The sequence below is a fragment of the Jaculus jaculus genome, chromosome 14 (genome assembly GCF_020740685.1).
Source record: "Jaculus jaculus isolate mJacJac1 chromosome 14, mJacJac1.mat.Y.cur, whole genome shotgun sequence".
NCBI classification, from domain to species: Eukaryota; Metazoa; Chordata; class Mammalia; order Rodentia; family Dipodidae; genus Jaculus; species Jaculus jaculus.
The window spans coordinates 21,100,100-21,236,853 of record NC_059115.1 but is presented as its reverse complement, the minus strand read 5'-3'; the positions used below and the strand labels follow the sequence as shown (position 1 = coordinate 21,236,853).

At 49.6% G+C, this 136,754-nt stretch overlaps 10 protein-coding genes and 5 non-coding genes across 19 annotated transcripts in view; 12 read left to right on the top strand and 3 right to left on the bottom strand.

The window, feature by feature from the left end:
- Dkkl1 (dickkopf like acrosomal protein 1) overlaps positions 1–10,045 on the top strand; it is a 16,899-nt gene extending 6,854 nt beyond the window's left edge. The window contains exon 5 of the mRNA XM_004672289.2: positions 9,594–10,045. Coding sequence (XP_004672346.2) covers positions 9,594–9,893 — 300 coding nt within the window. The 3' untranslated portion in view covers positions 9,894–10,045. The remainder of the gene's footprint in view (positions 1–9,593) is intronic.
- Positions 10,046–17,232: 7,187 nt separating this feature from the next.
- Positions 17,233–38,710, top strand: Kash5 (KASH domain containing 5). Its single transcript, XM_012952156.1, has 18 exons — positions 17,233–17,281; positions 21,527–21,628; positions 21,895–22,081; positions 22,483–22,547; positions 23,616–23,682; positions 23,897–24,058; positions 24,438–24,555; positions 24,839–24,889; positions 32,314–32,391; positions 32,637–32,693; positions 32,912–32,971; positions 33,488–33,552; positions 33,639–33,723; positions 34,052–34,147; positions 36,731–36,772; positions 37,993–38,054; positions 38,136–38,252; positions 38,569–38,710. The coding sequence occupies exons 1-18, from the start codon at positions 17,239–17,241 to the stop codon at positions 38,708–38,710; spliced, it is 1,599 nt and encodes a 532-aa protein (XP_012807610.1). The 5' UTR covers positions 17,233–17,238.
- A 1,815-nt stretch (positions 38,711–40,525) lies between these two features.
- On the bottom strand, positions 40,526–41,053 carry Pth2 (parathyroid hormone 2). The gene is made up of 2 exons (XM_004672250.3): positions 40,929–41,053; positions 40,526–40,721 (listed from the first exon to the last, which is right to left on the bottom strand). Exons 1-2 carry the CDS (start codon positions 41,042–41,044, stop codon positions 40,526–40,528), a joined length of 312 nt encoding a protein of 103 aa, XP_004672307.1. The 5' UTR covers positions 41,045–41,053.
- A 4,304-nt stretch (positions 41,054–45,357) lies between these two features.
- Positions 45,358–47,460, top strand: Gfy (golgi associated olfactory signaling regulator). Its single transcript, XM_004672287.2, has 3 exons — positions 45,358–46,522; positions 46,934–47,107; positions 47,261–47,460. The coding sequence occupies exons 1-3, from the start codon at positions 45,358–45,360 to the stop codon at positions 47,458–47,460; spliced, it is 1,539 nt and encodes a 512-aa protein (XP_004672344.2).
- Positions 47,461–47,742: 282 nt separating this feature from the next.
- Positions 47,743–58,653, bottom strand: Slc17a7 (solute carrier family 17 member 7). Its single transcript, XM_004672249.2, has 12 exons — positions 58,530–58,653; positions 54,056–54,308; positions 53,164–53,282; positions 52,351–52,465; positions 52,186–52,273; positions 51,966–52,052; positions 51,732–51,874; positions 50,567–50,716; positions 50,267–50,399; positions 49,567–49,677; positions 49,273–49,400; positions 47,743–49,169 (listed from the first exon to the last, which is right to left on the bottom strand). The coding sequence occupies exons 1-12, from the start codon at positions 58,589–58,591 to the stop codon at positions 48,876–48,878; spliced, it is 1,683 nt and encodes a 560-aa protein (XP_004672306.1). The 5' UTR covers positions 58,592–58,653; the 3' UTR covers positions 47,743–48,875.
- Positions 58,654–73,547: 14,894 nt separating this feature from the next.
- Pih1d1 (PIH1 domain containing 1) lies at positions 73,548–79,763 on the bottom strand. Of its 3 annotated transcripts, none has more exons than XM_045133681.1 (10): positions 79,621–79,763; positions 78,625–78,837; positions 78,266–78,332; positions 77,138–77,317; positions 75,030–75,091; positions 74,852–74,933; positions 74,471–74,594; positions 74,212–74,287; positions 73,754–73,897; positions 73,548–73,670 (listed from the first exon to the last, which is right to left on the bottom strand). In XM_045133681.1, exons 2-10 carry the CDS (start codon positions 78,811–78,813, stop codon positions 73,629–73,631), a joined length of 966 nt encoding a protein of 321 aa, XP_044989616.1. In that variant the 5' UTR covers positions 78,814–78,837; positions 79,621–79,763; the 3' UTR covers positions 73,548–73,628. The 3 variants fall into 3 exon arrangements, with proteins under 3 accessions (XP_044989616.1, XP_044989615.1, XP_004672305.2); XM_045133680.1 differs by lacking the exon at positions 79,621–79,763 and adding an exon at positions 79,410–79,576; XM_004672248.2 differs by lacking the exon at positions 79,621–79,763 and having other exon boundaries at positions 78,625–79,399.
- On the top strand, positions 79,588–98,235 carry Aldh16a1 (aldehyde dehydrogenase 16 family member A1). Its single transcript, XM_004672246.2, has 17 exons — positions 79,588–79,777; positions 88,423–88,525; positions 89,039–89,165; positions 89,603–89,781; positions 90,026–90,103; positions 90,229–90,410; positions 90,500–90,652; positions 90,978–91,163; positions 91,259–91,354; positions 91,553–91,689; positions 91,852–91,957; positions 92,056–92,186; positions 92,609–92,776; positions 92,982–93,183; positions 96,719–96,904; positions 97,124–97,246; positions 97,875–98,235. The coding sequence occupies exons 1-17, from the start codon at positions 79,688–79,690 to the stop codon at positions 98,034–98,036; spliced, it is 2,409 nt and encodes an 802-aa protein (XP_004672303.2). The 5' UTR covers positions 79,588–79,687; the 3' UTR covers positions 98,037–98,235.
- A 7,555-nt stretch (positions 98,236–105,790) lies between these two features.
- Positions 105,791–113,740, top strand: Flt3lg (fms related receptor tyrosine kinase 3 ligand). Of its 3 annotated transcripts, none has more exons than XM_045134238.1 (8): positions 105,791–106,183; positions 106,419–106,532; positions 107,121–107,174; positions 107,540–107,683; positions 108,102–108,186; positions 112,148–112,323; positions 112,430–112,498; positions 113,588–113,740. In XM_045134238.1, exons 1-7 carry the CDS (start codon positions 105,953–105,955, stop codon positions 112,475–112,477), a joined length of 852 nt encoding a protein of 283 aa, XP_044990173.1. In that variant the 5' UTR covers positions 105,791–105,952; the 3' UTR covers positions 112,478–112,498; positions 113,588–113,740. The 3 variants fall into 3 exon arrangements, with proteins under 3 accessions (XP_044990173.1, XP_044990172.1, XP_044990174.1); XM_045134237.1 differs by having other exon boundaries at positions 108,048–108,186; XM_045134239.1 differs by lacking the exon at positions 107,121–107,174 and having other exon boundaries at positions 108,048–108,186.
- A 1,457-nt stretch (positions 113,741–115,197) lies between these two features.
- Positions 115,198–118,613, top strand: Rpl13a (ribosomal protein L13a). The gene is made up of 8 exons (XM_004672243.3): positions 115,198–115,266; positions 116,885–116,957; positions 117,194–117,259; positions 117,367–117,468; positions 117,675–117,760; positions 117,938–117,997; positions 118,281–118,403; positions 118,501–118,613. Exons 1-8 carry the CDS (start codon positions 115,252–115,254, stop codon positions 118,585–118,587), a joined length of 612 nt encoding a protein of 203 aa, XP_004672300.1. The 5' UTR covers positions 115,198–115,251; the 3' UTR covers positions 118,588–118,613.
- LOC123454939 lies at positions 116,998–117,080 on the top strand. The gene has a single exon (XR_006633583.1). It is a non-coding gene; the product is annotated as a small nucleolar RNA Z195/SNORD33/SNORD32 family (small nucleolar RNA).
- On the top strand, positions 117,513–117,597 carry LOC123454938. Its single transcript, XR_006633582.1, has one exon. It is a non-coding gene; the product is annotated as a small nucleolar RNA Z195/SNORD33/SNORD32 family (small nucleolar RNA).
- LOC123454941 lies at positions 117,801–117,867 on the top strand. The gene has a single exon (XR_006633585.1). It is a non-coding gene; the product is annotated as a small nucleolar RNA SNORD34 (small nucleolar RNA).
- Positions 118,071–118,155, top strand: LOC123454949. The gene has a single exon (XR_006633590.1). It is a non-coding gene; the product is annotated as a small nucleolar RNA SNORD35 (small nucleolar RNA).
- Positions 118,614–123,710: 5,097 nt separating the features above from the next.
- Positions 123,711–126,939, top strand: Rps11 (ribosomal protein S11). Its single transcript, XM_004672242.3, has 5 exons — positions 123,711–123,866; positions 124,913–125,044; positions 125,972–126,047; positions 126,305–126,434; positions 126,761–126,939. The coding sequence occupies exons 1-5, from the start codon at positions 123,852–123,854 to the stop codon at positions 126,882–126,884; spliced, it is 477 nt and encodes a 158-aa protein (XP_004672299.1). The 5' UTR covers positions 123,711–123,851; the 3' UTR covers positions 126,885–126,939.
- Positions 126,098–126,185, top strand: LOC123454948. Its single transcript, XR_006633589.1, has one exon. It is a non-coding gene; the product is annotated as a small nucleolar RNA SNORD35 (small nucleolar RNA).
- Positions 126,940–136,754: the final 9,815 nt, after the last annotated feature.

Genomic DNA, 136,754 nt, shown 5'->3' with positions numbered 1-136,754 from the left:
CTGGAACTCACTCTGTAGTCCAGGCTGGCCTCAAACTCACAGCGATCCTTCTACCACAGCCTCTCAAGTGCTCTCAAGGCGTGAGCCACCATACTGAGTTGAGTTTTTTCTGTTGTTTGCTTTGGTTTTTGGTTTTTGGTTTTTCAAGGCAGGGTCTCACTCTAGCTCAGGCTGACCTGGAATTCACTATGTAGTCTCAGGGTAGCCTTGAACTTATGGCGATCCTCCTACCTCTGCCTCCTGAGTGCTGGGCTTAAAGGTGTGCACCACCCTGCCTGGCTTTTACTCTGCTTTTTTTTTTTTTTTTTTTTTTTAAACAGGGTCTCTCACTAAACCTAGTGCTGACCAATTTGGCTAGTCTGGATAGCCAGGAAACCCCAGGGATTCTCTCGTCTCCCACTTTCCAGTTGTGGGATTCTTGTCTGATGGGTGCTGGAGATCCAAGCTCAGGACTTGATGCTTGGGAGGAAAGCACTTTACCACTGAACCCTCTCCCCAGTGCTCTTCCCCTTCCTTCCTTGCTTTTTTTCTTTATTATTTATTTATTTGTTTATTTATTTATTTTCGTTTAAAAGGAAAGAAAAAGAGGAGACCAATTTTCCACTCTGTATAGATTATTCTCTTTCTAGGGCTCAGTTTTTTTTCTTTCCAATTTTTTTTTCAAATTTTTATTAACAACTTCCATGATTATAAAAACTATCTCACTTTCCCCTTTGAAGCTCTTATTCTCCATCATAGGGCTCAGTTTTGACATGTGACAAAAGAGACAGCCACTGAGTGTGATGATGAAATACTAGTCAATAATCCCAGCAGTTGGGAGGCAGCAGCAGGAGGATTCCCACAAGTTTGAGACCAGCCTGGGTTACATACATAATGAGTTCCAAGGACTGCCTGGACTTCAGTGTAAGACCCTGACTAATAAAATTAACAATAGAAAGGGGACAGGCCAACTCAGAAGTGAAATTCACAGTCCCAGAACACATTCCCAATAATTCATTTGCCGGGGGGGGGGGGGGGCAGAAGTGTATGTTCCATTGCACGTGGGGAAGAGGCCAGAGGAGAACATCAGAGGAGAACATCTTTTTGGTCATACTGGCTGACCAGTGAACCCCAGGGATTCTCCTGTCTCTGCTCCCCTCAGAACTTGGGTTACTGGCTCATGTGGCCATGACCAACTTTCTTTACATGAGTGCTTGGGACTGAACTCAAGAACCTCATGGTTGCTTGGTAAGCCCTCTGCCCCCAACCCACGAAAAGCATCAAGGGGGCTGGAGGGATGGCTTAGCACTTAAGGCACATGCCTGCAAAGCCTAAGGACCCAGGTTCAATTTTCCAGGTCCCACATAAGTCAGATGCACATAGTGGCACATACATTTGGAGTTTATTTGCAGTGGCTAGAGGCGCTGGTGTGCCCATTCTCAACTCTCTCTCCCTCTCTGTCTCTAATAAATAAATAAAAATAAATCTTAAAAAAACAAAGGAAGAAAAGGTAGGAGGTAGGAGGAGGTAGGAGGACAAACATGAGTCCCAGGCTGGCCAGGGCTAGAGTGAGACCCTCCCTCAAGAAACACAACAAGATCAATAGTACAGTAGTTATTCCCGTACCCACCTTTCCATAGACAAGAGTGTCTCACCTTTGACCTGTCCCCTCCCTTTGGCATGTAAGCCCATCATTTGTCAGGAGTGGGAGTGAACTGTGCTCTGTGAGATGTGGGCCTCCCTCTACCGCAGGATAGAAACTGGCATCCCTTGTTATCATATTGCAAGATCTGATTTGTTTTTATTTCCAAAACATATGACAATATCTCACTCACATCACAATACTTCAGCAAAATTTTCTGGGACTAGCAGACCCTCTCTCCCTATCTGAGTACTATTTTAAATTGTTTATTAATTAATTTATTTATTTATTTATTTGAGAGCGACAGACACAGAGAGAAAGACAGAGGGAGAGAGAGAGAATGGGCATGCCAGGGCTTCCAGCCTCTGCAAATGAACTCCAGACGCGTGCGCCCCCTTGTGCATCTGGCTAACGTGGGTTCTGGGGAACCGAGCCTCGAACCGGGGTCCTTAGGCTTCACAGGCAAGCACTTAACCGCTAAGCCATCTCTCCAGCCCCTGCGTACTATTTTATATGCAAGGGATTTGAGGGACTACCATCACTGTGGTACCTTGCCAGGGCAACCATGACCATGGAGCAGGGCAGCTCCAAGGACAGAGATGTGGAGGGTAGGTGCTCAAGATGCCGAGCTGTAATGGTTCTTCCTCAAGGCTGAAGGAGGACCCATCCTTTCCTTCCCATCACTTCAGTGACTTGGTCTCCATGCCTGGCCCTATTCAGCTTGTGGACGCCACAGCCCATTGTTTATCGAGGTCCTCTCCATGCATCCCTATGTCCAAATTTCCTCCTTGCTTAAGGACACCAGTCCATTAGACAAGGGCCCAACTAAAGAACTCATCCTGACTGACAAAAAAAATTATGGTGCTGGGAATGGAATTCAGAGCCTCTCAAAGGTAGGCAAGCACTCTGCCTGAGCTATATCCCCAGCCCGTTTAATTATTTAATTATTATTATTTTTTGACAGGGTCTCACTCTAGCTATAGATTCTCAGGCTGACCTGGAATTCATTATATAGTCTCAGGCTGGCCTTGAACTCACATCAATCCCCTTCCTCAGCCTTCTAAGTGCTGGGACTAAAGGCATGCACCACAACACCTGGCTAATTTTTATTTATTATTTTTTTTATGAGGGAAGCCTAACTGACTGCCTTTTTTATTTTTTTTTTTTTAAGGTAGGGTCTCACTCTAGCCCAGGCTGTCCTGGAATTCACTATGTAGTCTCAGGGTGGCCTTGAACTCATGTGATCCTCCTAATTCTGCCTGGGATTAAAGGCATATACCACCACACCTGGCTAAGACTGCTTTTTTTTTTTTTTTTTAATGTGAGAATGAGGGCTGGAGAGATGGCTTAGCCATTAAGTGCTTGCCTGTGAAGCGTAAGGACCCCGGTTCAAGGCTTGATTCCCCAGGACCCACATTAGCCAGATACAGAAGGGGGTGCATGCGTCTGGAGTTCATTTGCAATAGCTGAAGGCCCTGGCATGCCCATTCTCTCCCTCTCTCTCTCTCTCTCTCTCTCTCTCTCTCTCTCTCTCTCTCTCTCTCTCCCTCTTTGTCACTTTCAAATAAGTAAATAAAAATAAATAAAATGTGAGAGGCAGAGAGTGACAGAGACAATGTGAGAGAGAATGGGCACACCAGGGCCTCCAGCTACTGCAATCAAACTTCAGGGGCGTGCACCCCCTTGTGTGTATGGGCAGCTTTATGTGCATCACTGTGCATCTGGCTTACATGGAACCTGGAGAGTCGAACATGAGTCCTTAGGCTTCATAGGGAGGTGCCTTAACTGCTAAGCCATCTCTCCAGTTCTAATTACTATTTTTTTGTTTAATTTTTTATTTATTTATGTATTTAACAGAGAAAGAGGGAGGGAGAGAGAGAGAGACAGAAAGAATGGGTGTGCCAGGGCCACCAGCCACTACAAACAAACTCCAGATGTGTGTGCCCCCTTGTGCATCTGGCTAACATGAGTCCTGGGGAATCAAACCTGGGTCCTTTGGCTTTGCAGGCAAGTGCCTTAACTGCTAAGCCATTCCTCCAGCCCATATTATTATTATTTTTAAAATATTTGTTTGCGTGCAGAGAGAGATAGAATAGAGACAGAGAGAACGGGCACACCAAGGCCTCCAGTCACTGCAAACTCTAGATGCATGTGCCACTTTGTGCATCTGGTGCCTTTTTGCTTTGTTTTGGTTGTTTTGGGGTTTTTCAAAAATATTTTTTGTTATTTATTTATTTATTTACTTGAGAACAACAGAGAAAGAGGGTGCGAGAGAGAGAGAGAGAGAGAGAGAGAGAGAGAGAGAATCGACACACCAAGGCCTCTAGCCACTGCAAATGAACTCCAGACACGTGCGCCCCCTTGTGCATCTGACTAACATGGGTCTTGAGGAATTGAGCCTCGAACTGGGTCCTTAGGCTTCACAGGCATTTCTCCAGCCCTCTTTTTAAGGTAGGGTCTAACTTTAGCCTAGACTGACCTGGAATTCACTATGTAGTCTCAGGGTGACCTTGTACTCACAGCAATCCTCTTACCCCTGCCTCCTGGGTGCTGGGATTAAAGGCATGTCCCACCACACCTGGTTTTTTAAAAAATTTTTATTTATGCCGGGTGTGATGGCGCATGCCTTTAATCCCAGCACTCAGGAGGCAGAGGTAGGAGGGTCGCTGAGAGTTCGAGGCCACCCTTAGACTACATAGTGAATTCCAGGTCAGCCTGAGCCAGAGTGAGACCCTACCTTGAAAAAAAAAACTTATTTATTTAAGAGAGAGAGAGCTGCATGTGAACTCCAGATGCATGCACCATCTTGTGCATCTGGTTTATGCGGGTCCTGTGGAATTGAACCCGGGTCTTTTGGCTTCACAGGCAAACAACTCAACTGCTAAGCCATCCCTCCAGCCCTGCATCTGGTTTTACATGGGTACTGGAGAATCAAACCCAGATTATCAGGCTTTGCAGTCAAGCACCTTAAGCACTGAACCATCTCTCCAGTCCCATAACCCTGAAGGTTTTATGCTCCTATCTCATCCTCTCAAGTATCTTTAGGCCCAACTAAGATTTGGATTTCAAAATAATTTGGAGAGGGCTGGAGGGATAGCTTAGTGGTTAAGCCATATGCTTGCAAAGCCAAATGACCCAGGTTCGATTCCCCAGGACCCACTCTTAGCCAGATGCACAAGGGGGCGCACGCGTCTGGAGTTCATTTGCAGTGGCTGGAGGCCCTGGTGTGTCCATTCTCTCTCTCCCTCTTTTGCTATCAAATTAATAAATGTAAATATAAATATAGAAGCATGCCTTTGAAAAAAATGGTTTGGAAAGCTGGGCATAGTGGCACATGCCTTTAATCCCAGTACTTGGGAGGCTGAGGTAGGAGGATTGCCATGAGTTTGAGGCCACTCTGAGACTACATAGTGAATTTCAGGTCTGCCTGAGCTAGAGTGAGCTCCTACCTCAAAAAAAAAAAAAAAAAAAGAAAAAGAAAAAGAAAAAGAAAAAATAATAATAGTTTGGGGAAGAGAGACAGGTATAGTGACTAGTACCTATCATCCCAACACTTCAAGAAGTGGAGATAGGACTGGAGAGATGGCTTAGCACTTAAGTGCTTGCCTGTGAAGCCTAAGGACCCCCGTTCGAGGCTCAATTCTTCAGGAACCACGTTAGCCAGATGCACAAGGGGGCCCACATGTCTGGAACTTGTTTGCGGTGGCTGGAAGCCCTGGTGTGCCAATTCTCTCTTTCTTTGCCTTTTTCTCTCTCTGTCTGTCACTCTCAAATAAATAAAAATAAACAAAAAATAAAAAAAAAAAAGAAGTGGAAGCAGAAGGATCAGGAGTTCAAGATCATTCTTGTCCTCATGGGGAATTCAAGGCCAGCCTGGGCTACACGAGACTCTATCTCAAAATCAGCAACCACAAAAATAATTTATGAAACAAACACTTCTTTGGAAGAGCTGGGGAGAGGCCACCAACTGCATGTCCCCTGTGCTGTACCATACTTGTAATCCCAGTACTTTGGGAGACTGAGGAGAATTGTCTTAAATTCCGGGCTACAGAGTGAGAGCGTGTCTCAATTTTTTTTTTTAATTTTATTTTTATTTGAGACAGGGTGGGGGGGAGAGAGTGGAGGAGGAGAGAGAGAGAGAGCAAGAGAGAATAGGTGGTAGGGGCTCCAGCCACTGCAATCTCCAGACGCATGCGCCCCCTTGTGCATCTGGCTTACATGGGTCCTGGGGAATCAAACCTGGGTCTTTAGGCTCCCCAGACAAGCCCCTTAACCGCTAAAACATCTCTCCAGCCCCTGTCTCAAATTTTAAAACCAGCGGGGCATGGTGGCACAAGCCTTTAGTCCCAGCATAGGGAGGCGGAGGTAAAATGATCACTGTGAATTCAAGGCCAGCTTGGGACTTCAGAGTGAGTTCCAGGGCAGCCTAGGTTAAGAGTGAGATCCTACCTTGAAAAACCATAAAAGAAAGCCAGGCATGGTGGTGCACACCTTTAATCCCAATACTCAGGAGGCAGAGGTAGGAGGATTGCCATGAGTTCAAGACCACCCTGAGACTACAGAGTGAATTTCAGGTCAGCCTGAGCTAAAGTGCAACCCTACCTCAAAAAAAAAAAGAAAGAAAGAAAGAAAGAAAGAAAAATTGAAAACAGGTAAGAGTACTTGCTACACAAGCATAAAGACATGAGTTCAATCCCCAGAACCCTCATTTAAGGAAATGGCATAGGGCTGGAGAGATGGCTTAGTGGTTAAGGCGCTTGCCTACAAAACCAAAGGACCTAGGTTTGATTCCCCAGGACTCATGTATGCTCGATGCACAAGGTGGCACATGCAACTAGAGTTCATTTGTATTGGCTGGAGGCCCTGGCACCCCCATTCTCTCTATATCCACCTCTCTATCTCTCTCAGCTTCTTTGTTTCAAATAAATAAATAAAAATATTTTTTTTTAATATAAGGCATAGGTTGCCACCCACACCTGTAACCCCAGAGGTGAGGGAGGTAGAGATAGAAGGATCTTTGGGGCACGCTGGTCATCCTCTCTAACAAAAAAAAAGGGACATAAGCCGGGTGTGGTGGCACACGCCTTTAATCCCAGCACTCGGGAGGCAGAGATAGGAAGATCGCCGTGAGTTCGAGGCCACCTGAAACTCCATAGTGAATTCCAGGTCAGCCTGGGCTAGAGTGAAACCCTACCTTGAAAAACAAAAAAAAAAAAAAAAAAAAAAGAGGGACAGAGGAGATGACTCAGAGGTTAAAGACTTTAGGTTGGATTCCCCAGTGCCCACAAAAAGGCAGCTGCACAAAGTGGTGTATGCGTCTGGAGTTTGCTTGCATAGCAAGAGGCTCTAACACCCCTTGCCCTTTCTTTTTCTCTTTCTGCTCAAAAAAAGTTAAGATTTAGCTGGGCGTGGTGGCACACGCCTTTAATCCCAGCACTTGGGAGGGAGGCAGAGATAGGACTGCCATGAGTCTGAGGCCACCCTGAGACTCCATAGTGAATTCCAGGTCAGTCTGGGCAAGAGTGAGACCCTACCTCAAAAAACCAAAAAAAAATTTTTTTTAAGTTAATATTTTATTTACTTATTTGAGAGGGAAGGAGAAGGGGAGAAGCAGACAGAGAGAGACAATGGGTGTGTCAGGGCCTCTGACCACTGAAAAGGAACTTCAGACGCATGTGTCACCTCTGCATCTGGCTTATGTGGGTACTGGAGAATCAAACCTGGGTCCTCAGGCTTCATAGGCAAGTGCCTTAACCACTAAGCTTCTTCAGCTCCCCCAACAAAAAAAAATTTTTGAGGCAAGCCCAACAGACTGGCCTTTTTTTTTTTTTTTTTAAATGCGAGCGCGTGAGAATGAGAGTGAGAGAGAGAGGAAGAGGGAGAGGATTGGTGTGCCAGGGCCTCCAGCCACTGTAATCAAACACCAGACACGTGTACCACTTTGTGCACATGTGCAACCTTGCACACTTGTGTCACCTTGTGTGTCTGGATTATGTGGGATCTGGGGAATCGAACATAGGTCCTTAGGCTTTGTAGGCAAGAACCTTAACTGCTAAGCCATCTCTACAGCCCCTCCAAGAAATTTTAAAGGGGATGGGGACAAACTTCAGGTTCAGTGACAGACCCTACCTCAAGGAAATAAGGCAAAAGAGCAGTAGAGGAAGACACCCAATGTCTTCCTCTGGCTTCCTCACACATGCCCATGGGGTATGTGCATCTGCACACACATTTACATCACATATATACCACACATACTATACACACACACACAACTCAGGAAGGTTTAAATTTAATTTAATTTATTTGAGAGAGAGAGAAAGTGGCAGACCGAGAGAATGGGCACACCAGGGCCTCTGGCCACTGTAAAGAAACTCCAGACACATGTGTCACTTTGTATATCTGGCTTTACATAGGTACTTGGGAATTGAACTCATGTCCTTAGGCTTTGCAAGCAAGTGCCTTAACAGCTGAGCCATCTCTCTATCCCAAGGTGGTGTTTTTTTTTTTGTTGTTGTTTTTTAATTTTCACACTTCTCAACAGCTGTCCCACCTTGAGCAGCAAGGGCGATGAGACATGACCCTCTTGATGCCTAGCCATCCTTGCGAGCTGCTTCGTGTTCAATCTATGATTTATCAGAGACCAGACCACATGATTCTTTGGTAAACTGATGAGTTTTTAATCCCAAAGTGCTTTACAGATATAAAACTGCTTTCAAAACCTGAGAGCATTTAATACTGATGTGTTTTGTAGTCCTGCTAGACAGAATAAACTCTAATACACTGCTATACCTGCCCAGAATATTCCTCCAGTCTGAGCTGGGGAGATGGCTCAGAAGTTAAAGGAACTTGCTTGCAAAGCCTTCTAATTCCCAAACCACCCATTTAAAGTTGGATTTATTTGTAGCAACAAGAGACTCTAGAACCTCTCTTCCTCCCTTTCTCTCTCTCTCTCTCTCTCTCTCACACACACACACACACACATAAAATTAAGGGAAAAAAACAAAAACCCTTTTAACCCTGTCGGGAGCCATTTTTGCAAACCCAAGCACTCTGTAAATCTCAAAGAGGTTTTCTTTTTAGGTTGAACTCTTGATCTGCCTGTCTCCACCTACCAAGTGCTGCTGCTCGGCTGTTTGTTTTGGAGACAGGGTGGTAACAGACCAGCCTGGAGCTCGCTATGTAGTTCTGACTCCACTAAGAGTCCTTCTGTTTCTGCCTCCCAGGGGCTGGGATTACAGGTGTGAGTTACCATGCCTGGCTTCACAGCAGGTTTTTTGTTGTTGTTTTGAGGCGCGGTCTCACTCTACCGCAGGCTAACTTGGCAGGCAAGAATTCTAGTATTGCACCACCCACACACTGCCAAGATTGACTTGGAACTCACTCTGTAGCCCAGGCTGGCCTCAAATTTAGGTGATCCTCCTACCTTAGCCTCAAAGTGCTAGGATTACAGGCATAAACCACCAATCCCAGCCACAAAAGACTTTTTTTTTGTAACACCTCCCCACAAAACACCCTGTGAGCTGAGAAGTGTGTTGAACTACCCCCAGGGGGACAAGTGCAATCACTGTGTGTGCTGTGTGGAGGATGTCAGGGTGTAGCAGACAGCTTCAGGTTCCCTGAGATGAACTTTCAGACCAGGCACAGTTATGGAAGAAGGGATTTATTGAAGCTTACAGATCCACGGAAGTTCCATAATGGCAGAAGAAGCTGGTCTGCCTTCAGAGGCCCAAGCAGAGAGAAGTACAAGCCTAAAGGTCAAAAGGCAGAGCACACTTCAGGAACTCCAGCTAGGCACACTTTGCTATCTTTAGATTGAAATCGGAAACCCACCACCACACCTTAAGATCAGCCAGAGACATTGCCTCCAGCAAGGTAGCCAGCAGATGCAAGCTACAAACAACAAAGAACTGAATATATTGGGGGCCATCTATTCAAACCACCACACAGGGCTTCCTCATTTCTTGTTCCCTAGGTGCCCAAGGTAGAGGAGGAGGCTGTGGTGCCTGTCCAGAAGGCCAGGGACAGCTTCCACCCAGAACTCCATCCTCGGGTGGCCTTCTGGATCATGAAGTTGCCAAGGCGGAGGTCCCACCAAGACATCCAGGAGGGTAGTCGCTGGCTTATGGAGAAACGACACCGTCTGCAGGCCATCCGGGATGGGCTCCGAGAGGGTACTCGCGAGGACATCCTTGAAGACAGAATCCACAGCGCTCCCCACTCCAAGCCAGCCCGCAAGACTCACTTCCTGTACATATTCAGACCCATGCAGTAGCTGTAGGGTGAGGACCCAGATTCTACACTTGGGTGCATTCCACACACACCCAACCCCAGCACTATATGGAAATAAAACTCTTTGTTATATCTAGTACTATCTCCTTTTGAGATCTGTTCCCAAGTCCTGGCTGACTCTGGGAGTGACATCTGGTGGCACCAGCTCTTACCCATGTCCCCAGGCTCAGCTTTCTCATTCAGATTTCTCACTGCCTCCTGACTGAGTAACCTAATCCCCTCTTACCACATCCATCCACCCCGTCCCCAAGCCTGTCACCTCCAGCTTGTCTATCCTCCCAAGCCCTAACTCTTGCACTCCAACCCCATCTGTTACTCAGCTATAACAAGTGACCACCAACCAGTGACACAAGGCCATATGAATGTTATATTTCAGACTCGCAAGTCAGAAATCCAGAATAAAGCCAGGTGTGGTGGCCCATGTCTTTAATCCCAGCACTTGGGAGGCAGAGATAGAAAGATTGCTGTGAGTTCAAGACCAGCCTGGGACTAACAGAGTGAGTTCCAGGTCAGCCTGGGCTAGAGTGAGAATATGCTTAAAAAAAAAAAAACAGACATGGTAGCTCAAGCCTTTAAGCCCAGCATTTAGGAGGCAAAGGTAAGATTGCTGTGAGTTGAAGATCAGCCTGAGACTACATAGTGAATTCCAGGTCAGCCTGGGCTAGAGGGAGACCCTACCTCAAAATAAATAAATAAATAAAATAAAAAATAAAAAAATGAAAGAAATTGAGGTTTAAATTACAAAGTTCAACATTACAAGTAGACACTGAGAGTTATCTGATTTTTTTCCTTCGTTGTTTCATGCACTCACATTCCTGCTGAACAAATTCCTTCTGAGATGCCAGCAAGCCTCCATCTAATACCCCAGATGATAGCTACCAATTACTGAGGACCTTCTAAGGCTCAGCATTTAAAGTCCTCAAGGCAATTAAAGAGAACAGTATGTTTGTTTCTGGAAAGAAAACCAGGATTCTTATAGGGTAAGTCAGTGTGACAAAGGTCATAGGTAGGAAATGACAGAGCCAAAATTCAAACCTAAGAAAGTCTGACTTTAAGACCACTGTGCTATCATAGCTCCACCCTGTCCAATGGTTATGAATGATTCTACTAATTTTTTTTTTCTAGTTCTGAGCTAAGGTCTCACTAAGTTGCCCTGGCTTGTGTGGAACTCATTGTATAGCCCAGGATGTCCTCAAATTCATGACAATCCTAATGCCTCAGCCTCCTAAGAGCTGCAATTACAGGTTGTAGCTCCATAGACCAGGTGTTTTTTCTTTTCTTTTCTTTTTAATATTTTTATTTGAGAGAGAGAGAAGCAGATAGAGAATGAGCATGCCAGGGCTTCAAGCCACTGAAAATGAACTCCAGAAGCATGAACCACCTTGTGTATCTGCCTTATATGGGTACTGAGGAATCGAACCTGGGTCCTTAGGCTTTGTAGGCAAGTGCCTTAACCACTAAGCTCTCCCTCTCAAAAAAGAATTGAGCTTGTAATTTGGGTCTCCAGCAGCTGGGTTGGAGAAGGTGTCATATTTGGGGTGGTGAAGTCTAGCTCTAAGGTGTGTTTGGGGGCAAATTGTGAATTCAAGCCTGTGAGGTGTGTTCCAGAGTAGTTTGGGCTCTGGAGGCTTTGTGGTGCTGGCTGTTTGATGGTGTCTTTCTACTTGGATCTATGAAAGGGAGCCAGCTCCTTCCACCATTGATGATGATCCCCTGGAATTTGTAAACCTGAAATAAACCCCTTAATCCTGTAAACTGTGTCTGATTGGATGTTTGTCCCAGCAAGGAGAAGCTGACTGTAACACAGGTGTTCAACACAATGCCAAGTTTTATTCATTTAACATTATTATTATTGTTGTTGTTGTTGTTGTTGTTTTTGAGGTAGTGTTACTCTGGCTCAGGCTGATCTAAAAATTCACTATGCAGTATCATAGTGGTTTCAAACTCATAGTGCCTCCCAAGTGCTGGGATTAAAGGCATGTGCCACCACACCCGGTATTATTTTTTGTTTTATCTTTTTACTAGCAACTTCCATGAAGAAAGACAATGTTTCCCTCTCAATCCCCCTTCATTGAATCCCTTTTTCTTTACAAGATACACACACACACACACACACACACACAGAGAGAGACAGAGAAAGAGACAGAGAGAAAGGGTGTGCCAGGGCCTGAAACTGCAATGAACTCCAGACACTTGCCCCACTTTGTGCATCTGGATTTAATAGGTACTGAGGAATGGAACCCAGGCCATCAGGCTTTGCAAGAAAGCACAGACATGCCACAATTGCCCCAGTCGGTACATTTGGTCTGGCTGGTCAGCTGGGTCCTCTGCTGATTAAGAACATTGATAACTTTGCTCTCCCAAAAGGCTGTGTCCTGCACAGATCTTTCCAGCATCCTTACAGCTAGTCGACAGGGAGGAGGCTTCCAGCTCAGTTCCAGCTTAACTTCTCAGTGACCTGCAGCCCAAAAATGTTGAGTCTTCAGCAAAAGGGTCTTATCATCTAGTTCTGTTGCCTAACCAAGAGCCTTAGCAATAGTCTGTAAGGTTTGGGGGGCATTAGGAGCCTACCTGGACCACAACTCACTGGAAGGTAGCCCACCCCTGGCACTGAATTTTTTCTCATAAAGTTTCTGGGTATAACTTTTTTTAAATTATTTTTTGAGTGTGCTGGTTTATATTGTCAACTTGGCAGGCTGTAGTGAGCGTTTGTGTAGATTAGGTTAGCCTCTATGCATTTCTGTGAGGAATTATCTTGGTTAGGTTAATTGAGGTGGGAAGACCCACCTGAACTGTGTATGGCATCATTCCATAAGTTGGCATCCTGGACAATATAAAAAGGAGGGGGCTGGAGAGATGACTTAACAGTTAAGGTGCTTGCCTGGAAAGCCCAGGGGCCCAGGATGGACTTCCCAGAACCCATGAAAGACAGATGGTGGCATATGCATCTGGAGTTAGAGAAGGGAGGAAGAAAGGGAGGGAGGGAGGGAGAAACAGAGAAGGAAGAAGGGAAGGAGGGAGAGAGAGAGAGAGACAGAGAAAGGAGAACAGCGGCTGAGCTCCAGCACACATCACTCTGCTTCCTCACTGTGGACAGAACATGACCATCTGCCTCAAGCTTCCTGCTTTCCCCACCATAGTGGACTGTAACTTAGAATTACAAAAAATAAGTCCTTCCTCCCTTAAACTGATTTTTGTCAGGTTTATTTTTTTTGTTTTGTTTTTGGTCCCAACAAGAAGAAGTTGACTAATACATTGCTATAAGGTCTTGATGGAACTTGATGTGTAGGCCAGGCTGGCCTTAATTTGCAGCAATCCTCCTGCCTCTGCCTTCCCAGTGCTAGAATCAGGCATGTGTCACCAGGCCTAACAAATTTTGCACATTCAGGTATGTTCCTAGTGCCAGAATCCTGAAAAATAAACGTGAATCCAGAGATGAGGTTAGTGTCCATGGCATTCCTGAAGTGGCTGTGGAGGATCCATGGTCAAATGGCCATGGTTGGACGGCTTCTTTTGTTCTCTCTCTCGGGAGTCAATTCTGTATGTCGGCCCTCTCTTTCACACCATAAACACTGTCCCCTTCCCATCTGCCCTCATGAAATGGTTTCACTAGGTCAATGTGATAGATCCCACACATGTCATCCCAGATCTCATAGAGCATGGAACTACCTCTAGAATGAATGACCAAGACTGGCACAAAAGAGGGGGGATGGGAAAAATGTTTTGGGGGCGTACTAATGCAGCATGACAGGAGCCACAGATTGGCCCGCGGTGGACATCATTGTGACGGTGGAGGGCGAGATGGACCCAACAGAAGATAGGCACGACTCGGCTGAGGAACCAAGAAATGAGGGCGAACGCGGAGTCCTTCAGTGCAGCTCTCCTTTCCAGGGCCCCCGAGGGACTGGCCCGCTCCAGCATGCGCCTGCTCCCCAGGACACGGTGGTCCTCTGAGGCAGGTCAACGCATGCGCAACCGTGGCGGTCTAGGTAACTGTTAGGAACCCGCGCGCCCGCCACTGGCGTGCGCCTGCGCCTGCGCTGTAGGGAAGGCAGCCGGGAGGGGGCGGGGCCTCGGCGCACGCGCGGAGGAAGCGCACCTGGCGGGAAAGGCGTGCGCGAGCGGTGGCGCCATTCACAACTGCTGGTCGTGCGAGGCGCTCGGTTGCGTCCTCAGACAAGACCTGTCAGAGCCTACCCCACCCCCCCACAAACGGTAGGAACTCCTCAGTAACCAGCACCGGCTCACTCCTGACCAAATCCCCTCCACAATGCCTGAGAAACCCACCAGGTGATCCTTGAAATCCTGTCAGGATCTTCTAGTAACGTCCAGGTTTTTTTCCCCTGTGTACTTTTGTTTTTTTGCTTGATACAGGATCGCTGTGTGTAACTGGGGCTGGCGTCAAACTCCAGACTCTCTTGCCTCAGGCTTGCCACCACACCAGACTAGTCTAGAAATTTCTGGAGTTTTTTGTTGTTGTTATTTGTTTTTTGAGAGAGCGAGCGAGAAAGGGGGGGAATGCACGGGAGGATGGGCACACCAGGGCCTCCAGCAACTGCAAACAAACTCCAGACGTATGTGCCACCTTGTGCATCTGGTTTACATAAGTCCTGGGGAATTGAGCCTGGGTCCTTCGGCTTCGCAGGTAAACACCTTAACTACTAAGCCATCTCTCCAGCCCATGGAGTTTTTGTTTTCAAGGTGGGGTCTCACTCTTGCTCAGGCTGACCTGGAATTCATTATGTATGTAGTCTCAGGCTGACCTAGACCCCACAGTCATCCTCCTACCTCTCGGATGCTGGGATTCAAGATGTGCGTCACCACAGCCAGCTGTTGTTCTGTTTTTGGGTTTTTTTGTTTGTTTGTTATTGTTTTTTTGAGACAGTGTCACTCTATCCCATGCTGACCTGAAACTTAGTCCAGGCTGGCCTTGAACTCATGGCAATCTTCCTACCCCAGGCTCCTGAGTGCTGAGATTACTGGAATGAACCACCACATCCAGATCCCGGTTGTTAGTTTGGAGGCTCAGGGGACTTTTTAAAAAACCTGTGAGTCCTTAGGCAAAGACAGGAGTATGGCTTCAAGCTCAAGGCCAACTTGATCTTCGTGGTGGAAAAATTCCACCAGGAGGCCACCTAGGGCAACATAATGAGACCCTGTCCCAAGAAACCAAAAAGAAAGGAAGGAAGACTGAAAACCTCTAGGAGTGTGCAGTGGAGAGCAGGAAAAAGCAGGGTATTGTCGGCAGTTCATGAGAAAAGGAGGATAAAGCAGGTGTGGACCCTAACCTGTGTCCCTTGGTCTCAGGTGTGCCCCTTTATCCCCAAGGGCACCATGCCTGGCCTGCAGAAATTACAGCTAGCACTCTTTTATCTTTTTCTTTTTTGGGGGGGGTGGGGCTGAGGAGGGGGAAAGGGTTGATTTTGTCTTACAGACTTGAGGGGAAGCTCCATGATGGTAGGGCGAACCGCTGGCATGAGCAGAGGGTTGACATCACCTCCTATTCAACATCAGGTGGACAAAAGCAGCAGAAGAGTGTGCCAAACACTGGCAAAGGGAAACTGACCATAACACCCATAAGCCCGCCCCCAACAATACACAGTCTCCAGGAGGATTCACTTCTCAAATTGCTACCAGGACCTAAGCAATGGGGGATACTGAATCCAACAGGCTCCAAGGATCCAAAAAGCAGCAGTCAAATCAAGAGTCCAGGCTTGGGGCTGGAGAGATGGCTTAGCAGGTGCTTGCTTGTAAAGTCTACCTGGTGTGGGGGGGAAGCTTTATTAAAAAACTTACACATTGCTGGGCATGGTGGCACACGCCTTTAATCCCAGCACTCAGGAGACAGAGGTAGGATTGCCATGAGTTTGAGGCCACTCTGAGACTACATAGTGAATTCCAGCTCAGCTGAGCTAGACTGAGACCCTACCTTGAAAAACAACAACCAAATAAAAGAGGGATCTCTATTCTTTTTTTTTTTTCCTAGAGACTGTTCATTTTATTAGCCCATTCATTGATTAGCAGTTTTTTTATGTTATTTTTTTTCCAAATTTTTATTAACAACTTCCATGATTATAAAAAATATCCCATGGTAATACCCTCCCTCCCTCCCCCTTTATTCTTGAAAGTGGGTAGCCCTTTAGCCAGCATGAAGGCAGGTCTAGGCACTGAGGAGGAAGTCCCTTGCTTCTCAAGGACCTGTGAACCAGGATCAGGGCCACAGGCAAGGATAGGTCTAAGGTGGGTCTGGACATGGGGTTGGGAGAAGACACAGGAGCTGAGCTAGGAACCTGGGGAGCTGCAGGCCTGAGAGACAATGCTGAGTTTCCATGCCATGGAGGGCAAGGGATGTGGGGCTCAGCTGAGGTAGAAAAGTGACAAAAGCAAGGGAGGCATGGGAGAGGATACCAACAGGCTCATATGACCAGGATGTCAGCTACTGGGAGTGAAGTGAGGAAGCCTGCACACCTCAGGTGGGGGTGAGAGACATTTCTAGAGGAGCACAGACAGGAAGTTAGGCAAGGAAGAGAAGGTGCCCCAGAGACCAGAGGTGGAAGAGTTGCTGGACAATCAAATGTGACTTGGGAAGGGGAAGCAGATGGTCTGGGCCATGCAGAGATATTTTTTTTGGTGGTGGGGGTGTTTCTTTGTTTTTCAAGGTAGGGTCTCACTGTATCCCAAGCTGACCTGGAATTAACTATGTAATCTCAGGGTGGCCTTGAACTCATGGCGATTCTCCTACCTCTGCCTCCTAAGTGCTGGAATTAAAGGCATGCGGAAGCTTTTGTTTCCAGACCCAACCAGGCTTTGTTCCAGATACTATGGAGTCATGGACAATGAACGGGGGAAGGAAGAGTCATCTCTGGGGCCTGTAGGGATGGACTGGAACTTGAGAGAGCATGGGTCCAGAAAGAGAATGAGACCAGGCTGTGGGGAAGGAGAGAAGGGCACAAGGTAGAGTAGCTGGGCTGAAGACTTAATAGGTTGTGGGGAGGAGAGGCTGCCTGTCCCCTTAGGGGCAGCAACGACCCCACTCACTAGCCCCTCTTTGATCTTTGCGCCCACTCCTTGGGCTTCCATTTTGCTGTCCCATACCTCCAATCTATAAAAACAGGTTGGAGCGGTAGTTATGAGGCAAAGGCAGGGATGCTAAACAGGTTCTGGGAACCCCAGAGGGCCTGGAGCCCAGGTGGGCAGGTCCCCACCTGAGGGTGGCTGATTGGGAAAGCCATCCCTCTGTTTATCCTTCCAGGAGCTGTCTTGGAGAGTCGTCCATTTCTTGTCCCCCGGTAGCTTCACCAGCATCTGCAGAGCGGCAGGAGTGGCCCATGGACCTTCCAGAAGGCCAGGCTAGTGGCCCTGCTACAGAAAGTAGGTGTCTGGGGCCCTGTCTGTCTGGGAGAGGAAGAGGGATCTGGGGGTGAATTGAATCAGGCTGGGGCTTGAGATAGGTGGCTTGAGTGGCTGGACAGGGTGGGAGTGAGCAAGCCTTGTCCACAATCTCATATTTTCTTTGGGCTGTGTAAGAAGAAAGGCCTTGGTCATACTACCCCATCACTACATGCTCACTCACCTCCAGGTTATCACCAGAAACATCTCTTCCTTAGGGTAAAACAGCTGCCCATCACCTCTTTCCCCTTGCCTGCTTCATTCACTTCACTTCCCAGCACTGACATCTGTTTGCTTCCTCCCTGTCTCTCAGAGCTCTAACTCCACAAGCAGTGTGGGTTGCTCACTCTTGATATTCCCACCCATAGAGGGCACTGTCTATGACACTGTTATGCCATGTGGGTAATTGTGTGTCGGTCTTTCTTTCTTTTTTTGTTTTTTTTTTTTTTTTTGAGGTAGGGTCTCACTCTAGCCCAGGCTGACCTGGAATTCACTGTGTGCTCTCAGATTGGCCTACCTCTGCCTCCCAAGTGCTGGGGTTAAAGGCATGCGCCAACACACCCAGCTCTCTTTTTTGTCATTGGTTTTCAAAATTGTCTATTTGAGAGAGAATAGGTGTACCAGGGCCTCTTGCTGCTGTAAAAGAACTCCAGACATGTGCCACTTTGTGAATATGACTTTATGTGGGTACTGGGAAATAGGATCTGGGCCAATCCAGGCTGGCAGGCTTTGCAAGCAAGTGCCTTTAACCACTGAGCCATATCCCAATCCATGTTGTTGTTTTTCTGTCTGTAGTGTCCCCACCACCACCACCTTACAGAGTTAGGGATGGAAACCAGGGCCTTGTGTTTTCTAGGCAAGTACTCAGCACTACTGACCTGTGTCCCCAACTCTGGTTATTTTGAGACAAGATGTTCCTATGTACCCCAGGCTGGCCTGACTCCTCATTCCTCCCATCCTTAGTCTCTCAAGTGCCAGGATTATAGGTATGAGCCAACATCCCCAGCTCACATATATAGCTTCTAATTATTTAAAAGGGAAAGAAGGGGCTGGGAAGATGACTCAGTTGATAAAAGTTCAACAGATTGCCTGAGTTTAGATCTCCAGACCTCATTTAAAAGCCACTGTGATTGAGATGGGGTGGTAATATGATGGAGAATGGAATTTCAAAGGGGAAAGTGCGGGGATGGGTGGGAAGGGAGGGTATTACCATGGGATATTTTTTATAATCATGGAAAATGTTAATAAAAATTGTGAAAAGAAAAAAATTAAAATTGAAAAAAAAAAGCCACTGTGACAGGCTTTTGCAATCTTAGTGCACTTACTGTGAGAAGAGAGATGGAGACTAAAAATTTCCTGGAAGCTCACTATGGAGCAGTGAGCACCCTGCCTCAAAGTAGGTGGAAGGCAAGGACTGTTCTGAAAGTTGTCCTCTGGCACCCACATGTGTGCCATGGCACAGGCACACTTCCACAGGCGCGCACACACAGCAGATATAAATATAAAGTTAAAGGGAAAAAGAGTTGGGCATGATTGCTCACACCTGCAATCCCAGCATGCAGGCAGCTGAGACAAGAGGATTGCATATCCAGTCTGTCTAGGCTACAGAGTGAGATCCTGTTCAAAAAATTAGAGTGGTCTGGTGTGGTAGCACTTTGATGTTTGCTGGACTAGAGCAAGAGCCTACCTCAAAAAAAAAATAAAAATAGAGTGAAATGAAATAAAACAGGTGAATGTAAGTGGTAATAATGGATTTTATGTAGTTATACACACTATCACACAAACTAGTATTGTTTCTATGTATAAACAGTATGATATTCTCATGATGTTCTCAAAGTTCATGATCTACTGTGTACTTTACAAAGCCCTGGTTTGACTTGGCACTGGTCAAGAATGAGAGAGCCACATACAGCAAGGCACTTTCCTCACTTGGCACTACCTCAGAGCAGTACTTGACACAGAGTAGGGACCCAGTGACTTGTGGGTAGTGGGTAAGTGTATGAATGGATGAATAGGTTAGTGGGTGGATGCGTTGGGGAGGAAGGTGCTGTCTGGTCCTCTCTCTCATCGCCAGCCTCTGTCCCCATGCCATGCAATCCTATTCTCTCTCTATTCTCCATGCTTCTCTTCCCCTATCTTGCTCCCCAGCCTTTCCTTTCTCTGCTGTCTTTCTATCCCTTTTCTCCTGTGTTCTCATTTCTCTATTTCTGAAATTTTTTGTTTGTTTGGTTTTCAGAGGTAGGGTCTTGCTGTAACTCAGGCTGACCTGGAAGTCAATATGTAGTCTCGGCCTGACCTCGAACTCACAGTGATCCTCCTACCTCTGCCTCCTGAGTGCTGGGATTAAAGGTGTGTGCCACCATGCCTGGCTTCTGAAATTCTTACACTAAGTGAGAGAGCTGAGTATGATGAGGGAAGAAGGAGAGGAAGCCTACCTCTCTTAGAAGATGTAGTCTGTTGGGGAAAACAGGACCCCTGACTTCCAGGCTTTCAGAGGCTCCTCACACAGCCTGAACACTGACCCCTGGAAGATTCCAGGTGGGAGGATCTTTAACAGACACCAGAGGGCGGTTGGGCTGGGAACTGACCATCATCTTATTTGGCTTGAACCAGCAGAGGGCGTGTCGCCACCAGGAACTACCTACAAGGGCTGTGCTGGCTTCATATGGGGGAAAGACAAGGGACACACCCAATAGAAAGTGAGTCTGAGAACTCAGCACAGAAGGAAAGAAACAAGGAGAGAACATAGGGACAGAGGCTGATCGTGGGTGAGAGGCTGGGGAAAACGATCCAGAGAGCAAGGTAAAGAAGAGCAACAGGGAGGCAAGAAGTGAAGAAGGGAGATAAGGGCAGCAGAAACACGGATGTTTTGCTCCAGACCCCAGAAAAAGACCACAGACCTGTGCTGATCCTCAAAGCCTTGCACATGGCCGAGCCGATCAGTTGTGGGCAAGTATCCTGGCTGGGCCACAGAGCCTTCATCTGTGCATAGGAGAATGGAGAGGAGGAACAAGGATACAGCTGAAGCCTGCTTCCCTGAGCTCTGACCCCACTGTGCCTTCCCACGGTGAACCCATGAACCTGGGTCCAAGCCAGGGCACAGAGAGCCCTGGAAGAGGTTTAGGGTTGAGAAACAGGATCCAGTGCTTATAGGTTCTCTCTGCATCAGTCTCCTCATCTGTAAGATGGGTTAAGACTAGCAGCAAACTATGGTTCCATGATGTGCTCAGAATGGTCTGGCTCCTGCCAACTGCTGCAAGAGTGTCCTGTCACTGAGTGCATGCAGAAGCTTCCCAGATCTCCTGTCCCTTCTGGGAGAAGAAGCAGGTGGAAATGCAGAGCTTGAGTCCCTGAGGCCACTACTTGCCACAGCCCCAGCCTGGGCTACTGACCCTGTGACCTGTGCATAATGAACACTGCCTGGGCTAGGGCAGGAGAGGGACCTGGAAGGCTACCTGCAGACTCAGGAGAGGCTTCTGGAGTAGAGCGCTCCTCCTGTGTTATGGAGCATTTGTTGAGAACCTGCTGTGTGCAGGCAATGTGAATACAGCAGCAGACTATAGGGCACAGACACACATGCACTCACACCCACACACCATACAGCCATGCTTCCAGACACAGACCCTAGAAGAAGTGGTGAGCCACAGGCTTGGAGCCAGCCTGCAGATGCAGGAGGTCTGACTAGCAGCAACCCAGCTCCTTGCTACTCCCCTACTGCCCCCTACCTGTATTGTCCCATCTCTCCCCACACCCTGGCCCTAGGTTCATTAAGCTCAGATGACACAAGCCCAGAGATATGGGAGGAGGGACCTGGTCCCTGGGGCAGCTGGGAGAAGAAGATACAGCTGGCAGGATCGATGCAAGCTGCCTGTGCCTTATTGGATTGTTCCTGGCTCTTGAGTCCCATCACCCTTGCCTTCTCCCAGGATCCTCTCTTGCTGTCCCCCACCACTACCCCCCGTCTGAGCCTAGCCTGAAAGTCTGAAAATAGGCAGGGCGGATCTCAGAGCCTGTTATCTGGCTCTGAGACCCATTGGGCACAGTAAGGTAGACTTTCTGGCTTGAAAGATGGTACCCACATGGTGGGTCAGTAACTCAAAAGACCTTCATGTGGCCACCCCACCAGCCCCACCCCCAAATAGCCCCCAACTAATTTCCTCCCCTGTACAAAGCTGGGGTAGAGTTCTGGGATCATCTCTCAGGGTAGGGAACCTTGTTTCTCCACAGTGTTCCTCTGGGAGCAGCCTGAGGAGGGGGACCCAGGGCCATTGAGCCTGGAGGAGCAGATCCTCACCTCCATGTTTGAAGCCTGTGATCCTCATAAGACAGGTGGGGCCCACTGGGAGGACAGGGGTAAGGGTATGGAGAAAGAATTAATGGGAGAGCTGGAGGGGGACCGTGGACCTTGGAGGGAGTGGTGCTCCTTGATTTCTCTTTGTGCTGAAATGGGGTGACTGGGTCCTGATTCCAGTTGGAAAACTCAGGATGAGGCTTGCCCCAGTGTCTCAGCCACACTATGGGCAAGGTGCCACAACCCTGCCAGTGATAGACACCTGCTTCCAAGCCTGGGCCTCCCTCTCTGTGTTCTGTTCCAGGCACGGTGGTGGTGACCCACGTGTTGGCCTACTTGGAGGCTGTGACAGGCCAGGACTCACAGGATACACGCCTCCAAACACTGGCCCAGAGCCTGGACCCCTACAGGGAGGGTCCTGGAGCCACTGTGGACTTGGACACTTTCCTGATCATCATGCGGGACTGGATTGCTGCCTGTCAGCTGCATGGGTGAGTTTGCAACTCCAGCCTCCTCCTCAGGAAGTCCTGCCTAAAGTCTAATCTCACACCAGGCAGCTTAGGCCAGCACCTGTAAGACCCAGAGACCTGCAATGGTTGGCATGAGGCTGAAAATAAAAATGTGAAGAGATGTGGAGTGGAGAGGGGTCTGAGGACACATGCCTTGGGTGATGGCTGAGGGAGTGCTGGAGAGAAATGGAAGGGGCTGATAATGGAGAGAGCTTGCCTTTCCACAGTCCAGGCCCTGCCATCTGGACAGGCACTAGCCATCTGGCCTCCCCTTCCTCCCACAGACCCCTCTCTCACCTGGCCTATGCCCCCACCCTGTCCCCTGCAGGGGTAGGTTGGGCTGCAATGCCGTCAGGGGGCCTAAGCTTATTCCTTTGATATAGGGGATTAGAGCCAATGGAAGAGACCACCTTCGGGGGAGCCCTGGCCTCTCAGCACCTGCCATCTGGTGAGCCTGCTATTTATAGGAGGCATGGCTGGAGCCATGGAGCAGGGGTACAGGATGCACACTTACCTTCCTACCAGGCAAAGGGCCTGAGGACCTTTGTTCCAGCCTGGAGCTATAGGTGGATTTCTGGATGCCTGTGGGATAGGCCCTTGTCCTTCCATCTCTTCTTCCCAGAGCCAGCTCTAGTGTAGAAGCTACAGCCCAAGGCCCTCACTGCTTCGCCTGTGCTTGGCACAGGCCTGCCTACCAGAAACCTTAGTGGCCATTCAGCCTGCACTCTAGAGCCGCCTTCATCTTTTATGCCAGGTTCCCAGTCCCCAGATGACATGCATCCCAGACCTGTTTTCCCTTCCTGAGAGTAGTCATCTGCTTGGCTGTCATCCCTATGTTAAAGTGCCAGGTGCCCATGACCTCACACCTAGAAAAGCACCACTAAAAAGTGGTCTTGCCGGGCGTGGTGGTGCACACCTTTAATCCCAGCACTCGGGAGGCAGAGGTAGGAGGATTGCCGTGAGTTCGAGGCCACCCTGAGACTACATAGTGAATTCCAGGTCAGCCTGAGCCAGAGTGAGACCCTACCTCGGAAAAAAAAAAGTGGTCTTACAAAAGCAAAACCCAACTGCAACTTTCTTGAGCCTCCTTCATCAGTCCTAGGCTGTGAGCTGAGGGCAGACCAGCTCTGGGCCAAGTAGGGAAGGATCCACTGAGTGACTTTAAGGCCAGGGAAGTGGGGAGGGAGAGGCAGTATAGAGACACAGGGTGGCTGGTCTCTAACAGATAAGATTGGTGGTGAGGAGAGGCCCAGGAGCCCAGTGACTGGGAAAAGGATGAGACAGGGAGATGAATGACTTGGGGAAACTGAGGCACCACTCAGTCTGCACACAAAGAATGGAAGGAAGCTCAGAGCTCAAGGTAGAGATGAACAGGTAGCCTTTATGGTAAGAGTGACTACAGCCAAGGGTGCCCAGGAGAAGAGGCAGGGAAATCAGGACAAGCCCAGGGTCCTAGGGTACTCCAGAATGCAAAGTCACCAGAGAGAGTCCAGCCTCTCTTGTCTGTCTCCTCCAGAACGTTCAGAAGCTGAGGAGCCGGCCAACCTGGAGAGCTTTGGTGGTGAAGATCCCAGGCCTGAGTGGTACCACACTCCAACCCCATTTCCTTCAAGCTACCCAGGCCTAGGGGCAAGGGTGTGGGTGAGAGGCCTTGCTGAGGGCTCAGGAGAGTGGAGGTGGGTTGCTTGGGTTTGTCCTTCCAGAGGAGCCCTGTTTCTATCACCAGCACCTGCCCTGACCCCAAAACCTAGGAAGGGAGCAGGGCCCAAGGTGTGATCCGACCCTTGCTATGCCCAGGCCTGCCACAGCTGACCTGCTGAGCAGCCTGGAGGACTTAGAACTCAGCAACCGGCGGCTGGCTGGGGAGAATGCCAAGCTGCAACGCAGTGTGGAGACAGCTGAGGAGGGCTCCGCTCGCCTTGGAGAGGAGATCTCATCTCTACGCAAGCAGCTACGCAGGTGCCTGACTGTACCTGCTGTCCCCATCCTGGTGCTATAGACAACCAGGGCCTGTACTGCATTACCCTGCCCTGTTCCTTCCTGTCTTCGATCTCCCACTGTCTTCCAGCCTTTGAGGTCCAGTTGGGGCCTTTCTCCTCCTCCCCTCTTTGTCATTCTCTTTGGTTCTTTATTGTCTCATGGGCCTTGTCCTGTCACCGCTGCTCTAGTCCTCTTCTCTGTCCCCCTTCCTCAGATGAGAGCTGAGACAAGCTGTCCTATCATTTCTATTTCCTGTATCCCCTCCTGATCTAGCATTTCTCTGTAGTACTGCCCCCCTCCCCCATACCCCTTTCTGTATCTCTGCCTGCCTCCTGCTTACACTCATGCAATCCCGCAGCACCCAGCAGGCTCTGCAAATGGCCAAGGCTGTGGATGAAGAGCTGGAGGACCTGAAAACCCTGGCCAAGAGCCTGGAGGAGCAGAATCACAGTCTGCTGGCCCAGGCCCGGCACACGGTGGGTTCTGCCACATTCCCTGCCTGGGGTCAGAGCAGCCTAACAGGCTATACAGTGGAATGGCAAAGGTGAAGGGGCTGAGGTCACGTAGCTTCCTCCAGATCCTGCCCCTCACTTTCTCAGGTTACCTGTCACCTCTCATGACCAAAAGAATAGAAGAAGCTCTTCCCCAACCCTGTCCTTCAGTGACCTAGGTTCTGACTATGCTCCCAAGTTGTCCCAGGTTGGGGAGGGGGCATGAGACAGAGGCTGGAACCCATGTCCTATCCCCTTCGGAATTCAGGAGAAGGAGCAGCAGCACCTGGTGGCCAAGGTGGAGACTCTGCAGGAGGAGGTGAGCTATCCTACTCAGGGCTTCCTGCCCAGTGCTGGACCCCCAAGTCCCAGTCCCCCACAACCAAAGGCTTCAACCTACAGGGGACTTTGGCATCCCATAGGGATATGACTATTCTAGAGAGCGTATTAGGAGCCTCTGGGGCAGGGGTCAGTTGTTTGGGTTCACTCTGATGCTACCTGGGTAAGCAAAGATACATTTTTCTGTTCTGCACCTCCATGCCTTCACCATCCAGGTGAGCAAAGCAGTGGCATCACCTCTGGGCTGTGTGAGGTCTAAATCAGAAGACACTTGGCAGGTCCCGACACAAGTCACATAGAATGTGCTTGCTGTGAGCCAGCTAACAGGCACCTGTCATCCTGACCCATGGAAGGCTGAGGCAATAGGAATGTGAGTTCAAGGCATAACTCTGCCAAAAAAAAAAAAAAAAAAAAGCCAGGCATGTGGCACATGTCTTTAATCCCAGCACTTACAGGTAGAGGTAGGCAGCTCACTGAGAATTTGAGGCCAGCCTGAGACTATAGAAGGAGTGCCAGGCCAGCCTGAGCTAGATAGGACCCTACCTGGAAAAAAAAAAAAAAAAGGTTAGCATCATTTATATATTTGTTCTCAGGCCAGAGCTCAGTGTAGCTCCAGGATAAAGCACTTCATCCCAACACTGCAAAGTTGCAAAGCAGTTTTTTAAGAATTTAAAACTGGCATTGCAGTGAGCCCTGAGTTACTATCCCATCTGTGTGTGCAACAGACCACCTCTGGCGGACGGCTTCTCTCCAGTCACTGGCTGCCTCTTTTCGGTGCTGAAGATAAAGTGTATGACCTGATTGTGCTAGGCCAGTGCCCCACCAAAACCTTCATTTCCTCTCCAGAAACCAGGAGAGGGAAAGTCTCTCCCCTAGGGTTTTTTGATAGGAAGGTCCACTTAGGTCTCTTTATTCCATCTAAGACCAAATATGATCCTTAGAGCATTTTGGGTCCACTTCGATCTTTTCAGTTGAAGCTGAAATTCTTTAATTGAATCATGTCATCAACGCCCTCCCCTAAAAGGTGACATCTCAGTTGCAAGAGATCCATGGGAGCTCAAGGCTCCAGCACCAGACGTCCTCACTCAACCTTGTCCTCCGCTGTTCACAGACATGTGATGTTTGATCATCCTGGCACAGGAGGCCTGGGCTGCCCTCGAACCTCTCCCTTGCTTGGGTGGGGCTCTTGGCCATTTCTGTAGCCTTCCAGGGCCATGGAGGAGGGCTGGCTGCTTCCTGTGTGAGTGAATGGGCCACACCTGCACAGCCTAGCTCAATTCCACACACACACACACACAACTGTCTCCTTCCTGTCCTTCTCTGCCCTGTTTTGGGCTTAGCTGGAGAGATGATCTCTAAGACATCCAGGTGTCGTGGGACTCTGAGGTGCTCCTGCATCTTTCCCCCACCCCCATGGCTAGCCAGGGCTTGGGGCCTCTGTTCTCTGACTTTGTAGTCCAGCTTGAGGTTCTCCACCTGCTGGACAGAGCTGTGACCCCTGAATCTTGCATCCTGTGTCTGCACCACAGCTTTCCACTGCAGCCCTCTTCCACTGGTCTGTGGCCTCTGGACAGGATGGCAGTGCTGTGGGAGGCTTGAATCCAGTCAGGGTGTGACAGCATCTTCCAGAGCATTTTAAGAATGAGGAAAGCTGGGCGTGGTGAGCATGGTGGTGTACACCTTCAATCCCAGCACTAGGGAGGTAGAGGTAGGAGGATCACTGTGAGTTCAAGGCTACCCTGAGACTACATAGTGAATTCCAGGTCAGCCTGGGCTAGAGTAGGACCCTACCTTGAAAAACAAAACAACAAAAAACAAGAATGAGGAGAGTGGCTCCCTCACAGGCCAGTAGCACCAGCCATGATAGCTAAGGCCATAGTGTCCCTCCCCCTGACAGACTTCCTCACAGCTCACCAACACCAGCCTTGGAAGCCACATTGCTCCCCAACATCAGGGGCCTGACACTTGTGGGCCAGAAGAGAAGACCATGAGAGTGGGTCTAAAGGTGGCCTCTGGGTGGGCTTGGTGGCTCAGTGGCCTGCTTTTTCTGTTTGTTGTTTTGTTTTGTGGTGCTGGGGAAGGAACCCAGGGCCTTATATATGCTAGGCAAGTGGCCACATTCCAGCCCTGGGGTTTTTGAGATGTTGCTGAAGCTGGCCTTGAAATTCTGATCCACCTGCTTCGGCCTTCCAAGCACCAGGCTTCCCCATCACTGCCATTTTCCCTGTGTGTGATCTCACTGTCACAGATGGCTGCTGGACATGCTTTGACATGAGTTCTTGCTTAGAGTAGGAGAGGCAGTGCCAGCATGCTCCCTTCTCATACTCTTCCATCAAAAGGAAAAGCTTTCCCAGAAGACCCTTGACACATCTGACTCACCCACTGGCCAGAAGAGGATCCCCTAACATATTCCAGGTGCAAGGGCACCTACAGAGAGCATGACCTTCAACCTGGAAGGCTGAGGACACTGCTGGGTTAGCTAACAGCCAGACCTCCCAAATCTGTCCCATTCCTGGAGCACCTCCCTCAGATGGGAACAGCTGGAGGAGGAAGCCTGGTGAATGGCTGCTGTGGTCCCTTCCTCCCACACAGCCAGTACAGCCAGGGCTTCCCAGCGCTCAATAAACTGCTTCTATTCTGGGCTTCTCCCGCTGGCCCGCAGGGAGGGCTAGAGGCTGAGTTCTCAGGTTACAGTGCCTTGAGGTGGAGTAACTAGACACTGACCTCTGAGTGGACTCCTGGCTGCCAAGCCCTGCCTGGCCTGCAGGTCCCAGCAGGTGGACAGGTGTTGACACAGCATTCCTGCCAGTCCTTCCTCTGCCCTTCACCCAGCAGCCCAGGCTTCCTAGACACTAATGGAAGACCTGGGGGCTTGCTGGCTACAAAAGGGGAGGAGTTTGTCCTCCAGTCTTGGGAGGCAGCTTGATATGCCTGAAATATGCCTGGTGCAGCTGCCAGGCTTTGGGTACGTAGGGGCCTTGCAAGTTGGGCTTTTCTTTCTTTCTTTTCTTTTCTTTTTCTTTTTCTTTTTTTTTTCTTTTTTTCTTTTTTGAGGTAGGATCTCACTCTGGCCCAAGCTTACCTGGAATTAACTATGTAGTCTTAGTGTGGCCTCAGACTCACAGCAATCCTCCTACCTCAGCCTACCAAATGCTAGGATTAAGGGCATGCACCACCACGCCTGGCTGGTTTTTAATTTTTATTTACTTATACATATGGTTGTGACAGGGTTTCTTGTCACTGCAGACGAATGCCCATCAGGCTTTTCATGGGTGGATGCAGGATTGAACCCTAGTCAGCAGACTTAGCTGAGCCATCTCTCTAGCACCTTGTTTTGTTTTTTCTGAGACAGGGTCTTGCTATAGAATGTAAGATGACCTTTATTTTCAGCTATCCTCCTGCCTCAGCCTCTTAGTGCTGACATGAGAGGCATGTGCCACCACACAAGGTTTAGGCCACTTTTATTTATTTGCAAGGAGAGAGAGAAAGGAAGAGAATGGGCATGCCCAGACCACATGCCACTGTAAACAAACTCCAGATACATGTGCCATTTTGTGCATCTGGCTTTATGTGGGTATTGAGGAATTGAACCCAGGTCTTTACGCTTTGCAGCCAAGTGTCTTAACCACTGAACCATCTCTCCAGCCCCTAGGCCACTTTTTAATTTTGTAAATTATTTATTGGTAAGCAGAGAAGGGAAAGAGAAAATGTGTGCGCAGGGCCTTTTTCCATTGCAAATAAACTCCAGATGCATGTGCCACTTTGTGCATCTGGCTTTATGTTGGTACTGGGGAATCAAACTCCAGGCTGTTAGGTTTTGCAAGCAAGTGCCTTTAACCAGTTAGCCATCTCCCCAGCCCCTAGGCCACTTTGTTCTTAGGTTCCATTGGCAGCTGGCACAGCTGCTGCCTTCTGGTTTTATTGTCCTTCTTCTGGCAGCGCAGCCCAGAGACCTCTTCAACAAACCCCTCATTCACCTGCCTCCACCACTAGTTACTGCCTCCAGTGCTGCTCCACTTCTGACCCCTGAACTCCTTGGGCCAGAGTGATACTTATCCCCTTTCGCATCTGGGCTGCATCTGGCCTGCAAGAGAAGCTGAGGGCCATAAAGGTGGGGCTGGACATCATACAGATGGAGGCATGACCTAGCCATGTCTCAGCCTCTCAGTTCAGTTTTGTGTATAAAGCTGGGAAGGGCAGCCAGTCAGGGGCACTGGTGCAGACACTGCCATCTATGGGTTTGATATGCAGAACATAGAAGAAGAAGTGAGGGGGAAGGTCTGGAGGGATTGCTTAGGGGTTAAAGCGTTTGCCTGGAAAGCCAAAGGACCCCGGTTCAATTCCCCAGGACCCATGTTAGCCAGATGCACAAGGGGGCTCATGCATCTGGAGTTTGTTTGCAGTGGCTGGAAGCCCTGGCATGCCCATACTTTCCCTCCACCTGCTCTCTCTCTGTCAAATAATAAATAAATTTTTAAAAAGAAGTGAAAAGGATGAGCAACATATAGGGAGCCAGAGTTCTGTAAGACATATGGACTGGTGTCTATCACAGTAAGAGGGTCTAAACAGTATCACAGGAAGAGTTAAGGCTAGCTTAAAAGATATGACACCATGGATTGGAGAGATGGTTCAGCTGTTTAAGGCACTTACCTCCTAAGCCTAATGACCCGGGTCCAATTCCTCAGGGCCCATATAAAACAAGATACACAAAGGTGCTTGCATCTGGAGTGTGTTTGCTATGGCTAGAGACCCTGGCATACATACCCATACTCACTCTCCCTCTCAGTATCTCTCTGCTTGCAAAAAAAAAAAAAAAAAAAAAAAAAAAAAAAAAAAGATATGACACCATCCAACAAAAGCAGGTTGGCCTTGTTGGTGTCCTCCTTCAGACTGTGTAAGGCCTTTGTGAGGTACCAGATTCTCAGCAGCCCATGTTGAAGGTGGCAATACCATGCAAGGGGTCACTGTTGGTTTTTCTGTGCTTCTGCTAGAAGTGAGTTGGGAGTATAGGGTGGGGGTGAATGCTGGAAGCGCTACAGATGAAATATGTCTGGGATTCACCTTAAAGTCCTTTAGTCAGGTAAGAAAAAGGGTATGTATGGATGAAAGAAGATCAAAACTTGGGCTGGTGAGATGGCTTAGCTATTAAGGTGCTTGCCTACAAAGCCAAAAGGACCCAGGTTTGTTCCCCAGGACACACGTAAGCCAGATGCACAAGGTGGTGCATACATCTGAAGTTCATTTGCAGCGGCCAGAGGCCCTGGCACACCCATTCTCTCTTTTTTTATCTTACTCTGAAGTAAATAATAATAATATAAAAAAATTATCCGGGCGTGGTTGCACACGCCTTTAATCTCAGCACTCAAGAGGCAGAGGTAGGAGGATCACCATGAGTTCAAAGCCACCCTGAGACTACATAGTGAATTCCAGGTCAGCCTGAGCCACAGTGAGACCCTTCTTCAAAAAACAAAACAAAGGGCTGGAGAGATGGCTTAGTGGTTAAGCGCTTGCCTGTGAAGCCTAAGGACCCGGTTCGAGGCTTGGTTCCCCAGGTCCCACGTTCGCCAGACGCACAAGGGGATGCACGCATCTGGAGTTCGTTTGCAGAGGCTGGAAGCCCTGGCATGCCCATTCTCTCTCTTTCCCTCTATCTGCCTTTCTTTCTGTGTCTGTCGCTCTCAAATAAATAAATTAATTAATTTTTTTAAAAAAACAACAACAAAAATTTAGCCAGGTATGATGCCCCAACCTTTAATCCCAGCACTCGAGAGGCAGACATAGGAGGATTGCCATGAGTTCAAGGCCACCCTGAGACTACACAGTTAATTCCAGGTCAGCCTGGACCAGAGTGAGACCCTACTTTGAAAACCAAAACAAACAAAAAAAATTTTTAAGATCAAAACTGAGGACATGACTTAGTAGTCAAGGACCTGGCTTAGTGGTTAAGGCGCTTGTTGGCAAAAAAAAGGACCCAGGTTTCATTCCCCAGTACCCACATAAAGCTGGATTGGATGTACAAGATAATGCATGAGTTTGTTTGTAGTGGCTGGAGGCTGTGGTGTCCATTCTCTCTCTTCCTTTTTGCCTCTTTTTTTCTCTCTGTCAAATAAATAAATAAACTGAGTACCTGCATAGAACAAGTGAGGCTGGGAAATCAGATTGTATATATGTGCTAGGGTTGGAGGATCACAAATTCAAAGCCAACCTGGGCTACTTATTGAGAGTATCCAAAAAGTACATATATATGGCCAGGTGTGGTGGCACACGCCTTTAATTCCAGCACTCAGGAGGCAGAGGTAGATGGATCTCCATGGTTCAAGGCCACCCTGAGACTACATAGTTAATTCAAGGTCAGCCTGGACCAGAGAGAGACCCTACCTTGGAAACCCCCCCCCCAAAAAAAATAAATAAATAAAAATGCATACATATAGGGTTCATTGTACTGTTCTTACTTTTTGTGTATTTTTAAAGTTTTATTATTTATTTATTTATTTGAGGCAGGAGAGAAATAGGCAGGTAGACTGAGACAGAGATAGAGATAGAGACAGAATGGGTGTGCCAGGCCTCCAGCCACTGCAGCCGAACTCCAGATACATGTGCCCTCTTATGCATCTGGCTTACGTGGGTCCTGGGGAATCAAACCTGGGTCCTTTGGCTTTGTAGGCAAGCACCTTAACTGCTAAACCATCTCTCCAGCCCCTTTTTTGAGTATTTTATAAAATGAATAATGTAAGTTTATTTAAATATTTATATAAATTCATATATTTAATTTTGTCAAATATCTAGTATATGCCAGACTTGGAGACACAACTCTAAATGTTTGTGGTCATTAACATTCATTGGCATGAGTACTACCTTTGTGACCTGGGGCAAGTTACTCAACTCTCTCCCTCTGTGCCTGAGTAGCCTTTATCTTTAAAATGGGGAGAAAGGAGCTAGGGAAATGGCTTAGTGGTTAAGGCGTTTTCCTGCAAAGCCAAAGGACTCTGGCTTGATTCCCCAGGGCACACATAAACCAGATGCACAAGGGGGTGCATGCATCTGGAGTTCGTTTGCAGTGACAGGAGGCCCTGGTGCGCCTATTTTCTCTTTATCTGCTTTTCTCTCAAATAAATAAATAATTTAAAATGGGGAGAAAGAATATGCACAAGCAGAGCCCTTAGAAGTGATTCATGGTGACAGGCACTGTAAGGTAGGTCCTGTTTTGTCTCTCTTATTGGTAGGGAAGCCACCCTTAAAGAAGTTCTAGTTGAGGTCCTTCCAGACTGCTTGGAGGAATTAGGAACTGATGACATTCCTAGAAGAGGCCAATGTACATAGAATGTAGAGTGACCTCTCAGCAGTTGCCTTAGCATCATTTGCTGTCGTGAGCATGACCGTGACCCGGGCTGTCTGTCCCTCCAGAATGGGAAGCTGCTGGTGGAGCGGGATGGTGTGAAGAGGCGGAGTGAGGAGCTGGCCACAGAGAAGGATGCTCTGAAGGTGCTGTCCAGCCAGGACCTGGAAGCTGCCTACTTTCCCCAGGATCCACATCAGCCACTGTGGCTGCTGAGAGCAAGCACTTCTATTGGGCCACCCATCTGGCTTTCAGGGTCTCCCAGGGAAGCTGGGCTGCTGATATTCAGAGCTGTCACTGAAGGCTGAGAGAGGCCTGGTGGGGGGTGCGAAGACAGGTTAGTGGGAGAGGGAGGCTGAGCACAGAGATGAATGTCCTCCTTCCTTGGCAGCGGCAGCTCTGTGAATGTGAACTACTCATTTGCCAACGTGAAGCCATCCTCTCAGAGGTGAGGGGCAGGAAGAGAATGGGCCTGCCTCCCAGCATGCCTTCCATCTGCCTGCCTGACCCCTGCCTGGGGTGGTTGGAAAAGTCCACCCAGCCCAGAGAGGTTGAGGGTTTTTGAGGCATCTCTGCCCTGGCCTCTCCTTTCACTGCCCCAACATGTCCCCCATCAGAATCCTTGAGGGGCTGGGCCCAGTCTCAGTAGGTTTTTGGCTTTCCCAGCGCACTCGTCATGCAGAGAGTTTAGCCAAGAGCTTGGAGGAATACAGAACCACCACCCAGGTAATGGTGGCCAGGAATAGCCACTCAGGGGCACCTCTATCTGTCCATCTGTATGGAGTCTACACATCCACTGCTTCCCTCCCTGCTGGACTTGGGCTTTCCCATCTGTATCTGTATCTTCACTCTCTGCTCCTTCCTTCCTCACTCCTTCCCTCCCTCAGGGTGTCTGTCTTCCACTCAGCTTTATTCTCTGTGGGTGTCTTTCCACTTTTGTCTCTGCCAGGCTCAGGGAAGCGCATGTCTCCCTCTAGGCAGAGTCTTCATCTCCATGAGCAGTTCTTTTCTGGTCTTCATGAGTCTTTCACTGGTGTCTTCTGCTTCTGCCTTTTCCTTCCTTGTGTCCCTGGACTGGCTTATGTCCTGGCTTCCTGGTACTCTAGTTCTCTTGGGCTTCTGAAGTCTCAGTCCATGATTCTTCTCTTTGTCCCTTGGTGATAACTGTCTGAGAAGTGGAGAGGCCCTTGGAGAGCTGCCCAAAGTGACACCAGGTGCCCCCATACTCCTCTTTCCTCACAGGAGCTGAGGCAGGAGATCTCACAACTGGAAGAGCAGCTAAGTCGGAGCCAGGAGAGCCCAGATGAGTGAGTAGAGGAGGAGCCAGGCAGGCAGGTGGACACCACAGGGCATGCAGGCCTGGAGGCAGTCTGCCCTCTATCTTTATGACCAGGCTGCTAGGAGCTGATGCAGGAAGAACAGGCTGGACCATGGCGCTGTCCCCATCACTGGGCTTGGAGATCCAGGCTATCCGGCAGGTGGGCCCAGTATCTGTGGAATGTTCTGGAGATCTGGAGATCACCAAGGCAGAAACTTCCAATATCTCCCCACACTGGCACTGTGTCATTGGTCTACTTGAGGACCCCTAACACAAACGTCTGCCCAAAACTCCCCACAGTCAGCTCTTCTCCAGCCTACCCTGCCTCAGATCCAAGCTCCACCTGTCCCATTGCCCCCAAGATCATCTCCTTCCACCTTGCCAATACCTTCTGAGCCTGTCCCACGCCCCAGGCCACCTCCATGACCATCCCACCATACCCCACCTTGCTCTGGCCCTACCTGTGCTCAGGCACTTCTCCTTCTCAGGAGCAGGAAACAGGCACTGGCCTCTCCAGTCCCCTGTGTGGAGTGTGGCAATGGCAGGAGGCTGAATGTCCCTCTGGGGACCCTGTGGGACAACAGGTGAGCAGTGAGGAGCTCTGACCCAGCTGGCCCCCTCCATGTCTTGAATGTCCCCAGTCAGTGGGGATATGTTTCCTGGGGACCTGCTGTGTGCTAGACATGCATCCACAAGAAGATAGGATACCACACAGACCTTTGAGAGATGTGGCTGACAGGACTGAGCACAGCTATGGAAAACTAGCCTGTGGCCTTTGTTGTCTTGTGTTTTAGAAAATCCTGGCAGGGATTCCCTTGTTTTAAATTCTACTGTAGGAATATAAGTTTTCCATCCTGTCATCATATGAGCTTGTGAGGAATTCGTGTTTTCAATGTGAGGCACCTATAAGAAAAGCTTAGGGGTTGGGAAATGACTCATTCAGTTAAGTATTTCCCAAACAAACGAGAGGACATGAGTTCAATCCCCAGCACCCACATACAACCAAGCATGGTGGTGTATACCTGTAATCTCAGCACTGGGGAGGTGAGACAAGGGGGTCCCTGGAGCTTGCTGACCAGCCAGTCTACATGAATCAGTGAGCTCAAGGTTTAATGAAAGGCTCTGTCTCAAAATAACAAGATGGAAAGTCAGGTGTGGTGGTGCATGCCGGTAGTCTCAGCACTCTGGATAGAGTGAATTCTAGGTTAGCTTGGGATAGAGTGAGACCCTATCTCAAGCCCCACCCCCCCAAAACCTGCCTGTCAGATTGGTGCCTGAGGTCACAGGTGCCAACCTGATTTCTCTGGAGAAAACAGGGCCTTGGGTCCTGAGGAGAGCAGGGGGCCAGCCAGAGACAGAACCGGAGTCTGTGCTAAGCTCTCTCAAAGCTCAGGCTGGTAGGAGGGCCATGAGGCATTCTGGGGCCTGGCTCCCTGTTCTTCAGGGGAAGAGGTTTGGTAGGTTCAAGAACATCCATCATGTTTCTTTCTTCTGAGGATGAGAGGGAGTCCCAAGTGGAGCCTGTGAGCCAGAGAGGCCATCTATGCAGGTCTGGTCCTCTGGGGATAGAGCACTGGGCTGGGACTGTGGAAGTACGTTACCAGCTGTCAGTGGGAAGAGGCTGAGAAGACCCAACCTTGGTGTTCCACAGGGAATTTTCCAGGAAGAGGCAGCATGCACTCAAGAAGGAAGCAGAACACCATCGACATGGTAAGGAGTGTCTTTCTTTGAGCCATCCCTGTCTCTCAGGTGACCCTCCCTGGTTCTGAGTATTTAAAGTACAAGGACTGGAAGTGCCCTGAAGGAGTCACATGCCCCTCCACTCCTTCATCTCTACCCAAGGGCACCCTAAACCTGGGGACTTTCATTCTGGCCCTGTCCTCAACACGATCCGCAGAGGACACTGACCTCACGGGGTGGCCCAAAGGACAAGGCATGAGATGTGACAGTTCCTTCACTGGACCCTCTGTGAGCCTGTGAGCATAGGTGAAGGACCCAGGTGGTGCCTCATGAAGGCTCCTACAAGCTCGGAGACCCTACAGGATCCAGAAGCAGCAGACTCTGGGCCCAATCTCAGTCCCAATCCCACCTTGTTCTCTGATGGAGGAGCTGTCAGGAGCCTGGGCTGGCTGGAAATCCAGCCTTGTTGCAGTTGTGGGATGGCTCCAGACCCTGGAGCTGTAGAATATACTAGATGGCTGGATGGCCAGTTCCAGCTTCCTGTGGTGCCGCCCCCAGGCTCTGGCTGCCACAGCTAATGAGGCCCCTTACAGCCTCTAATTGGACTGTCTGGAAGAGCTGGGCTTGGGAGGGCTGGGGGCTCAGAGCTGTGACCTCCCTTGCGTCATTGAATGGAGGAAGGAAGGGGCTGACGCAGCAGGGCAGACTGGAATTGGCTACATTTCTTCAGGGCTGGAGGTGGGTGGAAGCCAGATTGGGGTGGCAAACACTGAAGGCCCCTAGAGGTTCAGTGCTTGGGCCTGACTTTGGTGGGGTGGGGGTGGGGAACTGGTCTGCCTGGTCTCACACCAGGGCTTCTGACAGTTGTGTGATGGGACAGAGATGGGCTTCAAGCCTGGCAGGGGGCTGAAGAACAACTGTGTCCCAAAGACTTCTAGGTGATAGCACCTGCAGGGCCAGATTCCTGGTCCCCAGTGAGGCAGAGGCTGGTCGGGAGGACATCTGGGTCCCTGTGGGGCCATCAGCCTGGGCAGCTGGAGGCCAGCGGTTCCACAGAAGTGCCTAGGAAGACATGGGCCAGCACACATATTCATAGGGATGTGATTTGGGTGCTGCAGAACCAGGTTGGGTTCCAGGGATGGTGAGATTTGATCTGGAGCTGCAGTCCCCAAAAGATCCAGTATAACCCAGACTAAGAAATGACACTGCCCACCAGCAGGACTGTCAGCAAGCTAACATGCCTTGGGATCTCTGGTGTGAGGTGAATCCAGAGCCCTTGGTTCCTTGCAGTGGCCAGTGAAGAAAGCAGAGATGAAGAGGCCCCTTAGCCTTTGGGGTCACAGCCTCGAGGATTTGATGACGGTCCCCTGAAAAGTACATACAGGCTTGGTGTGTACTGTGAGCCTGCCTAAAGGCTTTGGCAGCCCCACTAGGCAGATGGGAGGTCCTGAGGTGACTCTGTTGAACACAGGTTGCCTGGCCGACAGGAGGAGGATGCCAAAGAGAAGGAAGAGGAGAGCCATATCCAGGTAGGCAGCCTCCAGCACTCCTCCTGTCCCTAAGCTGAGAAACCAGTCCCCAACAACCATCCCACACCTTGACTCCTTAGGAGTTGGCAAAAGAAAACTAATCATTTGCATGAGGCCTTCACTGCAGCTAATGAGAGTTGTGGGGCTGGGGGAATAGGCATTCAGAATGCTGGCAGGAGACCCCAGCCACACACAGCACCCCCCACCCACTGCAGCATGCACACTCACATGTTCTACTGGACAGGAAGGGCCACTTTGTTCCAGCCTCTGGGACCTGGACATCCTGCTAGGGCTGGGCTCTTCCTTGTCTCCCTGCTTTACTCTTCCTGCCTTCATTCCTTCTCCATCATTTTCTGCTCCACTCCTCCCTCCTCCACTCTTCTACCCTGCACTTTCCACCCTTTCCTATGGCAGGGTCCAGCTGAAAAATGCCAGGGCAGAGTATGGAGTCAGCCTAGCTGCCAGCCCATCCCTATCCTGACAATTGCCTTCCTTGAGGAAGCCTAACTCCCTCATTCCTCCCCACACAACTTTTCTTTAAGGGGTTCTTGCTCAGGGCCAAGCAGCATGTGATGCAGGTGCGGGCCTGGGTCTGCATAAGCAGTGGTTGGTGGCAATGCAAACAGTAGAGTGCTGGGAAGCCTTGGCTTGTCATTGGCTTATTATTGTATGGTCATCATACGTGGAGCAGATGTGTAGTAGGGAGGCACAGACCTGCATACAAGGTAGCCCTTGCAGAGAGACATGGGCAGTGGGGTGGTGGCGGGGGCGATGCTCAGGCCTGCAGGAATGGGAGGGACTTGTGCAAGATGTCCAAAGTGTGACCAAGCTACACTTGGCCCGGCATGGGGACAATGCCTACCCTTGCACTTAGAAAGTTCTGAGGCCAGTGGGGAGTGGAGATGACAATGCTGAGTAGTTCCCACCATTAATTGAGTATGCTCTAGTGTACCAGGCTCTGCTGGACCCTGCCCAGTTTCTGATTTCACTCAGTCCCCACATTAGTTCTGTGTGGTGGGGATTGTCATTGTGCAGATGGGGAAGGTGAGGCATGGAGGGGGTACAGCCACCTGCCCAGGGACATGGGCTACAAACTGCAGAAGTGGGAGCCCAGCCTGGTTGTGTGCCCAACAGTTCCTGTGTGGCAATGTCCAGGAGCTGGCCCAGAGTCTCTCCCATTGCAAACTGGAACAAGTGTGTCATGTCCTTTCTCCTCCCAGGCTGGTTCCTCCACTCCTCTGAGAGACCACCATGGAGATAGCCCAGAAAGCCCTCCTGACAGGTAAAGGGAGCCATGGGAACAGGAAAAGACTTAGCAACAGAAAAGAAGCCCAGCAGTGATGCCATCCCTTATGTCCTGCAGCCACCCAACCTTGTGGGAGCCTCAGCAAGCCCTCATGCCTGTGGTGACAGAGCTGGTCCCCATCAGGAGATCCTGGGCCCAGCACTGCCTGTGCCCCCAACCTCCCCAGCACCTCAGGTGTGCCCTCCAGGTGTTTCTAGAAGGCAGGAGAACTGGGGGTATAGCTCAATTAGTACAGTGTTTGCCTAGCATGCAGGAAGCCCTGGGTTTGATCCCCAACACTGTATAAACCATCCATGGTGGTACACACCTATAATCCCAGTACTGGGGAAGTGGAGCCAGGAGGATCAGAGTTCAAGGTCATTCTTGGAGACAGGGAGTTTAAGGCTGGGCTGGGCTACTTGGAGCCCTGTCTCAAAATAGGAGGGCTGTCAGGCATCTGGGAGACTGTGGCTCCTTGTGATCTTCCCTCAGCCTCCCCTGACTCCCTTAGGGTCACTCAGCACCCGCTGATCCCTGCACCAGTCCTGGGCCTGTTGCTGCTGCTGCTACTCTCTGTCCTGTTGCTCGGCCAGACCCCACCGCCCACCTGGCCACACCTGCAGCTCTACTACCTGCAGCCCCCACCAGTGTGAAGCACCCTCCCCAGCAAAAATCTGCCCCCTGCTGTAACTGTGCACAGCACCCACATCCCTGTGTTGCTTTTAACAACTCCTGATTTTCTACTGTTGGCAACTCTGTTTGTAAGCAATAGCAAAACACCCAATAATAGCTTCTCTCTTGGAGTTATCTCCTCACTAAATAAGTGTGGAGGAGGATAGTTGTCTCCCTGAGTCCTTCTGTCCTCAGGAGGCCACAAGGGTAGCTTCCCCCATCACACTACAGGTGCAGAGAGAGCTGCGGTCTTCCTAGAGCCACCAGCCGGCTCATGTCTGGTTTGCTGTAAGGGAGGCCAGACACTGGGGCTCTGGGGGAGGCCCCTCCCTCTGCGCTGGGCACCAGCTTGTGCAAGTGAGATCCAATGGCCAGTCAGGGTGTATGCTGGTGAGTGTCTATTGCAGAGGCAACTCAGATCTCTAAAAAACCCTACAGGGCATGCTTCCCCCAAACTGGGGCCACTTGCAGAAAGCTGACTTGCAACCTGAGCCCCCTACATTGCCAGGCTGTTCTAAAGGGGCTCCTAGACTCTTCCTTCATTCTGACTACCCCACCCGGCTCCAGCCATCCAGACACGGGTGGGAGCCTGGATTGGCCAGCACTGACTCAGCCTCCCACAGAGGCCTCACCCTCGCCCACACTGACCATATCAGCTTTATGATGCTCAGAGCCCCTTCCACCCTGGGAAGATAGACACACAAGGGGGGAGTACAGATCAGAAACCCTATCCCCCAAACCTCACCGGGCACCTCCTCTGCCCAGCCCCCAACACTGCCACTGGGCTTGTTCAGAGAACTCTCCCCAAGAATAAAGTAGGTAACACGTGTTTTAGTTTTGAAAGGCGAGTTGAGTGGGTTGTGGTGAGCAGAGGTTGACACGGGCAGAAGAATGGGTCTGTGGGGATCGAGCGGTTGGAAAAGACCCAGTGTGAGGAGACACAGGAAGTGTCTAGAGATCCGGATGCCTCATTAGCTCTGGCATCTTGGCAAGCTTGCTAGGAGCAGTTACTCCCTCTTGGTGCAGTCACTTCTGACTGACACATTGGGGAAGCTCCGCCCGCACAGCCTGGGGGCCAATTAGGACTCAGTCCGTCTCCGGAAATGCAAATGTAGGGACAGCTCTCCCACCACCGCGCTGGCCCCGCCCCTCTCCGCGCGCGAGGCTCCGCCCTCTTTAGGCCAATCAGAGTACTGTCCGCTCGTTCTGTGCCCCACCCGCGGGGAATTGCCTGGTCCGCACTGACAGGCGGACGTCGGCTTCTGAGCAGGCTTAATAGCTTCACCTGTAGCCGCCCTCTCAGCCCTCCCGACTGGGGTCCCTTGGGGTCTGTCTCCTTCCGCCTGCGGTCCTCACTACAGCACGAAGAATTGTCCCTTTAGTGTGGGCCGCGCTGCGCTCTCATAATTCCCTCCGCCCTCTAGGCAGCTGGGGGTCAAGAAGCCCCGAAATGTCAGAGCCAGATTGGAAGGCGGGGACGTTCGGAGCAGGAAACAGCGATGAGAGGATACCCTCAAGGGAGTGGAGAGGAATCCAGAGGGAGGACAGACACCCCCAGAGGAAAGAGCCCTAGAGAAGGGCAGGGACCCCGAGGGCTACTGGGATCCCGGAGCTGAGGAGCGCGGGCGGGAGCCGAGGGCCTCGGACTGGGGCAAAGGAGACAGAGCTGGGAAGAGGAGACCGGGTGGCGGGGCTACCCTGGCCCGTACGCGCTCGCGTACCCAAACACACGCGCACCGGCGGCAGGAAGGAGGCGCAGTCCCGAGTGTAGCGTCTTTATTGGCGCGGCGGGCTGCTCAGGGGGCGTCCAGCAGCAGCAGCTTCTGCATGTATGAGTTGAGCCACTGGCGGCGCTCCAGGGCGGCCAGCAGCCGCGCGCGCTCCCGGAACGCCGCGTCGTCCGCCAGCGCCAGGCTCCGCCGCGGCGAGGGGCTGTCTGCAACCTCCCAGGCCCGGCGGGGGGCGCGCAGGCTGTGGAGAGACACCGACACGCTGTGACTGCGTGTCCGCCGTCTCCCCCGCCCCCCCAAGACACCGCGGTCCTCCCTGCGGGCTAACTCGAAGCCTCGTTACTGCAGTCTGGAGTGCCATGCTCTCGGTCTGCAGCTGTCTCACCTCGACTGTCAGGGTCGGCCCGGAGGTTTCTCTGCCTTCCCTTTGGGTCTCTGAGTCTCCCGGGTGTCCCCCAATCACACTTACCTAGCGGGGGGTAGAGCAACACCTGAGGCTGGGCAGGCGCCCCAGGGCACGAGCAGTAGCAGTAGCAGCAGCAGCAGCCGCACTCGGGGGCTCCGCGACACCTGTCGGGTCTCCATCACCTGCGGACAGAGAATAGGGCCTGCTGATGTCACCATCGCACCCAGAGCCAAGGACTCCACAGTACCCCAGTAGCTTCCGTGGGGGCCCCCACCGCACAGTGGGCTCGGGCAGCGACAGCGGGGCCCCCTTATATCTGTCCTCGGCCCCCGCGGCGCCGTGACGCAGCCGGGCCAGGGTCGCCCCCAGGCTCATTAGGCGCCTTCAGCCTTAATGAGGAGCCGGGGGTGGGACCCGCGCAGCCGTGGCCGCCACCAGCTAATTGGGACCAGGAGCTGGGACCCGAGAAGAAGGAGGGGGAGAGACAGAGAAGTGGACACAGGGGGTGTGTCAGAGGAATAAAAATAGAGACTGCAGAGGGACCATCAGAGCAGAAGTCAGTGACAGAGACAGGGGAGATAGAGGAGGACTGATGACGATGAAAGACAAAGGGGAAAAATGGCCAGAAAGGGAAGGACAAAGACAGGGTGACCCAAGAAGGGGACAAAAATAAGAAAAATAAGAAAAGGAGCTGTGGAGGGAGAAAGGAAAAACATCAAAGGCAACTAGAGATGGAGGAAGGGGGAGAAGGCTAAGGCAGGAGAGGGAAGGACTGCAGAGGGGCGGATATGTCCAGGGACAACCAGGCCCGGAAGAGAGAGGGAGGGAGAGAATGGAGAGAGGAGGGAGGGGAGAGAGGGGACAAACAGAGCCTGGAACAAGAAGAGGAAGAAGGGAAGAGGCTGGGAGAGAGCATGTGAGGCCACAGTGTGCAGACTGGTGATGTCATGATGAAGGCCCTGGGCTCCCCTGAGGATGGGCCCTTCCCTTGCTTAGGGCACTTTGGGGTGTTGTGAAGATGAGGCCCAATCCTCCACACCTGGATCTAGGCGTGGTGGCATACACCTCTCATTATTGGTACTCAGGAGGCAGGGTTAGGAGGTTGCAAGTTTGAAGCCAGTCTAATTTACATAGACCCTGTTTCAAAAGAAAGAGGGGGCCTCAACACACACAAGGCAACTGTGGCAGCAAGTTCTAAAGAGCAGCAGCCATCTGGAGAATGGCACCCAGATTTCTAGCCCCAGAGAGAAAGGGAACAGAACATGAATTCCTAAGCCTAAGAGTGGCTGGAACAGGGATTGGACCCCAGATTCTGAGGGTTTGGATTTCTTGGTCTGAAGCAGGCTGGAGGGTCCTGGACTCCAGGTGGTAGAGTAGGAAGGAACCAGTGACCTAGATCCTTGAGTCTGAGAGCAGGCGAGAGAAAAAGACCAGGGTTCTTGGATTTTTTTTTTCTTTGTCAGAGTTGGGGGTTTTGTGTGTGTCAAACTGGTTGTGTTTTTGTTTCCTTCCCCCCCCCCCAAGGTAGGCTCTCACTCTAGCTCAGGCTGACCTGGAATCTGGAATTCACGATGTAGTCTCAGGGTGGCCTCAAACTTACAACAATCCTTCTACCTCTGCCTCCTGAGGTTAATGGTGTGGGCCACCATGCCCCACTGTTTTGTTTTGTTTTTTTTTTTTAATATTTTTATTTAATAGAGAGAGAGAAAGAAAGAGTTTGAGTAAGGGTGTACTAGGGCTTCCAGATACATGCACCACTTTGTGCATCTGGCTTTACATGGGTACTGGGAAATCGAACCTAGGCCATCAGGCTTAGCAAGTAAGCACCTTTAACCACTGAGTCATCTCCCCAGCCCTGGTTTTTGTTTATGAGTGTGTTCTTTTGGTTGTTGTTTTGTCATTGTATGTTTGGCTGAGTGGTGTTTTTTTTTTTTAATATTTTATTTATCTCTTTAAGAGAGAGAAAGAGAAAGATAGAATGGACATGCCAGAGCCTCCAGCTGCTACAAACGAACTCCAGACACATGTACCTCTTTGTGCATCTAGCTTTATCTGGGTACTGGAGAATGGTACTGATCTCCTGAGAAATTGAACCCAAGCAGTTAGAATTTTTAGGCAAGCCTCTTATCTGCTGAGCCATCTCCCCAGCTCTGTTTTGGGTGTTGGCTTTTGTTGTTTTGCATGATGTATATGTGTGTGGTGTGCATACATGCATGTGGGGGTGCAGCTGTGTGTGAATGCATGTGGAGAACAGAGGGGCTCTTCTCCAGTTGCTCTCCATCTTTTTCTTTGAGACAAGTACCCCACTGAACCTAGACTAGCTAGCCAGCAAACACCAGGGACTCCTTGTTTCTGCCACCCCAGTGCTAGGATTAGTCATGTGCCTCAAGGACACTTGGCTTTTTTTTTTTTTTTTTTTCGAGGTAGGGTCTCACACTAGCCCAGGCTGACCTGGAATTCACTATGTAATCTCAGAGTGGCCTCGAACTCATGGCAATCCACCTACCTCTGCCTCCTGAGTGCTAGGATTAAAGGCGTGCGCCACCATGCTCAGCACACTTGGCTTTTTTCATGAGTTTTGGGGATCCAAACATAGCTCCTCGAGATGGAGAGATGGCTTAGTAGTTGCCTGTGAAGCCTAAGGACCCATGTTCCACTCTCCAGATCCTACATAAGCCAGACTCACAAAGGTGAGGCAAAGTGCAAGGTTGCACATGCCTAGGTGGCACAAGTGTCTGGAGTTCAATTGCAGAGGCCCTGACACACCAATTCTCTCTCCCTCTCTCTTTCAAATAAAATAGACAGGTCTGGGGAGTTGAACCTGGGTCTTTAGGCTTCTCAGGCAAGCACTTTAACTGCTAAGACATCTCTCCAGCCCCTTGTTTGATTTTTTTCAGACAAAGTCTCCTGTATCCAAGGCTTTCCTGGAACTTCCTGGGTAGCCAAAGATGACCTTGAACTGCTGCCTTCACCTCCCCAGTGCTGTGATTATAGATGTGCACCAATGTGCATGATCTATGCAGTGCTAGGAATTGAATCCACAGCATCCTGCATGCTAGGCATGCACTCTACCAACTGAACTACATTCCAAGCCCCTTGTTTTTGCTTTTAAGACAGGGTCTAATACTGTAGCCACCACTGGCCAGGAATTATATAGTCCAGGATGGCTTCAAACTCATGGCAATCTTCCTGCCTTAATTTCCCAATGCTGGGGTCACAGGCATGAGCCACCACTCCTGGCTCTTGTTTTGTTGTGTTGTGAGACAGGGTCTTGCTAGGTAGCCCTGGAGCTCTCTAAGTCACATAAACTACCTTTGAACTCACTATCCTTCTGTCAGCCCCCTGAGAACTGAAGCCACAGGCCTATGCCATCACACCTGGCCAAGCCTTAATTCCAAAGGTAAAATATTTTGGTTGGTTCACACCTGCTCAATTCATAGAGCTCCTAACTCCCTTCTTTACTCCATAGAGGATATCCTTTATCTCTGTTCCTTTAAGAACTTCAGCTGGTTGCTAGGCTTCCAGGATTCCCCAGGGAGGGGGTCGGGCGTCACATGTTACCCATGCACACCTCTGGGACCCTAGTGCCTGCCCCTCCCAGAGCCATTCGGCAGTTCTCATCATTTCTGCATCCACCTTTGTTCACCTGCTGCTATCTTGGACATCACGGAGAAGGTAAGAGACTTCAGGACCCCAAGTCACCCTATCCCACCGAGGTGACTCCCTCCTCTACTTTCACTTGGCCAGTAAAGCCACGAGATCATAGTTCTATCTTATATACACAGGGAGCTTAGAGTCCTGTCCTCCTCCCCGTCTCTATCCCCATAGGCTGAGGAGTCCAGATCTGTTCTATCCCACTGCCGCAGCAGCCCAGGGCCCAATCATCTTTCTCTCCTGTAATGGAGCCACCACCCACCCTGGTCTTGAAGTCCAACCATCTCAATGTCCAGGCTTCTAGCTCCTGGGAAGAGTCAGAGACCTAGACCCTGGGTCCCCTCACCCTGTAGAACCTAGGAGTTGCTCAGCATGCAGCAGCCTCCTTGTCAGAAACCCAGAGTCTCCCTCCTCCCTTTGACCCAGGACTCCAGCCTTCAGCCCTTTCTTCTCTCTCAGGCCTTCTGTATCCTGTATGTGATGCCTCAAATGTGGAGTCTAACATTTATGTGGCCTTATAGAGGGGTCATTAATTCTATTTTTCTGGGACCCTTATGAGAAACACTGAAATTACGACTCCCAAGATGCTCCTTGCCTCTGTCTCCCTTAGTGACCATGGCTACTGCCCCCACAGCCTCCTGGGAGTTGCAATTGTGTTCTGCTCGGTTCCCTGAGGCCAACCTAGGGCCCAAGACAGACTTGGTCCTCAATCCCAGGAGCCAGTGGGAGGGGTCTCTGTGGGAGGGCGTGGCTACTTGAGTGGGCAGTGCCCCAGGGTGCTTTGGTCCTAACCCCTTTTCACCTGCTTCCCACACAGCAATAAGATTCTGTCAACGCCATGAAGTCCTTCAGCCCCGTCCTTTTCCTCCTTTTCTTCCTCCTCACCTTGATGGGTTCCAGGGCCACCCCTTCTGCCTCTCCACCTGCCAGTTCCAACCTTCAAGGGATGGACCAGCCCTCTGGGACTTTCCCTGGTGCCCCTGAAAACTCTACTAGAGATGGGTCTAATCCAGGACCCCTTTCAGTTACTTCTCTTTCCCCTGAGCCTTCCCAGATGCCATCTTCAATTTCCCCCTCCCCTTCCCCGCTCAACTTCAGTGAAAACCCCATCCTTGACCACAAAGAAACTCCACTCCCAAATTCTTTCCAGGCCCTCATGCCTGACCTGCCCACTACCTCAGTATCAGAATCCCTGGCTATCTCCCAAGTGACACTCCCAGAACCTTCGGGGTCCCCCAGACCTAACCTGACTAGAACTCCACAGTCAGGACCCCCTGACATCCCAAGAGTTGATCCCTCCATGGGTTCCCTCCCAGAATCTCCCGAGACTTCAGATGATGACCTCATACAAACATCCTACCAAGAATCTCCAGAGATCCCAAAACAAGAGGCCCCTGAAATCTCACCCAGTGAACCCCCTAAGACCCCAAGTACCCATCCCACTAAGCCCCTTGACCTCAAATCTCTACAAAGCCTTGACTCTTACGCCACTGATACCCCAAACTCTGAGTTACCACTGACCATTCATCCTGACCCAACTGGAACCCCCCATCCAGCATCTTTTGTCACTGTTAACACCAACCCCACTGAAATCACCCCAATACAGGTCCCCAAAACCCACTTCCAAGATTCAACAGAGATTGTTATGGTTTCTGACCCTGAAATCACCACTAGTGTTCTCCCCAAAACACACCCTAAGGAGGAAGCCACTGCCCCAGGTGAGCTGCCTGAAAGTCCTGTTCCAGAAGCCTTTGCTGCCACAAAGCCTGCTACCCCTAAACTGTCCACCTCAGACTCCCCAAGGACATCAGAGCTGAAGGTGCCTCAGAACTCAGGCCCTAAGGGGCCTGACACACCTCCACCCTCAGCACGGATCGCAGGGCCTCCTGCTCCTCCAGAGTCCCCCAACGAGATGGCCCCTGCCACTCCTCGGTCCCCTCCAAAACGCAGTCGGGGTGACACAGTCAACACCATCATTGTGCTGGAAAGAGTGAAGGAGACAGGTGAGGGTGGCCAGCTCTACGGTCTGAGGGAGGAAGGTTGGGGTTTGGACTCCTGGGTCCAAAGGGAAGAGGACTGGAATCTGGACCCCTGGTTTTGGGGGAATTTCTTCGAGGTAGGGTGTCACTTTAGCCCAGGCTGACTGACCTGGAACTCACTATGTAGTCTCAGGGTGGCCTCGAACTCATGGCAGTTCTGCCTCTGCCTTCCAAGTGCTGGGGTTAAAGGCGTGCACCACCATGCCTGGACTCTTGGTTTTGGGGGAGGGACGGTCCCTGAACTCCTGAATCTGAGGGGTGGTGCAGAGCCTAGAACACTGGGTGAGAGAGGCTGGCTGGGCCTTGACTCCTGGGTCTGTGGGACGAAGCGGGGAGGGGAGAGGAAGAGCTTAGAAGGCTTGTCTCCTCCTTCAGGTGTGAGCTTGGTGGGCCGCCCTCGAGGCTCCACAGGCGGGGCCCTGTGCCTGTTTTTTGCGGGGACAGGGATACTGATAGGCATCTTCCTGCTTCTATGGTGTCTCTACCGTCGGTCCTCACAACATCGCTCCTTCGCGCACCACCGGCTCACAAATAGTGGCGATGAACCTGGTCAGTGTTGACTCCCCTTAAATACCTGTGTGCTTCCTAATACCAGTCTTATGGGGGCACTGTAGGGCTCCCTCCCAAATAAGCAAGGTTTTCCCATCCAAGTTCAGTGTAATCCTGCCCCTTCTCCCTAACCCCTCCCATTTGTCCCCACAGTCCTGCACTTGGACGCCCCGAAGGACCCCTTCGACCTCTACTTTTACGCGCCGGATGCCTGGGTCCCTTCACACATCTCCACCAAGCAGCTGCCACCCACACCCCCGCTGCCGCCCAAGTTGCCGCCGCCGCCCCGCGGAGCGCGACCCCAGCGCCTAGAGGCCTTGTCCCCCGCCACATTGCCCAACAACTTCGCGTGAGACCTGCGGTGCCCTGTCCCCACGCTCCGCCGCCTAGAGTAGCCGACCTCGAAAAGGCTCCGGAGTTTTCGCTGAGGCCACGCTGCGGAGCGCAATAAACCGCCGTGCACCCCGCCGAGTGTCCGCCTGAGTGCGTCCTGGGAGGGAGGGCCAGGCCGACGGGGGAGGCCGGAACCCTGGCCTGGACCCCTGGGTCTGAGGGGGGAGGGCTGGGGTCTGGAGCCCTGGGAGAGAAGGACCAGGACTTGGAATCCTGTGCCCCCACAGCCAGTGACAGCCAACTCAGTACACGGAAGCGTTTATTGGGAGTGGGGTGGGGCAGGATTTACGGTCACAGAGACAGACACACCAAGACAAGGCCTGCCCCAGGCCATCCCCTTTTCCCAACCCCAGTCACTTTGCTGGGATTCTGTAACTTACACTACCTATGTGCCCCAAATTCTATGCCGAAAGAGGGGTATTGTTGAGGGAAGCATCCCAGATTTGGAGTCGTTTTAGCCCCTGAGGGACACAACAAATGGCCACTGAGAAACAGGGTAGCTTGGAACCACCCAGGAGAATAAAGTGCAAGTTGGTTTTTTTTTTTGTTTTTTTTTTTTTTTTGGGTAGGGGATAGAGACATCTTGAAACCACCACGGAGAAGTGGCGATGGTTTCAAATCACTGAATTAATAGATTCGAGCAGCCACTATTTAGACCTGAAAACCCAGTCAGAAAAAGTGCACGGGGGGGCAGGCATAATCAAATCTGCCGTTTTGGTTGATTCCCTAGACATTGTACTAAACTAAGGACAAGGCTGGGCAATTTGGTTTTTCAGCAGAATGTGCTGGTGAGAAGGGGAGGAGCCAAGTAAGAAGTGGAGAAACTTGAAACCGCCATTTTCCCTCAGAAACGCTGGTGAGAATCAATCCTGGAATGGCGGGGATGATGACTGGTTAAAGCAACCTAGGAAATGTAGAAGACTTAGTTACGTGAGTTGAAGAGCCGACAGAAGATGATCTTGAGGTTTTCTGGGGAGAAGGGGCTGATAACCTCAGGGGTTAGCCTGAGAATTCCTGGGGTTCCGGGAAAGCGGGAGGGAAGGATGCCTCAAAACCACGAGAGAAAGAAGTTAACTGTCCATCCAAATAAAACTAAAACCCTGAAAAGGAGAGATTCAAAACCACTGAGGCAGAACACGGGGAGAAGGAAAACCTTAGGGGAAATCTGGGTATCCTTGAAACTGCCAGCACGCAGTTTCACCTCTCCTGAGCGGCAGCTGGGAAGGGAGAATGGACTGCACTTGCACTGGCAACGAGGGAGAGTGCTTAGGCCTGAGGCGTACAGAGAGGAGGGGACTTCCTTGACACTGTCGCTCAAGCCTGAGGCATATAGAGTTAGAGGTCCTGAAACTGCCATTCAGTGGGAGGCACACAGTCAGTAGTCCCGGACAGGGGGTGGGGGCCTTGGAGGCTGAACTGTGCTGTGTGTGGCCCCATAGGAAGGAGGGGGAGCAGGGGGTGCTCCCGGAGGCTCTGCCTCATCCTCCATTTCACTTTCGTCACTTCCAGCCAGCTGGTCGTGGCCCACGAAGCCACATTTCTCTTCACTCATCTCCTCGGGCTCTGCCCACGGCTGCTTCTCTCCAGAAGCGAAGACCCCGTAGAAGATGACACCCCCATAGTGCACCAGGGAGGCGATGAGAAATACATACTGCCACTCCTCACGAGTCTGGAGGGGGGACACGACAGCAGAGTGTGAGGTCAAATGAGAGGGAAGAGAAAGGGCTGGGGTGTACAAGAAGGAGGAAGGACAGGTTGAGAACTACGCTGACCTTGTGCTTGGTCATGGCGCCCACGATGATGGGACACACCATACCCGACAACGTGCCTACGCCATTGGAGATGCCCATGAGGATGCTAGCGTAGCGAGGGGCGATGTCCAAGTGGTTCACGTTGAACCCTGGGGGGGGGGGTGAGGTCAAAGGTGCCACACCCGAATCCCACTCTGCCACTGGCAAGTTCCTGACCCCACCCCAGTATCTCGAGTTCATCTTCTGTGAGGCCCATTTCACAGTAAGGGAGTTCCCTACAGAGCAGACCCCAGTCCCCCAAGCTGCTGCTCTCACCAGAGATGGCAAAGCCACTGAAGCCCACAGCCAGGACCAGGAAGGAGATGGCCACGCCCTTGGAGTGCGAGTATCCCACCACCAGCAGCAATGTGGCCTCCATGCCGAAGCCTGCAGAGGGGCCGTGTCCATTGAGGGTCTGCAGGCCGCGCGGGCTGCCACGCCCCTGTCCACCTTTCCACCTGCCCGGCAGGCCTCCTCACCTACATCCCCAAGACCCAGCCCTAGTCTACGCCCCCACAGGCCGCTCCCTCCCAAACGGGTCCTCTGTGGCCCCACGTCCTGAATAAATAGACCATGGCCCAAACATGTAGGACGTCAGATTCCAAATCTGCACTTTCACACCTTGCCCCTGTGCCCACGGCGTAGGCAGCGTGCCCTCTCTCCAGCGCCCACTCACACCCCTCTACAAACCTAGTCAGCCTCCTTTTGGGTCCAGTCTCAGTGGTCTCGGCCTGGTGCGCCCTCTACTCTCCCCCACCTCATACACACACACAGGGCCCTACCAGCCTTGCCACTTTTATGTTTGTTTGTTTGTTTGTTTTCCAAGTAGAGTCTCTCTGACCTGCGCGCCCCTTGACTGAATCCTGAGACCGTTGCGCGCGGCCCGCCCTCCTCCTGGCTGGGTCTCCACTGCCACCACCTCCACCCCGCCGGCCTCACCCGCCGCTCCGCGCTCTGCTCCGCCCACTCCACTCACCCCCGCAGTTCATCAATTTGCGCACGTTGGTAGTGGACATGATACGGCGGCTTCTCAAGAAGTCGGCGATCTGGCCTCCTATGGGCACGATGATGGTCATGACCAGGTGCGGCAGCGCTGACACGAGGCCCACCTGCGGGCGCAGGTGCACACGGAAGGGCGAGCTCACACCTCTCCCTTTGGATGCTGCCTGCTGCTCCTTCCTCCAACTCTTTCTTCCTCCTCCCCTGCCTGGAATCCCGGGGCTCCTTGACTTTCACCTCCTGCCCAGTCCCCTCCGCTTGGATCCCCACCCCCAACCTTGCTAATCTCGAAGCCGAACACTTCTTCAAAGTAGGCGGGCTGGGAGATGAGGAGCAGGTAGAAAGTCCAACTGCGGCAGAAGTTAGCCACGATGATGGCGTAGACCGGCATGGACGTGAAGAAGCGCTTCCAGGGTGTATTAAATTTCTGTGGGGACAGAGGGACAACACAGGATGCTAAGACAGAGACCAGAGTTTGTGCAAGGACCTGACAATAACCAAGAGGAAACCTAGGTATCTTAACCTCACTGAAGCCTCTAGAGACATTAATACACCAGCCATATCACATCACCACAGGTATCAGGGATCTTAGCTTCACTGGAACATTTCAGGGAGAAAGGCTAGTCCCAAATCTCAATATTTGAGCTCCTCGATGACCCACAAATGTGAGCCCAGTAAGTAAGTAAGTAAGTAACGACTAGCAAAATCTCCCACATCCTAGTCCTACCTTTGCGGTTTTCAACAAAGCTTCAAGGGTGGCCCCAACCCCCAAGACCTGCTAATCTTGGGCATTCTAGGCACTGAGCCACGGCCCCTGCCCTGGATGAGGATTTTAGGCTGGTGCTCTAATGCTCAGCCGCGCCCCCAGTCCCTCTCTATTTTTAAAAATATTTTATTATTTATTTATTTATTTCAGAGAGAGAGAGAGAGACAGAGAAGAGAGAATGGGTGCACCAGGGCCTCCGGCCACTGCAAACGAACTCCTGACACATGCACCACTTTGTGCGTCTGGCTTACATGGATACTGGGGAATTGAATATTGGTCCTTAGTCTTCCCAGAAAAGTGCCTTAACCTCTAAGCCATCACTCCAGCCCGTATTTTTAAAATATTATTTATTTGCAAGAGAGCGCTGTAAACGAACTCCAAACGCATGTGCCACTGTGATCTGGCCTCATGTAGATACTAGGGAATTCAACCCAGGCCAGCAGGCTTTGCAAGGAAGCCCCTTTAACCCGGCCCCTTCTGTTTACTTTTTTATCTGGAGACAGGGTCTCACTTAAGTCGCCCTGACCAGCCTGCGAGTAGCTGGGATGCTAGGCCTGGGCCACTGCGCCCGACCTAGCTCCGCACTTTTTCTAGTCCCGCGCTTGCTGCGTGGAATCCTAGTCTTGTCCGAGAGTCGCGCCGCGCCCCGTCCCGCCCCCCGCAGACTCGCGCGGACCGTGAGGGGATTCATGAGCTTGGCGCTCTCCCCGATGGCGTCCTCGATGTATTTGCGCTCCTCCTCCGAGATGCTGGGATGCAGGGCCGGGGACTCGTAGGAGACGAGCAACCAGAACAGGTACCAGAAGATCCCGAAGCTGCCTGAGGGGGGTCGGTGGGAGGATGGGCGCAGGATGAGGACCGGCCCTGCTCCACCCCACGGCGCCACCCAGCGGAACCACGCGTCCCTCACCGTAGACGTAGAAAACTGAGCTCCATCCGGAATACTGCACCAGGACCCCCGCGAGGGGCATCGCGACCACAGCCCCAGCATAGGAACCTAAGGAGAGGATGGGGGTGGAGGCCGGGCCTGTGCTCTTCATCCCTGAACCTCTCTGGGACACAGAAGTTGCGGCCTCAGTCCTGCCCCCCTCAGACGCAGGAGCTGCCCTTCAGCCCTCCCTTCGTCTCACCGCAAAATGCTGTTGTAGCCAGGCGACTCCTCTCTAAGGGCGGGGCCCATTTGCTCCAGATCCCGTGGCAAGCCGGATACGTGACCCCCTGGGGAGGGAAGACCAAGGTCAAGGAGAAAAGACGGGATCAGGGAGGGGAGCAGGGTCTGGTGAGGCCGGCTTTACCTCCACCAACCCCTGCAGGATCCTCACGAAGATGACACAGCCGTAGTGGACGCGGGCAGCTGAAGGGATCAGCATATTCAAAGTGGAGGTAGCCACGATAGCGAAGCCGAAGACCCTGATGGGAAAGGTTAGAGACAAGGATGGAACTGAGTGCTCTTGGGTGTGCCTGTGGTCCCAGCTGCTCTGGAGACATTGCTTGAGCTCACAAGTTCAAGACCAGCTTGGGCAAGACAGCAAAAGCCTGTCTAAAATATTTGAAAAAAATAAAATAGCCGGGCGTGGGGGTGCACGCCTTCAATCCCAGAACTGGGTAGGCTGAGGTAGGAAAACTGCTGAGTTCAAGGCACATAGTGAATTCCAGTTCAGCCTGGGCTAGAGCAAGACCCTACCTCAAAAGCCCAAAATAAAATAAAAAAATTTAAACCCAGGACTTGGAAGCACTTGAGGCAGAAGGATTGCTGAGAGCTTTCAGTTCACCATGAGCTATAGAGTGAGAACTTGTCTCAAGAAATTAAATTTAAAAAAAACAAAACAAAACAAAGATTCAACCATCCTGCCATTCCTAGGAGTCTACCTTTACCACTCATAGCAGGGCTAAGAAGCCCAGTGTTACCCAGAACACCCATCTCTGATTCCCACTTTCCACAATCAGAAACCCTGCCAAAAGACACGCCCCCAAATAAAGCTCCTCCCATTTTCCTAGAATCAGCTAGTCCCATTTGCCCAGGAACCAACCCCCAAATTCAAGAACACACCCTCTAACTCCACCCACACAACTGTAATTATGCCCACCTTGAGACCCCACCACTGTACCTGTTGGCTGCGAATTTTTGGCAGATAAATCCTCCAGGAATCTGAGTGACAATGTAGCCCCAGAAAAAGGAGCCGTGTATGAGGCCGACAGTCTCGGGATCCCAGCTGAACTGGGCTTTCTGCGGGCCAAAAGGCACATCAAACTAGCCGCCCTACACCAGACTCTGCCCTCCATCAATTAGTTCCCACAGGCTTAACCCTGCAGCCAATCAGCAACAAGATCCCCTCCCGCTGCCAAAACATCTACCAATCAGAGCTCAGTCAAGCCAGTCCTTCCTGTTGCTAGGGCGGGTCCCACAGTCTTAACTCTAGCGTGGTGCTGTCTAAATGCCTGGCTCAACTTACTTCCTTGCCTCAGTGTCCCTTCACTGAAAGTCCTAGGGCCCATGTGTGGGAGTGGCTGTCTCCATTTCTAAACAACTTACTAACTGTTCATGGGCAAACTTAGATAGGTCAGGGTCAAGAAGCAGTTAAAATAAGGGACAAGCCCACCAAAGGAGGGGTTTTCAGGTAGGCCACAGGGCAAATTAGGCTATTTTCCCTCTTGAGGCAGGGGTATAGCTTCTACAACACTCAACTGACAAAGGCTTAAATTTGCAGTATGTGGGCCATAAAGTCAGGAAGGAAGGGAACACTGAGCTTGAGAAGGGAGTGGAATCAAATAGAGGTGGTTCAGGGACAGCAATGAGCAAAACTACTAGGTGGTCCAAAATGGAACAGAAATGAAGAATGGGGACTCTCATGCAGGTGAGGTGTCTCTACGTCTGGAAAGAGGGCGGGGTTTCTTTTAAAGTGAGGCGTGGCTTATGAAACCAAGCACCAGAAATGAGGTCGGAGCTAAGGGGCGGCACCGGTGGACGGGTGTGACGTCATGGGGCGTGGGCAAGGCTACCTGCACCACCACGTGGCCCCCGCGGTGGGTCGTACTGTTGTTGACCATGGAAACGATGGCCACGCCCAGATTGCAGCGGATGCCAAAGGAGATGCAGAAGCCCAGCCCACTCATGATGGCGATGATGTAGCGCCGTGGGAGGCCGAAGCAGGTGCAGTCTACAATGGGAGGGTCCCGGGTCTGCGTGGTCACTGGGCGTCCATCGGCGCTCAGCTCCAAAGTCTCAGCGCCCTCCTGTCGCTTCTCCAGAAGACTGTGGGGCAGCAAGCAAAAAGATTCAGCAAGCCAGGCCCCCAGCTCCCTTCTCCCGGTAACACAAGGGTCAGGGTATTACTGGCTTGGCTTTGCAGGGCCGGAATCCTAAATCCAGTCCCAGGAGTCCAGTCCCTGGCTCTCCTTTCTCGCTAGCACACAGGATCTGGACCCGTCTCCATCCATGAATACAGGGTCTCAATTGTAGCCTCTCTGTAAAACAAGTCTAGAACAAAACCTGGAATCCCAAGTCCGCTTGCTTTCCTGTCCCAGGTGTACAGGCCACCGGACTCTCCTGCTCCACAGTACTTGCCCCTGGGGTCAGACTTCTGTCACCTCCTCCAGAACCTTTTCTCTCTCTTTCAGGGATTTAGATGCCACACTATGATTTGCAATACAAAAGTTGGTGCCCCCAACCCCCACCGCAAGATGCCAAGATGCTCCCCAGCCCCTTCGCCAGATCTGAATCTATTTGAGTCAGCAAAGGTGCTAAGGAGAGGCCTCCAAGAAGGTGTCAAAGGAACAGATGCTTAGCAGCAGCCTCGGCTGTATTAGCAAGCCCTCTCCCTGTCCCTATGGCTGCCTCTCCTGGCCTCCAGGCCCCAGCTGTGAGGCTGACACCTAACCAACTCCACCACAAGCTTGTGCGATGGGAATAGGCTCCGAATCCAGGGGCCAGGGCCACAGGCATCCCTAGGAAACCCAGGGTCCAGGCTCTCAGCCTAGAGGGCAGGGAGGGGTAGTGACGGCTGGTGTCCTGGCAGGGGACAGATGGCCTTGGAAGGGAGATTGGCGCATTCCCCAGTGTGGCTCTCGCCCCCGCCCGCTCTACATCCAGGATGGAGTCTGTGATGATGGATAGGGCCCTAGGAGGGCCAGGAAGCCAGGGAGAGGCTGCAGGGACAGCTCAGCCTGAAGACAGGTGGGGAGAGACCACAAAGGAGACAGAGATGGCTGAACTGCACAGACAAGGGGGGAATAAAGACCCAGAGGGAGGTTAGAATAGAACAGACACCCACGGACGGACAGCAGTGGGGAGGGAGCAAGACTCCGCATGTTGGAAGATGGAGATATCAGCAGACAACAAGGACAAGCAGTGACGTGCAAGGCGTGGGGAAGCTGCGTGTGCTGCGTGGCCCCTGTGAGGAGGATAGCAGCCAGGGGATCGGCTGGATCCCAGGAAGGGGCGAGAACAGATGGAGGCGAAGGAGACTGGTACGGGGGAGGAAAGAACAGCCAGACGGGCTGGGGGGAGGGGTGGAAGAGAGAGAACACAACCCCCCCACCCTAGGATGTAAGGAGTGGGGGGTATAGATAAGACAGTGGCTGAGACAGGAGGAATGGGAGCTCCAGGCCAGCCTAGACTACATAGTGAGTTTCAGGCTAGCCTGGACTATAAAATTAGCTCTTGTCTCAAACCCTTGTCCCAAAAGTGGGGGTGGGTGTAGAAAGAGAAGAATGGACAGATTCAAAGGGGAAGAGAGGTGAGAATCTGAAAGAGGGGAACTCAAAGCCTCCAGAATGAATAATACAGGCAGTCAGGAAAGCCTTCAAGGCCCTTCCCGCAGAACATGTCACCAGTGAGATTGGATACTGACCAACCCACGTTGACATCAAGTGACATCAGACCTTGAAACTCCACGATATGACCCTATGAAATTTGATATCCATTGTTTGTATTACAAAATATCAGATCTCTCTAAGCACATCTTTTTAACTGAGGTGTCTCAGCATCCCACTTCTATAAAATAGGGGCAGGAACAGTAATGCAGCTCACTGAGGAGGGTAGGTCAAGCCAGGTGTGGTGGTGTATACCTGTGCATCCTCAGCTACACAATGAGTTCAAGTCCAACCTGAGCTACATGAGACCTTGTTGAAAGAAAGAAATGAAAGAAACAGAGATACTCCCTCCCCTGTCTGGATGCTCCCAATTCAGGCACAGAATTTGGTCCTTAGGGAAAGCTACAATTGCCAGATGTGGTGGCACACACCTTTAATCTCAGCACTAGGGAGGCAGAGGTAGGAGGATGGCCATGAGTTCAAGGCCAGCCTGACTACAGAGTGAGTTCCAGGTCAGCCTGGGCTAGAGTGAGACCCTACCTTGGAAAAGAGAGAGAAGGAGAGAGAGAGAGCTACAGTTATCCAAAAGCAAGAAGTCTCAATTGCTCGCTCGCGCTCCCCCCCTTTCTCTCTTTCTCTCTCTCCCTCCCCCCCCCCTCAAGATGTCTGTCCAGGCCCTGAGAGTAGGTCCCCTTATGCCCTCTTGGTTCACTGGTATCTTCCCATTGTACAACTAAAGAAACTGAGACTCAGAAAGCAGAAGTAACATGTCCAAGGTCATGCAGGAGAAGAACAGCAGGTCCCTGAGCCCTTCCTGGCTTCCATCACTGACTCACCCAGGACCTGGCTCTCTAGAAGGAAGGCCCCCTGGCTTCTGTTGCTCCCCTGCCTGCAACCTTGTCCCAAGGCATCCTAGGTTACCGTCTGTTTCCTGATCTAAGAAAAATCCTTCTGCCAGGCTAGCATCACTCATCTCTGAGAACATCTGTGGCCTCTGTCCTAGGCTTGGAAAGGAAGGTGACCTGCCTTCATGATGGGTTTGCTCCTCAGTCATTAATGCCCCCACACCAAGCTGAGCCTCAGTTTCCCCAAGTTTTGTCTAGAAGATGAAATGAGATGCTGTGTCATGTCCAACTCAGGGCATCCTCACCACCCTCTCAGCCATCTAAGTGAATCCCAGGCTTTGGATGCCAATAAATACAATAAATGCTTTTTGCACCAAGTGATCATCCTAGCTGGAGCTCTGGGCTCTGAGGTCTCTGGGGGCCCAGGACAGGGGCTCAGATAGGGGAAGACAAGGTGGAGACCCAGATGCAAGAGAGGAGGAGGCTGAGAAACACCTCCTTCCTGCTGTCGCCCCCAGCCCCCTCCATCAGCTCATCTCTCTCTAGCTCCCCTGACTTCACACTGATGTATTTTGAGAAACTCGTGAAAGGAGGCGAGAAAAAAGGGTAGGGAGGGGCTGGAGATTGGAAAACCAAAGAGGTGTAGCTGTCTTCCTTTCCCCTTCCATCTCCCCCCACTGCGCCTTCCTGCCTCCCTCTGTCCATCCTCATCCCTCTTGTGTTACCAGAGGGTGGGGTAACTTTGGAGTAGGACTAGAATTAGACTTAGGGAAGGACTCTTCATGGAGGACCGAGTGGCATGGTCATGTAAAGGTGGGCCAAAGCTGTGTGCCAAGGGACAGGGTCTGAGGGCATGACACCCATCGGGCTGTCTCCTCCCCACACTGGCCAGATATTTTTAGTCTTCTCCGCAGCTGAGTAATTCCTCTGACTTGGAGCCAAAGCTGGGGTTGGGGGTGAGTGAGGCTGGGGGAAGATGTCCAGAAGACTTCCAGGGATATCCCAGTCAGGTCACTGAGGTCATGACCCCTGAATGGGAGTAAGGCCCTCACAAGTCTAGTCTGCATCCCTTGAGAACCCCATCCTACACCTGAGACTTTTTTTTTTGTCTGAAACTCCTTTCTCCCCCAGGGACCCAGGATCCCCCCACAATTTTCCCTCCCAGCTTAACTCCCCACAAGGGCAAGGACCAACCGGCCCCAATCCGCTTTAGCTTCAGATTAAACGCCTGGAGAGAAGGAAAGATGGAGAGAGCCACAGTGGGGAAAATAATAGCACAGAGAGAGGGTCGGAGACCCAGAGAAAGGAGACAGAGATCAAAGGAGATCAAGGGTAGAGGAGACACGGAGGGGTGGGGGTGGGGGGGGATTCAGAGTGGGAGAGGTCTAGAAAGAGCAATAGCCCAGAATCAGAGAAAAGGGAAAAGACCCGCAGAAAGCCTGAGAGGAGCAGAGATCCAGAGACAGGGGGGACAGAGACCCAGACATAAATGGGGAGGAGACCCAGAGAGAGAGAGAGACAGACAGACAGACAGAAAAGCGACAAGCAAACAGAGACTTCCAGAGATAGGAAGATACAGTCTCAGACAAAAAGTCAAGCGTAGGGTGGGGTGCAGAGAAAAAATGAACGAGACGATGGAGGGGACCGGATAGAGTGTATATCACCGTCAGATGGGGCGACAAACCTGAACAAATAGATAGACCCCCCTCACACACACACACACCATGCCAGGGTGCCGCCCAATGCCTCTGTCGATCTGTTCCCGGAGAAAAGGGGCGTCCTCACTCTTCCCCTCCCAGGACCCCCTTCAGGCTCACCGATGCAGCTTCCCCAGGGCACGACCTGCTAGCTTCCGAAACTCGTCCTGGCGGAACTCCATGGTGGCACTGTCCCCGCGCTGATCCCCCCCGCCTGCGGGCCCGGGCGGCCGCGTCCGGGATCCCGGGGTCCGCCCCGGCCCGGCCCGGCCCCGCAGCTCCGCTCGGGGGGAACGAGGCAGCGAGCACCTGCTGGCTGGGGGCTGTGGCGCGACTGTGCACCGGAGGTGGGGCGGGGCGGGGAGGGCACGCCCATCCAAACAGACCCCGCCCCTGGCGAGCTAGACACGCCCTCCTGTGTAGCCCCGCTGCTGGAGGCTGGAGCGGACTCTGCGCCAGGGGGCGTGGAGGGACGCTGGGTAGACCACTCCCATGTGTCTAGGACACGCCCCTTATAAAATAGAACCATCCTCTCCCGCAGCCTGCTAATCCTTGCCTGTCTTGGCCCACCCATCCCAAGGCCATACCTCTAGGTTCTGAGCTCTGAATTGCCTCTTGCCCTACTGCAGTCACAACCCCAATTTATTCCACCCTCCCTGATTCCTTCCACCCAGATCTCTCCTCTCCTGAGCTCTCTTCCCCATCCAGTCTTTGTTCATTTATTTATTTTTGTTTTTTCGAGGGGGGCTTCACCCTAGCCCAGGCTGACCTGAAATTTATTATGTAGCCTCAGATTGGCCTCGAACTCACGGAGATCTGCCTACCTCTGCCTCCCGAGTGCTGGGATTAAAGGCGGGAGACACCACACGCGGCCCATTTGATATTTGACCCCCCGAATTTCTTTTTCACACAGATAGAATAACAACTCTACCACTGAGCTACTTCCCCAGCCCCCTTTTTACTTAAAAAAAAACAAACATTTAATATATTTTATCTGCAAGCACAGAGAGAAGAGACAGAGGGAGAATGGGTGTGCCAGGGCCTCTAGCCACTGCAAACGAACTCCAGATACATGCACCCCCTTGTGCATCTGGCTTACGTGGGTCCTGGGGAATAGAACCTAGATCTTTTGGCTTCACAGGCAAGCGCCTTAACCTCTAAGGCATCTCTCCAGCCCCTCTTTTTACTTTTTGAGATAGAGTTTCACTAAGTTGTCTCGCCTGGCCTTGAGCTCACTCTGTAGCTCCCTATATCAGCCTCTTAAGTATTTGGAATGAAAGGCTTGAGTCACTGGGCCGGCTCCTCATTCTCTTTTGAATGTGCATCTTTCCTTTAGAGTGTCATACCCATCCAGTTCTGTTTCTCCTTGGGATGGGTGTCTTCTCTCTAAGAATTTTGCTCCCCCGCCCCCATTTTCTTGCCTTTGAGTTAGTTCGACTCCTTACAGTTAGATCAACTTATCGGGCTCTGATGATTTCCTCCCCACTCCTGCGGAATTCATCCGCACTAAATTCTGTCCTAGCTCCCTGTGTCGCGTCTTTGAGTCGTGTCCCCACCTTCCTCATCCTCTGAGTTCTGTCCTCACCCCCTTAAAGTGGCTCCTACTCCTGGATGTACCCTCCCTAACCATTCGACCCCAGCCCTGTGGGATCTATCCCCTAGCCTCTGAATCTGCTCCATCCCCCGGGTCTGTCCCTGCTCTAACTTCTGCACTGGTCTCAAGATCTTTCCCTGCCCCGCTAAGTTCTGTCCCCGCCCCTTGGGGTAGAACCCTGACTTTCTCTGTGTCCAGGCAGATTCTCCAGACCCGTACATCTCCCGGGCGGAGTGCACCTGGAGCTCCCTCCAGGTCCCAGCAGGGTGCGGGTTTCCCCACCGCCTTCCAGCTCTCGAAGGGCTGCAAATGCATTTGGGATTAAATTTTCATGATGCGGCCCGAGAGGGGGCTAAAGAAGCAGACCAAGCGGCGGGCGGGCGCCGGGAAGCCACTGACCGCGCTGTCCCCCCGCCTGCAGGCTGCACAGGCTGGACTGTGGGTCTCCGCTGTGTGTCTGCAGGAAAGAGCCTCGGGTCCCCGCGGGGTGGGGAGGCTCCGGGGTTTCAGCAAGAGCGGGCTGTCCGCGCACGGGCGCCACCCTGTGGCTGCGATGTCCTGGGCTGTGTGCGGAGGCGGTGTCCGCGGCTCCCGGCCAGGTGTGCGGGAGGAGCAGATGGTGAAGAGGAGGGAATGGGAAGGGTGCTCCACCGCTGCCAAATCCTCGCTTGTCGCTCGCACCATCACCATGACGACAGAGGAAGGAGGAACGCACCCAGCCAAACGCTTTTTCAATCTGCGACTGAGTTTTTCGGTTGCCTAGGTTGACTCCATAAGAACTACAAGTCCCAGAGACCTTTGCGCCCTAATGTTATTTCTTCCTGGTTTCTGCTCGCGAAAGGCCTCTGGGAGATGTAGTTCTCTGAGCCCAGGAGCTGAGGTTCGTTGCGCCTGCTGGTGGACAGGGCACGCCAGTTCCCTCATTCAGTCTAAGGTAAGATAGACATCCTTTTCACTTAAATATATATAGTGGGGTTCCCATCACGCTGCAGAGCGGTTTCCACCATCGCCATGGCCACGGCGAATGGCCCGGGCACGGCAGCTCCAGGAGCATCCTTTGGTGCGTGAGTCAAGGTGCCTGGCTGTGCGTGCGCGCTCGGGGATGGGCGGGGTGGGGGTGGGGTTATGACTCTCGTCCCCCTATCCCACCGTGAGTGCAGGAGACCGTCAGGGGGAGCTGGTTGCAAGAGGCGTTCTAAGGTCCAAGTGGACGCTGGCCAGCGTGTGCATATGTGTGCGCGATGACCTGACTTCTGGAAATTAGGATAGTTTTTTTTTGTTTTGTTTGCCGAGGTAGGGTCTCACTCTAGTTCAGGCTGACCGGAAATTCACTATGTAGTCTCAGGGGACCCTCAAACTCATGGTGATCCTCCTACCTCTGCCGAGATTAAAGGCGTGCACCACCACGCCCAGCAAGAGTAGGATTTTTCTTTTTTTCTTTAACTTGTATTTGAGAGAAGAGAGAATGGGCGTTCCAGGGCCTTCATCCACTGCAAACCAAATCCAGATACATGCATCATCTTATGCATCTGGCTTACATGCATCCTGGGAAATCGAACCTGAGTCCTTTGGATTTGCAGGTTTGGGGCTGGAGAATAGTTACAAGTGTGTGCTCAGTGTTGCTACTGCCCACCTGCACTGTATTTATAGTCTTCAGCAGCATCGATTTACTTCATTCTATACATTCATTCTATTACTTCATTCTATTCATTCTATCAGATTCTGTCAACGATCTGTACAGTCATGTGATCTGCCTCCTGCTGCTGTCAGTGGCAATAATAATAATAATAAGCATTTTCAGTGTGTTGTTTTATGCAGTCATATCCTCCATACCTGGCTCCAGACTTGCCCTGATAGGAAGGATCCTTCACCCTCAGCAACTCATGCACTCCGCCGTGCATGTGGCCATAGGAACGGTGATGGCATGGTGTGTGGCAGTCATCACTAAGGGCCATACAGCTTTCTTGTAGCTCCCTGCAACTGGTACCTAGAGCTTAGGATAGCCCTGCTAAACAGACCTGCTTGAATGAATTTGGGAATTAATACCTCCTGGAGGGACTGTATTGTTGGGGGCGGGCTTATAGGTGTTATAGCCAGTTTTCCCTTGCCAGTGTTTGGCACACTCTCCTGTTCTTGTTGTCCACCTTATGTGGGCCAGGGGGTAATGTACACCTTCTGCTGCTCATGCCATTGTTTTCTCCTGCCATTGTGGAGCATCCCCTCAAACCTGTGAGCCAAAATAAGCCTCTTTTTCCCACAAGCTGCTCTTGGTTGGGTGATTTCTACCAGCAATGCAAACCTGACTGCAACAGTAAAGTGGTACCGAGGAGTGAGGAGGCAGCTAGACACCTGACTGTGTGGCTTTGGCCATTTGGAGCTGATTTTCAAGAGGAATGTGTAAGGCTTTGAAACGTTGGCCTAAGAGATGCCTTGCAGTGCTATACAGCTTGGTGGGCTATTCTGGTCAGAGTTGAAAGACCTGAATACAGTAAGAACTATGAGCTGTGAGGTTTGGTTTTTGAGAATGAGAAAGAGCTTTGCTTGGACTGGGCTAGCAGTTTGTGTGAGAAGCTTGCTGTTATACCTGTGTCTTGAGAATTTGTGCAGGGTTGCTTTGTGTAGAAATGAACTGGTGTGAGCAAAGGGATATGGCACAGAAAGAAAAATCTTTGGGTGAACTGGTGACCGTTCAGCTGCAATTGAGAGATTACAACCTTTGAGATTGGGCCAGCTCACCTGCACTGGGGCAACAGGAAGAATGTAGACTAGAGCCAGGCGTGGTGGCGCACGCCTTTAATCCCAGCACTCAGGAGGCAGAGGTAGGAGGATTGCCATGAGTTCAAGGCCATCCTGAGACTACATAGTGAATTCCAGGTCAGCCTGAGGTAAAGTGAGACCCTACCTTGTAAAAAAAAGAAAAAGAAAAAAAAATAATCGCTGGGGCTAAATTGAGACACTACCTTGAAAAAAACAAAACAAAACAAAATACTTATTTATTATTTATTTAGTTGCAAGCAGAATGAGCATAGTAGGGCCCCTAGCTGCAATTGAACTCCTGATGCATGTGCCACTTTGTGCATCTGGCTTTACGTTAGGTACTGGGGAATTGAACCCTGGTCATTAGGCTTTGCAAGCAAGCCCCTTAACTGCTGAGCCATCTCTCCAGCCCTACAGTCTTTTTAAACAATTTTTATATTTATTTATTTATTTGAGAGAGAGAGATAAAGAAGGAGAGAGAGAATGGGTGCACCAGATGCTGCAAACGAACTCCAGAAACATGTATCACCTTGTACATCTGACTTATGTGGGTCCTGGGGAATTGAACCTGAGTCCTTTGGCTTTGCAAGCAAGTGCCTTAAGTGCTAAACCATCCCTCCAGCCCTATAGAAATTTTTCATAGATCTACTTCTTTTTTATTGACAACTTCCATAATTGTAAACAATATCCCATGGTAATTCCCTCCCTCCCCCCACTTTCCCCTTTGAAACTCCACTCACCATCATATCCCCTCTCAATGTCTTTCTTCTATTTTGATGTCATGATCTTTTCTTCCTATTATAATGGTCTTGTGTAGGTAGTGTCAGGCATTGTGAGGTCATTTATATCCAGGCCATTTTGTGTCTGGACGAGCACATTATAAGGAGTCCTACCCTTCCTTTGGCTCTTACATTCTTTCCACCACCTCTTCTGCAATGGTCCCTGAGCCATGGAAGGTGTGATTGAGATATTTCAGAGCTGAGCACTCCTCTGTCACTTCTTCTCAGCACCATGGTGCCTTCTGAGTCATCTCAAGATCACTGCCATCTGAAAACAGAAGATTCTCTAACCAAAAGTGAGAGTAGCATTAATATATGGGTGTGAACATTAAGACAAGTGCTTACTGGGCATTTTGGTGAGCATAATATATACATTCAGCCAGACAGCAGCAGACATTACACCCCTAGGGTTCATAACTGCCCTTGTTTTAGGTTTTCAGTATCAGGGATGTATTTCCTCCCATGGAGTGAGCCTCTAGTCAAATTAGAGGGTGGTTGGTTTCCCCCATAACAGACATGCCACCATTGCACCTCTTGGCTCATTTGGCCTGGCTGGCCAAATATAAGCCTTGCAGTGTCTGATGTTGAGTATCTTCCCTGGTGATTTCTCTCTCTCCCATTGAACTACATGCAGTATGCCTTTTTCCAGCTTTCTATCAGCTGATCTACATGGAGGAGGTTTTCAGCTCAGCTCCAGCAGAATTTCTCAGTGACCTTGCAGCCCAAGTATGTGGAGTCTTCCCCAGTAGGGTCCTATCTATTCCTGGTGGGAAACCAAGGACCTCAGCAATGTTTTGGGGGCAATAGTGACCTCCCTGGACAACAACTCACTGGAAGGTATCCCATCCCTGGCACTAAAAATTTTCTAGTAACAATCTATGGCTCCTGTGTGTTCCATTGTCCAAAAAAAGTAGGTTTTCATATGACTTATTTATATACTCTTAATTTTGTTGTTGTTGTTGTTTTTCGAGGTAGGGTCTCACCTGGAATTCACTATGTAGTCTCAGGGTGGCCTTGAACTCATGGCAATCCTTCTACCTCTGCCTCCCAAGTGCTGGGATTAAAGGCATGCGCCACCACGCCTGGCTTACTCTTAGATTTTTATTAGCTTTCCTTCCAATTTTCCTTTACTCAATCTCTTCCCCACTTTTGAAGGTGCCTGAGTGCTCAAAGAGTGTTCTGTTCTTCAAAGTCTGCTTTATTCCCCTCTGTATTCAATAACTGGCACCTTACCTGGTATTGTGGAGTATAAGAAATGCAGGAAAGAGAGGTTCATTGAGTTTGCAATTTGGAAATGGCCATGGGTAGTGTGAAGCAGGATACCCTGCATGGAGTGCCCATGCAGATGAACCATGGGTTGCAATGGAGACCCAGTAGAGATGCAAGGACCATGCCACAGCTGCTAAGGAAAACTGCCAGCCCCAGATGAAGCTTTCCAGGACTGTGAGTAGCCTAGCTGGAGGGGCAGAATTGGAACTCCAGAGACTTGCTGGTTAGAATTATTGAATTTGGAGACTTGTCACTGGCTAGAGTTGTTGGACTTGGAGCTACACAGTTTGGTGTTTGCCCTGTTTAAATCATGTATTGCTTGAGTTTTTCTTGGCTATGCCCAATGCCACCCTTAGTGCTTATTCTGTGCCATTATGGGTTTTGGGGAGATTTTTTGGCATTATGGCTCAGTTAGAAGATCTTGGACTATGGGGATGTATGAACATCATTGGAATTGATAAAAACTATGGGAACTTTTAAAGTTGGATGAGTGCACTGCATTTTACATCATGTATTGTTATCAGTTTATGGTGGTCTGAGGCAGAATGTGGTGGTTTGATTCAGGTGTCCCTGTAAACTTAAGGTGTTCTGAATGCTAGGTTCTCAGCTGATGGAGATTGGGGAATTAATGTTTCCTGGAGGGAGTGTATTGTTGGGAGCAGGCTTATGAGTGTTATAGCCAGTTTCCCCAAGCCAGTGTTTGGCACACTCTCCTCTTCCTGTTTTCTACCTTATGTGGGCCAGGGGTTGATGCCCACCCTCTTCTCATGCCATCATTTTCCCCTGCCATTGTGGAGCTTCCCGAGCCTGTAAGCCAAAATAAGCCTCTTTTTCCAACAAGCCGCTCTTGGTTGGGTGATTTCTACCAGCAATGCGAACCTGACTGCAGCAATGGTATTCTCATCTACCAGTCATCAGTAAGAACTTGATCTCGCCGGGCATGGTGGCACACACCTTTAATCCCAGCACTCGGGAGGCAGAGGTCAGAGGATTGCTGTGAGTTTGAGGTCACCCTGAGACTCCATAATGAATTCCTGGGCTAGAGTGAGACCCTACCTTGAAAAACCAAAAAAAAAAAAAAAAAAAAAAAGAACTTGATTTCATGTTTTACGAAAGTTATTTGGACCTCCATCTGTTTTGCAATGAGCATACAGGACACTATTCTTCCTTCTGCTATGATAGTTGTACAGCAACATATATACAATTTATAAAGATATGATAAAGAATAGAGATGGAAGAAGCCAGGCATGGAGGCGCACGCCTTTAATCCCAGCACTCGGGAGGCAGAGGTAGGAAGATCACCATGAGTTCGAGGCCACCCTGAGAATACAGAGTGAATTCCAGGTCAGCCTGGGCTAGAGTGAGACCCTACCTTGAAAAAAAAAATAGAGATAGAATATAAAAAATAGAAAGATAGAATGCTTATACTGAGAAGCAAAGAGCTATAAGTGAACAAAGCCATTGTATCCATCGCTTGGGTTTGGATTGATAGAAATAATGAGGTGTGAAAATGGTTTTCAATTATAGTACAAAAGAAATGGCTGTGTTCTCTTGAACAGAGTTCTGAGCCTTCAGAAAATTTTAAGGATATTGCATTTTGATTGTAAGACACAAGAGCCAAAAGTAGTGACGAGCTAGGACATTTTAGGGATACTTCTTTAACTTGAACTATGTACAGAATGAATGTGTTTCAGCCTTATACATGACAGCTGTTTAACAGCTAGTTGCATTCATCAGGCACTCCCCATTTCAGGTGTGTCTCTGTGAAAGTTGAAACTATGCAATAAGAACTGGGTTTGGGCTGGGAGAGAGCACTCAGTGGTCAAAGGCACTCTGATGAGAATGACAGCGCTCACAAGAAGCAAAGGGAAATAAATGGGCAATGTGGAAGAATGTAAGCAACAAGCTGTCATCAGAATTCTCAGAAATAAAGGGTATTGTACCCTTGAGATAAAAATAGGATGCTAGGGCTGGAGGGATGGCTTAGCGGTTAAGGCGTTTGCCTGAAAAGCCGAAGGAGCCTAGTTCGATTCCACAGGACCCACATTAGCCAGATGCTGAAGAGGGCACATGCATCTGGAGTTCGTTTGCAGTGGCTGGAGGCCCTGGAGTGCCCTTTCTTTCTCTCTCCCTCTTTCTCTGTCAAATAAATAAAATAAATAATAAAAAAAAAATAGGATGCTGGGGTGGAGAGATGGCTTAGTAGTTAAGGCACTTGCCTACAAAGCCTAAGGACCCAGGTTCAATTTCCCCAGTACCCACATAAGCCAGATGCATAAGCTGGTGCATGCATCTGGAGTTCATTTGCAGTGGCTGGAGGTCCTGGTGCACCCATTTATATTACCCCACTCTCTCTTAAATAAATGTTTTTAAAATAGGATGCTAAGACAAGGAAGAGCACTAAAATGACATAAGAGCTCTTGAAATTAAAAACATGAAGCAAAACAATTTGCCTCCTGTAGTGGTTAGTTCTTTAGGCAATTTTGTATATATTAGGAACTTCTTAACTCAATTAGATGCTTCTGCTGTTATATCTTACCACTGTAGACAGCATCCTGGTAGCTTACAGAGAAGCATATTTCATCTCCTGTCTCCTAGTAGCTGTGTTGTTTAAAAATTACAGTAGGGGGGCTGGAGAGATGGCTTAGCGGTTAAGAGGCATGCTAGAGAAGCCTAAGTAAGGATACAGGTTTGATTCTCTAGGTCCCACGTAAGCCAGATGCACATGGTGGTGCCTGCATCTGGATTTTGTTTGCAGTGGCTGGAAGCCCTGGCATGCCCATTCTCACTCCTCTCCCCCACCCCCACCGTCTCCAATAAATAAATAAAAATTTAAAAAAGTTTTTAAAAAGCATTACAGTAGAGGACCGGGTGTGGTGGTACATGCCTTTAATCCCAACACTCAGGAGGCAGAGGTAAGAGGATTGCCATGAGTTCGAGGCCACCCTGAGACTACTAGTGAGTTCCAAATCAGCCCAAGCTAGCATGAGGCCCTACCTCAGAAAACCAATTTAAAAAAATTACAGGCTCTTGCATGGATCCACTGTGCTGGTGAAGTCAAGAGTCCAAGCTTAAGCCTGAAATAAAGCTCTTTGCCTTTGGAAAAATATATATATATATACAGTAAGGGCTAGAGATGGCTTAGTGGTTAAGGCATTTGCCTGCAAAGCCAAAGGATACAGGTCTGACTCTCCAGATCCACTTAAGCCAGATGCACAAGGGGCGCATGTATCTAGAGTTCATTTACAGTGGCTAGAGGCCCTGGTACACCCATTCTCTATCCTTCTCTCTCAAATAAAAACTAAAATATGTTTTGTTTTTTTTTTAAATATTTATTTATTTATTTATTTGAGAGCGACAGACACAGAGAGAAAGACAGATAGAGGGAGAGAGAGAGAATGGGCGCGCCAGGGCTTCCAGCCACTGCAAACGAACTCCAGATGCATGCGCCCCCTTGTGCATCTGGCTAACGTGGGACCTGGGGAACCGAGCCTCGAACCGGGGTCCTTAGGCTTCACAGGCAAGCGCTTAACCGCTAAGCCATCTCTCCAGCCCTAAAATATGTTTTTAATTACAGTATTTAAGCTTTTCTTTCTTACTATATCAACTAAATAAAATTATCTTCACTTGTGAATTCTGTTACTCCACCTTCTCTTGCTTATATGTGCCACATCTTATTGAAAAACCTGTCTAGAATTGAAAAGGAAGATAAACTAGTAAATAGCCTTATTTATATAAATTTTAAGGTTTTGTTCATTTTGTTCTTGCTGAGATCCTTAATAAAAATCCTCTTTTGAGCATTTAATCCCAGCACTCAGGAGGCAGAGGTAGGAGGATTACTGTGAATTCGAGGCCACCCTGAGGCAGCCTGAACTAGAGCAACAAGATCCTACCTGGAGGGGGAGGCGGGGGGGGGGGGGGAGTGCTCCAGGTTACCATCATAAGCAGTGTATCACTTTTTGTCTGCTGAGGTTCATGATAAAAATCCTCCTCCAGGTCACCATCATAAGCAGTGTTTTACTTTCCAGCCTTGCAGTTTCAGGGCTCTTGAGACCCATTCCTCTTTAAAGGGCAGAGTTGGGCTTTTGGTGAACCCTGGTAATTACCCAAGTTATTGAACCTATCTACTGCATTGTTTTTCATGCTGTTCACCTATTCGTGGTAAGAACACATATATCTGTGTATGTATATATTTCTGCCTTTGTATCTACAATAAAATCTATTATTTACTGGACTTAAAAAAATATGGGCTGGAGAGATGGTTTAGTGGTTAAGTGTTTGCCTGTGAAGCCTAAGGACCCCGGTTCAAGGCTCTATTCCCCAGAACCCACATTAGCCAGATACACAAGGGGTGCACACATCTAGAGTTCATTTGCAGTGGCTGGAGGCCCTGGCGCGCCCATTCTCTCTCTCTCTGTCTGTCGTTCTCAAATAACTAAATACAAATAAACAAACAAACATACATACATACATGGGGCAGAGCATGGTGGTGCATGCCTTTAATCCCAGCACTCGAGAGGCAGAGGTTAGGAGAATTGCCCTGAGTTTAAGGCCACCCTGAAACTACATAAGTGAATTATAGGTCAGCCTGGGCTAGAGTGAAACCCTGCCTTGAAAAGAAAAAAAATTCTGGGTTGGAGAGATGGTTTAGTGGTTAAAACCCTTGTCTTGGGACCCAGGTTTGATTCCCCAGAATCCACATAAGCCAGATACACAAAGTAGTCCTTGTGTCTGGAGTTCATTTGCAGTGGCTGGAGGCCCTGATGTGCCCATTCTCTCTCAAATAAATAAATAAACATTAAAAAAAATGTTGGGCTAGAGAGATAGCTTAGTGGCTAAGGCATTTATCTTTGAAGGCAAAGGACCCAGGTTCCATTCCCCAGGATACACATAAACCAGATGTCCAAGGTGGTGCATGCATCTGGAGTTCGTTTGCAGCTGCTGAAGGCCCTGGCGTGCCCATTCTCTCTCTCCCTCTCTCTTTCTCTGCCTTTTTTTCTCTCAAACAAATACAATAAACATTAAAAAATATTTTAAAGCCAGCCTTCTTTAATCAGCACTGGGGAGGCAGAGGTAGGAGGATCACCATGAGTTTGAGGCTACTCTGAGACTACATAGTTAATTCCAGGTCAGCCTGGACCAAGTGAGACCCTACCTCAAAAAACGAACAACAACAACAAAAATATATATATTTATAATTTATATTTTAAGTAGCTGGCAAGATGGTTTAGCGGTTAAGGCATTTGCCTGCAAAGCCAAAGGATTCCTGTTCAATTGTCCAGGACCCAAGTAAGCCAGATCAAGGAGGCGCATGCATCTGGAGTTCCTTGGTAGTGGCTGGAGGCCCTGGCATGCCCTTTCTCTCAAATAAATTAAGTATATTTTTAAAAAAATTTGGCCAGCCATCATGAAAACAAATGATCATAAATGTTGGCGGGGATGTGGAAAAAAAGGAACCCTTCTACACTGCTGGTGGGAATGCAATCTGGTCCAGCCATTGTGGAAAACAGTGTGGAGGTTCCTAAAAAAGATTGATCTACCATATGACCCAGCTATAGCACTCCTAGGCATATATCCAAAGGACTCATCTCATTTCCTTAGAAGTACATGCTCAACCATGTTTATTGCTGCTCAATTTATAATAGCTGGGAAATGGAACCAGCCCAGATGTCCCTCAACAGATGAGTGGATAATGAAGATGTGGCACATTTATACAATGGAGTTCTACTCAGAGGTAAAGAAAAATGAAGTTATGAAATTTGCAGAAAAATGGATGGACCTGGAAAGTATTATACTAAGTGAGGTAACCCAGGCCCAGAAAGCCAAGGGCCACATGTTCTCTCTCATATGTGGATCCTAGCTACAGATGATTGGGCTTCTGTGTGAGAATGAAAATACTCAGTAGCATAGGCCAGTAAGGTAAAAAGGAGACATAAAGGGTAGAGAAAGGAAGGGAGGAGAATACTTAACAGGTTGATATTGTATATATGTAATTACAATGATTGTAATGGGGAGGTAATATGATGGAGAATGGAATTTCAAATGGGAAAGTGTGGGGGTGGGGAGGGAGGGAATTACCATGGGATATATTTTATAATCATGGAAAATGTTAATAAAAATTAAAAAAAAAAAGCAAAATAAAACAAAAAGTGGGGTGGGGATATGTCACAACACTGAACCCACTGGAAAAGCACAACAGAAAGCTGTGGGTTTCAATTCAAGAAGACCAATGTAACAGGTGACAATGATTATACAACACACTGAAATTAAAATGCCTTACCAAAGGAAAAAAAAAAAATTAAGTTTTGGGTGGTGCTTGTGTCTGGAGTTCATTTGCAGTAGCTAGAAGCCCTGGGACATACATTCTCCATCTGCCTCTCTCTTTTTCAAATAAATAAAAATAAAATACCTAAAATTTGTTTTGGGGCTGGAGAGATGGCTCAGCGGTTAAAGCACTTGCTTGGCTACAAAACTTAATGACCTGTGTTGAATTTCCCAGTACCCATTTAAAGCTAAATGCACAGTGGCACATGCATCTGGAATTTGTATACAGCAACTTGAGGCCCTGGTGTATCCATTCTCTCTCTGCTTGCTTGCTAATAAATAAATAAATATATTTGAATAAAATAGTTTGGGTTGTTTTGCTTTTGCTTTTTTTTTTTTTTTTTTTTTTTTGAGGCAAGTCTTATTCTGTTGCAGACAGATTTACTATGTGGTCTAGGCTGGCCTGGAACTCACAGAGATCCTCCTACTACCTCAGCCTCTCACAAGTGCTGGTATTATAGAAATAAGCCATCACCTTTCCTTTCCTTTTTTTTTTTTTTGGTTTTTTGAGATAGGGTCTTGCTCTAACCCAGGCTGACCTGGAATCCACTATGTAGTCTCGGGTAACCTTGAACTCATGGCGATCCTCCTGCCTCTACCTCCCAAATGCTGGGATTAAATGCAAGCACCACCATGCCCAGTGTCTTCTTTCTTTTTAAATTTATTTGTTTGAGAGAGATAGAAAGAGGCAGAGAGAGAATGGTCACACCAGAGCCCTCAGCCACTGCAAACAAACTCCACATGCATAAACCACCTGTGCATCTGACTTTATGAGGGTACTGGGAAATCAAACCTGGGTTCTTAGGCTTTGTAAACAAGTACCTTAACTGCTAAGCCATCTCTCTAGCCCCTATTTCTTTTAATTTTATTTTTCAGAGACAGAGAAAGAGACAGATAGAATGGGCATGCCAGGACCTCTAGACACTGCACACGAACTCCAGATGCATCTGGAGATGCACTTTGTGCATCTGGCTTTATGTGGGTGCTGGGGAATTGAACCTGGGTCCTTTGGCTTTGCTGGCAAGTGCCTTAGCCACTGAGCCATCTCTCCAGCTCTTTTTTTTTTTTGGACAAGATTTTCACATTATTCAGGCTGGCCTCAAACCCATGATCCTCCTGCATCAGTTCCCGAGTGCTGAGATTATAGGCTCACCCCACCAAGCCTGGCTAAGGGACAGATGTAGTTCTAATCTCATCAACACTCCCACTAGCCCCCCTGTGGCGTTCCACCATTTACCACGGCAATTCCTCCACTTTGTTATCCAAGGGTGCATTATGATGGAAGGGGAGGACATTGTCAACTACCAACAAATATTTGTTGAATTCCTATTGTGTGCCAGGCATTGTCCCACCATATGATTCTAACCCAGCCAGGATGGCCAAAGTTAGAGGTTTCCAAGAAACGTTCCCTAAAATGGATGGGGGGACACTGGGGCGTAGCTTACTTAAACAGCACATGCATAGCATTTGAAGGACCCTAGGTCCACCACCAGCACAGTAGTAAGTGGGGTGGGTGGAAGGATGAATATATAGGGGAAGTACAGAGAAAACAGCACATGCTAAGTCAGGATCTAAAGAAAGTCTAGTGTGCGCCCTAGAGTTGGGTGTGACTGTGATAGGAAGGGGAATGCCAGGAGTGAGAGGCTTATGGAGGCCACATCACATGGACTTCATTGCCAAAGGGTCAGGACGGACACACAACCCCCACCCCTTGTAGGCAGTCAGTGCAGAGGGAATGACCACACTGGCAACTTCCCACATGACACCTTGGAGAAGAGGGAACTGGGAGGAGGGGACAGAAGCTAAGAAGCAGTAATCAATGGTGTGGTCAGATACTGATCAGTGAGACAGACCCCCAGTGAAGGGAAGAGTCCCATCAAGAGAGAAGGGGCAAGCTGGTGTGGTGGTACATGATTTTTTTTTGAGGCAGGGTTTCGCTCTAGCTCAGGCTGACCTGGAATTCACTATGTAATCTCAGACAATCCTCCTACTTCTGCTTCCAGAGTGCTGGGATTAAAGGTGTGTGCCACTGTGCCCAGCTGATACACGCCTTTAATCCCAGTACTCGGGAGGCAGAGGTAGGAGGATCACCGTGAGGCCAGCCTGGGATTACAGAGTGAATTCCAGGTCAGCCTGGGCTGGAGTGAGACCCTACACCTGAACAAACTTAAAAGAAAAATAGAGAAGGGGCAGTACTGAGTCCAGGGCCCTGGAGAAGTGGGTATGGAACACAGAAAGGCCAGCTCTGGGGCCCAGAGGACCAATGATGAGAAAGAGAAGTCTGAAGGCCTGGAGGCCAAAGTCCATAAGGAAAGGGTGAAGCCTGAGCAAGGGTAAGAGAATACTGAGGGACAGAGTGCAATGTCCCTCTTCCCATATGTCCTACATGCTCAGATATCTGAAGGCAGGCAGAAAAAAACATGAAAATCTTTTATTTCACTTTTGGAGAAGAAATCAACTTTTTGTCCATATATAGAAGCTCAAGGGGACACTTGATCAAGAAGGCACTGACAGAAGGGGCAGGGCCACCATGAGTTGCTGAGAAAAGAAAGAGAATGTGGATTCAGAACCCAGGAGTCTAGATCCCACATCCCAGCATCCCTGAAGCCCCCCCCAAGTACCCTTCTCTTGCGGTGGAAGGCCGCCCTGCTCTCCTCAGTGTTGATCCGTAGGGGGACGGCAACATCCAGTTGATACAGCCGCTGAGGACCCCCCACCACCAGACGGTTTTCACCAAGTTCCAGCGAAAGCCCATGGGCTCCATCCTGAGCAAGTGGTACAATCAGTCCATCACCTCCCCGCCCCACAACAAAGACTTCACACGCTGGGGAACTGCATTTATAAGGTCACACCATGAGTGAGGCAACTCCCATTGCCTGGGCCCTCAAAAAAAAAAAAAAAAAAAAAAAAAAAAAAATCAAAGGACAGACAGTATAAGAAGTCTCAATAACCCTACACTTACATTCTATAGTCCTTGAGGAACCCTCAGGGCAGCACCAGAGGGTGCAATTTACACAGGTTTGGGGACAGTCCCCACCAGTCCAGCCCTGCACCCTGCTCCCACCACGTCTGTGCTCACCAGCTTGGGGAGGTCAACTTCAGCCAAGAGCAGATCAGGAGCTTCCAGCCAAAGGTTCAGATGCGGCTTCTCTGGGCTGGGGAGGAAAGGTGCAGGACTGAGTGGAGGTGTGTTCTGCCAGCATGAGGCCCTCCCTGCAAACCCTCAAGGGCAGACTTTCTCCCTTCACCCAGGCCTGTGCTTCAGTTCCAGTCTCTCATCTCTATGGGTTTCCAGAGGCCCAGGATAGCATTACAACAAGGGATGTATGAAGGCCCACCCTTTCTCAGCTGTAAGGGGGTCATTCAGGGTTCCCATCTCCTGGATGCGAGGGCGCTGCCGGGAACGGATATTTTGCTGTGAGATGGAGCCCAAGAAAGCCCGGTTCTTCAACATGCGCCATTCTGAGGGGGCAGAGGATAAGATGCTGGGTATCAGGGTTCCTCTGCTATCACATGGTACAGCCTTGTATAGAGCTCTGCCCCTCCCTGGACACTCCCTTTAATCATCCCAAGTTTGGTTCTGAGGCCCCACCTCCTGTTTGGTCCCACCTCACTTTGAGATGCCCACCCCTCCTGAGAACCCTCAGCCTCCAAGCTCCAGTTGAGGCAAGCCTGTCTACATGTTTCCCACACCACTCTATGCCCCTCCTGCTCCTTACCAGGATTCAGCTGCAAGCCATATTTGTCCTCAAGGCCCTCCCTGGCAATGGTGATCACGAGCTCACGCAAGAAATCGCTGTTCTACAGTGTGAGGGAGAAGAGACAGGTGTAGTGGGGCAGTGGACTTGGGGGCTAGCTGAAGTCTCACCCATAGCACATTCTTGCACACACACCCACCTGCATCCTCCGGTAGAAGTCACTGTTGACTGCCACGTCATAGGCGGTACAACCCTGGCCTTCTGCAGAAGCATAAAGGGGGGGGGGGTGAGACTCCCAAGCTCTCTGCAAAACACTTAGAAACAAAATCCACCCTGGGAGCAGAGACCCTAGAAAGTAGAGGCCAGCCTGCACTTAACAGAGGACTCAGACCAGCTCTCCCCTGACTTCCAGGAGGCTCTTGCCTCTGGGCCCATGACCCTGTCCAAAAGCTGATCCTTCCAATGTCTGAGTCCCCCACACTGGCACAGAAGTTCTGAGTGCTCTACCCCTACCACCTCTGGGAAAATGCTTACATTCTTCTCTAGAGACCACATTCCTACACTTATAGTTACTCTAGATTTCTGGCCCATCCAATCCAATCACTATATCCCTAGGCCTAGGCCTCTGTCAGGTTTTTTTTTCTTTTTTTTTTGTTTTTGTTTTTCAAGGTAGAGTTTTGCTGACTTGGAATTCACTATGTAGCCTCAGAACATCACACCTGGCTTCTTTATCTTTTTATAAAATATTTTTTCAGTCCAGGTTAGCTTGTGTATGCCTTTAATCTCAGCACTTGGGACGCAGAGGTAGGAGGATCACTGAGTTCAAGGCCAGCCTGAGACTGCATAGTGAATTCCATGTCAGCCTGGGATAGAGAAGAACCTACCTCAATAAAATTTTTAAAAGGGCTGGAGATATGACTTAGTGGTTAAGGCATTTGCCTGCAAAGCCAAAGGACCCTGGTTCAATTCTCCAGGACCAACATAAGCCAGATGCACAAGGGGGCACATGCATCTGGAGTTTGTAGTGGCTGGCGGCCCTAGCATGCCCATTCTCTCTCTCTCTACCTCTTTCACTCTGATAAATAAATAAATGTTTAAAGAAAAAAAAAACTTAAAAAAAAAAAATTTTAAAAAGAAGCCAGGCAAGGTGGTGCATTCCTTTAATCCCAGCACTTGGGAGGCAGAGGTCGGAGGATCCCTGTGAGTTCAAGGCCACCCAGAGATTTCATAGTGAATTCCAGGTCAGCCTGAGCTAGAGTGAGACCCTACCTTGAAAAAACAAAAAAGAAAAAAAAAGTTTTTCAAGCCAAGTGTCACGGTGTATGCCTTTAGTCTCAACAACTGGAGGCAGAGGTAAGAGGATCATTTTGAGTTTGAGGCCACCCTACCTTGAAATACCAAAACTTACTATTTTTCTTCTCCTTTTTGGTTTTTCGAGGTAGAATTTCACTCTAGCCCAAGTGACCTAGAATTCACTATGTAGTCTCAGGCTGGCCTTGAACTCACAGTGATCCTCCTACCTCTGCCTCCCAAGTGCTGGGATTAAAGATGTGCATGCATCTGGCTTTATATAGGTACTGAGGAATTGAACCTGGGTTGTTAGACTTTATAGGCAAGCACCTAAAGTGTTGAGCCATTTCTCCAGTCTTTTTCTTTTCTTTTTATTTCTTTTTTTTGTCTCTGAGATAGGCAAGGTCTCACTATGTAGATGATCTTGGACTCAGCTGCCAAATGCTGGGATTCCAGGTGTATACTACCATACCCAAAGCCCATCTGTCCTCTCTGCCTAGAACCCTCTTCTGAATTTTTGGCTGATCAACTGTTAAACCTTCAAATTTTCCATCTGACTACTCCTCCTGGTGCCAGCCTTCTGTGAAACTTTCCTCAGTAAAGAGCTACTGGGGCTGGTCCTTTCCAAGCCCAAAGCAGCCATACTGAAATTACATCGGGGCTCTTGCCTTCCAGCCATGACTGGGACCTTCTCAAAAGTAGACTCTGGGTTACCTAAATCCCCATTCCCTGGGCACTGTCCAGAGCTCAGTCAGAAGAGACCTCTGGAAACATGTGGATTGAAAGGAAAAGAAAAAAAAAAGCATATAGGAATGCAGACAAGGCAGCGGGGTAGAGAACTAGGATGAAGGCATGGGAGGTGACACCTAACCCAACCTCCAGAGCCTCTGAGTGGGGCAGGAAGTGGCAGCCTGGCCTGGATACCCAGAAGGCTGGGGACATGCCTGGGCCCCACATCCTAGGTCTGGGAGAATGGATGTCAAGGGGGCAGACACGGGGTCTTCTGAGGGCACTGACTTGCATCCAGTTCGGCATGTGGCTCTCCCAGACTCATGGGGATGCGGAAGCCAGCTTGGTCCTCCTCCAGCATCTGAAGTAGCTCTTCCTCGGTCACATCCGCAGGGGGAGGGATGGAGGACGAGTGGCAGATGTTGATGAAAACCTTCCCTTCTGATGAATTGGTCTTTATGCAGAAACCTGTGTGAGTGGATTTAATTTGACCATCTGTCCCCAAGCAGTCTTCATATCACACACACTCTCCTATCCACCTTTTCTTTGTTCTTGAGATAGTGTCTCACTCTAGGCTGACCAGAAACTCACTCTAGTTTCAGACTGGCCTTAAACTCAGTGATCCTCCTACCTCTGCCTCCCGAGTGCTGGAATTAAAGTTGTGCATCACCACACCTGGCACTTTTCTGTCTTTTTTTCTTCTTCTTTTTTGTTTTTTTGAAGTAGGGTCTCGCTCTAGCCCACGCTGACCTGGAATTCACTATGTAATCTCGGGGCAGCCTCGAACTTGCTGCGATCCTTCTACCTCTGCCTCCTGAGTGCTGGGATTAAAGGCGTGCTTCATCATGCCCAACTCTTTTCTTTTCTTTCTTTCTTTCTTTTTTTTTTTTTTTAGCTGAAATAACTTTTAGTCTGGTTTATTTTCATCACATATAGTACATGTACATTCAATAAAGAACATTTCCAGCAACAATTACAGTCTTTCTAATTTCCTTCCTTTCTATCTTTTTGAGACAAGCTCTCACTCTGTAGCCCAGGATGGTATTGAACTTGCAATCCTGCTGCCTCAGCCTCCTGAGAGCTGGGATTACAAGTGTATAAGGCAGCACCCAGCTTCTTTCCCTCTTCACTCTGTCCTTTCATTCCACCTCTACCTTCTCTTTTTCTGGATCTGTGTCCTGAGGACCCTAACCTTCTTTCAGACTTTGCTTCTCTGCCCTTCCCACTCTGCTTTCTATCCTCCACTTACTCCCTGTGGACCAGATTCCATAGGTGATCTTCCTTGATGTCAGTTCATATAACCACTCCCAGGCCTTTATACCAGTTATCCCTTACTTCCCTCTCCGATCCTTAGCTCGTCTCTCTGGCCTTCTGTGAGACTCTAACCCTGTAGTTCTTTGTGTATGTCTGGCTCACCAGGCTGAGGCTGGATCTGTGTAGATTCTGAGCTGGCTGTCTGGGATTGCTGGAGCTCCTTGGAAGCCTGTGAAGAAAAACAGCTTGGGAGTTCATTCAGATCCCCTCATCTCAAATATCTAGGGGAAAACTTATATATGAGCACTGTGGCTAACATGAGAAAGTATACGTTCTAGGGTCCCCTTCCTTCTTCAAGAACAATCTAGACCCCACTCCTATTTCCTTCAGACCATAGCAACTACAATTCCCATTAGGCCCCACTGCAGCCCCAGGGTATTCTGGGAGCTGTAGTCCCGTCTCTGAGCACCAGTAGGTAAAATAATAAATAAACCCCTGAATGCCCAGGAGTCAGTCCGCACCTGCAGCAGTAGCTCCTCGAACAGCGCTGTCTCATCACCCATTGTCTCTGCCTCGCTCAGCTCTGGTACCAGCAGCCTCGAGTCCGCCATGGTCCTGGAAAGTAGGCCTCGGGGTTCCTCAGCACCCTTCACGTGAAAAACTTCTCGCGGGATCCTATCCCTCAAGCTTTCCAGGTCCCGGGACTTCATACACAGTAGTCTATCCAGTCAAACCTGCTGGGACCAGTATCTGTTTCTAGCCTCGGTGTAGGTCCGATCAGTTAGACAAAAGTGTAAATGAAGACACTTCCGGTCTGTTACCATGGGCCTAGCGTAACCACGCTTCCCATCACAAGGCTCTTGCATCCAGCTGCAACTCCTCAGAAATACGAGGTGGGCCGCGTGATGCCACACTTCTGCTCTCCCTGTTAAATTACACTACAGGCAAGGCTGTCACACCTTCATCACAGCCACGAGTGGTGGTGCACGCCTTTAAGCCCAGCCCTCGGGAGACACAGGTAGGATGACCGTGAGTTCAAGGCCACCCTGAGACTACATAATGAAGTCGAGGTCAGCCTGAGCTACAAGAAGACATTACCTCGAAATAAAAGATACTTTACTCTTGCGTTGGGAGATATAGGTCGGCGGAGGAGCGCTTCCCTAAGATGCTCAAGTTCCATCCCAGCACCCCCCCCAACACACCCCTTAACTGAAATGCGTATCCTGCCACTGCGAAGGTCTATTTCGTATTAAAAGCTGAACTTTCTGTCTCCAAAACTTAAAAAGGGGATCAAAAAAACCAATACCTCCATCCTTCTCAATCCTAAACCTTGCCGCTAGCAGCACGGGGCGTCCATTTCCGCTCCCGGGGCCTCACTGGGCGGGGCTTGCGAGCGTCGAACTACAAGTCCCAGACCCCGTCCACGGGCCGCTCGTCCTGGGGCGCCCAGCGAGTGGACAGGTCCCTTAGCCACGCCCCCGGCCCCGCCCCGCCGGGTAGGAGGTAGCCGGCCGTACTTCGGTCTTGGGCGTTCCCCGCGACGGAGTGCCCCACAATTCGTCTCGGAAGGCATCCAGGCGGACGATGGCAGCGACGCGCGTGGAACCGCGCGCCCGCGAGATCTTCTCCACGCTCGAGTATGGACCGGTGCCGGAGAGCCACGCATGCGCACTGGTGAGGGTCTGCCCGTGGGCGCTGCCGACTAGCACAGGCCTCATGGCCTCAGGAGGCTGGGCTCCCGTGATCCTCCGCGGCAGCTCAGCAGCCCCGCCCCTCGGTGATTCCCGCCTTGGTGCTCCAGAGAGGGCGTGGTTCCAGACAATCCCCGCCCCATCCCTGCGCTTGCCCCTTGTCTTGGGAGTTCCCATGATCCTCAGAGATTCCCTTGTATTTACCTTTTTTTAAATTTGCATTTATTTGAGAGAGGCAGATAGGTTGGGCACTCCAGCGCCTTCAACCTCCGCAAACGGACTCCAGACGCATGCGCCACCTTGTGCTTATGTGGGTCCTGGGGAATCACACCTGAGTCCTTTGGCTTTGTAGGCAAGTGCCTTAACCGCTAAGCCATGTCTCCAGCCCTAGTTCTTTATTATCGGGCATGGTTGTGCAGGCCTTTAATCCCAGCACTTGGAAGGCAGAGGTAGGAGGATCGCCATGAGTTCGAGGCCAGCCTGAGAGTGGGACCCCTACCTCGAGGTAGGGAATTCACTATGTAATCTCAGGCTGGCCTCAAACTCACAGGAATCCTACGACAGCCTCCTGAGTGTTGGGGTTAAAGGTGTGCACCACATGCCTTGCAGAACTATTTTAAGAGAGGTGAATAGAGAGAATGGGTGTGCCAGGATCTTCAGCCACAGCAAAGGAACTCCGGACGCTGAGCCATTTCTCTAGCCCTTTACATTTTTTCTTTCTTTTTTCTTTTCTTTTCTTTTTTTTGGAAAGGGAGGAAAAGACAAATAGAGAGATAGAATGGGTGCAACAGTGCCTTTAGCCGCTGCAAACGAGCTCCAGATGCATGGGCACCCTTATGCATCTGGCTTATGTGGGTCCTGGAGAATTGAACCTGGGTCCTATGGCTTCACAGGCAAGCGCCTTAACTGCTAAGCCATCTCTCTAGCCCTGAATTTTTTTTTTTTTTATTTATTTTTGTTTTTTCCAGTTAGGATTTCACTCTAGCTCAGGCAGACCTGGAATTCACTATGTAGTCTTAGGATGACCTTGAACTCACAACCATCCTCCTGCCTCTGCCTACCAAGTGCTGGGATTAAAGGTGTGTACCACCATGCTTGGCCCTTTACATTTTTTTTATTCATATGTTCAATCTTCCCATGTTGCTGAAAATGTCTTCATGAGGCTCCCATGATCACACAGGGCCCTACAGTGCCCAGGCTTGTTAAGGAGGCTGGAGAGGTGACCCAAGTTGAATTTTCTGGACAATCAATGAGAGGGTAACACAGGTGCTGAAGGAACAGGATTGGAGGATTGAGAAGGCAGGGCCCTAGAGGCTGGCCTTTGCTCTGTGACTGTCCCTGAACAGGGACCTCCTGAGACAAGTGGGATTAAAGAGATTGAGAGCTGGAGAGATTGTTTAGCAGTTAAGGTGCTTGCCTGCAAAGCCAAAGGACCAAGGTTTGATTCCCCAGTACCCATGAAAAGTCAGATGCACGAGGTGGTGCATGCATCTGCAATTCATTTGCACTGGCTAGAGGCTCTGGCGTGCCCATTCTCTCTCCATCTGCGCGCACGCCTCTCTCTCTCTCTCTCTCTCTCTCTCTCTCTCTCTCTCTCTCTCAAATAAAGGTAAATAAAGAAGAGAGATTGAGGGCTGGAGAGATGGCTCAGCAGTTAAGGCACTTACTTGCAAAGCCCAAGGAACCAGGCTTGATTCCCCAAGACCAGCATAAGTCAGATGCACAAGGTGGCACATGTGTTTGGTGTCCATTTGCAGTGTCTGGAGGCCTTGGGGTGGCCATTCTTTCTCTCAAATAAATAAACTAACATGTCAAAAAATTTTAAAAAAAGAAGATTGAGCTTGGGTGACAAGTGACAATGTGAGACCCTTGAGGACAGCAGTAATGGGGTACAGGAGTAATGCTGTTTGGGTTTATGCCTCAGGGCCAACAACTGTAGAGACAGCCACCAGGAAGTAGCCAGTGTAGAAGATACTAGACTGTAGGAGTGACTAAAATAGAGTGTGGACTCAGATAAGAGGATTTGAGATGGAGTTCAGAGAATCCTCACAGATGGAGGCTGACTAGAGGTGGACTTTCCTGAAATAACAGATGACAGCTGGGATGGAAGGTACCAATGTCTGATAAGCATGATCTCAGATAATCCCCAGAATAACTGAGAAAGTTGTTGTCATCATTTTAGTTGATAGAACACAGAGGGTTGAGAAGTCACTAATTTTTCCTACAGTGTACACTGCTTAAAAGAAGTAGAGTCAGAGCATAGTGGCACATGCCAGTAATCCCAGCACTTGAAAGGCTGAGGCAGAATTGTGAGTTTTAGATCCGCCTAAACTACATAGCTAGACACTGCAGTTTGTCACAGAGAGAGAGAGAGAGAGAGAGAGAGAGAGAGAGAGAGAGAGAGAGAGAGAAATGCATTTGAGATTTAAACTTGACTCCTTGGGTTCTGAACCCATGGCTTCTCGCCCATGCTCCAGCAAAGGTCTCTTGGCTTACAATCTGTAGGCCAGATTCAACCAACAAAAATGTTTTTCTTTGGCTTGAACTTTGTTTTCAAAACTGTCAATTATTAGACAATTCCATCTAAACATCCGGATTCTTAACTTCCCTTGAAAAGAAAATTCCAAACTTTGGCAACTTTTTGGCTTCAATTGCCTGACAAGAATCATCTGGAACCAATTGTCACAGCCATTTAAAAAAAAAGATTATTTATTTGCAAGCAGAGACATACAGAGACATAGAGAGAAAGGTGCACCAGGGCCCCCAGCAACTGCAAATAAACTCCAGATGCATGTACCACTTTGTGCATCTGGCTATATGTGGGTACTGGGGAACTGAACCCAAGTTGTCAGGCTTTACGGGCAAGGGCCTTAACCACTAAGCCATCTCTTCAGCCCCTGTCACAGCCATTTTTTAGAGGAATTTTAAATTCTTAGTCTCCAGCAGGCATGCTTCCCCCACTTTCAGGCCAGGACCCCATGGACATGCTTTAAGAGATTTGTTTTCCTTCTGAAGAGAAATTTTTCATCATTTACATGGTACTTGATATTTACTAGGAATTCCCTGTGTCCGGTCACTCAAGTTCAACAATTAACATCCAGTCCAATGTTGTTGTTTTTCTTTTAAGAATAATTTAAACAAACTCCAGCTGTTATTTTCCCATAAATATTTCAGCTTTCATTTTTCACAGATAAGACTGATTTTGTTACACAATTAATATGCTATTCTCACATTTGACAAGCATTAACTGGCATTCTTTATGCCTCTACCTTCATTTTTGTGTGTGAGGGAGACCAAGACTGCACTTGAACCTAAACTGACCTGAGCTCACTATGTAGCATAAGCTGGCCTTGAACTCATGGTGCTGGGATTCAAGATATGCTGAACTAAGCCCAGCTTTTTTTTTTAAGATTTCTTTTTTCTCAAGGTAGGGTCATGCTATAGCTCAGGCTGACATGGAATTCACTCCTTGGTTTCAGGGTAGCCTCGAACTTATAACAGTCCTCCTGCCTCTGCCTCATGAGTGCTGGGATTAAAGGTGTGCACCACCATGCCCAGCATTTATTTGACTTTAGTCCAGGCTGACCTGGAATTCACTATGTAGTCTCAAGGTAGCCTCAAACTCATGGCTATTCTCTACCTCCTGAGTGCTGGGATTAAAGGCATGGGCCACCACTCCTGGCTTTAAGATTTATTTTTTATTACTTGTTAGAGATACTTGTAAGAGAGAGAGAATGAGAATGGGTGCACCAGGGCCTCTAGCCAAACAAACTAGATGCATATGCCACCATGTGCATTTGGCTTCCGTGAAACCTGGAGAATTGAACCTGGGTCCTTAGGCTTCTCAGGCAAGCGCTAAGCCATCTCTCCAGCCCCATTTCTTCTTCCTCTTCTTCTTTTTAAAATATTTTTACTTATTTGAGACTGAAATAGGCAGACAGAGAGAAACGAACTCCAGATGCATGCATCACTTCATCTGGGTTTACATCAGTACTAGGGAATTGAACCTGGGTCTGTTAGGTATTGTAATCAAACACCTTAACTATTAAGCCATCTCTCCAGCCCCCAGTTTTATTTTGTTTTGTTTTGTTTTTTGCTTGTTTGTTTGGCTTTTGATATTTTTAGGGTCTCGCTGTAGCTCAGCCTGACCTGGAATTCACTATGTAATCCCAGGCTAGCCTTGAACTCAGCGATCCTCCTACCTCTGCCTCCCCAGTGCTGGGACTAAAGGCCTGCACCACCGTGACTGGCTGCAGTTCCTTTAGTTGTGCTCACTGAGAGCTTCTGGAAAAAATCTTTTATCTTTGCCTCCCATCTCAGCATCAGAGTGGTGGGATTAACAGAAGCCCAACCTCCCAACGCTTCTGGCTTTTTTTTATGTGATCTGAGGCTCAAACACAGGTACTCATCCTTGAGCAGCAAGCTTTTTACCCAGTAGGTATCTCTCTAAACTGGGTTTTGTTGTTGTTTGTTTTTCAAAGTATGGTCTTGCTCTAGCCCAGGCTGACCTGGAATTCACTGTGTAATCTCAGGATGGCCTCAAACTCTCAGCGATCCTCCTACCTTTGACTCCCCAGTGCTGGGATTAAAGGCTTGCATAATCATAGCTGGCTTGGTTTTGTGGGGGGGTTTTTGACCTTGAGGGAGGGTCTTGCTCTAGCCTGGGCTGATCTAGAATTCACTATGTGGTCTCTAGAATTCACTATGTGGTCTCAAGGTGGCCTCAAACTCATGACATTCATCCTACCTCTGCCTCCTGAGTGCTGGGATTTGGCTTGGGTTTTTTGTTTGTTTGTTTTTTTTTTTTTGTTTTTTTGTTTTTAATTATTTATTTATTTATTTATTTATTTGAGAGCGACAGACACAGAGAGAAAGACAGATAGAGGGAGAGAGAGAATGGGCGCGCCAGGGCTTCCAGCCTCTGCAAACGAACTCCAGACGCGTGCGCCCCCTTGTGCATCTGGCTAACGTGGGACCTGGGGAACCGAGCCTCGAACCGGGGTTCTTAGGCTTCACAGGCAAGCGCTTAACCGCTAAGCCATCTCTCCAGCCCTGTTTGTTTTGAGGTGGGGTCTTGCTCTTGCTCTCACCCAGGCTGACCTGAAATTCACTATGTAATCTCAAACTGGCTTCGAACTCATAGCAATCCTCCTACCTTAGCCTTGCAAGTGTTGGGATTAAAGGCATGCATCACCTACCTGGCAAAATCCTTCATTCATTTACATGTGGTTTTCTAAAATTTTTGTTTGTGTTTGAGAGAGAGAGAGAGACAAAGAAGCAGAGAGAGAGAGACAGACAGACAGACAGACAGATAGAGAATGGGTGTTTGTTTGTTTTGAGGCAGGCTCTCCCTGTGTAGCCCAAGCTGGCTTCACATTCACAGTGATCCTCCTACCTCAACCTCCCAAGTGTTAGAATGACAGACATTTACCACTATGCCAGGCTGTTTTGCTTTAAAGAGAAATAGGAGCAATTATCAGAATAAGATAAAAAGCAGGAGAAAGTAGAAAGTGTATAGAATTTAGTGGCAGGAAACACTTTGTTTGTTTGGTTGTTTTGGGTTTTTTTTTGTTTTTTTTTTTTCAAGTTACGGTGTCCCTCTAGCCTAGGCGGACCTATTTCACTATGTAGTCTCATTGTGGCTTTAAACTCATGGCAATCCTCCTACCTCTACCTCCCTAGTGCTGGGATTAAAGGTGTGTGCCACCATGCCCAGCAGCAAAAGAATTTTTAGGAAGAGAAAGCAGTATTAAAGTTGTCACACTGCTTTTCTTTTTAAATTGGAGAGAGAGAGAGAGAGAGAGGGAGAGGGGAAGAGAAAATTGTCATGCCAGGGCCTCCATCCACTGCAATCAAACTCCAGACACGTGTGCCTCCTTGTGTGCAACCTTACGCACTTGTGTGCTGTGCGTCTGGCTTACATGGGATCTGGAGAGTCAAGCATAAGTCCTTAGGCTTTGTAGAGAAGCGCCTTAACCGCCAAGCCATCTCTCTAGCCCCAAAGTTGTCACTCTGGATGTGTAACAGTGTCATTCAATTGTCAACCTGGGGTGGAGAGGGGCTGTGTGCTAAACCCCTGGCTAAGATTACTCATCAGCTAAGTACCAGAGCCAGGACTCAGAGCCTGGTTGCCTGGCTCCTAAGCTCAGGGACACTCCAATATAGGCCAGATGCTACATAGCCGGACAGGCTGCATATGGTAGGATACCGTTAGGCCTCTGGCTTTAGTGGGACTTCTTGATGCTCCCCTAAGTGATGGCCACTGAGATGGGTAGAAGGAACATGATTGCAAGGGTAGGAGCTGTTACATCCCAAAGAGAAGTGCGTGGAGGAAGACTGACATTGTACGGAGGATGCTAGCTGCAGACATGCCTGGTTCAGAGCACTGTGAGCTCCAGGAAGCCTGTGCTCTGGCTTCCTGCTGGATATTAATGGTACATTCCTGGACCATTTGGGGTCAGTGTTGCCTAGTAACACAGCTGAGGGCTGAGATGTAGCTCAGCAATAGAAGACCTAATTAGAATCCATAGTGAGAGGCCAGGGTGTAGCTAAACAGTATAGCCCCTGCCTAGAATCCGCTAGTGAGGATTAGGTTTGAGCTCGGTGGTAGAGTATCTGTCTACCATGCTCAAGGGATTAGGTCCCATGCCCAGTATTCTTAGAAAAAAGCAGCCAGGCGTGGTGGCACATGGGAGGGGGGGCAGAGGCAGGAGGATCGCCATGAGTTCAAGGCCACCCTGAGACTACATAGCGAATCCCAGGTCAACCTGGACTAGAGGGAAACCCTACCTCGAAAAAACAAACAAAAAAAAAAAAAAAAAAGAAGAAGAAAACTAAAACAACTGGGCATGGTGGCACACACCTTTAATCCTAGCAGAGGTAGGAGGTAGTTGGGTCGCTGTGAGTTTGAGGCCAGCCTGGGCTAGAGTAAGACCCTACCTGGAAGAAAAGAAAAGAAAAAAAAGAAAAGAGAAAAAAAATAGCCCAGTGCGGTGGGGCATGCCTTTAAGCCCAGTGCTAGATAAGCAGAGGTAGAGGATTGTAGAAGGATTGCTGTGAGTTTGAGGCCAGCCTGGAACTAGACAGTGAGATGCTACCTTGAAACACTCTCCCTCCCCAAAAAATACAGCTGTATTTTGTATGGTTTCCTGGAAAACAAAGTTAAGATGAGACCATTTCTCCATGGAGGTAAAAGGGTTTTTATAATCTTTTCTTTATATTCATATTTAAGCCAGGCATGATGTTGCATACCTATATTCCCAGCAGTTGGGTGGCTGAGGCAGGAGAATGGCCCATTGAAAGCTTATATGGGCTATGTAGTGAGTTCAAAGTCAGCTTGGGGTACATAGATCCTGTCTCAAAAAAAAGTTTAAGCCTCGTGTCCTAGCACACTTCTTTAGTCCCAACACTCAGGAAGCTAAGGTAGGAAGATTGCTGTGACTTCACGATCAGCCTGAGCTACAGAGTGAGTTTCAGGTCTTAAAAATAAATAAAATAAAGAAGATTAAAAACTAATGGTTTGGAGAGGTGGCTTAGCAGTGAACGCACTGGTCTGCAAAGCGTAGGGACCCAGGTTCAATTCTCCAGATCCCTCATAAGCTAGATGCACATGGTGGCACATGTGTCTGGAGTTAGTCTGCATTGAGTAGAGGCCCTGGCACTCCCATTCTCTCTCTCTCTTTCTCTCTCCAATTAATAAAAATAAATCTTAAAAAGAAAAAAAACTATTAGGCTAGGGCCAGGCATGGAGGCACACGCCTTTAATCCTAGCACTCAGGAGGCAGAGGTAGGAGGATCGCCATGAGTTCGAGGCCACCCTGAGAATGCAGAGTGAATTCCAGGTCAGCCTGGGCTAAAGTGAGACCCTACCTTGAAGAAAAAAAAAAGCAATAACAAAAAAAGCTAATAGGCTGGGGATGGTGGTCCATACCTTTAATCCATCATTTGGGAGGCCGAGATAGGAGGACCACTGTGAGTTCAAGACCAGGCTGAGACTACATAGTGAATTCCAGGTCAGCCTGGGCTACAGTGAGAACATACCTCAAAAAGCCTAAAAAAGAAGCTGAGTGTGGTGGCGCACGCCTTTAATCCCAGCCTTTGGGAGGTAGAGGTAGGAGGATTGCCATGCTTTCAAGGCCAGCCTGAGACTACACAGTGAATTCCAGGTCCACCTGGGCCAAAGGGAGACACTATCTCAACCCCCTCCCCCCAAAAAAAAAATAAAAATAAAGAAAGGAAGAGGAGAAAGAGATAAAATCCAGGGTCTTGCTATGTAACCCAGGCTGGCCTCAGTCCTAGGATCTTCCTGCCTTAGTCTCAGGAAGTGCTGGAACCACACTGTGGCTATTTCACCAAAGCTGGTTAACATCATGACTTCATGTGTGTTTTGCCACTATTGAAGTGATAGTATAGTGCTACAAGTGTTATAGATTAATAGGACATGAACCCTTGAGTTCAATCCCCAACATACACGTGCACTCATGGACACACACATGTGCATACTCACAAAGAGACAACAAGAAGGAAAGGATAGCTGATGGGCAAAGGGATGCAAGAGGACTCTGGGTAGGAATTGAGCTGCCCCAGCTGCCTCACAGGCACTTTTCCAAATTCTCCTTCCTCCCCCAGGCCTGGCTGGACACCCACGACCGGCTCTTGGGCCACTATGTCAATGGAAAGTGGCAGAAGCCAGAACACAGGAATGCAGCATCTTGCCAGGATCCTGTCACAGGTTTGAAATGTCCCCCGATTATTTAGGGAGGAAGAGATGCTTGTGTGTTCCAGGCCTACCCACCTGCCCTGTTTCCCTTGTTCAGGATCCTAAGTACAGGGGCCATGTGGAGAGAGAGGTGAGATTTCTGAATCTTTATGGTTACAGTGTCTAGTCCCAAATGAGGAGTTCGTATCTACTAATCTCCCTTCTTTAAGCTGGGCCCATTCCAGAGGCTGAGACAGCAGAATCATGAGTGGAGACCAACCTGGGCTATTCAATGGGAATCTAAAAAAACTGTAACCCACTAAATAAAGGCCCTTTCTTGCCTGTGGGAGGTGTGCAGGGCAATACCAGTGAGAAAACGGAAAGGGAAGGAAGCCAGTTTCTGAGACCCAGAGTGGAGCTGGGAGCACCTTTACTGCCTTAGCCCACACCCAGGCCTTAGAAATATAACCCCCCCCCCCCGCCACCCAGTTCTAACATGGGCTCCTCACATCTCTCTCACCATCTGGGCCTCTATTTGTCTCCCAGGGGAGAACTTGGCCACCTTCCTTCAGGCACAAGAGAAGGATGTGGGTGCAGCAGTGCAGGCAGCAAGGACAGCATTTGAGAGCTGGAGTCAACTCCCAGGAACCACAAGGGCTCAGTATCTGACCAGGTAAGGAAGCCTAGGTGTGGCCTTTAGAAGAGGGGATACTATGTTCCCAGCATCCATGGGACACTCTGGGACCAGCAACTTCTTTTCTTTTCCTAAGTTCTCAGTGAGTTGATTACCGGCTCATCTTCTCAGCACACATTTGAAGCTTTAGTGGCCAAAGCGTCCATTACTTCCCACAGTTTATTGGGCTAGGTAGGAGTGATTAACATGGGGGTTCCATTTATGAGACTCAGCTTTATAGTGTCATTGGGGTTGGCTGATTACTAGTGGCCAAGATCATTCTATAGCACCATTAGAGTTTGAGAATCTCCCCAATACTACATTTCCCATAAGTCTTTGGTAACCTCTACTAGTAAATTGTGGTGCTGCCCCAGGAACTCTTGGAGATTGTAGTCCAGGTTGCCTGGAAAAGGGTCAACCCCTTGCATTCTCCACAGGCTAGCCAAGATGATCCAGAAACACCTGCGGCTGCTGTGGACCCTGGAGTCCCTGTTTACTGGGAGGGCAGTCCGAGAAATTCGAGATGGGGACATCCCTCTGGCCCAGCAGCTGCTTCAGTACCATGCAATCCAGGCGCACATCCAGGAGGAAGCACTGGCAGACTGGGAGCCCATGGGTGAGAACCTAGAGTCCTTACCCAGACTATACTCCAGCATGCCAGTCCCTGTTCTACTTTTTGTTTTCCCTCTGAGGTAGGGTCTCATTCTCATCCAGGCTGACTTGACCTGGAATTCACCATGTAGTCTCAGAGTGGTCTTAAACTCACAGCGTTCCTCCTACCTCTACCTCCCAAGTGCTGAGATTAAAGGCGTGTACCACCACGTCCAGCTCCTTGTTCTTTCACTATGGATTTCTTGTAGGAGTTGTTGGCCTCATCCTGCCACCCACCTTCTCCTTCATGGATATGATGTGGAGAGTGTGTCCTGCCCTGGCTGTGGGTGAGTGAGGTGCTGGGTTCCACTATTGCCTCTCAAAGAGGAGGGCCAGGGCCTGGACTCCTGGGTGTGAGGAAGGAGGGCTGGAGACTGTACCTCAAAGTCCTTGAGTTGTCTCCCCTCCCCAGGCTGCACTGTAGTGGCCCTCGTGCCTCCATCCTCCCCAACACCCCTCCTCCTGGCCCAGCTGGCAGGGGAGCTCAGCCCCTTTCCAGGGATCCTGAACGTGCTTAGTGGCCCAACCTCACTGGCACCTGCTCTGGTTTCTTGGCCTGGAGTCCAGAAGGTGGTGTTCTGTGGAGCTGTGGAGGTATCTCCAGGATGGGGAGTGGGCAGGACACAGCCTGGAGGGTCCTTATGAAGCTGAGTGCTAAGCATGTTGGGGGTGTGGGTCCTTAGGAAGGACGTGCTCTACGGAGGTCCTTGGCAGGCAAGGGAGCCACACTGGGCCTGGCCCTGGGCACAGAATCACTGCTGCTGCTGACAGACTCAGCGGATGTGGACTCAGCTGTAGAGGGTGTTGTGGATGCGGCCTGGTCAGACCGCAGCCCGGTGAGACCCACATGCTAATGTCCCCATGTCCTGGAAACTATCATGTCTCTCTTGATTCTCACTCATTTCAACTTTCAGTTCTTTGGGGTTGTGGGGGGTGTTGAGACAAGATTTCACAGTGTAGCACCAGCTGGCCTCTAACTCATGATCTTCCTGCCTCCACATCTGGGTGCTGAGGTTACAAGTGTGCAGCACCATATCTAGGACATCACCAGAGTTCTACTCCCCACCTCCTATCACTTCCCACTGCTCTTCCAAACCCGAGGCCTAGCTTCCCTGCATTGGGCAGGACTTTGCTCACCCCCAGCAACACTTTTGCTAACAGGGGGGCCTCAGGCTCCTCATCCAAGAATCTGTGTGGGATGAGGCTGTGAGACGCCTTCAGGGCAGGATGGGGCGGCTACGGAGCGGCCGAGGCTTGGATGGAGCCGTGGACATGGGGACGCGTGGAGCTGCTGCCCATGACCTGGCACAGTGCTATGTGCGTGAAGCCCAGAGCCAGGGTGGAGAGGTGAGCCCTGACTACCGAGCTTGGTGACCCAACTCCCTGGTCTGAAGGAGGAGGTCTAGTAAGAGACACCTGCATTGATTTATCCTTCTCTTAAGGTGTTCCAGGCTGGTGACATACCCTCCAACAACCCATTCTTCCCCCCAACCTTGATCTCTGGTCTGCCCCCAGCTGCCCCATGTTTCCAGGCAGAGGTGAGGTCCCCTGAATTTCTAAAGATCTTTCCCCATCCACCTGCCCTGAGTCAGTCATAGGCAGCAGTATTCTATCTTGTAACACCACTGGGTGACCGAGTGACCTTGGTCTGTGACTGGTGACTGCTGTGGCCTGGTCCCTGAATGGGTGGGGGTATTGGTGAGAAGGGTTTGCCTGAGTCCCTGACACTCCTCTAGGTGCCCTGGCCTGTGGTCGTGGCCTTCCCTTTCCGCACAGCCAAGGAGGCTCTGGCCCTAGCCAATGGGACACCCCGGGGAGGCAGTGCCAGCGTGTGGAGTGAACGACTGGGTCAGGCCCTGGAGTTGGGCTACAGGTCAGTTGGCACCCCTCCAGTCTGCCTCATTGGCATCGCTCAGCCTCAGTCTCCCCATTCTCCCTCGGTCGCTTGTCTCTCCTGGTTTCCTTTCTCTCTCCTCTGACCTGGCCCCGCCCCTCTCCTGTCTCCTGTTTCCTCTGACTTGCCATCCTTCCCCAGGCTCCTGGCAGGAACAGTGTGGATCAATGCTCATGGCCTCCAAGATCCTGCCGTGCCTATTGGTGGCTGCAAGGAGAGTGGCTCTTCCTGGCACGGGGGCCCAGATGTGAGCTCCTCCATTCTGCCCTTGCAACCCCTGACACCTGCTCCCTCTTCAAATCACCTTGCGGCCTCCTGGCCTCCTGTGACAAAGCTCTCTCGCAGGGTCTGTATGAATATCTGCGGCCCTTGGGGACCCCCCCACAGCCGCCCTACTTTTGCGAAAGTCTCAATTATGACACTTTTGGCCTTGCTGTCCCCTCCACCTTGCCTGCTGAGCTGGAAATTGGATCGAGGTAAGCTGCTCGAGGGCCAGTGGTGTGAGGGTTGGAACAGGTGTGGGAAGGGGAAAGAGAGGGAGGCTCCTTAGAACTATTCCTGGGGTCTCTGGGTCCTAATGAATGTGTCATTGTGGTTCTTGGAACCTTACACATTCCCACCCAGGCCTGAAAAGCCTTAATTCTTTCTCGTGGTTTGTGTTTTCCCAGAAGCTCCTGGGAGCAGGAATTTGGGGTGCCCCAAAGGCTAACAGAAATAAGAATTTGAGTCCTGCAGAGGGTCTTGGGAATAAGAATTTTGGATAACCCCTCTCTGTACCTGGCTCATGGGAGCAGGAGTTTGAGTCCCAAAGCTCATGGGAATGAGGGAGTCCATCCGGTTTGGGAGGCCACAGGGCCTAATCAGACCCAAGGACTCTCTCACACCTCACTCTGTGCAGCCCAGAACCCCCTTACGGGCTGTTCGTTGGGGGCCGTTTCCAGGCTCCTGGTGCCCGGAGCTCTAGGCCCATCCAGGATTCTTCTGGCAACCTCCATGGCTATGTGGCTGAGGGTGGAGCCAAGGACATTCGGGGTGCTGTGGAGGCTGCTCACCAGGCCGCCCCTGGGTAAGAGAGTCACACAACAAGCCAATGCTTGGGTGACAGGGAGCTTCATTTAAGGACCCCCCCCCCACACACACACACACACACACGCACACAAGGTGGAAGACTTGGGGCTGGATCCCAAGGATTAAGACTCTGGGCAAAGGTGGGTGTCTGGGAAGAGTCAAGACCAGGCCATACACCCTCAACTTGTGTTGTCTGCCCACAGCTGGGCGGTCCAGTCTCCAGCATCCAGGGCAAGCCTGCTGTGGGCCCTGGCTGCAGCACTGGAGCGCAGGACACCTGCCCTGGTCTCACGGCTGGAGAGGCAGGGAGCAGAACTAAAGGCTGCCAGGGCAGAGGTGGAGCTGAGTGTGAGGCGACTCCGGAAATGGGGGGCCCAGGTGCAGGCTCAAGGTCACACCCCACAGGTAAGGCAGTTCTGGAGGACAGCAGTCTGCTAGGAGACAGAGCTCAAGTTGTGATCTGCTAGTTGTGAGGCCAGGCTCAATCCCAGCACCTCCCAGCTACAAGGAGTTCAAGGACATTCTCAGCTACATAAAGACTTTGAGGCCAACCTGGGATACATGAAACCCTGTCTCAGAAAAAAAGAAAATACAGGGGCTGGAGAGGTGGCTTAGTACTTATAGATGCTTGCCTCTAAAGCCTGCCAGCCCAGGTTCAGTTCCCCAGCTGCTCACATAAAGGTGGACAGGCATTCATTTGCAGTGACAAGAGACCCTGGCACCCCCATATACACACATATATATGTGAGTTCAAGGCCAGCCTGGGGCTACAGAGTAAGATCCTACTTCAAAGAAAGAGGCTGGGCATGGTGGCACATACCTTTTTTTTTTTAAACATATTTTATTTTATTCATGGTTTTGACAAAATATTTATTTTAATAATTATCAGTGTTTATGATGTCTTAATCAGTTGTAAACTAATTATTTTAGTAGAAGAAAGTATACATAATTTGGTTACAAAGAAGTATAATAGGATAATTGAATAACTCAATCAAAATGTATTATTAGAATACTCTTTTTGTAGGAGACATGGAAGGGGAATAAAGGATCATGGAAAAAGCAATGTTAAAATTCATTCGTATATACATTAAAATCTATAGTACAGCCAGGCATGATGGTGCATGCCTTTAATCCCACATATTTTATTTTTATTTATTTATTTTACAGAGAAAGAGGGAGAGAGAGAGAGAGAGAGAATGAGTACACCAGGGCCTCTAGCCACTGCAAATGAAATCCAGACATGTGTATCCCCTTGTGTATATGGCTAACATGGGTCCTGGGGAATCAAACCTGAGTCCTTGGCTTTATAGGCAAATGCCTTAACCACTAAGCCATCCCTCCAGCGCCACTTATTTTAAAAAAAATTTTGTTTGTTTGTTTGTTTTTGTTTTTCCAGGTAGGGTCTCACTCTAGCCCAGGCTGACCTGGAATACACTATGAATGTCAGGGTGGCCTCGAACTCACAGCAATCCTCCCACCTCTGCCGCCCGAGTGCTGGGATTAAAGGCGTGCACCACCACGCCCGGCTTTAAATATTTTATTATTTATTTATTTATTTATTTTATTTTATTTATCTGACAGAGAAAAGGGGAGAGAGAGAGATTGGCCACACCAGGGCCTCCAGCCACTGCAAACAAACTCCAGGCACATGCACCTGCTTGTGCATCTGGCTAACTTGGGTCCTAGGGAATCAAACCTTGGTCCTTTGGCTTTTCAGACAAATGCCTTAACCTCTAAGCCATCTCTCCAGCTCCACAGCACACCTTTGTATGTTGAATTTGAGAGGCAGAGGTAGGACGATTGCTGTGAGTTTGAGGCCACCCTGAAACTACATAGTGAATTCCAGGTCAACCTGGGCTATATAAAGTAAGACCCTACCTTGAAAAAGAGAGAGAGAGAATAGAAGGAAGGCCGGAAAGAAGAAAGGCTGGGCATAGTGGCACACACCTTTAATCCCATCACTTAGGAGGCAGAGGTAGGAGAATTGCTGAGAGTTCAAGGCCAGCCTGAGACTGCATAGTGAATTCCAGGTCAGCCTGAGCTAGAGTGAGACCCTAATTCAGAAAGACAAAGAAAGAAATATACATTAATACAGAAAGACCACAAAAGAAGGAAGAAGAGGGAGGGATGGATAGAGGGAAGGAGGGAAGAAAGGAAGGTATAAAGTGTAAGCCAAGTATGGTGGCTCATACCTGCAATCCAAGTACTCAAGGGATGAGGATTGCCAGTTCACTACCAGCTACATATGAGACCATCATAAAGCGAGAGGTGGGCTGGAGAGATGGCTCAGCAGTTAAGGTGCTTTCCTGTACCTGGGTTTGATTCCCCAATGCCCACATAAAGCCAGATAAAGCATGTGCACAAGATGGCACATGCATCTGGAGTTTCTTTGCAGTAGCTAGAGAACTTGGTGTGTCCATTATCTCTCAAAGGCTATGATGCAATCAGTAGTAGAGTGTTTCCCAGGTGTATTGAAGACCCTGGCTTCCATCCCAGCACCTCACAAACACACATGTGTGCATATATAAGGCTCCATGGCTGTGAAATTCTAAGAAATACAAGCTAACCTCTGGTGGTGAGAAAGGGCTGATCGGTGATTGGCTGAGGACCCACAGATAGGGCTCAGATAGGGCAGGAAGGGAGGATTTTTACAAAGCCACAGAGGAGGCGGGTAAAGCTGGTGGGTGTACACATAATGTCAAAATGTCAAATTATGCTCTGGAAAATGTGTGTAATAAAGTAAATGTCAATTATATTCACTCATGCTTTTGTAAAACACACACTAGCTGAGCATGGTGGTTCATGCCTGTCATCTAACACTTGGAAAGTGTGGCAGAAAGATCATGAGTTCAGGGCTGGAGAGATTGCTTTGTGCTTAAGGTGCTTGCCTGCAAAGCCTGAGGACCCATGATCAACTCTCCAGGTCCCATGTAAGCCACACGCACAAGGTGATGCAAGCGTACAAGGTCACACATGCGCACAAGGTGGTGCATGCATCTGGAGTTCAATTATGGCACCTGAAGACCCTGGCATGCCAATTCTCTCTCCCTCAAATGTACACTCTTGCTCTGATTCATAAAAAGAAGGGGGCAGGCGCTGGAGAGATGGCTTAGAGGTTAAGGCACTTGCTTGTCTGCAAAGCCAAAGAACTCAGGTTCGATTCCCCAGAACCCACATAAGCCAGATGCACAAAGTGGCACATGTGTCTGGAGTTTGTTTGCAGCAGCTGAAAGCCCTGGTGTTCCAATTCTCTCTCTTGCCTCCTCTCTATTTCTCTGTCTCAAATAAATTTAAAGAAAGGGGGGACGGGAAGGGCTGGAGAGATGGCTTAGCGGTTAAGGCACATGTCTGTGAAGCCTAGGGACCCATGTTCGATTCTCCAGGCCCCATGTAAGCCAGATACACATTGTGGCGTGTGCTTCTGGAGTTTGTTTGCAGTGGTTAGAGGTCCTGGCATGCCCATTCTTCCTCTCATTCTTGCTCTCTCTCTCTCTCTCTCTCTTTCTCTCTCTGTCCCCCCTTCTGTCTCTTAACAAATAAGTAAATAAAATAAAATATTAAAAATAAACAGAAAAAAAGACCATGAGTTCAAAGCCAGCCTGGCCTACACAGTGAAATCCACCCCCTCCACACACACACATGCACATTTGGGTTGGGCATAGCTCAGTAGAGCACTTGCCTAACATTTTGAGGCTCTGATGACATAGACCTCTAATTCCCCCAGCAGACTGAGGCAGGAGAATTACAGACTCAGGGCAATACACAGAAGTAAGTCCCAAAGAGGTTTATTAACTTAACCAAAGATACAACTGTTGCGTGGCTGTCCAGCTCTGGAGTTCTGTACTCTGAACCATCCCCTGGTCATCCCTTTTTTGGAGAGGCAGGTGATGATGAGATGGCTGGGGGGGACCTGCCCTTGACATGTCACTTGTCCCCGCAGGTAGCAGGCCTGAAAGGCCCTGTGCTCCGGCTTCGGGAGCCCCTGGGAGTGCTGGCTATCGTTTGCCCCAATGAGTGGCCCCTGCTTGCCTTTGTGTCCCTGCTGGCCCCTGCCCTGGCCCATGGCAATGCTGTGGTATTGGTGCCTAGTGAGACCTGTCCCCTCCTAGCCCTGGAGGTCTGTCAGGTAAAGTCACTTACCTTCCCTCCTGCCTGCTGCTGCTGCCAGCAGTCCCTGGAGCAGCAGGTGAGAGCTGCTGCAATCTTGCAGGAGCTCAGCTAACCCCTACCCTCCTGGGTAATTGTAACAGCCCCAGCTCTGTTGCGTCTCAGAGTCCAACACCCTCTCCTGGATGCCTGCTCCCACTGCCCTCCAATTCTGGGTTGCCCACTCTTTCACTCCTAGGATATGGCCTCCCTGTGTCCCGCCGGCCTGGTGAATGTGGTGACAGGAGATCGGGACCACCTGACTCGCTGCCTGGCCTTGCACCAAGACATCCAGGCCCTGTGGTATTTTGGTTCTGCCCAGGTACTTCAGTGTCTTAACTTTCACTGGCTCCTCTCTGCTGGGAGCATGGCCCTGCCCCCGAGAACTGTTGTCAAGTGGGGGAAATGCCTTGGCAACAAAGTTCTGAGGTCTTGCCCATGTAGAGCCCCAGCTGCTAAGGAAGAAGAGAATCTCCTTAGCAATAAGGACTTAAGAGCCTATCCTGCCCAAAGACTTCATCTCATTCAGAACCCATTGCTGAGGGTCTCACCCCAGCAACAGGTGGGCGACCTCAAGTTCTATTCTTGAACTTGCCATAAGTGGGGGGGGGGACTCCCTGGTCACAGGGGCCACATTGCTCAGCATCTGGAAGGTGGGGTGGCCAGGAGCTGAACATCCATCTAGGTCAGCCCTTTAGGTCTCTCTCTCTTTGGTTTTTTGAAGTAGGGTCTCTTTCTAGCCCAGGCTGACCAGGAACTCACAACTTAGTCTCAGGCTGGTTTAGAATTCATAGGGATCCTCCCTTCTCTGCCTCCCGAGTTCTGGGATCAAAGGCGTGAGCCACCACACCTGGCAAGGTCTTTCCTCATAATAGTCCTGTATGCTGAGGAAGCAGCTGCTTACCAACCAAGCCACTGGTGATGCTAACTCTATTCTCTCCCCACCCCAGGGATCCCAGTTTGTGGAGTGGGCCTCTGCTGGAAACCTCAAGCCTGTGTGGGTAAATGGGGGCAGCTTGAGGGCCTGGGATCAACAAACTGAGGGAGCAGGGCCAGAGCTGGGCCTGCGTGCAGCAAGAACCAAGGCCCTGTGGGTACCGATGGGGGACTGATGCCTGATGCCACCCACTCCAGCTCCAATTCCAATGGACACCAGATGCCTGGAACTTTCCCCTCTCAATAAACTGTGCCAGCAACGCTGACTGTACTTCTGACGGGGGCGGGAGCAGCAGCTCCTGCTCTCAAAGGTCCAGTGGGTGGCTACCAGACAACAGGGCACTTGTAGAACCAATAAATGGGCTCAGAACCCTACTTAGCCTGGAAAGGTCATCTCTGGGTAAAGCCCAACATGTTTGGTGGTGGATTTATGATGGAAGAGAGACAGAAGGGAAGTGAGTGTCTTGCCATGGAAGTGAGACATCCTTAGAAGGCTCTGTCCCCACTGTGCTGGATTCCTGGGCTTCATCATGCCTTTGGGTCCTTCCTTTCCAAATAACCCTCCTGTTGCATTTGTATGTCCTACCTGGCCCCAGGAGGGGAAAATGAGGGGCCAGCCCAAGACAGAGGTCTACTTCTGCTCCAGTCATGCCTGGCTCTCCTTTTAGGAGAGTCAATGTCCAGCTGTCCAAGGGCACTGACCATGTCATAGGGACACAGCCACCAACAAGACAAGATTGAATTTCCCACGTAGACAAGGGTAACCTTGAACTCCATATCCTCTTGTCTCCTCCTCCCAAGTGCTGGGATGAGCCAGATATGGTGGCTCAGACCTTTAATCCCAGTGCTTGGGAGGTAGAGATAGGAGGATTGCTGTGAGCTTGAGGGCAGCCTGGAAGGACAGAGTAACTTCCAGGTCAGCCTGGGCTAGAGTGAGACTACCTGTAAAAACAAACAAAAAAAAAAAAAAGAGTCCTTCAGATGACAGACATGGGCTACTAGGCCAGGCAATATTTTACTCCATTTTTGGTTGCTGTTACATTACCACAGGCTGGGTAATTCACTAAGGATAAAGGTTATAGCACTTAGCTCTGGAAGCTGGGAGTGGCCTAGCATATGGTCAGCATCTGGGGAGGCCTTCCTTTCATGATAATAAGGCATAAGGCAGCACTTGGCAAAACAGCTTGCTAGAGAACTCTTAATAAAACCACTCCCTCTGGAATTCATTTTGTAGCCCAGACTGGCCTGGAACTTTCAGTGATCCTCCTGCCTCAGCCTTTTAAGTGCTGGGATTGCAAACATGAGCCACAATGCCTACCTCAATCCAGTTCTCTGTTAAAGACTCCAAATTATCTCCAATAAGGATTTGGGGACTAACTTTGGAAGGAAGTCACTGTGGTGGAGGTCCCCTTGACCTCCTCCATCACAGACCCACTGCCAATCATACTGGTCTCTGCCCAGAGATGACTTACAGTTTCCACTCACTTTCCAAAGAAGTCAGAAGAATGCCTGAGTGCCTGGGTTAGAGCCTAGAGTCCCACAGGGAATTGTGACCCTTCTGCTTTACATGGGCCAGACCAAGCAGCATTTGCAAATGCAAGGCACTGAGACAGGAATCAACCTTGGGGAATACAGTGGAATGATAAGAGAAAGGGATGCCTATGTGGTAGTCTGAATGTAGAGTGTCCCCCACAGCCTCATGTGTTTCTGATTAAGCCTCATACTCAGCCCCCAGCTGTTAGAGCTGTGGAAGAGATGCGTCACATTGTAAGGGCTGGCTTTGTGGTGTAGCAATACAGTCCTGTTGGGCATTTATAGCCAGTTTACGCTCCCTGCTTCCTCCCACCTGGTGGTTTTTCAAGGTCTCACCCTAGCCCAGGCTGACTTGCAATTCGCTCTGTAGTAACAGTGATCTTTTTACCTCTGCTTCCCAAGTATTGGAATTAAAGGTGTGCACCACAGTGCCAGGCTCTGGTCAGATGTTTTGTCCTACTGACAAGAATGTCTGCTACAGGGCTGGAGAGGTGGCTCAGGGGGTAGAGGCACTTGCTAGCAAAGCATGCCGGCCTGGGTTCAGTTTCCCTAGTACCCATATAAAAGCCAGATGTACAAAGTGATGCATGCATCTGGTGTTCATTTACAGTGGCTAGAGTCCCTGACATAGCCATTCTCTTTTTCTCTCTCAAATAAATAAATAAAAAGATTTAATCCCAGCACTCAGGAGGCATAGGTAGGATTGCTATGAGTTTGAGGCCACCCTGAGGCTACATAGTGGACTCCAGGTCAACCTGGGCTAGAGCAAGACCTTACCTGGAAAAAAAAAAAAAAAAAAGAATGTGACAGTCTATGTCTTAACCCCCTGTAGTTATGAACCCTCATGGGCAAAGGATCTTTGCAGAAGTGATGGCATTAAAGATTTTAGATGATGGGACTGTAGAGATGGCTTAGTGGATAAGGAGCTTGCCAGCGAAGCCTAAGTACCCAGGTTTGATTCCCCAGGACCCACATAAGCCAGATGCACAAGGGGCACATGTGTCTGGAGTTCATTTGCAGTGGCTAGAGGCCGTGGAATGTCCATGCTCTCTCTCAAAAAAACTTTAAAAAAGATTTTAGATGAGATCACCTTGCATTAGCCAAGTGAGCCCTAGATCCAAAGATAAACGTACTAAGACACATGGGGAAGAAAACCAAGCCCACGTGATTCAGTCAGGTTAGCATTGTTGGTAGAAATCACTCGACCAAGAGCAGCATGTGGCTGGGTGTGGTGGCGTATGCCTTTAATCCCAGCACTCAGGAGGCAGAGGTAGGAGGATCACCGGGAGATCGAGGCCACCCTGGGACTACATAGTGAATTCCAGGTCAGCCTGGTCTAGAGTAAGACCCTACCTCAGAAATTACAAAAAAAAAAAAAAAAAAAAAAAAAACACAGGCAGCAGCTTGTGGGAAAAAAGGGTTTATTTTGGTTTACAGGCTCGAGGGGATGCTCTAGAATGGCAGGGAAAACAGTGGCATGAGCAGAGGGTGGCCATCACCTCCTGGCCAACATAAGGAGACTGTGCCGAACACTAGCAAAGGGAAGCTGGCTTTTAACACCCATAAGCCCACCGCCAGCAATACACTGCCTTCTGGAGGCTTTATTTTCAATTGCCATCAGCTGGGAACCTAGCATTCCTAACACCTAAGTTTATGGGGGACACTTGAATCAAACCACACCATGTGAGGAGGGAGCAGAGATCAGAACAAAGGAAATAGCTATGCAACCAAGAAAGCTAGCAGCAGCTGACAGACCAGAGAGTGTCCGCCACTGGCAGTGGAGGGGCTGTGTGATCCCACCAAAACCTCCATATTGGACTTCAGCCTGCAGACATGTTTCAAGCCAAGAAGTCTGTAATCTTTTCTTACATCAGCCACAGGAAATTAACACAGGAGTTTCCCTGCTCACTGGTAGGAACCAAAAAAGCAGTAACAAACTGGAGAGAGAGCTCAGCAGTTAAGGCGCTTTCCTGCAAAGCCTTGCAGCCCAGGTTCAATTCTCCAGTACCCATGTAAAGCCAGATGCACAAAGTGGAGCAGATATCTGGAGTTCTTTTGCAGTGGCAAGAGGCCCTAGCTTGCTCACTCGCTCACTCTCTCACCTTGCAGTAAAAAACAAATTAAAAAAAAAAAACAGTAAATCAGGCATTGTGGTGCATGTAGGAGGCAGAGGTAGGAGTACTGTTGAGGGTTCGTGACCACCCTGAGATTAATTTAATTTTATCCTGGGCTAGAGCAAGACTCTACCCCCAACAAAAAGCAAGGCATAGTGGCAAACGCCTTTAATCCCAGAACTCAGGAGACAGAGGTAGGAGGATCACTGTGAGTTTGAGACTAGTGAATTCCAGATTAGCCTGGACTAGAGCAAGACCTTACCTCAAAAAAAAAAAAAAAAAAAAGTAAAAGCTGGGCATGGTGGCTCACACTTTTCACCCCTGCACTTGCAAAGCTGAGGCAGAGTTGTCATGAGTTAAGGCCAGCCTGATGTGAGACCTTCTCTGCCTCCCAAGTGCTGAGATGAAAGGTGTGTACCACCAGGCCCAGTTAATTTATTTTTAAATACATATTTTTGGGCTGGAGAACTGTCTTAATAGTTAAAGATATTTTCTTACAAAGTTTGAAAGGATGGACTTGAAACCTTAGCATAGGCTGGAAGGATGGCTTAGCGATTAAGACGCTTGCCTACAAAGCCAAAGGATCAAGGTTCGATTCCCCAGGACCCCCATAAGCCAGATGCACAAGATGGTGCATGCTTCTGGAGTTTGTTTGCAGCGGCTGAAGGCCCTGGTATGCCCATTCTCTCTCTCTCTTTCTTTCTCTCTCCCTCCCTCTTTCTCTCTGTGTGTATATCTCAAATAAATGAAATTTTTGCTGGGTGTTGTGGTACCTGCCTTTAATATTTTATTTTTATTATTTATTTGAGAGAGATACAGAAATAGGGAGATAGAGGGAGAAAGACAAAGAGATAATGAGTGTGCCATGGCCTCCAGCTACTGCAAATGAACTCCAGATTGTGCACCCCCTAGTGCATCTGGCTTACATGGGTCCTGGAAAATCCAACCTGGGCCCTTTGGCTTTGCAGGCAAGAACCTTAACTGCTAAGCCATCCCTCCAGCCCCATGCTTGGGAGGCAGAGGTAGGAGGATCACCATGAGTTCAAGGCTACCCTGAGACTACAAAATGAATTCCAGGTCAGCCTGAGCTACTGTGAGACCCTACCTTGAAAAACCAAAAAGAAAAAAAAAAAAAAAAAAAAGGAAAGATGAAATCCTAGCATGCATCTGAGGTTCGTTTGTAATGGAAGGAGACCCTGGCATGCCCATTCCCTCAAATAAATAAATGAAAATATTTAAAAATCATTTATTTATGTGTGTATGTGTATCTTGCTGTTGTAAACAAATGCCAGATGCATGTACCACTTTTTGTATCTGACTTTACATGGCTGCTGGGGAATTGAACCTGAGCCATCAGGCTTTGCAGGCAGGTGTCTTGAACCAATGAGCCACCTCCCTAGCCAGATGACACTGAGGGCAACTATATGGGGTTTCTATGCCTGTGTCCCCAGGAACTCAGAGCCCATGTCTCTCCTAGCATAGGAAAGTGGTCATCCGCAGGGAAAGCTTCCAGAATTCATTCTGGAGCCCTAATAGGCAGGCATGATCCCTGGGCCCTCCCAGAGGGGGGTGAGTGTTACTGAAACCCAAACCCTGCAATCCCATCCTTCTTGGTCTTGGTCTTTTAGTTAGTTAGTTGTTGTTGTTGGTTGGTTGGTTGTGTTTGAGGGGAGGTTGTTTGGTTTTGGTTTTTCCTTTCTTTTTTTTTTTTTTTTTTTTCGAGGTAGAGTCTCACTGTAGCCCAGGCTGACCTGGAATTCACTATGGAGTCTCAGGGTGGCCTTGAAATCATGGCAATCCTCCTACCTCTGCCTCCCGAGTGCTGGGATTAAAGGCGTGCGCCACCACGCCCGGCTTGGTTTTGGTTTTTCAAGGTAGGGTCTCACTCTAGCCCTGACTGACCTAGAATTCAATATGTTGTCTCAGGCTGGCCTGAGTGCTTGCATTAAAGGCATGCATCAACACTCCTAGTGGTTTCAACTTTTTTTTTTTTTTGAGGTAGGGTCTCACTCTAGTCCAGGCTGACCTGGAACTCACTATTCAGTCTCAGGGTGATCTTGAACTCACAGCGATCCACCTACCTCTGCCTCTCAAGTGCTGGGATTAAAGGCATGCACCACCACGCCCGGCTTAGTGGTTTTGGTTGTTGAGACAGGATCTCAGGCTGGCCTCAAACTTACTATGTATCCAAGCATGACCTTGAAGTCCTGATCTTCCTGCCTCCACTTCCCAAGTGCTGAAATGACAAAAATTCACACTATGCCCAGCATCCTTGGTGTATCAAGCACAACCAACCCCTTCCTGAGTCATCTGGGCATGAATTCAGATACAGTCACGATACCAACCATGACGAACAGTGGCACTCCCCAGACTTGTAAAATCCCAAGGATTTATCTCCCAGGAACCAGAAACAAACCCATATACATTCTGTGTCATATGATGGTGAAGAAGGAAATGATCAGGACCCACTTGTGCATTCACTTGACAAGTACTTGTTACATTCGCTACTGGGAACTTCATGGGGTGGAAAGAGCTGTTGAGGAGGCAAATGATGATGGAAGAGCTAAGTCAGCAACAGGGTGTGTTGAATAGTGATAAGAACAATTATAGGGTGAGTAGGGGTATCTACGGGTTGCAATTTGAAAAAGGATTTCGTAAATGGCTTTGCCTTGTGTGTTTCAAAAAGGACTTGTCTGAGATGTCTGTGAACCACACAGGTAGCTGCAGGAAAGGCATTCCAGGCTGCAGGAACAGCTGTGCAAAGGCCCTGGGCCAAGACTATACTTCCCTCAGACACACAAAGGAAGGGTGGTAGTATTGATGAGGGACAGGACATGAGGTAGGGAGAGGGTTGGAGGAGTTGAGGGGACATGGCCCAATCCTGAAGGTCCATGTGGACCAGCAGTCCTCCTATCTCTGCCTCCTAAGCACTGGGATCAAAGGCATGTGCTACTATGACCAGCGTTTTGAGGATTTTTAGTGAAATTTTATTTACTTATTTGCATGTGTGTGTTAGCACACCAGAATCTCTTGCCACTAGAAAGGAACACCAGGTGCTTATGTTTGTTCTTATGTGGGTGCTGGGAGGCTGAACCTGGACTGCAACCTTAACTACAGCCTCAGCTCCAGGACTTTTTTCTTTCTTTTTCTTTTTCTTTTTTTTTTTTTTGGTTTTTTGAGGTAGGTTCTCACTCTATCCTAGGCTGACCTGGAATTCACTATGGTCTCAGGGTGGCTTTGAACTCACAGAGATCCTCCTACCTCTGTCTCCTTAGTGGATCAGGGTCTCCAGCTGCTGCAAACAAACTCAAGATGCATGTGCCACCTTGTGCATCTGCTTTCATGTGGGTCCTGGGAACCTGGTCCTTTGGCTTTGCAGGCAAATACCTTAACCACTAAGCCATCTCTCCAGCCCCCCAGCCTTCTTTAGAATCTTTTGATTTTCAAGGTAAGGAAGGTTTCACTGTAGCCCAGGCTGATCTGGAATTCACTATGTAGTCTCAGGGTGGCCTCGAACTCGGTGATCCTGCTACCTCTGCCTCCTGAGTGCTGGGATTAAATGCATGCACCAACACACCTGGTGTCCTTTATAATTTTTCTTTTGCCCATACTGGATTTTTATTTACTGTGTAGTCCAGGGAGGCCTTGAACTTTCTTTCTTTTTTACTGTTTTTGGTTGGTTTTTGTTTTTTCGAGGTAGGGTCTCACTCTAGACAAGGCTGACCTGGAATTCACTATGTAGTCTCAGGATGGCCTCAAACTCACAGCGATCCTCCTACCTCTGCCTCCCAAGTGCTGGGATTAAAGGCATGCGCCACCACGCCTGGCTGAGGCCTTGTATTTGCAGTCCTCCTGCTTCAGTTGCCTCTGATGGGCGGGCAGGCCTTTGCCACCTGTCAGGCTGAAGATTGTTGACTTCAGTGGAGCAGGAATCCTGTTAGGGACTCAGCTGACAGGTTGTCCCCAGATTCTGTCTCCTTACCAGTGGATGAGGGCGAGATCTGAGGCAGGGGGCTCAGAGAGCATGCCACTTTGATGCTCTAGGCGGGAGATGGCCTTGTCAACTGAGGCCGTAAGAACTGGCCGCATTCTTTACACTCTTCGAAGCCAGCTATCCTGGGTTACACCCCCCCCCCCCCCGCACTGGGTGCGCCATCCAGGAGGCCAGCGACGGCTCCATTGGTCACCGCCAGGTGGCGCGCTCCGTCGGGGCACCGTCCCACCCCTGCCCGGTCTCCCCTAAAATTCCCTTTCACTTTTGGTCTCTGGCTGTCACCCAGTTTGGTCCTTCCACACCCAGCTGGGGCAAGTGTAGTGCGTGAGGAGAATGGGACTCCAGGTCCCAGAGGGGCGGGCACGGGGTCCCCACTCTAGGGCCGAGGGAACTGGGTGCAAGGTCCAGCAAGAGTTCTGGGGAAAGGACGTCAGGGTTCTTAGAAGGGGAGATGACTGTTCACAGTCATTGGGGCTCACGCAGGAAGCCTGGGGGAGCAGGAGGCGGAAACGCACCCACATCAAGGGCGGCAGGGCGAGGTGTTGGAACCCGGAGGCGGGCTGGGAAAGAGCTGCGGGGTGCGGATCCGAGGCCCGCTCTTCTGTCCCTCCCAAGACCCGGCCACAGGCATGTGGGGCCCCTGGCAGAGATGACAGTGCTGGCGCCAGCCTGGAGCCCAACTGTGCGTATGCCTGAGGAGGTTCAGGGGTTAGGGTCTTGATGTGTGGAGAGGGATGGGGAGAGAGACTTTGGCACGGTGACATGAGAGAGCGAAAGATGGGAACCGATGGGTCACACTTCCAAGGTGTAGGAGAGGCAGACGTAGGGAAGATGAAGTGAGATTCGGCCAAGGGGAGGAAGGACAGGTCTGGGGACCCCGGGGGTGCAGGGCATATGCTGACATAGCTGTCCTGCAGTCCTCACTGTTGCTGCTGCTGTTGCTGCTGAGCCCTGGTTTACGTGGGACTCCAGACTGCCACTTCAGCGACAACCCCATCTCCTCCACCTTCGCCTTCAAGATCCGCGAGCTGGTGAGCCTGTCCTTCCTTCCTTCCTTTCTTCTTCTCTTTTCTCTTTCTTTCTTTTCTTTTTTATATTTATTTATTTAGGCTTCTCAAGGTAAGGTCTCACTCTAGCTCAGGCTGACCTGGAATTCACTATGTTGTCTCAGGCTGGCCTGAAACTCAAAGTGATCCTACTACTTCTGCGGCCCAAGTGCCGGGATTAAAGGCATCTGCCACCATACCTGCTGTCTCTTTTTCCTCTCTCCCCCTCCCTTGATCTCTGTCCCCCCTTCTCTCTCTGTGGTCTCTAGCCCCGCCTCTATGGATCTTAGTCTCTTTCTGGATATCTGTGTCTTTCTCCCTTGGAGTATCTGCCCCTCCCTCTCAAAGTCTTTCTCTCTCCCTCCCTCCCTCTCCCTCTCTCTCTCTCTCTTTTTTCTTCTCTGTCTCTTCTTCTCTGAGTTCCTGTCACTCCCTCTCTGGGTCTCGGTTTCTTTCTCCCTGAGTCTCTGTGCCCCATTCTTTCTCTCTGTCCCTCTGGGTCTCTTTCTCCATCTCTCACTCCATAGTTTTGTTTTCCATTGTCAGTCGGGCCTCACCTCTTTTCTTCCATAGTCTGACTACCTGCTCCAAGATTACCCGGTCACAGTGGCCTCTAATCTTCAGGACGTGAGTCACAGACGGGAGGGCCCTGGGATGGAGGTGGGAACCAGACTCGAGATGCACCACCCTTCAGGGACAAGGCTAGTGGGCCACCCTCTCCTTCCTTAGACCCAAACCTCTGACCCTGACCTATCTTCAGGTGTCTGGCTCAGCCCCTCCTCCCTCTTTCAGTTTTTGGCCACTCCCCTCCTCTCCCGCAAGCATTTAACCACGCCCCACCCTCCCACAGACGTCTGGTCCCTTCCCTGCTCCCTCAGGGGTCTGGAGCCCCCATTCTCCTTCAATCATCTAACCACACCCCTTCGTCCTCTGGTCTGTCCTTGCCCCTCTTCTCCCTAGAGGGTCTGACCCCGCCCCTGGGCTTTCTGCAGGATGAGCACTGCAGAGCCCTGTGGAGCCTGCTCCTGGCACAACGCTGCATGGTGAAGCTGAAGGCTGTAGCAGGGTCCAAAATGCAACTGCTCCTAGAGGCGGTCAACACGGAGATCCATTTTGTCACCCTGTGTGCTTTCCAGGTTAGCACGGAGCCTGGGGGGAAATGACAGGAACCAGGTACTTGTCTGGGCCTTGCAAGTACCGCTGTGTTGGCCTCTTTGGGGAGCTTTTGGGCTTTGGGACACCAAGTGTTGGATCTGTGACCTCAAAACCCTGAAACACGGGTCCCTCCCTATTGTGTCTGCATAACATGGTGGGAGGCAGGGGGTGGGGAGTGGGGGAGAGAAGGCTGTTGCTAAGCAAACAGGGAGTCCAGAATTAGGATCTTTGAGGCCCTGGCCTCACTGGGCCCCACTCCTCTCCGTGTTCCCAGTAAGGCATGATCCTGGGCTGGTGGAGACTCTTGGGTGATTGGGGTGGTGACCTGTCCCTCCCTACCCCCAGCCCCTCCCCAGATGTCTTCGCTTGGTCCAGACCAACATCTCCCACCTCCTGCAGGACACCTCCATGCAGCTGGCTGCTCTGAAGCCCAGGATCACCAGATGGAATTTCTCTCGGTGCCTGGAGGTGCAGTGCCAGCCTGGTAACAGTGCCCACTACCCTCCAGTCCCCTGCCCCCATTGCCTCACCCTGTTCTCAGTGTCCCCAGCACCTCTGCTCCCACTGGCTGTGACTTAGGGCAAGTTCATTCCCATTCCTTCTTTCTTTCCCTCCTTCCTTCCTTTCTCTTTTTTCCTTTAAAATTTTTTTTTTTTTTATTTGAGAGACAGAGAAAGGGGCAGAGCCAGATATAGAGACAGATAAAGAATGGATGGGCGTGCCAGGGCCTTAAGCCACTGTATGCACCACCTTGTGCATATGCAATCTATATGGGAAGAGAAAGAATGGGTGTGCCAAGACCTGTAGCCCCTACAGACACACTCCAGACACATGTGCTACCTTGTGCCTCTGGTTTATGTGGGCCCTGGGGAATCAAACCTGGGACCTCAGGTTTCACAGGCAAGAGCCTTAACCATTAAGCCACATCTCTCTAGTCCGAATAAGCTGGGCATGGTGGTGCACACCTTTAATCCCAGCATTCGGGAGGCAGAGGTAGGAGGATCACCATGATTTCGAGGCCACCCTGAGGCTCCATAGTGAATTCCAGGTCAGCCTGGGCAAGAGTGAGACCCTACCTCGAAAAAAAAAAAGAGAGAGAGAGAGAAAGTGGGCTGGAGGGATGGCTTAGTGGTTAAGGTGTTTGCCTGCAAAGCCAAAGGACCCAGGTTGGATTCCCCAGGACCCACATTAGCCAGATGCACAAGGGGGCACACACGTCTGGAGTTCACTTGCAGTGGCTGGATGCCCTGGAACGCCTATTCTCTCTCCCTCTTTCTCTGTCAAAGAAATAAATAATCACACCTTCAGTCGCCAGACTTTGCAAGCAAGTGCCTTTAACCACTATCTCCTCACTCTGTAGCCCCAGCTGTTAAAACAGATACAATCCTCCTGCCTCAGCTTCCTGACTATGGGTATGGATCACCACACATGCCTTCATTCCCTTTTCTGAACTCAGTTCATTCATCTTTGAGGCGGGAACAGGATTCCCAGCTTGTTTGTGTAAGGGGAAGGCAGTGAGAGCTAACCTTGGGTTTCAGTTGGAATAAAATTCCTGATAGCAAACCAGGCATAGTGGCACAAGCCTTTAGTCTCAGTACTGGGAAGGCTGAGGTAGGAGGATCACTGTGAGTTCAAGACCAATCTGGAGCTTCAGAGTGAGTTCTAGGTCAGCCTGGGTTAGAGTGAGGCTCTGCCTGGAAAAATAAAAATATAAATTCCTGGTAGCCATGATATATATTTGTCCCCAGAGGGCTCCCCTGCCCCAGTTGTCTGAGAAACGGTCTCCCAATTTAGCCTATGTCGTAGCCCAGGATGGCCTCAAACATCAAATTGAATGTCCTGCCTTTGGCTTCCTAATAGGGGATCACAGGCATTACCATCATACCTAGTTCTCAATCCCAGAAAAGTTTTTAGCATACGTGTATGTGTGCACATGTATGTTTTTGCATGTGTTGGCACACATGTGTGCAGGTACCCATGAATGTGTGTAGTATGTTCAGGTGGACCACAAGTTGACATCAAGGTGTCTTTTTCTTTTTTCTTTCCTTTTGTTCTTTTTTTTTTTTTTTTTTTTTTTTGTTTTTCAAGTAGGGTCTCACTCTATCACAGGCTGACCTGAAATTCACTCTGTATTCTCAAGGTGGCCTTGAACTCACAGCGATCCTCCTACCTCTGCCTCCCGAGTGCTGGGATTAAAGGTGTGTGCCACCATGCCCAGCTAGCTAGCTAGCTAGCTAGCTTGCTTGCTTGCTTGCTTTCTTTCTTTCTTTCTTTCTTTCTTTCTTTCTTTCTTTCTTTCTTTCTTTCTTTCTTTCTTTCTTGAGGCAAGCCCAACAGACTGAATTTTTTTTTTTCACGAGAAAGAGAGAGAGAGAGAGTTGGCACACCAGGGCCTCCAGTCACTGTAGTCGAACTGCAGATACATGAGAGCCCCCTTGTGCATATATGCGACCGCCGTGTGTGTTTGCATTACCTTATGTGTCTGGTTTACATTATGTGGGACTGGGATGGTTGATCATGGGTCCTTAGGCTTCGCAGGTAAGCACCTTAACCACTAGGCAACTCTCCAGTCCCAGGGTGTCCTATTATTTATTATCATTATTTTTATTTTTTGTTTATTTTTATTTATTTATTTGAGAGCAACAGAGAGAGAGAGAGAGAGAGAGAGAGAATAGGTGCGGCAGGGCCTCCAGCCACTGCAAATGAATTCCAGATGCATGTGTCGCCTTGTGCGTCTGGCTTATGTGGGTCCTGGGGAATCAAGCCTCAAACTGCGGCCCTTAGGCTTCACAGGCAAGCACTTAACCGCCTGGCTTTCCAGCCTTTTTTTTTTTTTTTTTTGACACCACACCCAGCCTAAACAAAAAAATTTTTTTTAAAGAATATTGGCTGGACGTGGTGGTGCACATCTTTAATCCCAGCACTCAGGAGGCAGAGGTAGGAGGATCACAGTGAATTCAAGGCCACCCTGAGAATACAGAGTGAATTCCAGGTCAGCCTGAGCTAGAGTGAGACCCTACCTCGAAAATCAAAAACAAACAAACAAACAAAAAAATTGTAGGCCTGGAGAGAGATGGCTTAGCAGTTAAGGTGCTTGTCTGAAAAACCAAAGGACCCAGATTCAATTCCCCAGGACCCATGTAAAGCCTGACGGGTGTTTATTTGCTGCAGCAGGAGACCCTGGTGTGCTCCCACACCCACATGCAAATAAATTTTTTTTTTTTTTTTTTTGGTTTTTCGAGGTAGGGTTTCACTGTAGTCCAGGCTTACCTGGAATTCACTATGTAGTCTCAGGGTAGCCTCAAACACACGGTGATCCTCCTACCTCTGCCTCCCAAGTGCTGGGATTAAAGGCGTGCGCCACCATGCCCGGCTGTAATTTTTTTTTAAAAATGGTTAAGGCACTTGCCTGTGAAGCCTAAGGACTCATATTCCGACTCTCCAGGTCCCACATAAGCCAGATGCATAGTGATGCAAGTGCACAAGGTCGGTCGCACATGCACACAGGGAGCGCACACATCTGAAGTTCGATTGTAGTGGCTGGAGGCCCAGTGAGGTCATTCCCTTGCTCTCAGACCCTACCTTGAAAAAACAAACAAACAAACAAAAAAAAATCCGGGCGTGGTAGCACATGCCTTTAATCCCAGCACTCAGAAGGCAGAGGTAGAAAGATGGCCATGAGTTGGAGGCCACCCTGAGCCTGCATAGTAAGTTCCAGGTCAGCCTGAGCTACAGGGAGACCCTACCTTGAAAAACAAAACAAAACAAAAAAAAAAAAGGGAAGAAAAACTCCAGTGTAGGGCTGGAGAGATGGCTTAGCGGTTAAGCGCTTGCCTGTGAAGCCTAAGGATCCCGGTTTGAGGCTCGGTTCCCCAGGTCCCACATTAGCCAGATGCACAAGGGGGCGCATGCGTCTGGAGTTCGTTTGCAGAGGCTGGAAGCCCTGACGCGCCCATTCTCTCTCTCTTCCTCTATCTGTCTTTCTCTCTGTGTCTGTCACTCTCAAATAAATAAATAAAAATATTAAAAAAAAAAAAACAAAAAAAAACTCCAGTGTAGTTCAAGGCCACCCTGAGACAAGGTAGTGAATTCCAGGGCTACAGCAAAACCTTACCTTGGGGGGGGGGGATGAGGGGGAACTCTAGTATAAAGGAAGGGATGGTGGTTCATGCCAGTAATCCTAGCCCTCAGGAAGCTGAGGCAGGAGAACTATGAGTTCAAGGCCAGCCTAGTCTCAAAACATCAATAGCAATACACTTTCTGCAAGTTTCCCATTAAGTTTTATGACAAGTGTTTAAGACCATTCCCATTTTACTCAGGACAAGAAAACTGACAGCCCAGACTGGCAGCAGCCACAGTCACACTGCCAGCACCCGGCAGGCCCCTTCTTCCTCTCCTTGATAGGGCATTCCTCTTTGGTCACCCACTGTGTTCTCTCTCCTCAGACTCCTCCACGTTACTGCCCCCAAAGAGTGCTGGAGCCCTGGGGGCCACAGCACTGCCACCCGTTCGGTCCCCGCAGCTGCTGCTCCTACTGCTGTTGCCTGCTTCCCTCCTGCTATTAGCTGCTGCCTACTGTCTACACTGGCGGAGGTGGAGGACGCCCCGCTCTCGGCAGCTGGTGAGCCGACAAGGCTTGATGACGCAGGCAGGGTGGGTGGTGAGAGATGGAGGAGGGTGGCAGGTGATCCCACCCATACACCCTACTGACCCTATGGGGGCCTCAGGTGCCCCCCATCTCTCATTCCCAGGCTGTGATGCTTACAGAGTGTTGATTCACCCAGGGCCTGGTCTAGGTGAGTCCTTCACTGACACTGGGGCTTGGGATACCAGCCTGAAGGGCTAGTCTAAGGGTCTTGGGGGAAGGAAGTGCTTCTCTAAGCCTCCAAAGTAACAATTTTTAGGAAAGCCAGGTACAGTAGCATAGACCTTTAATCCCAGCACTTGGAAGGTAGAGGTAAATGGATTGCCATGAGATCAAGGTCATCCTGAGACTATATAGTGAATTCCCGGTCAGCCTGGGCTAGAAAGAGACCCTACTTCAAAAAAGAAAAACAAAGAAAGCAAGAAAGAGAGAGAGAGAGAAAGAAAAGCAAGGGTGAGCGCCAGGCGTGGTGGCGCATGCCTTTAATCCCAGCATTTGGGAGGCAGAGGTTAGGAGGATCGCCATGAATTCAAGGCCACCCTGAGACTACATAGTTAATTCCAGGTCAGCCTGGACCAGAGTGAGACCCTGCCCCCCCCCAAAAAAAAAGAAAGAAAGAAAGAAAGACTTCTAGGCTGGGGAGATGGCTCCTCAGTGTTTTGCAAAAGTCGGGGTTGGACTGGGCATGGTGGCACACACCTTTAATCCCAGTACTTGGGAGGAAGAGGTAGAAGGATCACCAAGAGTTCGCTGAGCTAGAGTGAAACTCTACCATCCCCCCCCCCCAAAAAAAAAAGCCTGGGTTGGTCTGGGTTTGATTCCTCAGTACCTATGTAAAGCGAGATGTACAAAGTGGCACATTGATCTCCAGTTCCTTTGCAGCAGCAAGACTGCAAATAAATAAAGAGCCTGGAATGGTGGCACACACCTTTAATCCCAGCACTCAAGAGGCTGAGGTAGGAGGATCACTGTGAGTTTGAGGCCAGCCTGGGACTACAGAGTGAGTGACAGGTCAGTGACAGGACTAGAGAGAGACTTTTACCTAAAAAATAAAAGTAAAACACACACACCATCAGAAGTGGTGGTGGGGGAAGGTATTTCTACCGTCAAGTTCTCTTAAGTTCTGTCACATAGAAAGTACTTTGAATAGAGTTGTATGGGCATGAGCCTGTGCTGAGAACCTGAGCTGAGTACTTTCACTCTCCTCTGTCTATTGAGCCTTCATCATCTTGTTTTACAGGGAACACTGAGGCTCTGCAAGAGGAGTCACTTGCCAAAGGATGTGGAGCTTGGACAGGCAGGAGGCTGACCCATTCCCAGGCACTTCTGTCCCTCTAGGGTGGAGGCAGCATCAGAACCCAGCATGAGCCCCACCCATTCTCCTCTGTATAAAGCTCTTGTATATAAATTGTTCTTTTTTTTTTTTAAACTCTGTAAAGCCTGTCTGTGGCTGGGGTAGGGTCTGCATGGGGCAAGCTTGTCATCCCAACACTTGGGAGTCCGAGGCAACAGAATGTCGGATTTGAGGTCAGCCTGGGTTAATTAGTGAAACAAGCTGGGCTGCAGAGTGAGATCAAGTTTTAAGAAAACAAACCTGCCGGGTATGATGTTGCACGCCTTTAATCCCAACACTTTAATCCCAGGAGGATCACTGTGAGTTCGAGGCCACCCTGAGACTACATAGTGAATTCCAGGTCAGCCTGACCTACAGCGAGACCCCCCCCCCCCAAAAAAAAAAGAAACTAAACCAAGCCAGGCATGATTGCACACACTTTAAACCCAGCAGAGGGCCAGTCTGGGACTGTTCCAGATCAGCCTGGGCTAGAATGAGACCCTTACCTCAAAAACAAACCCGGCGTGGTAGCGCACCTTTTAATCCCAACTCCAGGGAGGCAGAGGAAGAAGCTGACTGTTGTGAGTCCGAGGCCAGCCTGGGACTACAGAGTGAGCTCCAGGTTAGCCAGGGTTAGAGTGAGAACTTACCTCGAAAGACCAAACAATACCCGCAGAAAAAGCTACAAGCAACAAACAATAAACAGCAACATGTTTTCTGAGGCCGTCTCTAGCTCAGGGATAGCATAGGGCACTGCTGTGTAGGACCTTGATGTGAGGCAAAAGTAGCCCAGTGCCCTAAGGCACCTGATTTTTGGGCGTGAAGACCCTGGCCCAGAGAGCATCAGAACAGGATGACAGGTGCTCCAGCAGCGTGGGAATCCCCAGGAGGATGGGATAGCGCGGGGACGCTCCCTGCAGTCTTGAGTCAGAGGTACTGGGATTGGTCCAGTTGAATTTGGAGCGGCATGGGCGCACAGCAGGAAAGGGCTACGGGGGCAGCCTAGGCACCTGAAAGTCATTCCTCCGCCTACTTTTCACAGATGTTAATGTTACCGATAAATAAAAAAGCCAGCACACTCTCCGTGATACAGTAAGACCTACCAGGCACTGGAGGGGATGCAGACGCTCTGCCTAGTCCAAACACCTGATGCGCGTCTGTCCGCCCCCTGATGGCCACCACGTGCCTCGCAGCCTTGACTACTTCTGGGGCGTAATGGCGCTCCCCACTTACACATGGCTGATAGGTCTAATGGAGAACTGCACTCCCTTAATAATATGGCCGCCGGGGCCTGACGGCCTTATCCCACCCAGCCGCTTCAAAAACCACGTGATCTCCCGCCCCGCACAGCTATGGCTGCAGAGGGCCAAACCAGCTGACATTCTGATTGGACAGTCTGATGAGTGCCCGCCTACCAGTCGGGCGTCGCTGCGCACGCGCACAGTCCTTTGGCGAATGAGAAGACAGAAAGCTCTGGGAGCGGCCCGGTTTGCGTCATTTCCTCCGCCCCTGCAGCAAGGGATAAGAAACCCTGCGCCAAGATTTCCTTCTTTCCCAGGCGGCTGCCGAAGATGGCGGAGGGGCAGGTTTGGGCTCTGCGCGCGCCGGGCGGTGTGGGGTCGGGTGGGCAGCAGACGGGAAGGAAGTGTGGTCCCCCGCGCTGCTACTTGTGAGGTGGGACGTGAAGATACCAATTAGTGGAAACCAAGGTGTTTTGGCGTGAGAGAATAGGAAATGTGGGCATAATAGAGCCGCGACTGCCTTTTAGCTGTGAGGACACTGAAGTGCGATTTTATTTTTCTTCTTGGGAAGACAGGTGAGGCGCGACTAAGGAATACGGGAAAGGCTCCCCTTTTAAAAAAATTGAAGAAGGCTAAAGCGAGACCCTACCTTGAAAGAACAAAAACGTTAACACCGTTCATCTCCGGCAGTGTGGGGGATGGGAGGTTCTTTTGGGATCGGGTCGTGGGCAACATTGTTGACTCTGACCCCGAAGTGGTGGCCGCTGCCTTAGTACCTGAGGTGGGGTGCCAGACTCTTCCTTGAAGCCACCACGTTCGCTTAGGGGGGATGTTCAAGTCTCTATGGAACAAATTGCTGGCCACGCTTGTGATTGCAGCTACTCAGGCAGGGCGAAGGCAGGCCTAAGGCAAATCACTCCTTTTCCTTTTTTTTTTTTCTGGCGGCGGGTCAGAAAGTTTCCTTAAACCTGGAGAGGGCTGGGTTAATAGGCTCATCTCTGGGACCCTTTGCCCTTAAAAACAGCAAGTTTGGCTCTCAGGAAACGCAGTGAAAATCTAGCTCAGTTCCTGGAGCACAATGATCCCTTCTGGCATGACTTTGTAGTGCAGGAGAGACTCCACGCTTCTAGCCAGGCTGACACGGGCCAGTGATGTCCCTGTGCCTAGCTCAAGCCGGCTTGTATTATTGCTGAGGCACATGGTAGCTTAGATCCTCGGAGGTGGGTTTGTGTGTAGTCAAGCTAACCTAACTCCAGCCTGAGTTGGGACATACTTTGGTCAAGGTAACACTATTAGGAACTGTGTTTATTTTCTTGCAGGTAGGGTCTCTAGCCCAGGCTGACTTTACAGCAATCCTCCCACCTCGTTGTCGTTTTCTTCCTCGAGGTGGGGTTTCTAGCCCAGTTAACCTGAGACCCTACTCCTGATCGTTGGGATTGAAAGTGTGCACCAGCACGTCTTGCTCTGGACTTCTGTAGGCTTGTGCTTGGGGACCTGAGGAGCCCCAGTGGTTACCCAGCGATGCAAAGCTAAAAGTGGCTTTCCCTAAACTTACACAGTTGTGATTGGGCTTGGGGTGCAGTTGCCAGGGCGACTGATGAATGATGGATGGCTTGAACCCAAGGAACCCTGCCAGTGCAACCTGGTGATGACCTGTCCCAAAGAAAAGAGATTGTAAGCTACACTTAACATAGTAAAGAGATCTGGTGTGAGACCTAAGGTTTGTGTTCTAGGTGACAATGATTACACATTGGTTCAAATTCTAAATCAATTTATTGTCCATAGTGCTCTCTGGGCATAGAAATTCGGGCTGGTAAAGGGTGTTTTGGGTGTTCTTATCTGAGTCAGCATTTGGCTCTTGTTTTGGGGCAAGTCTCCAGTCTGCTAACTAGCTACAGGTGGCCTGTGTGAGGGGAGGAGGACCAGGCTGTTTCTCTGAACCTTCTCACCTTGTCTCTTACAGGTCCTGGTGCTGGATGGCCGAGGCCACCTCCTTGGCCGCTTGGCAGCCATTGTGGCCAAGCAGGTACTGCTGGGTAAGTCTTGGGTCTGCCTGTTTCTCTGTAGCATCACATGGAGGTCAGTGATGAGCCACAATCACCATCTTTCGTTTGAGTCTCACGACTGTGAGATCAACCCATGCACCGCTCTGAGATCTGCCTGCTCCACTCCTGGGCCTGGCTTAAGTGACCTGGAGTAAAGACTGGCTTCTGTAAGGGCTCTGGCAATATATGCCCTTCCTAATACTTGCTCATATTCTTACTCCCTTTAGGCCGGAAGGTGGTGGTGGTGCGCTGCGAGGGCATTAACATTTCTGGCAATTTCTACAGAAACAAGTGTAAGTTGGGGAAGGAACAGGGGCACATCCTGAATTGTGAAATTAGACCTAGCTAGGAGCTGCTAATTCTGGGACCACTCAGGCCTCATGCTTTTCTCTGTCTGCAGTAAAGTACCTGGCCTTTCTTCGAAAACGTATGAACACCAATCCTTCCCGTGGCCCCTACCATTTCCGGGCCCCTAGCCGCATCTTCTGGCGAACCGTGCGAGGTGAGCTTACCCTGAGCATGGTGTGGGGGGTGGCAAGAGCCCTGGCAGCCTGTGATGAGAATGTCTCCCACTCAAATTCGAGTTTCCCAACCATGAGATAACTTTACATGCACTACCATCTGAGGCTGGCTGGTATGCCCTACCATGTTGGGGGGGAGAAGGGGTTCTCCTGAAAAGTTCCCCTGAAAAGGCCTGCTTTGCCACAGGCATGCTGCCCCACAAGACCAAGCGAGGGCAGGCTGCCCTGGAACGCCTCAAGGTGTTTGATGGGATCCCCCCACCCTATGACAAGGTGAGCCACACCCAGCCCCTGTGCAGCCTCCATGCTTCCAGCGTCCATGATGTTCCTCAATTACCTACATTGTTTGAGCCTCATGAAAGCACCCCTGGCTGAGACGCACACCCTGCCAGCTTCCATCCTCGGTGTCAGCTCGCTGCAGGTCTCTGAGCCCCTCTCCTTCTCCAACAGAAAAAGCGGATGGTGGTCCCTGCCGCCCTCAAGGTTGTGAGGCTGAAGCCTACCAGAAAGGTGAGCTTCCAGGGTGTAGTGAGGGGTCTAGTTAGGGTGTCTCAGGCCTACTAGGGAATGAATACCCAAGACTGGCAAATGATGTTTCTTTCTCACGATGGTCTGCGGATGCCACAGGGCAGTGGCGATAATGCCATAGGCTCAGCTGATGCCAGAAGGGCTCCAGTATGGTGGGGGAAGGGTGTGTCCTATAAAATCTTCACCCGGTACAGGTGTCACTCAGTCTACTTGGCTGATAACTAGTCTCCACATGCTTACAGACTCATTTCCCTTCCCTTTGCAGTTTGCTTACCTTGGGCGCCTGGCTCATGAGGTTGGCTGGAAGTACCAGGCAGTGACAGCCACCCTGGAGGAGAAGCGGAAGGAGAAAGCCAAGATCCATTACCGGAAGAAGAAGCAGCTCATGGTGAGGCCCTGTACCCCAGAATGTGTGAGGGTAGGCTGGGTGGGTAGCCACCCACTCAACCACCACCTGTTCTTTTTTTTTTTTTTTGCCCCCACAGAGGCTAAGGAAACAGGCAGAAAAGAATGTGGAGAAGAAAATTAACAAGTTCACAGAGGTTCTGAAAACCCATGGACTCCTGGTGTGAGCCCAATAAAGACTGTTTATGCCTCATGCCTGCCTGGCCTGCCCTTCCTCCGCCGCCCCGGGATGTGGGGTCATTGCTCCTATTAGGAGGTCACTTTGCTCACTAGTGAGCTTTAAGTAAGGTGGTACCCACCAGTTCCTTGGTCTAACCCTATTTCAGAAAAGTGAGCTGAATCCTTATAGGAGGGGCCTGCCCAGTCCAATGCCATACTCTGCAGCTGTGAGAATGGGGGTCCCATAGTGTTGGAAAATAGCCTAAGTTGCAGGCCCAGTCTCTGGAGGCTCCTCCTCAACTTTGTGTGATGAAAAACTTCCCTACAGGTTCTCATGTACAAATAAATTATTTAAAGAAACCTAACGTCTTTGCACTATGTATCTGTTTTGGAGGCAGGCTCAGGGGCAAAGGGGACTCAGGCTTAGCAGGCTGCCTTTGTAAGAGTAATCCTCATCCTGTATTCCTGGTGGTAAATCCTGTGTAATCTGCATGTTGGCAGCCATGGTTTGCTGTGCCTGGTGTTTTCCAGCTAGTTAGTGACACCTCATTAGTTCAGCTGCAAAGTATGGAATTGCCTCAGGTACCCAGAATCCAGGGATTGGCAATATTCCAAAGGAGTTAGGCTAGGATAAGTAAGGTGTTTTGAGGCATGGCTCAGAGCTTGTCTGCTATCAGAGTCAGGTGCACAAGGTGGCACATGGGTCTATCACCCAGTTTAGCTCATAAAGGAAAGGCTATCTGTTGGGGGGAACTGTGGAATGGAACCCAAGTGCTTAGGCATTACAGGCAAGTGCCTTACCCTTTGTCTTTTGAGACAGGGTCAGTAACCCACACTGGTTTCAAGCTCTGGTTAATCAACATCAGCTAGGATTAATTAACACTTGGCCATTGATAAAGCAACTTAACAAGGCTAAAAGCAGATTTTCCAAACATCAGTTGTATCATACCCAGTTTCCAAAGTCAAAAATTACCTAATACCTTCACTGCATGCTATAGTGACTCTGGAATCCGTTCTTATGCAGTATTGGGGAAGGAGCCCAGGGCTTTGCATTTACTGGGTGAGTGCTCTATCCCCAGCCCTTCTGTATATATAGTCTCTGGTTCTAGATTATTGAAGCATTCAAAAAAGCATGTATTAGACACCTGTTAACAAGATTACTGTGATTTCAAAGCCAGTCCAGGATATGTAGTATAAACCCTAACAAAATGGGAAATGGGGCTGGAGAGATGACTTAACAGTTAAGGCACTTGCCTGCCAAGCCTAAGGACCCAGGTTTGAGTTCCAAATACCCATGTAAAGCCAGATGCACAAGGCAACACATAGATCAGCAGCTGGAGGTTCTGGTGCAACCATTCTCATTTAACTGCTTGCAAATAAAAATACATTTTAAAAACAAATGAGAGCTGGAGAGATGGTTTAGGGGGTAAGGCGTTTTTGCCTGCATAGTCAAAGGACCTTGGTTCGATTTTTTAAGAAAACAAAATGGGGCTGGAGAGATGGGTCAGTGGTTAAAGCACTTCCTCAGAGCCTGAGGACTGCTCAATTACCCAGTAGGCGCATGAATCTGGAGTTCGTACTGGCTGGAGGCCTTGGGATACACAATCTCAATCTGCCTTTCTCAAAATTCAAAGAAAAACAAAATGATTATTTCCAGGTTTTTTTGTTTGTGTGTTTAGTTGCAAGCCCATAATGGGTTCACCCTGGCGTGCAGCTACTCTAAAAACCTGAAGCATGAGCCACCTTTGCATATGGCTTTACTTGGCTGCTAGGGAATTGAATACAGGTCATTAGGCTTTGCAGGCAAATGTCTTAACCACTAAGCCATTTGTCCAGCCAGCCCCTCAGGTATTTTATGAGAGAATGGGTATGCCAGGGTCTCTAGATCCATGTGGTGCCTTGTGCATAGGCTTTATATGAGTACTGGGAACTCAAGTCTGGGTCCTTAGGCTTTACAGGCAAGTGCCTTAAACACTAAACCATCTCTCTAGCTTGTGTGTATATGTATATATATATTTGCAATGAGGGGAAATGGGTGCTTTAGGGTCTCCTGCGACTGCAGACTTAACTCTAGACACGTGAGCCACTTTGGGCCTCTGGCCTTATGTGAGTATCGGGAAGTCAAACCCAGGTTATCAAGCTTTACAAGCAAGCACTTTTAACTGTTGAGCTATATCCCAAGCCCTTCAGGTGTTTTTTTTTTCTTTTTGTTTAGGTTTTCATATGGTTTATTTATATCCTCTTAGATTTGATTAGCCTGAGGCCTCTCAGGTGTCTTTTGTTCTGTTTTTGTTTTTTGAGGTAGGGTCTCATTCTAAGGCAGTCTGACCTGGAATTCACTATGTACTCTCAGGGTGGCCTCAAACTCATGGCAATCCTACCTCTTAAGGTGTCTTGCTTAACAGCTACATTCAGACTGGATTCCTTCCACATCACTCAGGCTGCTCCCTGCACTCATGATCCTACCTCAGCTGGTCTTTCAGGCCTGTACCACTCTACAGGGTTTAGTTTATCCACATGTATGGTTTGTGTTTTATAGATAACAGTAAACCTAGTGTGAGAACGATTTTAAGATATAACTTTCATGTGACAACTCCCCTCCCCCCTTTTTTTTGGTTTTTCAAGGTAGGGTCTTACCTGGAAATTACTATGTAGTCTCAGGCTGGCCTTGAATTCACAGCAATCTTCCTACTTTTACCTCCAAAGTGCTGGGATCAAAGGCGTGCACCACGATGCCTGGCTCCCTAAATTTATTTTAACTGTCTTTTCTAATAAGGTCTTTTAAAAATTTTTATTAGAGACTGGTGGGGAGAAAAAATGTGGGGAATGCCATGGCCTCTAGCCACCACAAATAAACTCCAGATGCATGTGCCACTATGTGCATCTGGTTTACATGGGTCCTGGAGAACTGAACCTGGGTCCTTAGGCTTCACAGGTAGCATTGTAACTGAGGTCTTATGTACCTTTGACTGTTCTGGAACTTGCCATGTGGTCTAAGCTGCCTGAAACGTCAATGACCCATTCTTGTGTCCAAGAGCTGGGATTACAGGTCTGACCCACTAACCCCGGCTCAGCTATTATAATTCAAAACAGCAATAAGGTTGGGTGTGGTGGTGCTAGCCTTTAATCCCAGCACTTGGTAGGCAGAGGTAGGATCACCTAGAGTTCCAGGCCACCCTGAGGCTTCATAACGAATTTCAGGTCAGCCTGGACTAGAGTGAAACCTGAAAAAGAAGAAAAGGACTAGAGTGGCTTAGCGGTTAAGCGCTTGCCTGTGAAGCCTAAGGACCCCAGTTTGAGGCTCAATTCCCCAGGACCCACATTAGCCAGATTTACAAGGGGGCACACGCATCTGGAGTTTGTCTTCAGTGGCTGGAGGCCCTAGCGCACCCCATTCTCTGTCTATCTGCCTCTTTCTGTTCTCAAATAAAAAATAAAGAAAAAAAACTTAAAACAGCACTATGAAGAAATCAGCCTCTCTGAACTAAAATAGTGCTGTCCATGTTCATGGAAATGTTCTGCTTCAGGCTGGAGAGATGGTTCAGTGGTTAAGGTAAAAGCTTTACCCAGGTTCAATCCCCAATACTGCCGACATAAAGCCAGATGCACAAAGTGGCACATACACTAGAGTTAAATAACAGTGGCTGGAGACCCTGGCATGCCCATTCTCTGTCTCTGCTTGCTTCCAAATACATTTAGAAAATACATTTATTAAAAAATTTGCTGGGCGTGGTGGTGCACACCGTTAATCCCAACACTCAGGAGGCAGAGGTAGGAACCTTGAGTTCGAGGCCACCCTGAGACTACATAGTGAATTCCAGGTCAGCCTGGGCTAGAGTGAGACCCTACCTCGAAAAAAAAAATTGCTTTGTGGAAGAAGTAGTGGAAAGAATGTAAGAACCAAAGGAAGGGTAGGACTGCTTACAATGCAGTCTTAAGGCACAAAATGGCCTGAGTATGATCTTGTAATGCCTGGCACTACCTACACAGGACCCTCATAATAGGAGGAAAAGATGGTATCAAAATAAGAGACTAATTGAGAGAGAGAGGGGATGTGATGGAGAGTGGATTTATGAAGGGGGAGGGGAAGGGATTATGCCTTATTGACTATAATTATGTAAGTTGTCAAGAAAAATTTTTTAAAGTGTTCTGCTCCTGTAGTGTTTGAGATACTGTTAATTACATGTGGCTAATGAACATAAGAAGAGTGACTGAAGAACTGACATTTTTTAAGGTATTTGCCAGGGGTGGTGGCACACACCTTTAATCCCAGCACTGGGGAGGTAGGTGGTAGGATTGCTAAGAGTTCAAGGCCGCCCTGGAAATACATAGTGAATTCCAGATCACCCTGAGCTAGAGTGAAACCCTACCAAGAACAGACTAAGGAAAACCTAGTTGCAGTTACACGGAGTTAAGCAGGGGGGTTGAGGCTAGCCGGGGAAACTATTTGTTATAGACTTATGCCATTCAACATAGAGACTATGAGCCACGTACGTCTATTAAGTAACAGAGCCACCCCAGCACTCCGGAGGCAGAGTAGGAGGATCGCCTTGAGCTTGAGGCCACCCTGGGACTACATAGTGAATTCCAGGTCAGCCTGGATTAGAGTGAGACCCTACCTCAAAAAACAATAATAATAATAATAAAATTAAGTAGCTGTGAAATACAGCTACAAATTCTGGTTCTCAGTCGCAAAAGCCACATTTCAAATGGCAATGGTAACCATGTAGCAGCGCAGGGTAGAACAGTTATATCATCCAGGAAAGTTATATCAGTGCTGTTGTAGATCGAATGGCAGCAGAACAGCCTGTGTTCACTAAATCCCGAGGAGCACAGGACGCCGCTTTAAGTCAGTTCCTGAGCAGCTATCACCCTTAGATGTGCCACAAGATGGCACGTGCCCGGCAGAAACATGGCTGCCACCGCTTCCTGTTCCAACGCTCAAGGAACACAACCCGCGGTATCCAAATCTCACGAGAATGTGCGCCCCACAGAAACGTAACAGCTCTCGCGATAACATAAACCACGCCAGAGAGTCTCGCGAGATCAGATGTCTGCTTCCACATACGTCTTTCACCGGTATCGCCAGTGTACGGACTTTCTCCGAGTCGCGTGCTCCGGGGCGGTCTGTCCATCATCTGAATTGCGCCGGAAGTACCAAGCTGATTGGCGCTAACCCGCCTCCTTACGTCATTTCCGCTCTCGTTCTTACTCAGCTGTTAAGGAAACCTGGACGCGGACTCCGCTCTCTTTTCCTCGGCCTGCCGGGAAGATGGCGGACATTCAGGTGGGCGCTTTGAACTGTCGCGGAGTCTGCGGGCCGTGCGCCCCACTTTGGGGTTTATTTCGGCTTTCCCTGATGATTTGTTGGTTAATCAGAGCGTACGTGTCCCTTAATCCAGGTTCTTGAGGTCTATACATTAATAGGGGCTCGGGCTTCGCAGCCTCGTGGTGTAATCCTGTGGGACCCATCGTTTAATAATTTTAATTTCTGACTTTTTTTGAGGCACAGTTTCTTCCTCAGATGAACCTGTAATTCTAGCTCGGGCTGACTTTGAACTGAATGGTGATCCTCTTACCCCAGTTCCCACATTTTGAAATTAAAGCTTGCCGGCCTCACTTGTGTGTGTGTTTTTCCAAAATAGAGTCTCACTACAACCGAGGGTGGACTCGAATTCAAGTGCTGGGATTAAAGAGGCGTGCACCACCACGTCTAACACACGTCTGGGTAGTGGGGGGTAGCCAGGGTCTCTTGGGACTGTTTGCGCTACTTTTGGGGTCTGGCTTTATGTGGGTGCTGAGCAATCTTAACTGGTGGACTATCTTTGCAAGCAAGCGTCTTTAATGGCTAAGCCATCTCTCTAGCTTTTTTTTGCTTTTTTTTTGCTTTTTAATCCTGAAGATAGAAGCCAGTGCCTTATGCAGGTCAGGCAAGCGCTCCACTGCTAAGCTGCACCCCCAACACTTGTGTATGTTTGTTTTACTTTGACACAGGGCCTGTGGATGTAGCCTAGTCTGGCCTCGAACATGCTATGCCCTGCCTTAGCTTCTCAAGTAGCTGGGATGACAGGCCTTTCCTCCCAGACTGCTTACGTTTGATTTGAACCCTCATGTGGATGATTAGGGCTTTGGGAGAATAACCTTGGCTGAAGGCACAGGAAGTGTTAGAAGTTTGGCCGTGGGACATCCTCCCTTTAGGGCATATAAACTGTAATCACTTTGGGTTTAGGGTGGTTTGTGCATGTATTTGTGTCATTTTGGAGCGCTTTTCTTTGGATCTAAATGCTCCACAGTTGCTTGCAAGTTCACCAGCTTCCTCTCTCCATCCTGCAGACTGAACGAGCTTACCAAAAGCAGCCTACCATCTTTCAAAACAAGAAGAGAGTGCTGTTGGGAGAAACTGGCAAGGAGAAACTTCCCCGTTACTACAAGAACATCGGTCTAGGCTTCAAGACGCCCAAAGAGGTTGGGGAGGGGCCTCTAAGAATTACTGTCCTGTGATCCTGCATGTGTTGGGGGACCAGTTGGCCTGCCCACATCTGAGTGGCTGCCTCTCAGGTTCCTGGGAGTACCCACACCTCGGTTTAAGAAAGACTTACCTAAAGCTCATTTTTTAAAAGATCTTTTATTTGTTTATTTGAGAGAGAAAGGTAGATAAGAGAATGGATGTGCCAGGGCCTCCGGCCACTGCAAATGAACTGCAGATGCATGCACCACATTGTGCACCTGGCTTGCATGGGTACTGGAGAATTGAGCCCAGGCCTTTAGGCTTCACAGGCAAGTGCCTTAATCACTGAGCCATCTCTCCAACACTAAAGTTCAACTTTTTTTGGTTTGGTTGGTTTGTGTGTGTTGGGGGGGTGTCTCATTCTAACCCAGGCTGACCTGGACCTCTAGTCCAGGCTGGTTTGAAATCACAGCAGTTCTCCTACCTCTTCCTCCTGAGTACTGGTATTAAAAGGCTTGTGCCAGTAAGCTTAGCTAAAGATTAGTGTTATATATATGTAATTTTTTGTTTGTTTTTTGTTTTTCAAGGTAGGGTTTCACTCTAGCCCATGCTGACCTGGAATTTTGAACTGTCATAGCCATCCTCTTACCTCTGCCTCCCGAGTGCTGGGATTAAAGGCCTGTGCCACCACACCTGGCTTTAAAGCTTACTCTCTTTTTAAATATTTTTTAAATTTATTTATTTGAGAGAGAGGCAGATAGAAATAATGAGAGAATGCTTGCGCCAGGGCCTCCAGCCACTGCAAATGAACTCCAGGTGCATACTCCTTGTGCATCTGGCTTACATGGGTCCTGGTGAATCAAACCATGGTCCTCCGACTTTGTGGGCAAGTGCCTTAACCGCTGAGCCATTTCTCCAACCCTAAAGCTTACTTTTATCCTCAGGCCATTGAAGGCACCTACATAGACAAGAAATGTCCCTTCACTGGTAATGTCTCCATCCGAGGGCGAATCCTGTCTGGTGAGTGCGGGGTTCTGGGGTACCTAGACTTCCTAGCCTTCAGGGTCACTGGCAGATGATGTCTGTTTTCACGATGGTCTTCGGATGTCTACCACAGGCACTGCCGAAACAGCCACTTGATAAAGCTGATGCCAGAAGCAGGGCTTCTTGGGGGTCCTATTTAGCCGATTTTAACTCCCAGCCTTCTCCCAAGCTATCATTGGCTCCCTAACTCATGAGGCCCAACTAACCCATGGTCTGTCTGCCCTCTCCCCCAGGTGTAGTCACCAAGATGAAGATGCAGAGGACCATTGTCATCCGCCGGGACTATCTCCATTACATCCGCAAGTACAACCGGTTCGAGAAGCGCCACAAAAACATGTCTGTGCATCTGTCCCCTTGCTTCAGGTGAGCACTAGAGCTGCTGGCTGCAAGTCCTAGAATCCTTGTCACCTTTCTCAGAACCATGAGCAGGGGAGAGGACTTAAACAGGAAGCAGAACGAGGTGGTATGGGGCACTGGTTGCAGAGGCTGGTTCTCCTTGGTGGGGGAGGTATAGGCACCCCTAGGAGTCTGGGAGATGGAAGCTATAATTTATGTTCAGTTCCTAGAGGTAGATGGGCCTTTTGGGCTGGGTGGAGCCAAGACAGGGAACACTCAGTGTGGTGCTGAAAGTGAAGATCTCTGGAGGCCTGCTGGGCCTACTGTTCCTGAGGACACCATCCTTCCCACAGGGACGTGCAGATTGGTGACATCGTGACGGTGGGCGAGTGCCGGCCCCTGAGCAAGACTGTGCGTTTCAATGTGCTGAAAGTCACCAAGGCTGCTGGCACCAAGAAGCAGTTCCAGAAGTTCTGAGGCTGAACACTGGCTGACTCCCCAGACAAAAAATAAAACTATTTTCCCATTCATAGCCCAGACTTGCGGGTCTCTTTACACTCAGAAGAGAGGTATTGCCAGGACTGGCATGGGAAGCAGGGTCTTCAAATAATGGGGTGGGAAGATCTACCTGGAGTCCTTTTTTGTTCTTGTCACATAGCATGTAAGCATATGTGGGCAACTACTTGGTAATATGCGCCTCTCCCCGGGTTGGGGAGGAAGTGAGGAGGGTGAACTGAGCTCCACTGCACTGATTGGGCTCTAGTCTAGCTTTCTGCAGCCTGCTGAGCCCCTGGGCAGAGACATTCCTGCCAGCCTGGCTGAGCTGAGAGTCAGCTTCCCTTGAGTGTCCTGTCTCCCATAGCTCAGGGGCACACAGGGTCCTGTGAGCTCCTGGAGTGAGCAAGGCTTCAGCTGGAATTCTAGGAAATAGAGCTTTCTGAAAGCCCAAGGTTTTGGAAGCTAAAGTACCAGCTGCCAGGGCAGGTGTTTGATGGTGTTCTGGTAGAAAGCAGCAGCTGCAGTTGGGAGGGTTTGGAAGCTACAGCAAAAGGGCGATAGGGTTGAGAAGGAAGAGGACCCTAGGGTGTCAGCTGTGGGGATAAAAGGCAGAACTGCGGAAAGAAAGCACAGGTGGGAGGGAAGCACATTCCAACCTGGTGGGAAGGCCCATCTGAAGTGGGAAACCACAGCAGCTGTCCTGGAACGTTCACGCAGCAGGTGCTGGGGTCCTCAGGTCCCTGTCCCCCAGGCCTGTACCAGGGTCTGAAGCACAGCACTGGTACAAGGGTTGGGAGACCGGGCCATGAGGAGAGGAATCTGTTGCTCCTTCCAGAGCTCCCTCAAGGGATGCAAACCCAGGGGACTGCTCTGCCTTTTACCCAGGCCTGCAAGGGCGGGGGTTCCTGTCAGGAAGTGGGCCTATATCAAATGGGTGGCAGGAAGGGCTGGGACAGGTCAGAGGAGGGCCTGAGCCTGCTTAAAGGGTGAGGTGCATAGACCCAGGAGAAAATAACCTAGGCAGTGACCCAGAGGAGGGGTGAGGCTTTGCGGAGGGTGGCCCCTCCAGCCACAGGTGTTTCCGTTCCGGGTGGAGTCCCATGTTTACAGCAGCCCTGTTCCCTTGTTTCCTCCCAGTGGTTGGGCGTCTCCTTGGTACCCCATCATAACAGGCTATCTGGTCTTCTGACACTGAAGGGCCTGGTGGGGGGTATGTCAGACCCAAGAGAAAGCCCCCTCCCCTTAAGCAGCTGGGTTACCTCCGGAGCAGGGATAATGGTCATGGGTCCTTACAGAACTAAAGGACAAGATAGCTCCCTGAGTTAATCACAGCTCAGCAGGTCCCTCTACCCTTCGCTCCTGTTCTTCATCTTGTGGTTTTTTAGTTTTTCTAGGTTGATCTCACTCTAGCTCAGGCCAACCTGGATTTTTTGTTTTGTTTGGTTTATCGAGGTAGAGTGAGGCTCTACCTCAGGCTGACCTCGACTTCACTATGTAGTCTGATGGCCTCCTACCTCCGCCTCCCAAGTGCTGGGATTAAAGTATGCCCAGCTCATTTTTTTTATTTTTGTTTTTGGAGGTAGGGTCTCACTCTAGATCAGGCTGACCTGGAATTCACTAGTCTCAAGGTGGCCTCGAACTCAAAGCAATTCTCCTACCTCTACCTCCCAAGTGCTGGTATTAAAGGGGTGTGCCACCACACCTGGCTCCAGCTCTTAAATTTTTTTAAATAATTTGTTTATTTGCACACGTACAGAAACAATGGGTGTACCAGGGCCACTAGCCAATGCAAACAAACTCCAGATGCATGGGCCACTTTGTGCATTTGACTTTACATGGATACTAGGGAACTGAACCCATATTGTTAGGCTTTATAAGCAAGTGCCTTAACCACTGGGCCATTTACCCAGCCCCCAGGTTACCTTTCCCTGTTGGTTTCGTACTCACTGAAAGCTGAGACCGACTTCCTGCCTATTGCACAAAGTAGTTGGACATTGCTGATGTTCCACAAATGTGTTGAGGAAAGGGTTGTATGGAGTTCCTACAGGCTCACTTGGCTGACTCCACCTCTAGGCTTTTGATGGAGTACAAACCAGAAGTGAACAGGAGCAGGCTCCCCCAAATCCAGATCTGGCGCTCAGCTTCAGTGTCCCTATCTGTGACCTTGGATAAAGGAACTGCCTAACAACAGACTGCCCCTCCCACCCAGACATCTCATCTGTAAAGGTTGTCCTTACATACTTCACCCTCTGGCTCTGACTATGGCACAAGGTAGTTCTGCTAAGTAGTATCCCACTGTAATTCCATGGGACCCCTAAGGTTTCAGCTGTGGCAGGCAGGTCTACAGGTTTTCTCAGGTCACCCAGAGGTCACGTATGGTTGTGGGATTCTGGGTCTGTTCGAACATGCCTGATGATCTGTCCCAGAGTCGGAGATCATTTTAGTATGATTCTGGAAGATTCCAGTGGCATCATCTCCTGGGACATTAGCTACTGACAGGGTGGGTCCTGCTTCACAGTGACAGCAGGTTTCAGGCCCAATACCTGGAGTCAGGGCATGTGTGGCTTGTATCCTACTTTGCCATGGAGATGGAGCTGCACCGAACACGGCAGGTATATCCGTTACTTTCTTGTTGCTAGGACAAAACTCCCAGCCAGAAGCAGTTCAGGGAAGAAAAACGTTTATTTCTGCTTACCGTTTCAGACGGTAGAGTTCACCCAGGCTGGGGAAGCGTGGCAGGAGCAGGGCTCATGTTGCAGCACGGGTAGCAGAGCCATGAGCACTGGTGCCCAACCAGCCTCAGACCATGGAATGTGCCCCACGGTTCCGGTGGCTAACTTCGGGGGGCTGGAGAGACGGCTCAGCCAATAAAGGCACTTGTTTTACAAAGCCTGATGGTCTGGGTCCAAATCCCCAGGACCCAAGTAAAGCCAGATGTACAAAATGGTATATGCAAGCCAGGCCTGGTGGCTCACGCCTTTAATCCCTGCACTTGGGCGGCAGAGGTAGGAGGATTGCTACAAGTTCAAGACCATTCTGAAACTACATAATGAGTTCCAGGTCAGCCTGGGCTACAGCAAAACTCTACCTCAAAAAAACAAAAACAAACAAAAAAAAAAGATGGTACATGGCATCTGGAGTTCCTTTGCAGTGGCAGGAGGCCCTGGTACTCCCATATTCATTCATTCATCCTCACTGTCTGCCTCTGCTTGCAAATAACTCATAATCCATAGGAAAGCACAAGCTAACCTAATCTACACATTCCCTCACAGGTGAGTCTAGCTCCTGTCAAGTTGGCAATCAATATAAACCAGTCCACTGGAATATTATGTTATGAACAGAATGGCCAGCTTTTTTATTTTCTTGTACCACTATACCCGCCGCCATGCCCAGCTTGTTTTGTTTTTATCAGGTAGGGTCTAACTCTAGCCCAGGCCGACCTGGAATTCACAGTGATCCTCCTTCCACTGCTTTCCAAGTGCTGGGATTAAAGGCAAGCACCACAACACCTGGTCTGTTTCTTGGTTTTGCTTTGCTTTCCGTCCCCCGCACCCCATGTTCCTACCCATGTTCCTCCATCACTGGTTGATAGCATACCCAATGCAATGCAAATAACTGTTTATAAGCAGGGTTTAGCGGTGCATGCTTTTAATCCCAGCACTTGGGAGGCAGAGGTAGAAGGATTGCAGAGAGTTCAAGGCCACCTAAGACTACATAGTGAATTCCAGGTCAGCCTGAGCTAGTGAGACTACCTCGAAAAAACAATAATAATAATAAATGTTGATAATAGCAATTAGACCATATTGTCTAAGTAATAATGAAAAGAAATAAGTACAGATGTATGTTCTCTCCAAATACATTGTTTTCTTTTTTGGAGGAGAAAGGTTTTGAGGTAGGGTTTCATTCTAGCTCAGGCTGACCTGGATGGAATTCACTATGTATTCTCAGAGTGGCCTCGAACTCATGGTGATTCTTCCACCTCTGCCTCCTGGTTGTTTGGGGGATTTTTTTGTTTGTTTGTTTGTTTTTGTTTGTTTTTCGAGGTAGGGTCTCACTCTAGCCCAGGCTGACCTGGAATTCACTATGGAGTCTCAGAGTGGCCTCAAACTCACGGTGATCTTCCTACCTCTGCCTCCCGAGTGCTGGGGTTAAAGGCGTGCACCACAATGCCCGGCTTGCCTCCTGTTTTTGTTATTTTGTGTGAGTGGTGTTGAGGATTAAACCCAGGGCCTCACACATACCAGGTAAATTACCATTGAGCTACGTCTAGCCTTTTTCTTTTTGTTTTTTTTTTTTCGAGGTAGGATCACTCTAGCTCAGGCTGACCTGGAATAATCCTCCTGCCTCCCCAGTGCTGGGATTAAGGGCATGTGCTACCACACCTGGCGAGCCTTTCTTTTTTATTTTATTTTGGTTTTTCGAGGTAGGGTCTCACTCTGGCTCAGGCTGACCTGGAATTCACTATGTAGTCTCAGGGTGGCCTCAAACTCATGTTGATCCTCCTACCTCTGCCTCCTGAGTGCTGGGATTAAAGGCGTGTGCCACCACGCCCAGCAAGCCTTTTCTTTTTAAACAAGGATTCACTGTATAGTTCAGGCTGACCTGGGACTCACTATGTAGACCAGATTGACCTCAAACATAGCAATTCTGCCTCATTGAGGGTTTTTTGTTGTTGTTCGTTCGTTTTTTGGTTTTTTTGTTGTTGTTGTTTTTGTTTTTGTTTTTCGAGGTAGGGTCTCACTCTGGTTCAGGCTGACCTGGAATTAACTCTGTCATCTCAGGGTGGCCTTGAACTCACGGCGATCCTCCTGCCTCTGCCTCCTGAGTGCTGGGATTAGAGGCGTGCGCCACCACGCCCGGCTACGTTTTTGTTTTTTAAGAAAGGGTTTTAGGAAGCTGGGCATGGTGGCACACACCTCTAATCCTAGCATTCGGGAGGCAGAGGTAGGATCACCATGTGTTTGAGGGCCACCCTGTGACGACAGTGAATTCCAGGCCAGCCTGAGCTAGACCGAGACCCTACCAACTTCGATAAACCAAAAGAACCAAAAAAAAAAGAAAGAAAGAAAAAAGTCTTAGGTAGTCCAGGCTGGCCATAAACTTACTAGGGAGCTAAGGATGACCTTGAACTCCTGATCCTTTTGCCTCTACCTCGCAAGGACTGGAATTCACACCATGATTCTCGAGCACCTCATGATAAAAAGGTCTTGCCAGTTGTACTAATCTCTGGATTCGGCAGAACACATTGCTGTGGACCTTGTCTGTATGTTGATAATTCTGGTAATAGCAGCCTCTTACAGTATGATGATCTGCCAGTCCCCAAGCTTTCAAACTTCCCCTTAGACCAGGCAAGTTGAGACTTTCTGTACCTGCATAGGCAAGCTCCATGTCTTCAGCCATTATCAGTCCTTAAGATTAAGGGATCAAAATCCCAGAGGAGCAGGGCATGGTGACACATACCTTTTAATCCTAGCACTTGGGAGGCAGAGGTAGGAAGATTGCCGTGAATTTTAGGCCACCCTGAGACTACATAGTAAATTCCAGGTCAGCCTAACCTAGAGCAAGACCCTACCTCAGGGAAAAACAAAAGCAAAAAAAAAAAAAAAAATATGAGGGGTGTGGAGAGATGGCTTAGTTAGTGGTTAAGGCACTTGCCTGGGAAGCCTAAGGACACAGGTTCAATTCCCCAGTACCCTCATAAACCAGATGCACAAGGTGGCTCTTTCATCTGGAGGTTGTTTGCAGTGGCTCGAGGGCCTGGTGCACTCATACTCTCTCTCTCAAATAAATTTAAAAACATACCCTTAGAGGGAGCTGGAGAGATGGCTTAGAAGTTAAGGTGTTTGCCTGTAAAGCCAAATGACCCAGTTTCGATTCCCCAGTACCCATGTAAGCCAGATGCACAAGGGGGGGACACATGCATCTGGAGTTTGTTTGCACTGGCTAGAGACCCTGGCGAGCCCATTCTCTGTCTCCTCTCCCCACCCTCCTCCCACTTGCAAAGAAATTAATTTTTAAAAAAATCCCTCAGAGAGAGCCCGGCATGGTGGTGCACGGCTTTAATCCCAGCACTTGCGAGGCAGAGGTAGGAGAATCACCATGAGTTCAAGGCCATCCTGAGACTACACAGTGAATTTCAGGTTAGCCTGGCCTGGAGTGAAACCCTAGGAAGACAGAGAAAGTTAAGGGTACATGGGTAGGAAAAGTAGCCCCTTACCCTAGAGTTTGGCTGTAGGTAGAATTCCAGAATTGACAGCATGTGACAATATTCCTCTTATCTAGAGACATTTCAAATAACGCTAAAGTAGCAGTGAACCATGCTTAAGTCAGGAACACATATAACCTTTGAGTTTAACTTTACTCCTTTGCCAGCTGTAAACTTGGACTTTTCTAGAAATCTCACAAACAAGACTATAAAGTTCTTTAATAAATCAGTACAAAGATGTCTTAGCTATTGTGCAAGCCTTGTGACCTGTGGTTTCACCTTATCAGCTGTCACTCTATGCAGTGCACGTCAGAAACTGCCCTATGATCTCGTTTACCCAAAAGAGAGAGAGAGAAAAAAAAAAAACAAAAAACAACAACTTAGAAACCCCTTGTCCAGTGTAACTTCAGAAGCTACCAAAATAATTATATATATATATGGCTATTATTAAGCCACTTAAGAGGGACTCTCTTGAGAAGTCCGCACTCAGATTTGGATGTGCACTAACCTTTCCCCTAAGCACTTTTTAAAATTAATATTTATTTGTTAGAATGGGCAGGCTACTGCCTCCAGCCACTGAAAACAAACTCCAGATGCATGCACTACCATGTGCATCTGGCTTACATGAGTTCTGGGGAATCAAACCTGGGTCCTTAGTCTTCACAGGCAAGTGCGTTAACCACTAAGCAATCTCTCCAGTCCATAAGCATCTCTTTTTTTTTGTTTGTTTTGGTTTATTTTTATTTATTTATTTGAGAGTGACAGACAAAGAGGCAGAGAGAGAGAGAGAGAGAATGGGCGTGCCAGGGCCTCCAGCCACTGCAGACGAACTCCAGATGTGTGCATCCCCTTGTACATCTGGCTAACGTGGGTCCTGGGGAATGGAGTCTCGAACCGGGGTCCTTAGGCTTCACAGGCAAGCGCTTAACCACTAAGCCATCTCTCCAACCCTGTTTGTTTGTTTTTTGAGGTAGGGTTTCTCTCTAGCCCAGGCTGACCTGGAATTCACTATGTATTCTCAGGCTGTGTCAAACTCAGGGCAGTCCTCCTGCCTCTGTCTCTGCTGGGATTAAAGACATGCACCACAACACCTGGCCTCTTTTGTGTTAATGCTAAGACTTATAGTTAAAACTAACCTCTTTTGGGGCTGGAGAGATGGCTTATCTGTTAAGGCATTTGCCTGCAAAGCCAAAGGATCCCGGTTCAACTCCCCAGGACCCACATAAGCCAGATGCACAAGGGGGCACATTCATTTGGAGTTCATTTGCAGTGGCTGGAGGCCACTATCTCTGTCTGTCTCTTCTCTCCTCTCTCTCAAATAAATAAAATTGAAAATATTTTTTAAAAAACTGGGCTGGAGAGATGGCTTATCAGTTAAGTGCTTGCCTGTGAAGCCTAAGGACCCTGGTTCAAGGCTCGATTCCCCAGGACCCACGTTAGCCAGATGCACAAGGGGGCACATGCGTCTGGAGTTAATTTGCAGTGGCTGGAGGCTCTGGTGTGCCCATTCTCTCTCACTCTCTCTCTCTGCCTCTTTCTCTGTCTGTCACTTTCAAATAAATAAATAAACATAAAACAAAAAAATTTAAAAAAACTAATCTCTTTGCCTCTGTCTGTCCTACTTTTTAAAACTATTTTATTATTATTCATATTTATTTATTAGACAGAGAATGGGCACGCCAGGGACTCTAGCCACTGTAAACAAACTCCAGACTGGCTTGTGTAAGTTCTGAGGAATCAAACCTGAGTGCCTTAACCACTAAGCCATCTCTCCAGCTAACCCCGCACCATTTTCTTTTTTTTTCTTTTCTTTCTTTTTTTTTTTTTGAGTCAGGGTCTTACTGTAGCCCGGGCTGATCTGGAACTCACTCTGTAGCCCCACACTGGCCTTGAGCTCATAGGATCCTCCTACCTCTGCCCCCAGAGTGCTGAGAATAAGACATGTGCCACCACACCAAGGCTTTTCCTATTTTTTGTTTTTGTTTTGTTTTTGTTCTGTTTGTTTTTGATTTTCAAGGTAGGGCTTCACTCTAGCCCAGGCTAATCGAATTCACTACATAATCTCAGGATGGCCTTGAATTCACAGATCCTCCTACCTCTGCCTCCCCAGTGCTAGGATTAAAGGTGTGAGTCACCATGCCCAGTTTTAGAACAACTTTTTTTTTTTTGAGGTAGAGTTTTGCTCTAGTCCAGGCTGACCTGGAATTCACTATAGATTCTCAGGGTGGCCTTGAACTCATGACGATTCTCCTACCTCTGCCTCCTGAGTGCTGGGATTAAAGGTGTGCACCACCACGCCCGGCTTCTTAGTATGTGTCTTGACTTTAAAATGCATTTTTAGGTTTTTAGGGCTAGAAAGATGGCTTATCGGTTAAGGCGCTAGCCTACAAAGCCAAAGGACCTCGGTTCAATTCCCCAGCACCCACGTAACCCAGACATGCATCAGGTGGCACATGTGCCTGGAGTTCGTTTGCAGTGGTTAGAAGCCCTGGCGTGTCCATTTTCTCTCTCTCTCTGCCTCTTTCCCTCACTCAAATAAATATATTAAAAGCCACTGGAAACGAACTCCAGATGCATGTGTCCCATTGTGCATCTGGCTTACATGAATCCTGGGGAATCAAACCTTGGTCCTTAGGCTTCACAGGCAAACGCCTTCAGTTCCCCAGCCCGTGTCTTGACTGTAGATGTTCACTCATGGCTGAGTTGCAGACATGGTTCAGAACCACATTGCAAGTTGTGCAGAAGACTTTTCCTCTGTCTTCATGAAATATGCCTCCAAATTCAGTGCCTCAATCCAGGGGTGTCACATACACTATTGAACGATTTTGAGCAGGTGGTGCTGTTTTACGAGAAATCCTTCCATTCTGACTGCATACAATTCAGATTAGTTTCTCCTTTTAAATTTTTTTAAAAATTTTATTTTTTTGTTTATTAAGGTAGGGTCTTGCTTGAGCCCAGGTAGCCCTGGAATTCACTCTATTCTCAGAGTGGCCTCAAAACTCAGCAATCCTACCTCTGCATCCCAAGTGTCTTTTTTTTTTTTTTTTTTTTTTGATACTTAGTAATGAAGGTTCTCCAGCACAAAACCAGACACATTTCTTTTGTTCAAACTGGGAGATGCCTTCAAATCAGATTTTCAACGAGCGGTGGTGCAGTATAAGAACAAGTTTTGGCTTGCACCCTATTTTTCGGTGGCACCAGGAAGTCATACCTTCTGTAGCTCCTCAGTACATGGGATTGAGGATGCTGTTAGGGAAAGTGGGTGAGACGAACCCCCTCTACAAACACATTTTTTTTTTCCAAGGTAGGGTCTCACTCTAGCCCAGGCTGACCTGGAATTCACTGTGTAGTCTCAGGGTGGCCTCGAACTCATGGCAATCCTCCTACCTCTGCCTCCCAAGTGCTGGGATTAAAGGCGTGCGCCACCATGCCCCTCCCTATGTTCTTTCCCTCCCTCCCTCCTTCCCTCCTTCCTTCCTTTCTTTCTTTCTTTCTCCCTTTCTTTCTTTCTTTCTTTCTTTCTCCCTTTCTTTCTTTCTTTCTTTTCTACTTTGTTCTTAGAGGTAGAGTCTTGCTTTAGCCCAGGCTATGTAGTCTCTGGCTGGCCTCAAATTCACAGTGGTCCTCCTACCTCAGCCTCCTAA

Excerpts from the sequence above, each read along its gene's own strand:
- Pih1d1 (XM_045133681.1), bottom strand. The coding sequence starts at position 78,813 with ATGAAGTCCCGGGACCTGGAAAGCTTGAGGGATAGGATCCCGCGAGAA. Across the intron at positions 78,333-78,624 it reads TCGAGGAGCTACTGCTGCAG|GCTTCCAAGGAGCTCCAGCA; the intron begins GTGCGGACTGAC and ends TTTTCTTCACAG. Across the intron at positions 74,288-74,470 it reads CCCCTTACAGCTGAGAAAGG|CCCAGAGAAGCCGCATCTGA; the intron begins GTGGGCCTTCAT and ends TTTCCTCCCCAG.
- Rpl13a (XM_004672243.3), top strand. Across the intron at positions 116,958-117,193 it reads GGCCAAGCAGGTACTGCTGG|GCCGGAAGGTGGTGGTGGTG; the intron begins GTAAGTCTTGGG and ends TACTCCCTTTAG. Across the intron at positions 117,998-118,280 it reads GGCTGAAGCCTACCAGAAAG|TTTGCTTACCTTGGGCGCCT; the intron begins GTGAGCTTCCAG and ends TTCCCTTTGCAG.
- Flt3lg (XM_045134237.1), top strand. The coding sequence starts at position 105,953 with ATGACTGTTCACAGTCATTGGGGCTCACGCAGGAAGCCTGGGGGAGCA. Across the intron at positions 107,175-107,539 it reads TGGCCTCTAATCTTCAGGAC|GATGAGCACTGCAGAGCCCT; the intron begins GTGAGTCACAGA and ends GGCTTTCTGCAG. Across the intron at positions 107,684-108,047 it reads TCACCCTGTGTGCTTTCCAG|CCCCTCCCCAGATGTCTTCG; the intron begins GTTAGCACGGAG and ends CCCTACCCCCAG.
- Gfy (XM_004672287.2), top strand. The coding sequence starts at position 45,358 with ATGAAGTCCTTCAGCCCCGTCCTTTTCCTCCTTTTCTTCCTCCTCACC. Across the intron at positions 46,523-46,933 it reads GGAAAGAGTGAAGGAGACAG|GTGTGAGCTTGGTGGGCCGC; the intron begins GTGAGGGTGGCC and ends CTCCTCCTTCAG. Across the intron at positions 47,108-47,260 it reads AAATAGTGGCGATGAACCTG|TCCTGCACTTGGACGCCCCG; the intron begins GTCAGTGTTGAC and ends TTGTCCCCACAG.
- Pth2 (XM_004672250.3), bottom strand. The coding sequence starts at position 41,044 with ATGGAGACCCGACAGGTGTCGCGGAGCCCCCGAGTGCGGCTGCTGCTG. Across the intron at positions 40,722-40,928 it reads GTTGCTCTACCCCCCGCTAG|CGTGTCGGTGTCTCTCCACA; the intron begins GTAAGTGTGATT and ends ACGCAGTCACAG.
- Kash5 (XM_012952156.1), top strand. The coding sequence starts at position 17,239 with ATGGACCTTCCAGAAGGCCAGGCTAGTGGCCCTGCTACAGAAA. Across the intron at positions 23,683-23,896 it reads GAAGATCCCAGGCCTGAGTG|GCCTGCCACAGCTGACCTGC; the intron begins GTACCACACTCC and ends TGCTATGCCCAG. Across the intron at positions 24,059-24,437 it reads CTACGCAAGCAGCTACGCAG|CACCCAGCAGGCTCTGCAAA; the intron begins GTGCCTGACTGT and ends GCAATCCCGCAG.
- Slc17a7 (XM_004672249.2), bottom strand. The coding sequence starts at position 58,591 with ATGGAGTTCCGCCAGGACGAGTTTCGGAAGCTAGCAGGTCGTGCCCTG. Across the intron at positions 52,466-53,163 it reads CAAAAATTCGCAGCCAACAG|GGTCTTCGGCTTCGCTATCG; the intron begins GTACAGTGGTGG and ends CTTTCCCATCAG. Across the intron at positions 52,053-52,185 it reads GGCTACAACAGCATTTTGCG|GTTCCTATGCTGGGGCTGTG; the intron begins GTGAGACGAAGG and ends TCCTCTCCTTAG.
- Rps11 (XM_004672242.3), top strand. Across the intron at positions 126,048-126,304 it reads CCGAGGGCGAATCCTGTCTG|GTGTAGTCACCAAGATGAAG; the intron begins GTGAGTGCGGGG and ends CCTCTCCCCCAG. Across the intron at positions 126,435-126,760 it reads CATCTGTCCCCTTGCTTCAG|GGACGTGCAGATTGGTGACA; the intron begins GTGAGCACTAGA and ends TCCTTCCCACAG.
- Aldh16a1 (XM_004672246.2), top strand. The coding sequence starts at position 79,688 with ATGGCAGCGACGCGCGTGGAACCGCGCGCCCGCGAGATCTTCTCCACG. Across the intron at positions 91,164-91,258 it reads CCCAGAGCCAGGGTGGAGAG|GTGTTCCAGGCTGGTGACAT; the intron begins GTGAGCCCTGAC and ends CCTTCTCTTAAG. Across the intron at positions 92,187-92,608 it reads GAGCTGGAAATTGGATCGAG|CCCAGAACCCCCTTACGGGC; the intron begins GTAAGCTGCTCG and ends CACTCTGTGCAG.